Raw genomic sequence first — 143804 nt, 5'->3', positions numbered from 1 at the left:
CAATTTAGTTATCAAATCAAATGGTATCAAAGTTGTTTTTGATGAAATCTTTGAATGACAAGGGGAAATTTAAAGAAAAAAGATTATGGGGGTATTTATCAAAATTCGTGGGGATGAAACATTATATAAGACTCTTTTTCTCTCTGTTTTTGCTTTCTTATTCGGTCATGTAGTATTTGTACTCTTTTTTGTTTTTAGTTTCTTATATATCTTTGTCATTAAAAAAAGTTGTCTTATTAACAAATGTCTTAAGGGCATTATTTAAAAAACCTACAAAAAGAATTTTTGTCTTGAAAATACAAGTCAAACACATATAAAAGTCAAGCATCTACAATGGTAGTCCGCTAATAAGGACTCCTTAAATGGACCCCGTGTGTACACATCACTTATTTATAGTAATTTTTTAATGAAAGTACTTATTAAGGACTCAATAACTCCAATGACAATACACTAATAAGGACTCCATTGAAAAGTACTTAAATATGTTCCACTAAATTTAGATCATTATAAAAAAATAATTTATTTATTAAATTATGAATTACCACATAATATTTAATTATAACCCTTAAAAAAATTAAATTATAAAATATATTTATTTATTCGTATGAACTTAAATTTCTGCCACATTTTCTAAGAATTTGAAAATACAAAAATTAACATTACAAATTTTACATTTCTTCGTTAAAAAATAATAATTTGCATGAAATACATTTTATTTAAAAAATTACTTCTTTTGCGAGTAGGACCAACTAGTACATAGTTTACTAGTTCTTTTAAATGTGAGACATGTTAGTTATCCACGAGAGAGTTCTTATATACAGACTCATTTTTTCTTCCTTCAATGGGAGTCCTCAACGGGGAGTGGTCCTTGTTAAGTAAGGAATCCTCATTGGAGATGATCTAACTATACAATTTCCAATGCAAAAGTTACTATTTTTAGATGCTTAAACAATGTCCTAAGGACATTTGTTAGCATTTTTCTTAAAAAAATTATAGAATTGATTTTAATATATTCGAAATTTATCGAAAATTTTACATTTAGAAATTTGATTCTAACTTGAAACTAGAATTTCTAACTTCCGCGTAATTACTTTTAGACTTGAATTTATTGTTAACACATTTTCACATAACAAGAAAACACTTTTACATAAATTTATCCAAACATAACTCACTTTACATTTTGCTCACTTTTAACTAAAATTATTTTACAAAATCAATTTATTTAAAATTAGTTTTTTTAAGTTACAATAATATTGATACGGAGTTTTTACCACCTCTTAACAGTGACGAATCTCCGTGAAACACACTAATTATATGCCTTATTTCCACTAAAAAAAATATATTTGCCTAATTTGACATATTTTTGGTTTTTATATATTCAAATTTAGACTGAAATTGCCTTGCATCAATCAATATATTAAATCTTATGTCGAACCGAAGGCAAATCTTATGTCGAACCTAACGTACAAACTTAATTAATTTAAAATTAAACCCAATTGCAAATGTAGAGATGAAAGAGGAGAAGGTGAAATGGATAGAGAGAATATGAACTTGAAAGAGATGACGAGTAGATGAAATTGGAGAAGATGAACTTATGAAACTTTTTTTTTTTTTGTTGACAAAAGAACTTATGAACCTGTAACTTTTGATTTTACACAAATCCCCGATTTCTATTTTGTTTTTTACACAAATGACTTAAAACTTTTGTAAAAAAAAAAGAAAAAAAGACTTAAAACAACTCCTAATTGCATGGATCTTTTACGTATTTAATTCTAATATTTATTTCCCCAAAGAAAAACGCCTAATTTCTATTTATGAAAAAAGTAGAGGGTTGCATGCAAAAATATTACAATAGACTTATAGTTATGTATAAGACTTATAGTCATCTGAATCACAAGATAAAAAAGCATACGGTTTGGTTTGGTTGACTTTTAAAATAAAATTCGAATCAAACAAAATCAATTTGGTTTGGATTGGAGCCGTTAGTGCAACTTTTCTGAGACAATACAATTTTTTTTCCAACATTAAAATAAAGTTAAAAAGCTAAAATACATCATATTTCTAGCAATGTTTCCAACAAAGTTTAAAATTTCAAACAACATAGATCAAATTAAAAATGTGGATAAAAAGTAGTCATATTTTATAAAAAAATGTAAAAGACTGTGATTTTATCATTCTCTAAAAGCTTCAATTGATTATGTTATTTGTAATTTTCATTATGAGTATCTAAATCACTAGAGATTAGGTTTGGAGACGATTCTGATGTAGACTGTTTGAAACATGTGGTTGTGAAACTCTATTGCATGTGAATATTAATATAGTTTTATTCAATTTAATTGTTCTTAATACTTTTTATATACCTACCATATGTAAACATCAACTTAGACCTAATTGAATTGTTCAACTAAACAAGGTTAGTCTAGGAATGAATAATCGTTTAATTGTGATATTATGTTAATGCTTTGAAAACCTTTGAAGAATATTAGATCACCTAAAGAATTAGGGGTTGTAATCCGACAAGAGGGTTCTAACTCAAGTAATTGATCTGAATATATCCAAAACAAATACGATTTTTTGCAATTTCAATTTGAATTGATTTAATTTAAAGTTTTTGTATTAAATTTGTTCAGTTTTAAACACGCCTCTCATTATACCATTCTATACACATAGTATTTTTCCTTTTCCTTTGGATACATGGATATAGTTTAATAATAGTGTCATTTTCTACGATTGAAATCTATGGCTGCATCTTTGGCTCCATGTCCACTACGATTTACAACAACCTTTAAGTTGTCGTTTGGTAAAGGAGGGGCTAGCTTATCTAACACACAATTAATGATGCAACTATGATTTCAAACATAAAATTGGGAAGCATCTAATGATTTCGAACACCCATACCAAATGTAACATCTTTGAGGAAAGCGATACAGTAGTTTTTAGAATATCTTTGAGGAAAATCTTGTAAAAACATAAAAATACTTGAAATACTTATAAAAAAGAACTTCATTCCACTTTCAATGAAACTTAATAAATTTCTACAAAACAGTTAAACGTGAAAGATATATTATTTATAATCGTAAAAACTTGTAAAAAACTTCCACTGTGATTCGGCTCCGACTAATTTATTGGGCAAATGTAACATCTAATTTTGAATCATAAAAACTTATAAAACAAAATCAAAATTTTCCTTAAAAAAAATTGTTGGAACATGTGTGGAAATTGAGTTAAAAAGACTAAACACAAATTCCCATGTTGGGTAGAACTAGTGTTGTGTGAATTGAAAAAGTGGAAGTCCCACATCGGATGGAACACACATTAGTAGTGTTTATATAGTGGGGGTGTACCTCTAAGAGGTACATAGTTATGTGAACGAAGTAAGCACTGAGAAAAAAAATATATACTGATATATATTTTATTATTTGGAAATGATAAATTAAATAATTAATTTAATCATTATTAGAAAGTGCTTTCTTAGTCCCCAAGTTTTGCTAAAATAATTTGGAACGCAATCTAGAATATTTTGGAACACAATCTGAAATATTTGGGAAGGCAATCTAATATATTTTAGTACATGCTCTAAAATATATTTTGATACTCAGTAATATATTTATGTGCTGAATAATATATTTTGGTACTCAATATGATATATTTTGAGACTCAATTTGAGATATTTTTGTACTAGATCTAATATGAGAATCACTGCTCCCAAAGTTTCTTACTTATTAGTTGTGAACTTTCTCTATAAATAGAGAGCTCACACAGTGCATTCCACACACCGAAATTCACAGTTGATGCTTCCTGTGTTTTTCCTCTCTTCTCCCTCCTTCGACTTGTGTTGACAAGTTCTTCTCCTTTTTCTACTCCTTTCTGTCCCTTCGGAATTAAGAGTGTTCTTAAGACCATAGTCCCTTTTCGGTTTAATGTCCCTTCGGAATTAAGAATGGTCTTAAGAACATAGTCCCTTTGATAAATCATTCTCTTCGGAATAAATAATGTTTTAATATCATAGTCCCTTTTCGGTATAATAAGAATGATCTTAAACATATATATTCTTCTTCAATTCATGGAGAAGTTGGATGTCAGAATGGTCGTAGCACCATATTTGAGTGGTTGAAATGCCTATTGATATTTGGAGAAGTTAAAAATTAGAATGGTGGTAACACCATATTTGAGTGGTCTCAACACCATAATTGAGTGGTTACAATACCATATTGGTTTCAGTATTATAGAGTGGTCTTAGTACCATATTTGGAGGTGTAATTCTCGAACGGTTTTCTACAGTGCAGTAGTTAATCGAACAGTTGTAGCTGAGCTTGTTTTATCCTGGAGGCGGCGTGGTTGATAGTCTGCCTTGCACAATTTTGGGCAGTGCCACAAAACGTCTTAAAGAGAGCGACCTGGTCGTGACTCAACCTAGTAACAACTTCGGTAGATAATAGAATTTGGAAATCCAAATACAACTGTTTGGAAATCCAAAAACAACAATTTTAAGACGTTTCGATCTGCTATGTCTACCGAAGAAGTTACTTATTGAGGTTGAATTGTCCCTTAATAAATTAAGAATAAATCAAGCTATAGAATTACATCTTTTGATGAAGTGCTTGTTGTTTAAAACAACAGCATTAATATTCACCGAAGAAGCAATGTTTATCTTACTTAACATGAGAAGCCACGCTTGCTATATTTCATTCGGCATGGCTTGTTTCCTTTGATATTAAGTAAGAACATGACTTCTGAAGTCGTTAAAGAACTTTTATGCAATTACATAAAAGTATGAAACCAAAGTTGGATATGACTTTATCCCTGCTATTGCAAAGTCAACATTTGTAGAGAACTTTTTATTGGTTACTATGGATGGTAATGTATAATTGATTTCTTGGGATGCAATTAGTGTGGATGGATTCGGTTGTTACCTTAGTGAATTTCTCTCGGAATAACCATCGGAAAAAATGCGCAAATTCCTTAATATGTGCCCACGGTTAATCGGTTAAAGGAACAAGCGTGATTTTAGTTCGGAAGGGAGTATTAGTTACTCTAAAAATAAGAAAGAATCTGAATTTCAGATTTCTATTGAATAAGACTGGGTTGACTCAGACTTAAAGAAATATTTGTGTACCATGCATTCTTATGGGAAAAGACTGCGCCTTTGATGGTATGTTCAAAATTAAAAATCTCCTTCTATTTTATTAGTTGTGTGATTTTTAATATTTGACATGTGAACAAGTGTTTAATTTTAAACTTGAGTAACTTGGATTTAATTCCAACGTTATATGATTAAACAATTTTATATTTTGCAGTCAAGATATATGAACCAAATGTTCATATAAACAAGTGTTTAGAGAATTTGAATGTGCATACTTGATAGCACATAAATTAGAAATGATAAAATAATCTTTTATCATACTTATCAATGACTGTGAATTTTGGAAAATAAAATTGATGCGCTTGATATGTTCAATTTCTATAAATTGAAATTTATGTTGGATAGAGTACCCAAGTCTAAGAACAAAAATTCTAATTAAGAAATTTTTGAAGAAAAGACAATCCAACTTGTCTTATTTTTTGAACTTGGGATTGTCTGGACTATATTTAGATTCTGGATCCCAAGAGAGTTGAACTCACTAGTAGAGCCTATGAATGTATATTCATTGGGTATGCTATAAATAGCAAAACATATAGGCTTTATGACCTAAATGTTAAAGTGATCATAGAATTAAAAGACGCCGATTTCTATGTAAATATTTACCCCTTGAAACTAAAGAATAGTGGGGGCACTAGTGGGGGCAAAATAAATTCCCTTCTAAAAATTAAGAACTAGTGGGGGCACTATATCTGATCACATTCGTGTAATCAGAAATAGTTATGAAAACATCGTACCAGATGTTATAGAACCTTGAGGAGGTAGGAAAGCTAGAATAGCTAAAGAGTATGAACTCAGTTTATACATTTGAAGAATATCCATTAAGCCTTAAAGAAGTTATATCCTTATTGGATGCTGAATTATGGCAAGAAGCAATAAACGATGAAATGGATTTTCTAGAGTCTAACAAAACAAGACAGTTGGTTGACTTGTCTCATAGTTGCAAACTAATCGGTTGTTTTTGGATTTTAGGAAAAAGAACTAAAACCTGATGGTACGGTTGATGAATACAAGGCTATCCTTGTAGTCAAAGGTTTTAGACAGAGAAAAATATAGTCTTCTTCGACACTTATTCACCAGTCACTAGAATCATATCCATAAGAGTACTAGTCCCTTTAGCCGCCGTTCATAACTCGATAATACTCCAAATGGATGTGAAAGTTGCCTTCTTTATGGTGAACTAGAAGAAGAAGTCTATATTAAACAACCTGAAGGTTTTGTGATTCATGGACTAGAAAACAAGTTCTGTAAGTTAGATAATTCTTTGTGAGGTCTAAAATAAACTCTTAAGGAATGACATGAAAAAGTTGACATTCTAATGCTATCGAATGAGTATAAAGTGAATGAAAGTGACAAATAATATTTACACGATCATATGTCTCTATGAAGACAACTTGCTCATATTTGGTTTAAAAATTTATGTTATGAATTATATGAAATCATTGTTTATCAATAACATTGATAAGAAAGACCTAGACAAAGTTGAAGTAATTCTTGGTTTCAAGATTACTAGATCAGAAAAGAGAATTTTTCTGATGAATCTCACAAAGTTGAGAATATCTTAAGGAATGTAATTATTTGACTATAAACTTGCAAGTGTAAAACTTTTCAAGAACACTTGAGTGTGAGCATCATTGGCAGTCTTTAGACATGCCATTGAATTGTATTAGACTCGACGTTGGCCACGTCGTGAGACTTTTGTTCAAGTTTACTAGTAAACAGATGAGAAGCATTGTCATGCTATTGAAAGAGTCATGAGGTGCCTTAAGAAGATTATGACTCTAGGATTACATTATGAGAAGTATCCTATTGTACTTGAATGGTACAAGATACAAATGAGAAGTATCATATTGTACATAAGTGGTACAAGATAAAAAATTGAACATCCTTCAGATGAGTCTCAAAGCGACCAGTGACTGCCCATTGAGCATCACTTGAGGAGTTATTTGTTGAAACAAATGATATTATGGAATGAATCTGAGATGAGAACACTAGAGAAAACTAGTGAAGAAGCAAGTTGATAAGATGCTTGCTAGCTAAGAACCCTCAGTGGGTGAAACCGTTGTCCGAAGTGTTAATTTATTGTGATAGTCTGCAGCTATTACAAAATTGAGAATCGTTACCACAATGGTGAGAGACGATAATTAAGGCACAAACACAGAATGATTAGAGAGCTCTAAAAGGAACGGTTAAAGTATATCGTGCACGTACTGATAAAGAATTAGCCAATCCTTTGACGAAAGGAATTGCTAGAAAGAAAGTCCTAAACACATCCAACAGGATGGGACTAATGCCCAAAGGTCACAAGTGATGGTAACCCGACCTACATGATTGGAGATCCCAAGAAATAGGTTCAATGGGTAATAACAAGTCATGAGTGATAGAACATGCTATGAGAAAAGTAAGAAAGCATGATTCCTGCAGTGACAGAAGGATGAGATAATAGAAACTCTTAATGAGATCTATACTCTATGTGGAGTGGAGTACCTAGCTACAGGAGTACTCTTGATAGACTCACCTATACGAATGTGGAACTTAGGCCGATTCCTATGGTATTCAGGGCAGAATACCTAGAACATTCGTTAAAACCGGGATAGACGTGCAAGGCCATAAACGCACGGGCTTTTAGAATACACCTTATGAAAAAGGTTTGTGTGTGGGTTCTATGTCTGAGATAGAGTTCAATGCTCTAAGCAACTCTTGTTAATCAGAATTTTACCCGCTATGCAGAGGTTCAAGTTGTAGGCGACACCTTTGTTTACTAGCAAATCTTATGGAGATGTCTTTGACGTTATTTTTGAAACCATTTTTTAAATTCAAGTGGGGGATTGTTGGAACATGTGTGGAAATTGAGTTAAAAAGACTAAACACAAATTCCCATGTTGGGTAGAACTAGTGTTGTGTGAATTGAAAAAGTGGAAGTCCCACATCGGATGGAACACACACATTAGTAGTGTTTATATAGTGGGGGTGTACCTCTAAGAGGTACATAGTTATGTGAACGAAGTAAGCACTGAGAAAAAAAATATATACTGATATATATTTTATTATTTGGAAATGATAAATTAAATAATTAATTTAATCATTATTAGAAAGTGCTTTCTTAGTCCCCAAGTTTTGCTAAAATAATTTGGAACGCAATCTAGAATATTTTGGAACACAATCTGAAATATTTGGGAAGGCAATCTAATATATTTTAGTACATGCTCTAAAATATATTTTGATACTCAGTAATATATTTATGTGCTGAATAATATATTTTTGTACTCAATATGATATATTTTGAGACTCAATTTGAGATATTTTTGTACTAGATCTAATATGAGAATCACTGCTCCCAAAGTTTCTCACTTATTAGTTGTGAACTTTCTCTATAAATAGAGAGCTCACACAGTGCATTCCACACACCGAAATTCACAGTTGATGCTTCCTGTGTTTTTCCTCTCTTCTCCCTCCTTCGACTTGTGTTGACAAGTTCTTCTCCTTTTTCTACTCCTTTCTGTCCCTTCGGAATTAAGAGTGTTCTTAAGACCATAGTCCCTTTTCGGTTTAATGTCCCTTCGGAATTAAGAATGGTCTTAAGAACATAGTCCCTTTGATAAATCATTCTCTTCGGAATAAATAATGTTTTAATATCATAGTCCCTTTTCGGTATAATAAGAATGATCTTAAACATATATATTCTTCTTCAATTCATGGAGAAGTTGGATGTTAGAATGGTCGTAGCACCATATTTGAGTGGTTGAAATGCCTATTGATATTTGGAGAAGTTAAAAATTAGAATGGTGGTAACACCATATTTGAGTGGTCTCAACACCATAATTGAGTGGTTACAATACCATATTGGTTTCAGTATTATAGAGTGGTCTTAGTACCATATTTGGAGGTGTAATTCTCGAACGGTTTTCTACAGTGCAGTAGTTAATCGAACAGTTGTAGCTGAGCTTGTTTTATCCTGGAGGCGGCGTGGTTGATAGTCTGCCTTGCACAATTTTGGGCAGTGCCACAAAACGTCTTAAAGAGAGCGACCTGGTCGTGACTCAACCTAGTAACAACTTCGGTAGATAATAGAATTTGGAAATCCAAATACAACTGTTTGGAAATCCAAAAACAACAAAAATCAATTTTAACACGATACAATTCTTTTTAGAATATCTTTGAGGAACAGATTATTTCTATTAAAGAATACATTCACTAACTATGTCCTCTAAATTTAATGACGAACATTAACATATATTAGAGCTCATAATCTTTGACCAAAAAAAAAAAAGAGCTCATAATCTAATCATAAGATTCATCTATTCTTTCATTTATTCGTTATTGTGTTCGCAACTTCTCCTGAGTGTAGCATATAAATAAACGCTATAAACTATTGATGCAACAGTAGTGTTTATTCACTGTTTTATAGTGTTTATTCATATGCTAGCTAGTTCAAGAAACGTTTGAAATCACATATTTTATTGTGTCTATATTTTATTTTCTTCTCATTTTAACTTTCATTATCCGAATTTACAACATCATTAGACTAAAAATTTGTTCTTAGATATAAATCCTTTTTCAAATTACTAGATGTTTTATTATTTCTTTCTAAACATAGCACTAATTAATATCATTAATTTGTCTTGAAATATGAAAAGTCAAATTTAATACATATACAGAAAAATGACAATTTAGTAATATTAGGTGTGTTTGTTTCAAGTTTACCAAATTTATTCCTAGGAATAACATTCCTTGGAATATAAAGATGGGAATTTTATTCCAAGGAATTTAGGAAAAATATGTTTGGTTAGCTTTATAATATTCCTAGGAACCATCAAATTAGGGATTATAATAGGTAAACTATTTATGAATTTATTCCCATCTCCATGGAAACTTTATTCCCACCCTTTTCCTTGGGAAATTTTTTCTATTCCCTGGAACATTTTATACCAAGGAATAAATTTTAGTAAACTTGTAACAAACATAGACATATACATTTCTATCATTTTATTCCCGGGAATCAACAATTATAACTTGAAACAAACACACCCTTAACATATAAAATAGACATTTTTTTTTATAGTGACCGGGGTTTGAACCCCAAACCTTTTATGCTTTGTCCCAACCAACTAAACTAAACTTACAAGGACATATAAATTAGACACATTAATTATACTAATAACTTTTCTTAAAAAATATGAAGGAAATAAATAAAGAGATCTTATATATAATATATAAGGACAGGTAGAGTAAATTAAAGCGTTAATTTTATCAAACATTCTTTTTGATGTATATTTATATCAAACATTCTAAGTTAATGTTACTACATTTTATTCTCCGGTTAGTTAATCATTTACCAGCTACTCTTTAAAAAGAAAAGTCAATTATCTGCTACTTGCTACCAATGGAGTTAAAAAAAAAAAACCAACATATGCGGATTAAATTTGTCATTGCATATGATGGATAACTTAACAGATGTTCATAAATAAACATAACTCAATTGATAGGACAATACATTATTTATATATAGGGGTTGAGGTTTGAATATCGAACATCCCATTTATTCATTTTATAAGGAGAATTCTAGCCATTAGGCTACCTGACCAAAAAAATAAAAATAGGTTTAATTGGTCTTTTGATCCCCTAATTAATTTTTCTGTTTTTATTTTGGTCTCATAACGCTTAAAATCAACGATTTGGTCTCTTATGTTTGTCCATATTAGTCAAATTAATCTCATCTATTAGCTTTTTAATGTCTAAACTTTTTGATGTCCCATATGTATCTTTTTTGTGTGGTTTCAATGGTGACTATTTTTTATGTTATGAATGTTGTTTACAATTAAAATAAAATATTGGTCTTTAAAAAAATTTAATTTCTATTTTATTAAGGGTTCATTTTTCCTATAATAATCAAATTCCATTTTAATTGAGACGGCCCTAATTGTCATCCCTAGTTACCATGCATACCCTAATATTGTTTGTACTAATTTTTCGATGCTTGGTTACCATGCATAACCTAATTGGGACGACCCTAACTCCATTCCAATTCCAAATTAATTGGATGCACCGTAACGAAAGAAAAGCAATTGTATATTAAAAACGCCATTTCGTATCTTAAAAATAAATGAAATACTAACAAATGACCTCAAAGCATTTGATAAGAAGTCTAAAAAAAACACATCGTTAAAATGGTGCATTTAACACCTTTAAACTTTAAAAAATACTTCCTCTTTCTCAAATTTGATGACCCTTTTTAGTTTTAAAACAGTTATTAAACAAATGATCAATAGTGTTAATTTTAAGACAAATGTTAACTTTTCCCATCAAGAGCACATGTTAAGGAACTCATTATAGAAATATATGTATTAAAAGCCGTGCAGTCAACTTTTTAAAAGTTAAATTATCATATTTTCCAATGCAAAATTGTTCATTTTGGATTTCTTAACATGTGCTCTTAGGACACAAGTTAACATCACCCTAATTTTAATAGTAAATTTTACTTGATTTACTAAATTATCCTTATTAATTATAGTTAGTAAAATAGTTAGATGATTGAAATGCAATAAATAAATATATGCTGCTGAAAAAATGTTGTATTGATATTATAAAAAAGACAAATAATTTTAGACAAGTAAAAATATTAAAGAAGATATCTAGTATGAGATGAACGGGGTAACTTTTTTTATCTTGGATTTATCACTTATTACTATTTTTAATTTCTTAACAAATGTTCCAAGCCACACCCTTCGATCATTATTATAAGCAAAAATTTATTTTTAGATTTATTCAATAAATAATATATGTGATATATATAATAAACTACATATATCATTTATTAAAAAATGAATGTTTATTTATAATAGTGAATAGATGGGGTAAATTCTTAACATGACAAAAAAAATAAAACGTGGTTTGTATATTTTGAAATGTATTTATCGATGGCGATAGTTCATGAATATTTGAATAATTGATGTGTGACTCACATAATAGAAAGAGCAATAATTGGTTGTTTCTACTGACTGCATAAGAAAAATGTGACTGCTTATGAGCGCGTAATGGTTGGTTGATCAAATAAAAGTGCTCCCACGCGCGTTGGGTCAAAAAAGAAGTCTAGTTGTTTTAATATATGAGTTGTCTCTTTCACACTTGGAGTGTGTTTGATTTGCTAAAAAATGAAGAATATGACAGAACAACTTTAATTGTCTAGTGTTTGATTTATAAAACTGTTTCAAGTACAGGACAAACTGGAGGCAAGAGACAAGACAAAAACTCATATTTTTGTCTCTCACCAAACCACAACACAACTTTTTGTCCCACGTACAAGTTGTCTAAAATACCAAAATAACATTTTGTCCCCCCAAAAATCGTATAAAACATAAAATTATTCAATGCCATAAAATATTTGTCCTGTATTGTGTTACATGTTAATATTTAATTTAATTATCATTAACTATAACCTATTAGTTAGCCTGCTTATTAGTATTCTATTCAATTGTATTTATACATGTTGATTAGTCTTCTCTTTATTTTAGTGTATAAATAAACCTGTCATGTACTTTTACACATAGATCAATGAGAATTATATATCACTTGTCTTTCTATTTTCTACTGTGTTCTAAATATTAACATGGTATCAGTTGTGAATCTCTTCATCAATTTCTCTTGTTGATCGATTCATCTCAAGAATCCTCTTTATTATTCAATTTCTGAATTTTTATTTTCAGTTTTCATTCCGCTGTTCATTTGATTCCTTGATTATTTGATTTCTTTCATCTCTATGGAGAATCCACCATTTTTTGATTTTGCAACCAATCCTTCAAATCCTTACTACTTGCATCCTAATGAAAATCCATCACTTGTTCTTGTTACTCCATCATTGGATAACAAGAATTACCAGACTTGGTCGCGATCTATGCGGGTCGCCTTAATTTCCAAGAACAAATTGAAATTTGTTGATGGCACCCTAAATCCTCCTCCTGTTTCAGATCTCCTTCATGAACCATGGTTAAGATGTAACAACATGGTTCTGTCTTGGCTTCAACGATGTATTTCTGAAACCATTGTGAAATCAATCATTTGGTGTGATCGAGCCTCCGTGGTTTGGAAGCGATTGGAGAACCGTTTTGCACAGGGTGATATTTTCAGAGTTGCTGATATTCTTGAGGAATTGGCTAAATTTCAACAAGGTAATCTTGATATCTCCTCCTATTTTACACAATTAACCACTTTGTGGGAAGAAATTCAGAACTTCCGGCCAATTCGTGATTGCACTTGTGCCATCCCTTGCACTTGTGGTGTTGCTTCTGATCTCAAAAAGTATAATGAGCAAGACAAAGTAATTAAGTTTTTGAAAGGTTTGAATGAGCAATATGCACATGTGCGCTCTCAGATTATGCTAATTAATCCTTTGCCTGAACTGGATAAGACTTTTTCTCTTGTACTTCAACAAGAAAGACAAACACATATTCCTGTTTTTGGTGAAATTCCTGTTGATCAACAATCAACTGTTAATCAAGTTCAGCAAACCAATTCTAACAAAGGTTTTGCTCGTGGTGGTTCTTCTAGCTATAGAGGTCGAGGTAAAGGATCTTATAATGGAACAAGAGGACAGAATCAAGGCATTACTCGCACTTGTAGTCATTGTGGAAGACATAATCATACAATTGAGACTTGTTTCCTTCTCCATGGCTATCCTCCTGGTTATCAAAACAAAGGTCCTAAGTCAGCGAATCTTGCGGTTTCTGAACAAAAGTATACTGATGCTGTCCAGAACCAAGGATCTGTTAGCAGCCCTTCACTGAATTCTATCCATGAGCAATATAATCAGATTTTGCAGCTTCTACAACATTCAAATTTGCAAGCTTCAACGTCAAACACCAATGCTACTATGCCTCAGCCTGCTGTCAATTCAGTTATCTCACTTCCCGCAGCTTATACTTCCACATCCACTCCCATAATCGGTAAGAAATCTACTCTTTGGGTCATAGACTCAGGAGCAACTGATCATATCACTCACTGTTTGCAAAATTTTTCTTCTTTCTACAACATTCCACCTATCTCCATGTCACTACCAAATGGTAATAAAATAGTGACAACCATAGCAGGCACAATATCCTTATCCAATTCACTTATCCTTCATAATGTTTACTACATTCCTGATTTCAACATCAATTTATTTTCAATATCTCAATTTTTGAAAACTTCTAATGCCAGTTTCTTGTTTTCTATTGATACATGTTCTATTGTGCAGATTTTGAATCAGAGAGTGATTGGTACAGCTAAGAAGTTTGGAGGACTGTATGTGTTGGATTCTTCACTGCTAAATAAATCTCAAAATAATGGTTTAGTTTCTGCTTCAATTTGTAATTCTGTTTTTCCAAGTTTGTCGTCTAAGTCAACTGATTCTGCAAACGTTTGGCATTATAGATTGGGTCACATTTCGGATTCCATACACAAATGTATTTCCATTCAGTTTCCCATTGTAAAATACACCAGTACCCACTCTCCTTGTGATATATGCCATTATGCAAAACATAAGAAAACATCATTTCCTCATAGTCTTATTCATTCCACTCAAATATTTGATATACTACATGTTGATATTTGGGGACCCTATGCTACCCCTTCTGTTTCCGAATTTAAATATTTTTTAACCTTGGTTGATGACTTTAGTAGATTTACATGGGTCATTTTTATGAAATGTAAAGGTGAAACAAGAAATCATCTCATGAATTTCATTTCTTTCATTGATACTCAATTCCATAAGAAACTTAAATGCTTGAGAAGTGATAATGGACTTGAGTTCATCATGCCTTCATTTTATCTTTCTAAAGGCATCATTCATCAAAGGTCTTGTGTTGAGACTCCTCAACAAAATGGTATTGTAGAAAGGAAGCATCAACATATCCTTAATGTGGCTCGAGCCCTCTCCTTTCAATCTCATATCCCTACCAATTTTTGGCATTTTTCAATTCAACAAGCTGTCCATATCATTAATCGAATCCCAACTCCCCTTCTACAAAATAAATCCCCATATGAATGTCTTCACCAACAACAACCTTCTTTAATTCACCTAAAAGTCTTCGGTTGCCTTGCTTTTGCCTCCACCATCCAAAGTCATAGAACCAAATTTGATTCTAGAGCAAGAAAATCAGTTTTTCTTGGATATAGAGAAGGCACCAAGGGTTACCTTCTTTATGATCTTCATTCACATGAATTTTTCTTATCAAGAAATGTCATCTTTCATGAATCATCTTTTCCATTTTCTACATTGCATGAACGATGTTCCCCTGATTCCTCTACACCTCATGTCTCCGTTGATAATTCACATCTTTCTTCCTATCATGAACCCATCCAATCATCTGTTATTCCAAATTCTTCTTTTCCTCTCTCTCAAAACCTTGATAATTCTGATACTTCTACAACACATAATTCTACCCCTCCTAATGCTACATCTTCTGCAACAGCTATTCCAGATCAGACCACAACAGATGTACCTATTCGACGATCTGCACGACCTAAAACAACACCGGCATATCTTAAAGACTATCACTGCAGTCTCCTTACTTCTTCTGAATCACAATTACTCTCTGACTCAGGTAAATCGGCATATCCTCTCTCTTCTGTTTTGACATATGATCATTGCACTCCTTCATATAAAAAATTTTGTCTAACTGTTTCTTATAACCCTGAACCTAAGACCTATAATCAAGCTTGTAAGATTGAATGTTGGAAAGAAGCTATGAAAGATGAGTTACATGCTCTTGCAGCCACAAATACTTGGTCAATTGTTGATTTACCACCAGGAAAAGTTCCAATTGGATGCAAGTGGGTTTACAAAACTAAATACCACTCTGATGGTTCTCTTGAAAGGCATAAAGCCCGGTTAGTTGCAAAGGGTTATACTCAAATGGAAGGAGTTGATTACTTTGATACTTTTTCACCGGTTGCAAAAATGACTACAGTTAGAACATTACTTTCTTTGGCAGCCATCAAAGGGTGGTTTCTTGAGCAACTTGATGTCAATAATGCATTTCTCCATGGTGACCTCAATGAAGAAGTTTACATGGTGTTACCCCCTGGTCTGAAGCTTCAAAATTCAGATTCTAATGATCTTAAAGTTTGTCGGTTAAATAAGAGTCTCTATGGCTTGAAGCAAGCTAGTAGGCAATGGTATGCCAAACTTTCTGCAGCGTTGGTTTCTCTCGGATACACTCCTTCTGTTGCTGATTCTTCTTTGTTCACTAAGCTAAAAGGTACCAATTTTACTGCCTTATTAGTTTATGTGGACGACATAGTTTTATCAGGAAATGATTATGCTGAAATTCAGCATGTTAAGCAGTTTTTGGATCAAAAATTTCGCATCAAAGACCTTGGGAAGCTAAGATTTTTTCTTGGCTTGGAAATAGCAAGATCAAACAAAGGAATTTCGGTGAATCAACGCAAATATACTCTTGAGCTTCTTGAAGATAGTGGTCACATGGCTGTTAAGCCTAGTTCCACTCCCTATGATACCTCCTTAAAGTTGCATAATTCTGATTCCCCTCCATATCATGATGAATTCTCCTTCAGAAGTTTGATTGGTAGACTTCTCTATTTGACACTCACGCGGCCTGACATTGCTTTTGCTGTTCAACAACTTAGTCAATTTGTTTCCAAGCCCCGTGAAGTCCACTTTCAAGCTGCTACAAAGATTCTGAAGTATCTCAAGAACTCTCCAGCCAAAGGGTTATTCTATTCATCTTCATCTCCCGTCAAACTTGCAGGTTTTGCTGATTCAGATTGGGCTAGCTGTCCCTCTACTAGACGATCTGTCTCCGGTTTTTGTGTGTTTCTTGGCTCTTCCCTCATCTCATGGAAGTCTAAGAAGCAAACAACTGTTTCTAGATCCAGCTCTGAATCTGAGTATAGAGCCTTGGCCAGCCTTACTTGTGAATTACAATGGCTCTCCTATTTGTTCAAGGATCTTCATATCAACTTTCAACAACCAGCTTCAGTATATTGTGACAATAAATCAGCCATATATCTTGCTCATAATCCAACATTTCATGAGAGAACAAAACACATTGAGATTGATTGTCATGTTGTGCGCGAAAGAATTCAAAGTGGTCTCATTCATCTCTTTCCCGTGCCATCTTCTTCTCAAATAGCAGATTTGTTGACAAAACCACTTCTGTCTCCAGCTTTCAATTCCTTGGTTTCCAAGCTTAGCCTATGTGATCTTCATAGTCCAGCTTGTGGGGGGATGTTACATGTTAATATTTAATTTAATTATCATTAACTATAACCTATTAGTTAGCCTGCTTATTAGTATTCTATTCAATTGTATTTATACATGTTGATTAGTCTTCTCTTTATTTTAGTGTATAAATAAACCTATCATGTACTTTTACACATAGATCAATGAGAATTATATATCACTTGTCTTTCTATTTTCTACTGTGTTCTAAATATTAACATATTGTTCTGCCTTATGTTGTACTGTTCTATCTTGTACTGTTCTGTCCAGTACTTAATGTTTTGCAAACCAAACACACCCTCAAAGTGTGACCACCTCAACCAAAGAGAGCATCCATTTTTACTAATCATAATTTTATTCGAACCGTCCATTGATATATAAAATGATTAAGGATTAGTCGAACCGTAATGGTTATATAATTTTATTTTATTTTTGGAGGGAAGTAATGGTTATATTATTGATTAGGTACTAATCATAATTTTAAAAAAAAAATTTTGGAAGTTATAAAGTAGTTGATTAGAGTAGTGTAATAGTATCGATTAGATAGTAAAATGATTGATATTTGTCAGCCAAACGATTAAATTGATGAGGATATATTAAAACTGCTAGTATATTATAGAGCGAGTTTTTTTTTTTTTTTTTTGTTTTTTTTAAGGATATTCAATGAGTTAATTGAGAACATTGATGGTGTTATTAGTAGAAAGTTTACGTAAAAGCAAGGCATCGTTGGAATGTTCCCATTTATTGAATCACCTTGACTGCAAGAAGACACTCATATGTTCATGGGAAAGATGTGACTTATCTACTTGTATCAGTCCAGAGGAAGTAGTTGATGATTAAGATGCATATCACATTTTCATACATTGTTGATTGTTTGCTATTTTTTTTTTTATTTTTTTTTTTGAAAAAGCTACTATGTGTTGTATGCTTGGGATGTTGATGATAGGGTAAGTACATTTTAATTTAATTTACTGCGTTCAATTTACATCCTTGAGAATAATGACCCACTGTCGTTGTAATTTCCCTTGTGGCAACTTGTGCATCGTTTGATGAGATGATAGTTGAAGATAAGATCAAAATTGAAGATAAATATAGTTGTTATGGAAAGTGTGAGGGAAGTAGAAATCTTACATTGGATTGAAAAATGTGAGTACTATAAATAAATGTAAAAGGATTCATAAGCTTAAGTCTTAAGGTATTAATTTAATATGTGGAGTCCAACTCACTTGTGTTGTTATTCTTGGTTAAATATGGATGATCCTCAAGTTCACCTCGTGACCTAACAACAAAGCTGTCAAAATGGTTAGGCCCGTATGAATCAGCCCGAAAACCCAAATAAAATGTAGGGCTTGCACAAATTTTCCAAGGCTTTTTATCCTCGCCCGTAACCCGTTCGGGCTAGGGGGTAGCCCAAAAAGAAATACAGGTGGGTTAAGTTTGGGGTGGTCTGTGTGTGGACTAAATTTAAACTATGATGTCCACTACACTTGTGTGCAGCTCGATGCATAAATGAATGGAACATGGAGAAATAGATTAATAGAAGTTCACATTGTTGTTTGAGTAATTTATAAAGTTTTTTTTTTTTTTTTTTTGTCAAATAGCCTAGTGGTTAGAGCTCACACAATTTAATTGTGAAGAAGTGGGATGTTCGAGGTTCGAACCCCGACCCCTGCATATAATATGCAATATCCCTACCAACTGAGTTAAGCTCACGGAAATAACTTATGAAGTTAAATCCCTTCTAAAATAATTTCTTTAACGTCTATTTCATGTAGCAGGCCCTCTATATGTGATTTAATATTCATTGTCAACTCAAATTTTGCATGCTTTTTAAATAGCTTTTGCTGAAACTATTATTTTTGAGTCACTTGCTATAATTTGGTATAGCTAGTTGACTTCTCTATAATACTCCGTGCAACAAGAATGAAAATAAAATTTCTTATTGGAGGATTAACCAACCTGCTTCATTTTTTAAAATCATATCGTTATTCCTAGTTGAGATTAGATTTTACATCATCGGTGAAGGTTTTTGTATTGTTGGGCAAAAATTAGCTTCTTTTGTGTTATTTTGTTCACCGGTAATTTTTTTTTATTAGCTTGTGCAAGTCCTTAAAAATTAAAAAATATAAAAAATACGTGCGGGTTGGCCCGAGTCGGGCTGGACAAATTAACCGTAACCGATCCAAACTGAGCAATCCGGCCCAGTGTAAACCGAAGCGGGCGGGTTAAACGGATTGGGCGGGTCATATGGGTTAAAGAATTGGATTGAGATGGACAAGAGTGGATCGGTTCAGTTCTTGTTTGTAGGCCCAACAGAACTCAATGCCGACCGACCAATGCATATATAATTATCATATGAGCAAATAGTCACTTTAGTCCCGATTTTGCAGCTCGCTGTCACATAGGTCCCTGACTCAGGATTAAATACAGATAAGTCCTTGACTCTGCACTTCCGTTATCACTTTAGTCCCTGACGTTAAAAAAATTTGTTAAGTGATGATATGACGCATATGAGGTGTCACAAGGACCAAAGTGAAAGTAGAAAATAGTCACTTTGGTCCTTGAACCAAAAATCAATATGCCCAAATTGAATAACAAATCCCTAAATCTTAAATCGTTAAATGTCATCTAATTATCTCTTTTGTTCTGAATCAATCTTCCATTAAACACTAACCTACTGTTAGGTCCCTGACTGTGCATACTTACTATCAGTTAGGCCCCTGATAGTAAACACGAAATTTCAATAAAGTCCCTGGCTATTATAGGAATCTTTTTGGCTTGAAAGTTGATCTTGAAGCAATGATACGTTGGGCTAAGGTTTGAAGTTTTATAGTAGTGTCATAGTGTTGTGGTTATGTTATCTATTTCTCCCTTTAATATATAATGGCATCAAGATTACATATATAGAGAAATGAATTATGAACGGTGTGTTTAATTATAATCCCTGTAAGTATTTTAAAGTCATAGCTTGATTTTTGATGTGTCTTTCAACAACAATATCCAATTTTTGGTGGAGAGATTTGAATAACTAATGCATAAATTCACTTACTAAAATACACAGACTTTGAAGTTGTCTGTTGTGATTATTATTACCATAGTTTAAGACATTGTGCATATACAATGACATTCAGATTTGTACAAAAAGGCATTGATTCAATAGTATCAAATATCATATTCATGCTATTAAGTTACATGAAAGGACTTATGCTTTTGTTGCTTTAACTTCTCATGAAAGAAAAAATTAAAGTGAGAAATTTGATAATAAACTTGGAAACATAAACAACTTATGTTAGATGTAGCACTAGTACCTACAAAGTAGAACAAATTTTAAGTTAGAAATTATCTTAAAAGAAATTCAACAGAAATGAATTATCATTTGAATATATCTTGAGCTCTTGATTACCGTATACTCAGACCTACGGGGTAGAGATATGAATTATCATGTGAATATAACAATAATCAAGAGTAATAGATGTTAATAGATTTGTTAATTCATTGTTAGGGACCTAACTGATAGTAAGTATGCACAGTCAGGGACCTAACAATAAGTTGTGTTTAATGAAAGATTAATTTTGAACAAAAGAGATAATTATATGATTTTTAGGATTTGAGATTTAGGGATTTAGGAATTTGATATTCAATTTGGGAATATTGATTTTTGGTTCAGGAACCCAAATGACTATTTTCTACTTTCACTTTGATCCCTGTGACACCTCATATGCGCCACATAATCACTTAACATATTTTTTTAATGTCAGAAACTAAATTTATAACGGAAGTGCAGAGTCAGTGACTTATTTGTATTTAATCCTGAGTCAGAGACCTATCTGACACGAAGTGCAGAGTCAGGACCAAAGTGACTGTATGCTCTTATCACATTATAAAACATATATATCACACAGGTTGTCACAAACTCTCCTTTTCTTCGTGAGATGATAAACTCACATGTCTCATCTCAATTCTTTACCATTTTCTTCTCTCCCAAAGCAGCGGCACCTCTCTCTCAATCTCTTCCTCTTTTATTGATTCGTGGGTTTTTGATCTCATCATACCCTTCACCATTTTTCATTTGATCTGGGTTTTTTTCTTCCCTTTTCTATTGATTGTCCTGTTATTCTAGGTTATTGAATTGTTGGGCCATTGAAATTTTGTAGATAACCATACAATCCTTCTTCTGTGTTGATATATACCGTTATTCTGCTGATTTTTTTAGCTGATGTTTAAACCGTTTCAACTCGCCGGATCCATCCGACAAACCGAATAAACTGAAACCGAGCAATCCGATGGTATGGGCGGACGGAGATGGATGGCTTATCCTCATCCGTGGAATGCTTCGGATTGGGGTTTTTCACCCAACCTATTTGATTAAAAACAACGGTCTTGTTAACGAGTGCCTCCTTAGCACTTCTTAAGCACCTAAAGTAGTAAGATTTTATAAAAGTGTGTGCATTTATTGCGTTGGAAATTGAAGTTTTACTTTTTTTTAAAGAATAATTTCCTCGTTAGAAATGCTTAAAGAGTGCTCCGGAGACACCCGTTAACAAGACCCTTGTTTTTAATCAAACAATATAGATGAACATGCTTCCCTTGTGATCCAACAATAATGATTGGCAAGACGTCGTCCTAACTAGTAGATAGTTTTTAGGAAAATGATATAGAGCACGACAACATTTTTCGTGCATGTTGCATGACAAGGTTATTCTCTCTTTTATTTGATGAGAAATCATAAAATATATCTCTTTGTAAGTTGTGATAGCGTTATGTACTATAGATCAATCCTATCCTATTAATTAATATTTAAATAAACTCTCATGGTTTATACTTTATCCCACCGAAGAAAATACTGCTTTGGAGTGTAGTGATATTGATGATCATAGTGACCATAGCAACAAAGAATATTGATGCTTATTTTTTGTTTTAGTGTTTACCTTATTGTTTTACTATTAAGACTGATAAACTAACATCAATATTCAAGGTTATTCATTGAGCAAATTATGTGTAGTAGCGTGTCGTGCAAATTCATCGGAAAGGGAGTCGTACCATATAGCACAACTCTAGTTTTTATTATGAAAAATGCTATTGTGCACGACAAAAAAAGTCATGCAAATCGCACGAGTCCGTAAAAGAGTGAGCTTGCAATTCAATTACTTTGTTTTTTAATTCTCATTTGCCCAACAATATTTATGAGTATCTTTCCACCTCTCTAGTGCCTTCCATTGACGGTCACCAACCTCTGTATCGTGGCTTTTGATTGGGCTTTATATTCACTTCATCTTCTTTTCCTTTTCATTAATTTAGCATGGAATATGATATGATATGACCAACGAAGCATAGTAATTATGAGTGTACATTATTCTCACAATTAATAACTGGTAATTAGTAAGTACTGCTTTAACATGTCATACAGTTATGACTTTTATGGTGTTTTTTTTGTTTACCAAGCAAATTGTAAGTTGTTTAACGTGTCGTGCTTATTCGTGCGTCAGGAGTGTCTATGCATATTTGTTTTGGCTGTCACAACAACCGTAGAGTTTCCTTCAAAAAAAAAAAAAAAACTGTAGAGTAATTACTTGGCTCACCAGAAATTAAACAACCAAAATTCCCACATTTGATAAGGTTGTGGCACACGAGTAATTTACCTAAATGTTCCATCGGCAGTTAACTGTCGAGGAATTAGAAATCCGGCTGCAGCTAACTGCCGAGGAAACTCTCGGTAGTTAACTGCCGAGGATCTTCTGCTACAAATCTGGCAGAAGTTCTCTCATCCATTATTCATCTCATCTTCTTCAAATTTCTCTCACAAATCTCTAAAAAACACAACCAAATCCAACCAAATTTATTTAACAAAATCACAAGTAAGTAATTATAATGTTATTAACTTACATTTTAGTTGTTATAAATGTTTTTATTTTTTAGTTTTTGAGTACATTTATTATTTTTTAGTTTTTGAGTAGATTTACATGTTATAATTAATTTTTAGGGTGGATGTTAGTTCATTAATGTTGTTAAAATATTTGCATGATGTTTATGTTATAATTTATAATTTTAGGGTTATTTATTATTTTGTTGTTTTATATTTATTTTTTTTATTTTAGTTTTTAATTAGATTTACATGTTATAAATCATTTTTAGATTAGATGTTAGTTGATTAATTTAGTTAAAATGTTTGCATGATGATTATGTTATAGTTTAAAATTTTAGGGTTATATTTTAATTTGGTGTTTTATATTTATTTTTTTTATTTTAGTAAGAGTATATGATTTATTTTAAGAGTAAATATAAGTTGTATAATTTTGTTATATTTTACGTTATAACAAAAAAAAATTATGTTAAACATAAGTTGAATGATTTATGTTATATTATCTGATTAATTTTTTTTATTTTAGTAAGAGTATATGATTTATAATTTTAGGGTTATTTTTATGAATTTTAGAGTCTATGTATAATGTGCACATCAAGTGTTTGATGAAATGTTTGAATTAGTTTTTCATTGATTGTTTTTAATTTCTTATTCTGTAGATTTGAAACAATATATGGTCGGGTAGATCGACGTTCATGCGCAATTCAACGGCGGAGAACCTCAGAGGTTGAAGGTTCGATGCCTTGGTGTAACGTTAAGAGGTCTCAAGGATGAACTGACTGAATTCAACCAAGGAGTCAACCCCAGAGACACAAGGAGGGTGGAACACCTTCGGTATAAACGTCCAACGCTCGACGAGGGGAGAGTATCATTCACTTGGGTGGAATTAACGAACGACGAAAACGGGACGAGCATGTTTTGGGAGCACATCATGTTCCAGTGGATCGATATGCGGGTGACGTTGCTGAGATCAACTGGAGATATCATCAACAACTTGATTTCGCCAGAAGATCGTCATTAGTTAGGGTAAGGTGCATTCCAACTGCAACAATTGTCTTACCTTTGAATGAGATAAATTTAAACCTACCAAACAACAGGACTCAAGCATTTCGCTCGACATTCATGTTTTTCCTTTAAAAAGATTAAATTCTTGTTAGGCTGGTTTAGATGAAGGTATTAAGTGTCAAGGAATGAACCTCATTTCGTTGGCAATTGAATACCATCATCTAAAGCAAGCCTAACAAAAATTTATTCTTTTCAAAGGAAAACATGAATGTCGTGCGAAATGCTTGAGTCCTGTTGTTTGGCAGGTTTGAATTTATCTCATTCAAAGGTAAGATAATTGTTGTAGTTGGATTGCACATTCCAACTGCAACAATTGTCTTACTATGGATGGGGCAATTCAAACTTGTTAATCGGCAGGACTCCAGCACCTTCGAACCCTTTTTTTTTTTTTTCTTTCGGAACCATCGCAAACAATTTCGTGCCACGTCATAGGCGATTTTTCTTTGTTCTTCTCATCATCCTGAACGTTACCCTGATTCTGATTATGAGACATATCTACATTAAAAACAAATGGCGATCAAAACCTAACTAAACAACAATGCCATAAAATCAAAAACTAAACCTAAACTTAAACTATCATCAATTACACCTAAACCTAAACAATTCTACAACGATTCATCAAAACCTAAACCTAACAATTCAATAAAATTTCTCTAACAATTCTAACCTAAACTATCCTAACATATCATAAAATCATAAAATCAATATAATCGAACCTATATAATCGAAATTTAACAAAAAAAAAAAAAACAATTCGACCACAAAACAACAATGCAATAGGATTCAGAAAACTTACTTGTTTTTGTGATTGAAATTGGCTTGGAATGACTTCAAATTGCTCAAAATAGCAAGGAGAATAAAAAACGCAACAAGGGAGTTTTGGAAACTCCTATGTCTGTTCTGTTCTTATAACATTTTCCTCGGCAGTTAACTACCGAGAATTTCCTCGACAGTTAACTGCCGAGGAGGCTAAATCGTATTTTACTAGTGTTTCTCAGCCTTATCAAATATGGAACAGCAATTCTCAAACAATTTTTAAACATTGGATACCAGGGAATTGTCCTGTCCCTGTCCTTGCCAATTTATTTAACGTTTGCATTGCTGTCTGTCTGCATATATACAATTGTGCCTCAGAGACTTGTTTCTTTCCTCTATTAGTAACCTCTTCTCTCTCTCTATTTCAAAAGTGAATAGTGCCATTCTTCAATGGAAATCATAGTGGGAGTAGTGCACGTGATAAACACAATTAATATTTATATAGTATTTCAAATTGTTTTATCACATGATCATAATGAGTAAAACAAAAAATTAATCATAGCTACCAAATTGTCGGACAATGGAAACCCCCAAGATAAAAATTGATTCCCAGATCAAAATTTTAGACAAAAATTGGAAAAGATAAAAAAGATATATGATATTTAAAATGGGTACCCCTAATATGGTCATTTTTTTTAAGGTCCAGCTGTGGTCCTTCTAATATGACCTGTTATAGCTAGTAGTAGATGCAGTTCCATGTTCTTCTCTCTCCTTCGTCTCTTCCTTCCACCACCACACCAAGTCCTTTTCTTAAACGGATCAGATCAAGTTCTTTAACTTCTTAAAAAACACATGACTAAGATTCTAGTGTGTGAGGTGCTTAAGGTTTTGGGGTTAGAGCAAAAAATTCTGCAAAATCTATCTGTCTTCAATTCCACTTTGTTGGGGTTGCAAGTTAAGAGGAGATGATGAGGGGGAGAGTGGTGGGGTTCACATATGTTAAGCATAAGATGAATATGGGTTTCTACGGGTTGGATTATGTGATGAGAGAAGTTGTAACTTAATGTGTGAGTTGTTATTCAAACTTGACTCAAAAGCTCATAAACTTCAAATCCAACAACAACAAAAAAACTCATAAACTTTGTTCTTAACTTCCACAAAGAATGAAATTGTAAACTTAAATTAGAGGCATAGTGAAATTTGGGAGTTCCATGTCTTTCAAATTCACTCTGTCCACGCCAAGCTCCATTGCAATATTCACCCACACATAGATATTGGTGCACGTTTATGGGTAATGTTTTTAACTGGAAGAAGCTATGGGGAACCTGGTCATTTTATGAGGTCCATGGTTGGACCTTTAAAAAAAGGGACCATACTAGGGTGACGTTTAAGATACACAAATCATTGTTTTTGTGTATCATACACAAGTTGTCTTATGACCTATAATAACAGGTGAACCGGTTTATTTAATATTTAGATATTTACCCAAAAAGGTATATAATCAACTACAACCCCAAATGTCGTATTAAATATAAAAAGGATTTAAGACCCATCTTCATTCTTCTTATTTCGTTATTTTTCCCTCAAAGCACCAGGAGCAATCTTCATCTCATTACTCCTCCAGCTCTATCAAACTCAAATCATGCTTGCAATTTCCATATCAATTGAAAGTGAAATAAAAAATTGGGATCTCAAATTTCTTAATTTGAAGAACAAACTCATCTTCCTAAAAACCAGATCTTAATTTGAAAGTGGAATTCACTTAAATCAGAAAAATGATCCTTCCTCCCATGCTCCCCAATTTATTTAGAACAAAAATCTATAATTTTTTTTAGGAAGAACCAGGTCTGGATTTAGTGTTTACAAAATAAAACAGATCTTATTCTTGTTTTTTTTTTCTTCCAATTTTTTATTTCAGGAAATAATGCTCAGATGAGTGTGATACTTCTAGATCTGAGTTATTGGTAATAGAAAAATCAGGAAAACAAATCATGTCTTCCTCAAAGTTTTTAAGAAAGAGAAAAAACTCCTTCAATAATACTCATTGATCTGGGTATCGTGAAAGATCAAACCATTATCAATGGTGTAATAATATCAAAAAAATTATTTCAGTTGTTGAAATTTGAATTAGTTTTTTTTTTTTTTTGGGTTTAAGATAAGAGATGAAGAAGATGAAGATTGTAAGATTTAAGATTTAGAATTTATTTTTGATAATTCGTAAAATATAATTTAGTTTTTGTTGGACATCCTATTTGCAAATCCCTTAAGTATAACAACAAACTCACTAGAGAGGTACCCCTTCTTCAATCTAGACCATTCAATTATTTAATATTATATCAATGGTGAAAATCATATTTAAGTATTATACACAAATTTATCAACTTGTATATGCTAAATGCCACTACATACTTGGGCCACCTTTAAAATGAAGCGAAAAAGAAGTGAAAGAAAGCAAAATCAATAGAAAAAGATTGACAAAAGTGAAAGTTAGAGGATTCTAATCCCAATGATTATCGCCACTAGTTTGACAATTGTAGGAAACGTTGTATACTCCATTGTTCAAATTTTTGAACCGTATAAAAACTACAAAACTTGGTTAAGTAGTTATATTTTTTAATTTTCCAAGATTTTGTTCAAAATAAATTATGATTTTAATTTTCAATGCAATATGAATTATTTTTTCTTCTAATTTTACTCCTAAATTAATACTACTTTCTTACAAGTCAATATATTTTACTTTGTAGCCATAGTAATGATAAATACTCAAATACACTATTGTGAATTCAGACTCAAAACTCACACCAATATAAACTATGATGTGTGGAGCAAAGGAAAGTAATAACCAATTTCAAAGTAAACACAAGCAACAACAATAATAACAACATCTAGATCTAATCTAGTAATCAAAGTGAAAAGCTCAAAACCACAAGCAAAAGATAAAGAGAGAAGAGAAAGAAACACACCAAAGATTGTTGATCCAGTTCGGTCCAACTTGACCTAATATGGGGGAGAGATTGATCTCTCCAATCTACTATCAATGAGTTCTTACAAAGAGATACAAATGGGTTACAAGAAATTAGCTTCAACAAGCTCACAAAGAGCAACCTTAATTTCTACCCATTTTCCCAATCTCACTAATGAACAAGACACGCAATGATTTTCACTCACCCAAGGTGTTTACGATGTTTCCCAAGCCAAGAGAACTCTAATCAAAGACCCTCAACCCTAAAGTTACCTCCTTTGATTTTCCAAGTTTCTCTCTTTGTAACGCCCCGGATTTTGGTCCAAGACATTACGCCTAAATCATTTTCCTTTTCTGAAAAACACTACTATTTATTTATTTCATCTATATTATATTCTAGCAAAACCTATACAAAATTCTTAACACAATGTAATTAAAACTCTTAAACTAATATCCTTCAAAAATTTCTACTAAAGTTACAATTCAATCAAAAACCCAATTTCGTCCCCCGTATGCACTTCCAGCAAAAACTTCAAAGCATAGATCATCTCTTCTTTGGTACCTAAAATGTTAGTGTAAGGGTCAATTTCCTTATCCAAATTGGTTCATACCCAAAGCACAAGAACAATGCCACAAAATAGATAGTATCAAAACTTCTCAATCAAAAAGAAATAAGAAAAATACATTTAAGTCTTTAAGATAAAGTTCATACACATTTCTTTTGTATATATAACAGTTTAATCACTTATCAACACAGAAATGTATAACAGACCCAATGCAATGCAATGATGTGCAAAATGCATGCTCTTATATACTACATGATCCGGATATATCCCGCCACACAGGCACCACACAGAAATATAATTGCAATTCCCGCCACTAAGGCATCCACAGAGAATATAATTGCAAATCCCGCCACTAAGGCACCACACAGATGCATATGCCATGCACGAACATGAAAATGCACACTAAAACCCGCCACTAAGGCACAATAATGCAATATGATGTTATCCCCACAAAGAAATATATTATTAACCCGCCACTAAGGCAAACTCATAGACAAATACAGTCAGATATTAACACATCATCATCCACATGGACCAAACTGAAATATTTTCATTTATTTAGTTTATCAGCAAAGTCTAACACTTCTTTACAATACCACAAAAACATATATGAATAGAAAAAATGCCATTCCACATAACATTATCATACAGACATCATATAAAATATAATTAAACTAATAACTTTTATAAAAGGTTAAATTTTACCATATGAATTCATATTTTAGTTGTTTTGTTCTTTTACCTAAAATATAATTAAACTAATAACTTTTATAAAAGGTTAAATTTTACCATATGAATTCATATTTTAGTTGTTTTGTTCTTTTCAACAGACAAGAATCTCTACCTCTAATTCATAACATAATCCTAGTACTTAGTAAGAACGTATGGGGAAAAAGCCCTTACCCGAGACACTTTTCTTCCTCACAAGACATTCCTAAGGTTGTATTGAACCGAAAGCACGAGCAAGTTTCTTGACCCCAAACTCACCAATAAAACGAGTTGGACTAGAGTGGGAGACTTGGAATGAAACCTGGTAATAGTACTTTGAGACAAGACCAGCTCTGAAAGACTATGTACAAAGATGAGGTGGTTCCAAGAACAAGAAGGTGGGTGATGTTGATGCTTGGCGTGAAAAGGTTTTTTAGTAGTGGTTCCTTTGGAAATTCTTAGGCTTAGGCACGGTGGTTTGGAAATAGCTGCTAGATGAGATTTTAAAATGACAAGGCTACTGCAATAGAAGGAATTGATTCAACCAACAATTGTATAATAGGAGAACGTAGTCAAGAAATCAATTCTTATATGAAACGATCTATTGAACAGGGAGTAGAGGAAGCATACTTGTTTTTCTTCAACCACAAAATTAATTAGTAGCTTTATAGAGCTTATTATTCCACTAAACCAACCCCATTAACCGAACGTGGGATGTAGAGAAGAAATCAATTCCTAAATAGTGGAAGTTGTTATTACTTCTCTCAAGTAATGCCACTACACCTAAGTAATTAGGAGATATTTTGAAGCATTTTGATTAGGAAATTAGACCAAGAAAAACGTGTGGTATGACCATATCAAAATAGAAAATCAATTAATAAAATAATTAATTTAATCCAAATTACTAACTATAAAATAGATTACAAATAAAAAAAAAATGATTTGAATAAAAATAAATTATGTAAGGAATGATAGCCTATTTTTGTCATACCAAATTGATTAATAAAAATGAAATAGATGAAATCAGATTCAATTAATAAACCAAAGTAAAGAATGTCAAGATTTTGTAAAGTTTCTCGCACATAAAATAAATTAATGAACAACCAAATGGCAAGTCAAGAAAATTATTTTAAAAAAATACATATATAAAATATCGGGATGTTACACTCTTCAACCTCTCCTTCAAAATCTGCAAAGAACAATTATATATCAGTCTTCAGCTGTCAAAATCGTGACACGTTTGGTGCATACGACCCAAGGTACGACCAACCTTATCCTGAAAACTTGTCCAGCAAGCCGAAAATCGTGTCACGACTGAACATCCAGAAAACACGCTCTCGACACTACCAAAATTGTGACACGCTTATGAAATCGTGTCACGATTTCTCTGTTCCTCACAATCACAATTGAAGGCACTTTACAACATTTCTCCACCTTGCCTTCAAATTGATGATGATGCCACTTTAACCACCAATCCCTTTTTCCTTTTCCTTCCATCCAACTACACCAAGTAGCTCCACAAGTATACACCAAACCCTCTTCAACCACGGAACGTCTCCCACTTCCTCGAAGATCACATTGCATCTAATCACCCTTGGTCTTTTAGGTAATCACACAAGCCACACCATACATTCTTCAAACCCCGGAATGCCTTCCGTCCCCATGAAGAATTCACATGCTCATAACTAGAGCATAAACACCCAAGGCCTCCATAGTTGTACCATTCCCGATATCCTCAACTCCACCTTAAGTTGAGCTTTCTCTACCTCAACTTCCAAATGCGTACACATACTATGCCTTCACCTTGCACCTCCACCTCAAAGGTTGATCACGAGTACTCTTCACACCGCCTATCCAGGCTAACCATGAGTATTATTCCCAGCGCCTCTCGAGGCTGATGTTGAGTGTTTAACGTCTCTCTAGACGATCACCACTCTACAAGGCATCATTACCAAGGTAAGAAACCTCACCTTCATCCTCCCAACAACTCACCACCAAAGCACCCGCATCCTCATACTTCTCGGACAGAACTTGCACGGAGTTCTCATTGTCCTTCGGACAATCCCTCTTGAAGTGACCAAACTTGTGACACTTAAAACACTTATACTTATCCTTGTTATCGCTCTTTGAGCTTCCTCGGTTACCTCTACCTCCACCATTTCTTCTTGAAACACTAAGGCATTCACTGTTTTCATCCGCTCTCAAGTCCTTGGACTTGGTCAACTCCTTGGTTCTTAAATCCGCTTGAACTTCTTTGCCATAGAGCATGGTATCCTTGAAGGATTCAAATGATCTCTGTAGAGCACACAACAACAGTATAGCCTTGTCTTCATCCTCAAGTTGCACCTCAATGTTCTCCAAATCATCAAGTATTTTGTTGAACTCCGTTAATTGCTCCATCACGGTCTTTGACTCCACCATCTTGAATGAGTAGAGTTGTTGCTTAAGGAATTGCCTATCAACCAAAGACTTGGTCATATACAATGACTCCAACTTTGACCACATCAACGCCGCCGTAGGTTCCTTCGGGACATCCCTCAAAACTTTGTCACCGAGGCACAAGACAATGGCACTCCTAGCCTTGTCCACCATCTCGGTCTTCTCCGCTTCTGACATGGTGAACGGTAACGCACCTTCACCCTTCAAAGCTTTCTCACACTTTTGTTGTATCAACACCGCTTGCATCTTCACCTTCCATAACCCAAAATCATTACTTCCGGTGAACTTCTCAATATCCCACTTTGAACCCATGATACTCACTTAACCAATTCACTCCTATGCCCCACGGTGGGCGCCAATTGTTGTGAATTCGGACTCAAAACTCACACCAATAGAAACTATGATGTGTGGAGCAAAGGAAAGTAGTAACCAATTTCAAAGTAGACACAAGCAACAATAATAATAACAACACCTAATCTAGTAATCAAAGTGAAAATCTCAAAACCACAAGCAAAAGATAAAAAGAGAAGAGAAGCAAAGACACCAAAGATTGTTGACCCAGTTCGGTCCAACTTGACCTAATATGGGGGAGAGATTGATCTTTCCAATCCACTATCAATGAGTTCTTACAAAGAGATACAAATGGGTTACAAAAAATTAGCTTCAACAAGCTCACAAAGACCAACCCTAATTTCTACCCATTTTCCCAATCTCACCAATGAACAAGACACGCAATGATTTTCACTCACCCAAGGTGTTTACAATGTTTCCCAACCCAAGAGAACTCTAATCAAAGACCCCCAACCCTAAAGTTACCTCCTTTGATTTCCCAAATTTCTCTCTCTTCAACCTCTCCTTCAAAATCTGCAAAAAACACTTATATAGCAGTCTTCAGCTGTCAAAATCGTGTCACGTTTTCCCAAATCGTGACACGTTTGGTGCGTACGACCAACCTTATCCTGAAAACTTGCCCAGCAAGCCGAAAACCGTGTCACGATTGAACATGCAGAAAACATGCTCTCGGCACTACCAAAATCGTGATGCGCTTATGAAATCGTGTCACGATTTCTCCGTTCCTCACAATCACAATTGAAGGCACTTTACAACATACACGTTATAAATTATAATATTTTTTTTTTCATATATGTAAAATGGTCGTATAACTCAATAATTGACAATAACCATTTGAAAACTCACACACACACACACACAAGTGAAGGAGTCATGGTTTAAACTCCGAGTGTTTGACCTAACAATTTTAACATTTTTATTAGTTAAGTTAGAATTTATGATTTATTTTTATATAAGCTAATGACATGTTTAAAATAAAAGGAAAAATAGAGCTAGATTGGGTGACTAGGCCAAAATTCAATGGAACAAAACAAAAACAAAAAAAAGTAAAGAGTGAAATGTGGTGACACCCTTGGAAAGAATGAAATGTGGTTTATATGGCTCAAGATTAATCTGGGAATCACCAAAATTTTGATCTTTTGCCGCATGGAAACGCCCTTATTGATTATCAGGATCTATTTCTTTGATTGGTAAGAGCCATCTCCTCCATATTTTATACCTTTTACAACAACGTCTTCAGAATTTTCATTAGAAATAACCGCATAGACTATCTTTTGCATTACATCTTTCACCATAGGGTCTTTTGCTGTAATTAAGGAGGAATATCTCCCAAGTATTTTTTTTTATTTTTTTTCTGCATGTTGTTCTGATTTTCTAGGGACAAAATTAATTTTCTCATCATCGTCTCCCCAAAGACATTGTACTTTTTTGTGCACGACAATTATTCAATGAGTAACCAATAACATTACAAAATGATGAACATCTTTAATATTACTCCACATCCACATTAAGAAAAGCTAAGATAGCGTTTGGATCTAACACGTTTTTGTGAATTTTTAATGATAATTAGATTCCGTACCCTAGCACAACCATTTTCGCTGGAGCCTTAGAATATTAATTTGATCGACTAACGAATTGAACAAAATTAGTCTTGATAAAATTTTGATAACACAAGATAGTTATTTGAAACTAGATTCTAAAATTGCTGTCAATTGTAAATGATCTATTTCAACAAAAGGTAACTGACGGATTTTAATTGAGAGAGGGCGTGGATGTTACTTTCTCTTTTTGATGTTCCAACAAAATAACTACAATTTTAAATTTAAATAATCTCTTCTTTCTACTTAGCTTTTCTAAATTTTCCTTTTCACACAGGGTCAAACCAAGGCCTAGACCGGTGAAACAAGGGTTTTACGTACAAATTTTGTGTTTGATTATATAATCGATTTTTTTTTCTTTTTAAGAAAATATATTTATCAAGCAATAAAGAAGACAAAACCAATATGTAGTGATTGAAATGTTTAGTAGTTTGTCTTTAAGACACTTTCACTCGCTCTAAGGTTTAAATTTTCGTAATGGAAATATAATTGTATATGTTGGTAGACAAATTGTCTCTTTACTCATACCCAATTGAGAAAATTTTGTTTGGGTCTCAGCCTATTGTGTTTTTTTGGTTCTATATAAGGATGCTTCATGACTTTTATTTGAAAATATATTTTTTGTTGTAAACTTTTTTTTTTGAAAAAAAAAGCTCTTGGAATAGCAAATTTGAAGAGAAAAAAAGTTATTTTTTGGAAAATGTTTCTATGAAAAATATTGTTTTGAGCGAAAAAGTAGGAGCCCATGGATGCTTGATTCGAGAAATAAGTTGGTAGATAGTTACAAACCAATGGGAAAAAAATTCATTAGAATTTACAATCTCATAAATTTTGTATGACCGAAAGTTAGGATACGATAAACATAAACTATTGATCAAAACTAAGAAGCTCATTCTTTAGTTTTGAGAAACTTTTACCATAGGACATCATTTAAGGATGAACTCTAGCTTGGGAAACATTTTAGATCTGAATACATTCATAGATAAAAGAAAGAAAAGAAAAAAAACACATCTCCAAATCCCGGCTCTAAAAACTAATTTTAAAATTCACTCAGCCGGCCTAAACATACAAAGAAACACATAAAGAGTCAAAATTTGATCCATTGTACATTGTCACAACAAAGTCAACAATATAAAACCAATTTGAGTAAAGTTTACTCAAGTCGACAATACAACACAAAAACTTTATGAGCTAAAATAAACAAGGAAGATAAAATTTGCAGTTATTCCAAGTTAAAACAACAAGACATGGTGGAAAGTATTGTTTTTTCAATAGGTGAAAGTCAATACCCGAACCTAAGTTCTTTCAAAATCCAACATTGAAAAAGATACTCCAAGGTGCGTTCATTGACTTGTTTCAAAAACTCCAAGCTTGTCATCTTAGCTTTGTTCTGCCTGCATGCAACACATAAAAGCATGTTATTTTCAATGAATAAAACAAACATGGTAATCATTTAAGGAATTTGGATCATATGCAGTCACAAACGGTCCAAAAATAAGCATATTTTGATTTTCTTTTTGAAAACTAAAATTATCTATTTTGAACTCAGGACCATCCAATCTTAATCAGACGGTCAAAGATCAAATATATCTGATTGCTTGATTGTATCGAATCCAGATCCTTTTTTAAATAATGAAGTTAGCTACGACTAAAACTAAGGTATTAAAATACAAGATAGAGTAGTGCTTAATTAATTTGATTACCTTATGAAGGTAATTAAATTAGATGCCATTAGGCATCACTGCAGTTCTAATCCTTTCCACAGTGTTCTTGATCAAAGTGTTAACGGTGGTGATTGAACCCAGAGCTAGCCTTGCATGTGGAATAGAATCAACTATAATTTGAAATGCAACTGTGACAAGAGACCCTCCAGATCCAACATTCATAATTGGTCCTCCATTTGTTATACACCCATCTGGAAAAATAGCGAATCCGGAAGGAAGCAGAGTGAGACGACTTGAGTCGCCGCCATTCAGGATTTCATGCATTGTAGGTATTTGCACAGGCGCATATACTACATATGAGCCAGTTACATCAGTGCAATTCTCTTGCAGTACTACCACATCACTCTGCTCTGAATTTTCACTCTACAGTAAAAATATATTTACCCAAAGAGAATGTTAGAATATGTATGTGTTCTAATTATGACTAATATACATACTATACCAATTTTAATTTTACATAACTTACAGTGATACGAAATAAGGAGACATAGTTGCCAGAATCACGCCCATTTGAAATGTGAGCCAATTCATGAACTATACCGCCGGCGGAGAGAATATCCCACTGTAAATTCAATTAAATATGTAAGCTTGCTTCAACAATTAATTAATTGTGCTAATAACACATTACATAACTTCATACATATCTTAGTAGATACATACATGTTTTCTTGTGTTTTGATCTCGAAGAAAATCAAACACCCTCCTTGGAGGAACTGGAAGCCAAAAAGAAGTAGCAGCACTTAGCACTACACTGACGGGTTTGTCAATGCTCGATTCATCGATATATCTTTTTGTCATGACCATTACAACCTCCGGTCCGTTTCCAGGTACCTTTGTCCAAGCATGTGTTGTAGAAGAACCAATACTTGTACTAAAGCTAGCTACCAACCTTTCCGCAAGATTCAATATACTTTTCTTTCCCTCAGGAGTCAATCTCACTGTACATATATAATGTTATACATAAATATATAATTAACTGTCATTTATATATTTAAGAGAAAAGGTTATATACCATGATGTTCCCGTGGAACGTTGGTGGCTGTTCTAAAAAAAAGACGATCGCTTTGTCGATGTAATGTAGCTACCCAGCGTTTAGCTCCAAATGCAAGTCCAGAATTAACTAGAGGTTTATATATATTTTGCACCACCTGATCATCAACTTCTACATTTTCAATCCATGTAACCTGTTAAACATTAACAAGACAACAAATAATTGATAAAATTAACTATACTAATCCACATTAAAATAATACAACATTAATATTATTTTAGGTGAAGGTGAAATGTGGTAAGACCTTAGTGAGACCATTTGGGAGGGTCTCAATCAAACAACCAGAGGGTCTTCTGTTGGTTCTTGAAGCAGTACTGCTACTACTACTACTAGCAGATGCTGCATTTAAAAGATGCAAGGACACATCAGCCACTACCCATATTCCATCTGGGTGCAGTTTACAGTATCTCACAAAATGGTTTTGACGAGTAGGAACATGTGGGGAGGGGACTTGAAACTCAGCTGTCATCTGAAAAATAACATTTTGAAAGAAAAAAAAAATAAAAAATGATTAATTAGATGAAATACATATTAAAATTAAGTATAAGAAAGTAAATTAGTACTTACCACTTGCAAGGCTCCATCGTAGTTACCTCCCACTCCAGTTGAAAGGACTTCAAGTGTTGCTGCTCTAGAAACAATGCCGCAAAACATATTTGACCATTGATTCTGAAAACAAGTAAGAATATAAATGGAGGGAAATTTCATATACTTTTAGTATGCATGTAAACCAAATGTTTTTTTTTTTTTTAAAAAAAAATAAAAATAAAAGAATAATATTTCTAAAAATAGTTTGCTAAAAAGATCATCTAAAATAAGGACCAAAGATCAAAACAACAAGTAACTCAACTAATTTAAACTAAAAAAAAAGAAGTTGGAGGTTATGGGTTAAAACCCAAACGAAAGAATAAATATTAATCTAACAACTAATTTTATAACATTTATCATTAAAAAAATCATACTACAAATAAAAGTAATTTTAAATATAATATGAATTGATTGAACCAAACCAACCACACAATTTTACCTGGTTGAACGAGATGGTTTGGTCCAAATTTTTGAAACATTAATGCAAATAATAAGACTTAGAAAATGTTGGTAGAATGAACATTAATGACTCACCACATCCATGAGGATATCTACAAGATCAGGAGCATTAATCATGACCACCACGGATTCTTTTGAACCCTCAAGCCTTAATCCACATGTGTTGGGACCATTACCCCTTGGGAAATACTTCATGTATTCCTCTCCATTGAGAATCTCAGTCACATAGTTGGTGGGGATCCAAAGAGGGGGTCCATATGTCCTAGCCAATTTGGTCAGTTCATCCATTCCAACAACAGCAAGCTCTACAATCTTTTGCTTCTCATTAAGACCCTTAATCTGCACTGAGGAGCCACCAACGCTTAAACCCTCTCCTACCATGCGGTGGCTTGCTCCATTGTTACCACCGGCAACTCCAAAATCCGTAGAGTGTGAAGCAACATGAGTGCTATTGTTGGATGATGTTATATTGGCACGAGAGTCTGTCGGCGTCTCGCCCACAAACCTTTCAAGCTGGCGTTTTTTTTTTTTTTTTTTTTTTTTACATAAAAGAAAAACTAAAGCTTAGTTTGAGATCAAACAATATGAAAGATGTTGTTAGCGAATAATTAAGGATGATTTAATTTAATGTACTTACACGGTAAAAGTTAATCATAAATGTTGGATCATTATTTTTAATTTTTTGCAGGGCATATCTATTTTGAAAATCGTAATAAATGATGAGGTACCTCTTTCCTAAGGAGAGCATTCTCCAGTCTTAGCTGCTGCTCCTCATGTGACATTTCCCCAGCGTTAGAGGAACTTCCACATACTTTGCATGTGGTACTAATTGCCCCCTTGTATCTATCAAGTTCATCTCGAAGTTTTTCATTCTCAATCTTTAATAGCTCATTCTCATCTCTATCGGTTTGAACCTATATAAAATATAATTAGTCATATATTATGATATCACCACCGAAAAGAAGCATTTCATTAATTAATTAAGTTCATAACTAAAATTTCATATATCTATTCTATATATATAATATCAGTGTTTCAAATTGGGACTATGATGCAATCATAATATTGCGGTTGCAGCAATGTTTGCAACTGCATCAGGCCGCCATTGAAGTGCAATGTAAATCACAGTAAAAATTACATTGTCGTGCTGCATTAGGCCGCAACAGACTATTTAGTCATCAAACAAATTATTTAATGGATTATAGTATTTGATGCTAATAAAAATTAAATTTACGCCGCAATATGCATGGCAACGGTGATGCCTGCAACAACAACAAAAAAAAAATACATGTAGTTAGTTGGTCAAAGTTACCTTCAGTGAAGTGCGCCTGTTCTGAAACCAAAACTTGATTTGCGTTGGGTCTAACCCAGTCCGAAGGCTCAGCTCTCTTCTCTGAGCATCATTAGGATTAGGACACTGCTTGAAGAAGCTGATGACAAAAACCAAGTTCAAAAAATATGGAGCAAGTAAAGATATATTATATATATGATCACATATTAATCTTATTCAGATGAAATATATAAAAATGGTTCCTACGTATCCATTTCATCAATTTGTTGCTGTGTGTGGCGGCGATATGTCCTTTTTCTGCGACGTTGGTTGGATTCTTGGTCATCACTTGAAGGAGCCTCCATGTTCATTTGGTTTGCTTCTTCTCTTGTCCTTGTTGACCTATTCTGATACATGTTCTTGCTGTGTTTTTGATGTGGAGTATTAAACATGTTGCTTGTTTCTTTGTTACTCTTATAACCTGCCAGAACAGGAATTCAAAAATATTGATTCAACAATGTGATCAGAAGCAAATGTGTAGAAGAGGTAAAATATATCAATTAATGTATTTGACAGTCACAGTTACGGTCACTTAATTGGAAAAGTTAATGACTATGCAGGACAGTAACTCAGTAAGGTACTAACAATGTTCAAAAAATAAGAATAAAATATTCATTCTATGATTATCAATTTAATCTATCATTGAGTTGAGTCAACTAGAAACAGACGTAGAACAAAAAAAGAGAAGATAAAAAAACCTACCTAAAAAGGTTCATCTTCAAGTTTAATCATCGTAGAATAATGTTCTCTCTGAGTTTGTTTTTATGTTAAGAAAAAGTTAGTTATCACCTGTTTGGAGATGACTAGTGCAATAAATCAACCGCTTTTTTCTTACTATCACAGCTTTGGAAAGCTAAAAAGAGCATCATATTCACAGAGTCACAGAAGAAAGACTGAACAAATTAACATAATGATAGGACTCATTCAGGTTTCAAGGCTTTATCCCGAAAAAGAATGAAAGAAGTGAAGTTAGAAAAGACAAATACAAAGTAAAGAGGGAAAGAGTGTGACGTATATTATATTTTGAAACAGTGAAAGGGTTGTCATTATTATGATTATATATAACCTGTGAAGAAGCACACAAACAATACACAATATGGACACCAACACGCCAATATCAATAAAATTTTGTGACACTTGTCAGACACTGGAACACACATTCGATAAGAAGTTTTGATGTTATTGAGATCCTAACACTATTTCAGAAAATGACATATTCATACAAAATGGTACCTTATTATAAGAGAAAGATTGATCATGGTGGAAGCAGCAGAGAGACGTTGCGATTGGAACATATATGTAAGTGGGTCATGTAGTATAAGAAACTAAAAAACAAGTGGGTGGGGGTGTGGGAAGGGAATTATGGAACTGCTATGGTTTAAGAGGTTGTCCTAAAAGAGAATGAAAAAACACATGAAAAATGAGTTTGAATATGATATAAGATTATTAGTTAGGAGGTGGTGATGGTGAAGCCTGAGAAGAGGTGAAAAGGAATGGTAATAGAAGTGTGTGCAGTTATTGCTTACGGTAATGAGAGGGTGTAGTAGCATTTATGGAGGTACGAGTTGGTGTAAATGGGATGTAGGATATAATATAGAGACAGACAGAGAAGCAGAAAGGTAATCTCATGAGTTTTAAATTTATTAATTTTTTTGCTCTGATGTTTGGTGTGGTGGAGTGAATACCTTCTGAACTCTTAATTACTCATATGTCTCAATTTCCTCCCTCAGTATACTACCACCAGTACTACTACTGCTGTCTTTGCCTCTTGCTCTTGCATTACATATTTATTCCTAGTTTGGTTGTTTGGTGTTGTTTTCTTTGGGTTCATCTTAGATTCTTCTATACTTACTTATCACATCAGCTCCCTCTACATACGTCCTCTTCTGTATTCTCTTTATTTATATCTTCATTTATTTGAGGGGAGATATAGTTTCAAAGTCCTCCCATTTAAAAAATTAAAAATTAAAAAATGTTAAAGTCTTTAAGGATCTAGATCACTAACTTGATGTTGCTCCTAACACTTCTCGAGACTCGCTAACAAGTACTATTAGTCTTGGTTTGGCTTGACGAGAGAGTGTGAGTGGAGTCGGATATAACGAATGAGATATATTCATGTGTGATAATCATACTTGAAGGAAGATGGTTGGTATTCAAGTGCGAGTTATTAGTCTTGCATCGATTAAGAATGAGATAAATAAATTATATATATATATACACACACACACACACAACTCAACCGAGCTGTACCAAAAGTGACGGGTCTAAAAAAAATTATTGCCAATACCCACCCCCTCAATCAAAGGGAAAAAAAAAGCATGTTCTTGTTTCTTCTTTCTTCCAACAGCAACGCTACTCATTTCTTAGCCATTGTGCCGCCACATACACCGGTAACCACCACCAATCCAACACACATCTATCCTTTAGACTCTAGTTCTCCTTTTTGGAAAAGAATTCAATGCTCTCAAACCATCTAATTTTATAATCACTTAATCAATCAATTTAAAAAACTATTTTAAAGAATCACAATTATCCTTTCTTTTTCGCAGAATTGTGGTGTGTGTGTGTGTGTCAAATTCTCTCATGATCATTAGTTTGGGGTTGTTTTCGGTGCTCCTCTAGACTCTCCAACAAGAGTCTTGCTCAGTTTAATTGGGGAGCGAGAGTTGATTTGTTTTGAAGTCTTTTATGGTGCTGGAGTAATTCAATGGGTTCTATTGATTGGTAATGACAATGCAAATACAGTGATATGATAGATTCAAATTTGGGACGGATCATGTTGAAATTCAAATGGGAGTGATTATTTCTACATCGGCTAGGAATGAGCTAAATAACAGATATATGCATATTCCACCCCCCTCCCTACTATTTTATTTTTATTTTTTTGTAGTGATGTGGTGTTAATGTCTCTTAAACACCATGATTGTTAGCCCATTGTTGCTCCTTCCATTCCTCCAGATTCTCCAACAAATGCATTTAGATTCTCGATTCGACTTAATAAGAAGAAGATTTAGGAATAATTGATCAAACATAAAGAGAAGACCCATATATTCAATACCTTAATGTTTTGGATGGAGAGTTGGTATCAAGGTATTTTAGGGGTCTTGATCATTAGTTTGTTGTTGCTCCTCATGCTTCATCAGGACCCCAACAAGATGTTTTGTTTGGCTTGGTGGGGGAGTGAAAGTGGATGTAACTCTTATACTCAATGACATAAGCTTTTGAGTGTGGATACGTGTACGCATGTAGGACTTTTTTTATTAAGCGAGTAGGCATGTAGGACCAAGCGTTGTGTATTTTATTTTATTTTTTTGTAAAAACTGAGGGATGTTTCTTAAAAGAAATTAAAAAAAATTAATCACATCTTTTTGACATGACATAAAAGGTTTAAAACTAAATATTTTTATAAGATACATTTTTAATTCCTATATTTAAATAATTTTTATAAATTTTGTACAAAATAAAATATAATTTAAGTTTGATTCCTATTCACCATCTCAATTTTTATTTTAAAATACTTTTTGGGTGATTTTAAAATAAGATTTTTTGCAAAAATTAAAAAAAGTCTTTATTTTTTAGGTCATGTTATCTTTTGCCCTTAAGGCACAAGTTAAGGTTCTAAAAAAAGAATTAAAACATAACTTTTGTATTGAAAATATAAATTTTTAACCTTTCAAGACATTAAATGCACAATTTTCAAAAATAAATTTTTATATTTGGCTTCTAAACTTGTGCCTTAAGGGCACAAGTTAACATTTCCCTTATTTTTTTTTTATGAAAAATTGTTTTTTGTTAGAGAAGAAAGATACTCATTTTTGCAAGAACCTACTCTCTCGGGTCTTGAATATAAGAAAATATTCATTTTTCAAGTTTATTGAATAAATGATGGATTTGATTCATATTTTAGACTAAATACATCATTTATTGAATGAACTTTTGAAAAAATTGAATGAACCTTTGAAAAAAATCTTATATTCGAGAACGAAGGGAGTACAACGTATTGTGACCTTTGAAAATTGATTTTTTTTTTTACTAAAAAATAAGGTTTTAATCCCTCCGTATTTGCAATACTTTTTTTATAAGGTTTTTTTAGTCTTTTTTTTTAAGAAAATAAATTAGCCAATCTATATTAGCATCGGAGAAAATTTAATCTGAGACATTGAAGAAGAGCACACTTTCAAGACCCAAGTCATTGCTATTAGGCCAACCTAAGTAGGTTCTTTAGTGTATTTTTTTTTATTAACTGGGATTTTGTAATATTGACATGGCTAGTGGATAATAATTGATATTTTTTCTAACACAGACACTCTTTTAGCTATCGCAGCTCAGTCACCACGCAGTCGCATCAGATCACCATACTCAATTTGCCAAGTGTCTCCTCAATATCTCTTTTCTTTTATGACAAAAATTGACTATATTTTTACTCAATGTTTGACTAATTTGGTAAATTTGATATTCATGGAATGTTGTTGTCATAAGCTTATTTGTTTGACAAATTTGGTAAATTTGATATTCATGCATGTATTTTTTTGACGAATTGTTGTCATATATGTGTATGTGTTAGGATATATTTTGTCACATAAAACAATTGAAATTGAAATCCTCAAAATTCTTATCACTTCACAAAATAATGAGACGATATGTTGCATCGTTAGAGTAACTTCTCAAAAAAAAATTAGATCATCACTAATTTCTTAAGATAAATTAGTTCTCATATGATGAGAAAAACTCTTTTTCAAGAGTATTAATATTTTTTTTTGAAGGATTCAAGAGTTTTAATATTGTTATGTGAAAAGATTTGATTTAAGACAATTGATTAAACCGAAAGATACTTGAGTATAATAAATTCAACAAAAACAACAACAAAAAAGAGAACTTTGCCAATTATCATTTTGCTATGAATATTTAATAACAACAAGAGTAATCTATATTAAAAAAAATCATTTTTCTCAAAGAAAAATGATCGAATCTTTTGTCAACGTGTAATCGGGTAAACAAATAATAAACATAAATAAATGAAAATGATATAAAAATGATCGAGTACTGAGATAGATAAAAATAATGAAAATAACTTATTTAGGAGAAAGACGAAGTGGATCTATACCTGATTGATGGTGGATAGTAAAGCGATGTGGATCACGAAGAGTAACCTATATAAAAAAAAAATCAACTTTATTTTCAAAGAAAACAAGATCGAATCTTTTGTGATCGAGTAATCCGCTACACAATGGTAAATTTAAATCAATTAAAATGATAAATAAAATTGATCGAGTACTAAGATAGATAAAAATAACTTATTTAGGAGAGAAATAATGTAAATCAATACCTGATTGGTGGTAGATATTAAAGCGATGTTGGACCGCAGAGAATTTTTTTGGGAGAAATGATCATCGCCAGCCGCAGCCGTAGCCGCGGAGAGGCAATGTGTTCTTTAGGTTTAGGTAAATGAGTGAGAAATTAGGGATGAGACTTAAGATGATACCTTTTAAACAAAAATATTAATATTTGGGCTAGGGCTGGAGTTTCAAAACAGAACGAGTCTAATATATTGGCCCAATTAATCTAATGTGAATTATTAGCTGGGCTAAAATAAATTATAAGTCTAAAGTCATTGTAGTTTATAGTAAATATTTTATTGGTTAAACACATACCATTGGTAATTGGTTAAGTTGAATTATTTATTAATTACTTGCACCATAGTTTTAAGTTTTTTTATGAAAATATTTTATGTTCGGTATCATTGTCTTATAGGTAAGTTTTTAATTTTAAGTGATGCAGTGGTATCAGCTGGTTTCCATTAGGGGAGTTGGATTGAAAGTTTGAAAAAACTTAATGTGGCGAATGCTTGGTGACTCAACACTCGGGGAAAGAAATTGCGACGAAGGAGGAGGATAATGAATGTTTTCAAATCATAAATAAAATCAACCTAATAAATTTAGATGTTTTGAAATCACGTTTTTCTAGTAGTGCAACAACCAAACAGTCTAAGTAACAACAAGCAAAAAATTGTAAAGTAAAATCACAATCTTAATCAAAGGACAAAGATAGAGAGAGTAGAGGAAGAAATACACTAAGATTTGGTTTCTAGGTTCGGCCCAACAATGACATATATTTAGGGGAAAGATCTCTCTCTAATCCATTATCAATGAGTCACTACAAAGAGATAAAATGAATGACAAGATATAATATTTCATCAAGCTCTCATTTGTTTACTCTATGTTTCATGAGCTTTGAATCCCACCCAAAACATATAAACCCTTTGGGTATACCTTTCATAATCTCTTATTTTGGTTCCATGTGATTTCCCTCAAAAGAATGAAAAAAAATGCAATTTATGGATCCTATCCTTGTAAGCACATGCCTTGCGCACTGCCATAATCGTACAATATTGTTGTACTTTCTTGCAGGCCTTGCGCCCGTGCCTATGCACCTTGTGACACACACCTTGCATGTTGAACCGTGCACAAGGCATGTTGAACAACGAGTGCATCAGTACCATATTTCTTGTGTATTCAATAGTAAAAAACCATTTTTTTTTTCTTCTTACCATTCACACATGATATTTCATGTCATGCACAATATTTCTTCATCATGCATGTAAATCAATGGTGAGGCCATCAACACTCTTATTTATTTTACATTTCTTGAACAACTTTTCAAGATAAAACCGACTATGTCCAAAGCCCCGCTCGAACCTTGATTTAGACGTTGACCTTCACTTGCATCCAATCACCCTCGCTAGTTCCACAAGCTTCTAATAACACTCCAACTACCTTATGTAGTCCCACTAGCTTTCATTGTTAAATCTTCATGCCTTGTCATATCCATCATTTTCGTCATAAATAACGTCACTCCTTGTCATATCCATCATCTTGGTCTTTTATGATTGTGCTAGGTTGATCGATATTACCGCCTCACCCTTCAATACTTTCATATACTTTACTTTGAATAAAGCTTGATTCCATCTCTAAGATTTCAAACTTGGTACCCGTGGTACTCACTTGAAAAACTTCATCCATTGCACCACAGTGGGGGCCAATTATTGTGAATTTGAAAATCAAAATAAACTTAGATATGTAAGGCATGTATCAATGTCAACAAATAGCCAAACTATCTCAAGCACCAACAAGAAACAAAGTGTAAAACAAAACCACAATGGTAATAAAAGAACAAAGATAAAGAAAGCATAAGAACAGACACACCAAAATTTATGACCAAGTTCGGCCTAACAATGACCTTCATATAGGGAGAGAGATTTGTTAGATCCACTTTCAATGAGTCATTAAAAGAGATACACAAAGTTACTAGAGAGTTAAAAAAAATGGCAAAAATTTAGCTCTTAATGTTCACCAAGAACATCCTCTAAATTTCTCTCATTTACCCTCTTACAATCATTTTCACTATCCCAAGGTTTTTATGAATTGTTTCACAATTATAGAATCTCTCCCAAAAGGCACCAACCCTTAGCATTTGATCTCCTAAGGATTTCTTCTTTCAGCCTCTCAAAATTCATCCAAGTTGCACACATATCTTTCACTCTTATGTGTTTCTCAATCCTTGAATCCCATCCAAAATGAAGAAACCCTTAGCATATACCTTTCATGTCTCCTCTTTTGGTTACATGAGATTTCCCTCAAAAGAATGTGATGTAGTATTAAAAGTAAGTATTTTTGTGTATAGTCTCCACAGGAACTAGCGCGATATTCAAGCCGTTCAACAATCGTTATCGTTCTAAACTTATAGTTCAAATGATTGATTGATTAAAAACTAATATAAATTGGAATATAGCGATAAAATTGAGACGAGGTCGGGCAATTCACGTCTGGGGTTAGAGTCGTTGACCAAGCATTAAATAATTCGTGTCCAAATGATATCGTTATCTCTAAGGGATCGTTTAATTGTCGATTTCCCAAACATTTAAACAATCACAAAGTTGATTTGATCGTTTAATCGACAATTTCCCAACCTATTAAACGACCCAAAAGCATTAAATTCTAGATTAAAAGTGATTATCAAATATTAACATCTATATTTAGAATGAAAACTTAAGATAGATTGTTATTCTATTTCTTAGAATCTATAATTGTGAATAAGAGAAATTCTAAACCCATTCGCTCCAATACTCGCTTGCCACGTTTCTAAACTTGTTAACTTTAACAAGTTATTTTATTTATGGATCTATCTTTTTTTTTTTTTTTCACTTCTCACACCATCACATAACGTTCCAGAAAGTGAGTTTATTTTTCTGCATTGAACTTCCAACCACCAATCACCACCTCCGCCTAAAAAAATAACGTCACCGCCATCACAAAAGAATAATATCTTGCCTCGAGAAACATCTCTTGACAACTTCCATCTTGTTCACTGTTTTCTTTGAGTGAGTGTTTGTGGGGCCTGAGTGTATTGGACTTCACCAACGACGGTTCAAGTGCATCGCATGGGTGAATCATTGCCCAAATGTGATCAGCACATGAAAGATATAAAGACTGTAATAACGGTACTATCAAAAGAGTAACAAACAATTATAAATTTAAATTCTGTTAAAATTTTATATTATGACTGTTTTGTTGTGTGATATTTGGTCTGACCACAAATTCTATCGCCTTCATCTTCATATTTTTAGTATGGAGACAAATAATTTTGGTTTTTTTAATTATTTTAACTATAAAGAAAATAAGGTTGCAAACCAAATAGCTTACTACTTAGCTAAATTTGCTACTTCCAATTCTGATATTGCTTAGATTGAATAAACTGCTAATTGTATCTCTTCTATGCCACAACATCAAAATATCCACATCATTTATGCCACATATATGTGAATCTTTAGCCACATCGTCATTTTGGATTCATTATAAAAGTTATTAAACTATTGTTAACACTTGCATATATCCTCCTAATACAAGATATGATTCATTGTAAAAGCTAAAACTAAGACTAATATTTCTTGTACTAAATATACATTTTGCTGGTTAGCAGTTTGCATAGGGAATTGGGTTGGAATTGAACACTCTTCTCCATTGAAAAGAACCTTTGAAGGGAACCCATCTCCTTTTGCTATTTGCATATTCGGTTTGAATTTTTTGGTAAAGGAAATAACAGATTGTTGTTTTCCAGGAACCTTTAGGTATGTTCCATTGTCTTCACCTATCAAATAGCTTGTTCCTTGTAATCCTTGCATGAAAATAGTGTTGTTGAATTTTGTAAGCAATGACCCATTGAAAGAATACACTTTCTCAAAACCAAGAGAAACACTTTTCTTAAATTGCATTGCAGTGAACCAATTCTCAAAAGGGAATGGTTTCCAATTGAACAAAGTGATTCTAGCACTCCATCCACCTTTGTAATCTGAAACTATATGCCAATTTATGCTAACTCCACAATTATCACCACATGGTAATTTCTTAGGTACCCTAAAATGCTTTAATTTCGCCCAAGCAACTGTCTTCAATGTTCTATTCTCGAAAGGTACAAGAAGAGCTTCTGAAGGTAAAAGCATTGCTCTTGCATTTGGATTACAATGACGATTTGTGTCATCATCATCACAACCACATGCACACGTGTTGCATGGCACAATAGAATCATTGTAATAAGAAGAGAAAGAGACACAGCAACGTGTACTCCTATGTTTTGGTTTGGTTATATTACAAACTATTTGCCAACTAACAATAGAATAAGTTGTAGCATCAAGTCCTCTAGGGTCTGGAAATTTTGTCGGTTCAACTTTCAATGGTGGTCCACAAGTATAAGCTGAGTTAAGAACTCCCATTATTTTCCATCTTGCTGGTGGGAAAATAGATTTTTTATCCAAATCAGGTGGACATTTAAAAACTTGCATTTGAAAAATTGACTTGGATTGGCTTGGATCCATAAGTATTGGTAAAAGAGTTCCATTTCTACAACAAAATGGTATTTTACCAATTTCAGTGTCATTATATTTTTCTGGAGGCAAATCACTTATTACAGGATTTTTTTGACAATTAATTACTTTGGAGAAATCCATGTCCTTGTAGTATTGTCCAGCAACACCATAGACGCAACCTGTGTAGGTTATCTCACGTGTGAAAGCACCTTTCATTGTTTGTATGAATTCACCTCTTGTCCACTCCCATGTTAAGTTCCAATGATCTAACCTTCCCAAAGGGTTATTATTATCTATGGTCACTTGAACTAGATAGCTGCTGTCATACGATTGAAGAACATCATAGGCTATGGTCAGATCCCCTTTTTGACGTGGTAAGAATTTTGTCTTCAAAAGTTTTGACTTGAATTTTGGATCACTTTTACAACATGCCCACATGGAACTCTCTATCAAATATAGTTAGAATTACTTAATGGGATAATAAAATCAACAAAATTGTGTTAAAACTACTGAAATAATTATAAGACATAAATGCAGTTTTAATCTCTCTATTTTGTTACATTTATGATTTTCGTTTTTTTGTTAAGTAGTTTAATGAATGAAAATTCAACTTTTAAGATGAATAAGTGGGAGTTCGAGGCTCCCCTAACCCTTACGTATAATGTCATATCCCTACCAACTGAATTAAATTCATGAACATTTGGTCCATATATATGTATATATATATATATATATATATATATATATTAATTTACAAATCTAGTCTCTTAGTTTTCAAAATGTTTAATTTTTTTTCTTTCTTTCAAATATGCATTTGGGATTGGTTTTTGTTGTCACGTTTATGATTTTGATTCCTTATTTTTATATTCACAAATTAATTAGTCTCTTAGTTTTCAAGATGTCTAATTATTTTTTCAAATATGCATATGGGATTGGTTTTTGATGATTTGAGAAGTGAATACTTATGTGACAATGACTTGAAAAGTGAATATTTTGATGGAATGTAAATTAATTGTTAAGTATTAATCATCCTAAATAATGACATGTAACCTTTTGAATTGTCAAATAAGATCGTATTCAATCTCAAATGCATAAGTTAGGAAGAAGTCAATCAATTAATTTAGATTTAACTCAGTTGGTAGGAACATCACATGGTATATATAGAGGTCGAAGTTCGAACTCTAGAATTAGAGGGATCAACATGGAATATGACATGATAGTATGATAATAATAATGCTTCTTCTTCAAAAAAAAAAAAAAAAGTATGATAATAATAATGATGCTTTGAAGAAGAAAAATACTCACTACGGACACTTGGTCGGGGGCACTTAAATCCATCATTCACCAACTTGATGTTTTTAGGCATGGGAATTGCAGGTGGCCTAACTCCAAATTGGGTGCCAGCAATTTGAATGAGTGCTTGAATTTGAGACAAATCATTGGCTGTGTCGATGGAGGTTTCCAAATCTGGAAGAGAACTTCCTACTAAGGTTGTCCCATTTCCAACAGAAGAGGGAAAGTCACCAGCTTCAAATGGAATACCTCCATTTGCAGAGACAAGGATCTCATGATGTTGAAATCCTATGAACAATTTCCATGCTTTAAGTACATCTTTTCCTGTGTTGAGAACTGTTGCGGTTGCATTAAAGGACCAAGATTGTGCCGTGACATTCTTGACCCGAGGAAATCCCTTCCTCCGATCAAGAAAATCATACGAAATGAAAACTCCATTACAATTTTCAGCTGACGGAGGGAGAGCCTCAGGTTCTTGACATTCACACACATAGACATTGTATGAAATCAACAATGTTGCTAATGATAACAATTGACATATCCATTTGTTTGACATGTCTTATTATTATCCTATTGTCAATCTCTCTCGCATTTGCATGATGGAATATGAGAAATTGTTGTAATGATCGAGCTTCTAGAGACTGGGACTGAGACTCTAGGTAATATTAACATTAAAAAAAAACAATGATTATGATGTTAATGTTGAGAGAAAATCAAGAGAGATTTAAATAATAAAAATAGTAAAATGGTGAGGAGTGAGAAGAGTTTTGGAGTAAGGTTATGGAAGTTAAGGGAATGAGGAGAGTTAGAATCGAAATATTAGCAAAGAATAAGTCACAAGGAACCTTGACCTTCAAGTTTGTGATGGATTTGGTAGGGGGAAACTATTTATAGTAATTTAATATCCCCATTTTTTTTCTTCATTATTTTAAAATCTTTATTTTTTTACTCCATTGTTCTCACTCGTGGTAAAGTAAAACTCATGTCTCATCTTTTATTTTTATTTTTAAAAACTCTTGTCTCATCTATGGTCATAATAACATGATTTTTTTTTAAAAAACATAATAAACTAATGTGAAAATTTATACTTTTATCATTGTCTCTTTTAAATTACTCAAAAAAAAAAAATCAGTCTCTTTTCAAATTCAACTTATATTATGAAAGTGATTTACTTGTCAAGAAATATGACTAAAACTTTACTTGGATTCATTTATAATGCTTTTTTTTTTTTTTTGGAAGATTGGGTTCATTTATAATGTTTTTGGTTACGTATGGATATGATAATGATTTTAAGTAAAACTTGTTTTAATTTATTACAATAGAGGGTCCGAAGTCCCAAAGCAAAGAACAAACATAATACAACTTTTTTAATTTGAGTAAAAAACATTACGGTAAAAGCGACATAGTTTTTTGTAATAATTAAGTTGTAAAAAAAAATGCATTAAAAATAGTTGTTTTTATCCTCAAAAAAAAAATGTTGATTGGCGAGCCAGCCCGCCAATTCGTATGTCCGCCACTAAACGGGACAAGTGAGATTTTAGACTCGGTTACCTAATTTGACTCGGCTCGTCTCGTCCCATTTAAGAGGGCTTAGACGAGGCACCTAAACGGGGTGGAACGGCCCACTTTGCCATCCCTGACACAAAAGGTTTTAGTAAATTATGACAGTCAGTCATACACTCTTTTTGGAGTCACTTTTAATTAAGTAAAATTAAAAACTTAGTAACTAATGTACTATTGTCTATAGAGGTGAATAGATCTACTTCTGCATCTCAAGATGAACGTCACATTCGAGTTGCGCATAATTTTTAATGAAATGATTAGTTAAGTTCATTTTATTAGTAAAATTATTACTCCACCCATCTTGAGTTATAAGTTGTTTTGACTATTTCACATAAATTAAAAATGCTATTAATCTTGCATGTGAAAGAGAAATTATGAGTCATTTTACAAAATTATCTTCATTTATAGTATGGAAAATAAAAATTAAAGAGTTGAAAGAAGATATCGTAACGAATAGTTATAAGAGTATAATAAAAAAACATAACATCAATATTTCATTGGTACTAAATTAACTTACATTTTGGAACGGAAAATATTATTTTATTAATTCACTTTTATAAATTGGTGTTAGTAGAATAGCGAAGTGAAGTTAAATTCAATAAATAAAGTATATCAGTTTAATAAAAAAATAATAAGGTAAATTCTTACGTACCTTATAGTTTTAGTTGTGCATCGGTGCTTTATAGACAAAATTTGTGTAACATTTAAATTTATTTTAAAATAAATTAATATAAAAATATGACATAACCTTTGAAGATTGGATGATGAGTACATATGCAACCCATTTCAATGGGTGTTATTGTGTTCACAATTAAATGTTACATTGATTAGTCTATATGAGTTTAACTCAATTGCTTGAGACATGCATTGTGATATGGAGAAGGCGGAGTTCAAACCCCAGACATATCATTTATTCACTTTTAAAAGAAGAATTTTTAATCATTAAACTACTTGACAAAAAAATTGTTACATTGATAATATTCTAAAATCATAACTATTTTGAGATAAAAAGTGCAAATATGACGATTATTATAAGAGGGAGGAATAATAATAATTTAAAATCCATATAAAACTATTTCTTCTACTTTCTACTTGATTTGGCGTACTTGGATTGTTTGGCGTGACCGGAACTCTAGAGTCTTCCAACAAAAAGGAAATTCTATTCATCAATATATAGATAAAATTAAGCTACGATCCTTCCGGTGGTTGAAGACAAACCATTCAAATTTTGCTTTTAAATATCACACATGGTGGGTTAATTCTCTTTTGTGCTTGGGAGTAGCTACCTAGCTTCTTTTTGTTTCAGTTTTTTGGTGTTCTTTGGCAAGTTTGTTGTGGCTTTAGCGCTAACTTTCTTTGTTTTAGAAAATTGATGTAACATATAGTTTTTCTTTTTAGTTCTCCTCCGACACTTCTTGTGATTGAGATATTTTAATCCATTTTTGCTCCTTAAAAAAAATGAAAAAATTTAGTATCGGTATCGGATTAGGATATTTTAATGCTCTGCTACAACAACAACAACAACAAAGCGAGGGATACATGGAACCAACGGTGCTGATTTTTGTGTCCTTTGTAGTGTGGGCAATGCACATGCCTTTGTCTCTTATCATGGCCACTAGAAAATTTTGAACGACCAAATGTTGGAGAATATATATTTTATTTTCGAGAGAAAAATGCTGGAGAATATATCAGTTGCTCCTTTGAGTTAATTTAAATATTTAGCTGAATATATTTCTTTTGTTGGAAAGATAACACATACATATTTACTGTATACATAATAATATACATGGAGTATTGTTGTTGACACATTTGATAAGGTTGATAAACACAAGTAAAGTACGTTTTTGCCTCCTCGACAGTTAACTGCCGATGAATTAAATCGGTAGTTAACTATCGAGGCGTGTTGAACATAACCAGAAGCAGAAACACAAACATTTCAGTTTCAAGAATTCTCCAAACTTCTCAAATTCTTTCCAATCTTCACCAAAGCCATTTTCATGAATTGCAAGCAAATCAACTGTACATTATCACAAGTAAGTTGTATCAATCATTTTAATGATAATGTTAGTTTGTTTAGGTTTATTTTTAAAAAAAAAATAGAGTAGTTTGCATGTGGTTAGGGTTGATTTTAAAATTGACAATTTGATGATTGCATGTGTAGTTTATGAATTGATAAATGAATGTAGTTGTTGTCTATGTTGTTTAAATCATAATGTGGCTTTGAATGGTGGCAAATGAACACAATTTGAATATGTTTTATACTTTGCACCCAAAGTGTTTGATCAAATACCTCAATGAAAATTATATTGCTTATTTAGTTAGTTTAGGTTATGAAAATTATAGAAATGATGTTAATTATAGTTTAGTTAAGTGTATATTGATTTTTTAGTTAGTTTAGGTTATGAGAATTATGATGGATACAAATGATTAAGTGTATAGAAATGATTAAGTGTATATTGATTTTGTGCGTAATAATTTATAAATGTGATTTGTTTGGTTTGTGCAGGCATGGTTTTTGCCGCATTTTCCTGGCTTTTACAGTGTTGATCCCAACACCGACTACATGGAAAATTATCCGGTTGCGGCGAGGTGGAAGTTATAGAAGGGTCATGGAGAGGGGGTGACGTATCGCTCATTGTTTGATCGTATTCAGTTTGATGACGTATGCTGGAGGTCGTACGAAGAGCACAGGGAGATCTAGGATTTTGAGGAGGTTTTCTGGTATTCATGCTGGATTATGTGCGGTGTTCGTAGGGTGTACCGTCACTTGCCCGAGAGGGTTTTGAGGCAGTACGGATACGTCCAGAGCGTCCCTAGACATTCGACGGATGTTGTAGAGCTGCCACCGCCTCAGATTGTACAGGCATTCATCGACTTCCGCACTCACACGTTTAAGGCGGCCGATTGGGGTGAGCAGGCACAAGAGAATACATGGCAGATGGCTATGTGTTATGGTACACTAAGGTGTCTCACCCTCAGATTTTGCCACCTCTTCCAGGAGATCTTCCGAGGCCAGCAAATGAATCGTAGATCATTGCAGAGCGGTGGGAGCGGTACGAGGCGACACCTATGACATGGTTAGTGCCGTTGTTGCCTACACTAATGCGCAGATAGGCCAGGAGGAGGTCATGAGCCTTCAAGCAGTGGTTTCAGGCCATGACTCATGTTAGGGAGTAGATCGCACCGATCTTGACCAGGAGGCGAGGCCAAAGGCCGAGGAGGTGGCACCAGCAGCATCAGCAGAACCAGGAGTAGCAGTAGTTCGTTTTTTAGGATTTGTTTTTTAGTTTTTGTATTTTGATGACATTGGTTTGTATATTCGTATTTTGATGACATCAGTTTTCATTTCATTGGGATATTTTACTTTGTTTAATGCTAAAAATGTTGGTTTAATTAAGTTGTGCATTTGTGCCAATATTTGTTTTGTGATTTGAACCATTATGCGTAAAAAAAAAAAAAAAAAAAAAGAAGGTACATAAGTTGTGTTTGCAACACATTACATGTTTAGGAAATGAAGCTACTGCCTTTGCTTTGGCTTCAGGATGCTTCGGCAGTTTACTGCTCAGGAAAACCTCGGTAGTTAACTGCCGAGGAAAACATCGGTAATTAACTGCAACTGATTTCTTAAAAATTCGGCAGTTAACTATCGAAGAACATTTAGATAAATTACTCGTGTATCTCAACCTTATGCAATATGTCAACTGCAATTCTCATACACATGACACATTGAAGTAAAATTAACCCATGTAAAAATTTGAATAGCACCACATTGCACCATACACGAGTATGGTTCTCATTCCTCCAAGTCTCCATTTATCAGTCTCTGCTCTTCACGTTACATCAAACAGAGACCGTTCATGATTGGAAGAAATTGACAAACATAAAATGATTTATTTTCGAAATACTCATAACATCATAATTGAAATGTGTGATATTTCATGTGTATATGTTTGGTAAATTCCTACCACTAAATCAATTTTTCCATATGTTTCCTTTCCTTTCCTTTCCTCTATAATATTATTTCAAATTAATAAAATAAAATTGCACATGCCTTCAGTATATATATATTTCAAAATGTATGGAACAAAATTAAAAATGCCACTAGATATGTATTCTCTGATGCTACCATTAGCCGCGTGGTCTTCTCTTTAGCATAAGCTTTCAATCATCATGTTTCCTTCATTTATATAAGTTTATAATAATTTTGCTTATTTTTTATAAAAAGTATTTACAATAATTGATTATTTTTTCCTATATATATATATATATATCATAAGCTAGCTAGTTGAAGCTCAACTTGAATGAATGTTCAAATAGCTATTCTTCTTCTCTATAATGCAATGTAATCCTTTATGCACGCAAAACATCTTCTGTCTTCAATTCAACCACTTTGACATTTATCAAGAATGTAATTAATAGTATAGTATACTGACGTTTGTTTGAAATTATTGTATTTCAGTGCTGCTTGGGTCTTCTCTGCTAATTCCGTAAAGAATATCAAGAATCAGAAAATTTCACAAGTTCTTAATTAATCAGGTATCTAAATTAACCAGCTAGCATAGCATATATAGGAGTGTTTGGTATATACTATTCAAAGTTGTCCTTTTAATTAATTCAGATGTCAACTTATCATTCACAAGGTTTTGGACAATATTTAATTGGTCCCGGCCGTAACTACATGTTTTATATGTACTCCTATTATTTCTCTTGGCTTTTATTTTGTATAAATGTGTTGAGTATGACAAAACCCCCCTGTAATACGGTTAAAGATATATGATCAACTATATGATCAACTATCATGCCAATTTAAAGTTTTTTTTTTCAAAAATTAAGTTGAGTGATAATTTTACATTTTTGAGTTAAACGCTTCTGCTTACTAAAATCAACAAATATAAAAAAGTTAAAACAAATTAATTAAATTAAATAAGACAAAAAATAATTGAGTTTGAAAAAACAATCAATTTTGACACTGCAAGACAAACTTACAAATGTTCTTTTGGGCTGCCGAGTAGCTATATACTGAGAAAACTATCTTTATAATACTTATAATTTTCCTTCATAGATAAATCGCACTACCTTTGTTGAAACCACGATATTAAAAAAATTGTTTTTAATTAAAAAATTATAGTAAAAATATTTTTTATTATCTTTAACATGAAAGGATTTAAGAGTTTTTCTAACCCGTGCAAGATTGCAAAGGATAAGCAGTAATTAATGCACCCACTGTTATAGGTTTTTCGAAATTTTGAAAATTGATTTTTTTTTCCTTCTCTCATTGTTACCGCTTCTTCACGTTTGTTTTTATTCTTGTTCCTTTTTTTTTCCATTGTTACATTCCAATTCATTTAACTTGCTGCTTATTTAAATTTCTCTTATTCCTGCACGTAAGTTCCTAATAATATTGGTGCTGCCATTTTTTTTTTTAATTTTCTTTCACTGTTGCTGCAGTCAAGCGGTGTGGGTTTATTTTATTTTATATTTACAGTGAAACACAATTTTTTTTTCACATAATATAACCAAATTCCTCAAATTGACTGCTATATAACCAAATTCAAGATAACAGTGTTCAAAATGACGGTGTTCAAAACTACGGTGTTCAAATTGACAACAATATAATCAAATTCAAAATGACGGTGTTCAAATTTATAATAGAACCAAAATTGGACTCCAAGATTGCCAAAACATATCAAGAAAAAAGGAAGAAAAAAAAAAAAACAGTAACAAATGAACAAGAATAAAACGTAAAAAAAGGAACAAGTATAAAACGTGAAAAAACAGTAACAGATGAGAGAAGGAAAAAGAAAATCAATTTTCAAGATTTGGAGAACTTGGACATTCTTTTACATTTTTTTTATGATGTTATTTTACTTTTAAACCCGATTGTTGTTTATTCACCAAAAAAAAAAAAAAAAAAAACCCGATTGTTGTTTAACACAATGAAATCGAAATATAAAAATACTTGAAGTAGCCACAAATTTAACATGTTATCGAAAAATCTAAATTTGTCTTGATTGATCATAAACACAAACAAAGACAGGTTTGTTTGTTACCGTACGTGAGTTTCTTTGTAACTTTTGCATATAGCTATATATGTGGAGTGTGGATATGGAGATAGACGCAATTTTCTTAGTCCTAGATATATACGTACATTGCATATATTGCTAGCCAGCACACATACATTTATCATTTAAATACAACTATTTTCTTTGCAAGTTAATTGTCTCGTGTGAATCTGAAATTATCAAATTATTTAGGAGGGGTGTGCCTTTTTTTAATTGGAAACATCTATCTATATCTATGTTATTTTTATTACAAATTTTAATACATTTTTATTGAAAAATGTATGGTTAATAAAGTGAAAATCAATCAAGTTGTCTCAACAAAAAGACATGTAATCTACCTTTGTCTCCAAGGTCTAAAACGTTTTCATCAAAGATGAAATAAACATAAAAAACAAAACAACAAAAAATTGATTTGTCCATATCTGTTTTTCATTTCTGTTTATATAGTTTCTTCAAAGAGAAGAAATCAATTCCTTCACCAGCATGGGATTGATTGATTCGGACCCACCCTTTGAAGAGACATACAAGAACCTATTCAACAAGGACCAAAACATTATTAATGATGAGTTAATGGTGGATAATGAATGTGAGCTTCCAGTGATTGATCTGAGCCGTTTAAATGATGATGATGAGGTGGCAAGAGAAGAGTGCAAGTCTATGATAGCAAATGCTTCACAAGAATGGGGTTTTTTACAAGTTGTAAATCATGGAATTTCAAGTGACATTTTAACCAGATTAAGGTGTGAGCAGAAGAAGGTGTTCAAGGAACCATTTGATAAGAAAACAAAAGAGGATAAGTTTTTGAACTTCTCTGCTGGTAGTTACCGTTGGGGAACACCAACTGCTACATGCATTAAACAGTTATCTTGGTCAGAAGCATTTCATATTCCTTTGACCGATATTCTAGGATCAAATACTCATCTCAGGTAGGTTATCACTAGTTATCCCTAAAAATAAAATAAAAATTATCACTAGTTATCCCTTCTATAAATAAATATATTGTTTTCTTTTCTTGCGAGAGGGAATTACAATTAGAATATAATGTTTAGTTATGCACGTCATTGTATATGATTCATATACCTAATATTTTAAGGATTTTGATAGAGATGTGGTGTCTCGCTCTTGACAATCTTATAACCCTGTTGCTCCTGGCGTTTTTCCAAACTACTGAACAATAAAATCCTTAGATCTTCAAAGAACATGAGCCAAATAAAAAAGAGGGTTATGAGAGAAAATCGTGATATAAAATGAGGAAGCGAGTGATTAAGAAAAGTGAATTTCTTTCCATCCACACTTTTCATAGGCCCATCTGATTTGTCCGGTTTTTAAAATCCGAACATTTAAAACAGTTGCAAACCTCCCCCCTTTTTACACGTTCGGATTTTAAAATCTAGAGAAACCAGAGACTTCTGAAAAGTGTGGAGGTGGAAATAGAAACAATTTTAAGAAAGAAATAGAAAGAATGTAATAGAGACACCTTATGTTGATGATCCAAGCCCAACTTTGTTTGGACATCTTACTTCTCTTCTCTTTTTTTTTTTTTGGGAATTGCTCTTCAGGCATGCAGCAGTTGCTCACAAACACCTTAAAAAAAATAAAAAATGTCCCAAATATAGTTATCTACCGTTCGCTCTTGAACAATAGTTAAATATTGATCAGATGTTTCTATATACATAATGTCTTTTGTTTAGTTTTTCAGTTTTTTCGGTATAAATTCCATCAGAACGGGAGTTAAGTATGGTTCAAAGCGAACAATAGTTAACTACCGTAGGAGCCATTTTGCTAGGTGCTTGTGAAAAATTGATAGATGCCGAAAAAGAAATTTTCCCTTTATATTTATTATTATTTTTAACTGGACCATTATACTTTGGTTCAAGCTTAGACACATTTATGAGTTAGATTGTCCTTTTCTTTCAACTTTCGGCTGCACTTTCCATTTAAACGAACCCATGTGTCATTCTCAAAAAGAGACCAATAGATCTTTTTTTTAAACAGCAAAATTTATTACGCATAACCTGCTTAGGAAGCGCAAAGGCCAATAAAAACAACAATACAAAAACATCAGGGTGCCGTATATAGGCGAAACACCCCAATCAAATAAACCACCAAAAACCAGAAAAAAGGGGGCGCACATATTAATAATTGAAATTGAACATTCTATTTTTGTTTATGCGACATCCTGCTTGTTAGTTGCAATACCATAGACAAATGTGGTAAACCAATTATCCTAACTAACTTTTATGTTTGCATTTGCAGTTCAATAATTGAACAATTTGCTACCACAGTTTCCAACCTTGCACAAATATTAGCTAATATCCTAGCAGAGAAATTGGGTCACCAATCATCTTTCTTTAAGGAGAATTGCTTGCCCAACACATGTTATCTTAGATTGAACAGATATCCTCCATGTCCCATTGATTTTAGGATTCATGGCCTAATGCCACATACTGATAGTGACTTCCTTACCATATTATATCAAGATCAAGTTGGAGGTTTACAATTGGTGAAAGATGGAAAATGGGTCGCTGTTAAACCAAACCCTGATGCACTTATAATTAACATTGGAGACTTATTTCAGGTACTCAAATACATATATAATTTATTTGACTTTTCTTTTTTAGGGAATAAATTATTTGACTTAAATTCAGTTTTGAATTTAGATTCCTCTATTTTGCTTCATTTACTATTTTGATTTTAAATCCACTATCTTAGTTCGTAGTTTTTTAAATGGTCGACTTTTTCCATACATTTTAAGATTGAGTTTTGATGAGGTGACAAATAAGCTGTTTAAGTAGTAACTCAGTTAATGACGTAAATCTCTTTAGATAAATTCCTAATGATTAATTTTCATTTCGTCAAAATATACATTAATTTATATCACAAAAGTAATCATAAAAAATCATCCTCAAATGCACAATTGGAGAAAATGTTAGATATCTTGAAAACTAATGGATCAAATTGGTGGATTTAGAAATTTTGTGACCAAAATAAAAGATGCAACAAAATCAGGAGACAAATATTACATTTAAGCCTAATTATTTCTAGCTCGGTCTTCTAGTTTTTCTCTCTAAATAATATTAGACTAATATATGTTGTTAATGATGTAATGCATGAAGGCTTGGAGCAATGGAGTGTATAAGAGTGTTGAGCATCGAGTTGTGACAAACCCAAGAGTAGAAAGGTTCTCTGTTGCGTATTTCTTATGCCCTTCAAATGACACCATGATTGAGAGTTGCAAAGAGCCCTCTATATACCGCAAATTCAGCTTTAAAGAATATAGACAACAAGTTCGTGATGATGTTCAGAAGTTAGGTTCCAAAATAGGCCTACCTAGGTTTATCATAAATTAGGATCCGACTCCTCTATATTCAGAGATTCCCCACATTCATGCAGTCGTAACATTAGTGGCCGTTCGATCAAAATCATATGGTTCATATTTAAACTCCTATTTTAAATCATAAAATTGAAATTTGCATTTTTTGTACTTGATCTTGATCAAATATCCATCGATGTCCAAAATGCGTGAACGTGGGATACTCCTAAATCTAAATTCCATAAAGGAACTATGTAGTGCATATATAGTTAGCATAGCATTATTGTGGAATATAGTATTCAAACACCTTTTTGGTCATGTTATATGTGAGAACTTGAGAGAACATTATACAGAGAACAAGAGAGTATTTGTGTCAATGTACCATTCAGTTAGTAGTAAATTAATAGAGAAAATTGGTATGATTTCTTGATGCTGTCTCTTTCTTTTTTTTTCCTTCTGTTTTTTGAGCAACAAATTGCTATAATAAAAGGTTCAGTTGCTACTATTTTGTCTTCTTCAAACTTGTTTCTAAATTGTGAGATTGTTTGCCTAATAATTGGGTGGTTTCACTCACTACTTCCTATATCACCCACATACCCATCAAAATTTTGCTTATTGCTAATGAGAGTGAAGTATATCAGCAACATTGTTCCCATGCTTGACCTGTTTGAGAATCAAATAAATTAACCAAAAATGGAAAATAGAAACCAGAGTAATTAATGCAACAATAAAATGCATATATTATTAGGTTAATCTTACAAGGTGGCAAAGAAAATGAGAACCCTTTTAGGATCAAGTGTCCATGAAGAAGATCGTATGAAACTATTTCGGCGAGTTAATCTGCTTTCACCGGTGGTGGCGGTGGTGGTGCCGATGATGTTAATCTGATGATGATTGTGTGGGTTGATGGAATGATCCGGGGACCCCGCTGCCATTGCCGTTGGCGTACATGACCCTGCCATAGTAGTTACAACACTTCAATGATGATACACACACCTTCATCTAATTTAGACCAAATATATGTATCTTTTTGCTCATATAAAAAATTGAAATTGTGCTCCCTCCGATCCAAGAAAGTAAAAGTTGGTCAACAAAAATTAATGTATTTGATACAAATTCTGAACCAAATATTAATTTTTGTTGACCGATTTTTGCTTATATTTTAAAACGGAAGGAGTATATATGTTCAAAAACACTTGGAATTCAATTTCCCCAACCCGCCAATTTTATTAGGGCCAGGCAATTTTTATCAACCTAAATGTACTTTACTACCATTTTATTAACTAGACTGCGAGCTAGTGAAATCTTGATTGTATGTCAATATTAAAATAGTACCACACATACATATATTCAAACTAGGTGAGAGTGAGACCTTACAATCAAAGGCACCCACCTTGTCCTTGCATAGATATTCAAGTTGGTAATGAAATGTTTAAAAGCATCATTTATGACATAAATTAAGACTTCGATTTTAGTGTATGTTTGATTTCGTGATTGTTTGGTTTGGTGGTGGGAACAAAAATATCGCGTCCCAATGCTCAACCACTGTGATTTTTATGAAGCTCAAAATAGTAGATTTAAGCAAAACGTGCGTCATTGCTTGATGCATCGCACAAACAAACACATCATTCATTTTTTAGTGTAGGGTTTGATTTCATTTTTTGATAAGGCAAAATTGAATTGAAACATGAAATAAAATTGGTTTTGTATCTTGAAGATCAAATATAGAGCTTTTGCTCTCAAAATTAATTTTCAATTATGAACTTTTATTGAAGGATAAAAGTAAGGTTTAAATGAAATGGTACCTAGTGGTGAGCATAGAGCAGAGATGGCATCCTTATTATTAATATCATGAACTTGAAGCATTGAAAGGCCATTCACTTTCCTGTCGACCCCACGCTGAGATCCTTTCCTGGAGAGGCTCCTCTGCAACCCTTTCTGGTCAGAATACTATTAATATATTAACATAATGACGACATTAAAATGTGAAACCCTTAAACTAATAAACGAAGAAGACAACAGGAAGTTGGCCCATTTTATTTGCATGCAAATTTTGAGCTGAATATAAAAGTAGGAGGGGAAGGATTAGATTATCATTATCCAGTCTTTTAAGGTTTCGTTGAGGTTTTTCGTAACGATATGAATGGTGAAGAATGTGTGTGTATTATATAACGACTATGGAGAGTGACTTTGTAAACCTCTCTCTCGATGAAGGATCCATGCTTTTTTTTTTTTTTTTTTTAATATATTAGAATATTGAAATGTAATGTTATATAGTTATCAGGATCAGTTCTAAGATTTTTTTATGTCTTTGACAAATCAATAAAGTGTGTTCTTTTAATTATTTGAATGTCTTCTTTTTTTTTTTTTTGCAAAAGATTCATTCATAATCAAAGTTCTCTAAAAATATATTTTCAATAGAATTAATCAAAGAGTTAAAAAGAAATATATCTATATAATACTAACTCTAAGTAAAAATAATAATTTTGATGCACCTTAAAAAATGATGTCCTGGACTGCCACCCTTCCCACCCACCCTAAGGGTCATAGATAATGTAAAGTTATTAGTGGAACATATTTATTGATTTTTTTTTTAAATGCTAAAAATGATGATTGACGACCTACAAAAGTTTTTCCAAGTCAATCCGTATTTATGCTTTTTCGTGAAATTAGTATGTTTAACTTATAGGTTACTCCTTTTGTAAATAATAAAAATAGGATAGGATGAGTAAACCCCTATTTTGAGTCATGTAATTTATGTATTTGGAAATTTGGGACCTCAAATTTACGAAATATCAAATTGTTTCATCAAATTCACTAACATAAGCCAAAATGCTCTCTCCATCAAGTATTTATGTTAGAAGTACTGTATCCAAATTGATGTCATATCACATTAAACCATGTATGTAAATGTAGGAGGTTTCATACCGATTATAATAAACTTAAATTTTTATAGACTCATCATTAGTGCTAATTGTGGTTTTAGGATTCTGAAGATAAAAAGTTCTTAGCCCAAATGTGGAATATTAATTAAGTCTAGTAGTGAAATATTAAAGAAGAAAAAAGAGAGTCACACCGTAATTCTAGGATTAGCATTGGCACTACTATCTTTGTTGATGCCTGAAGAGAAGGCGGCATCCATGTCAATCACATAGCTATCGAATTTCTCGGTTGGATATTGAAATCCATTCATGTGATCTGAAACTGAAACTGACATTCTCTGTGTTGGTGTGTTCTTCTGCTCCATTTCAAATGCATGATCTCCACATCCATAATAACAAGATGACAAATCCTACACAAAATCAAATAATTCATAAACAACATTTTGTTATCTGAAATGTTATTACAATCATCAAGGAAAGCAAAATCTTACCAACTTGGGACTTTCCTCCATATTTCAATGATGAAAAAATAGAGGAGAATGTTGAGGCTTGCGTGCCAAATGAGAGAGAAATAACACAAGATTGTACCCTGATTAATCAAAACAACCTATGTATAATGTTTTGTCAACGTAGAAATGTAGAATGATTCGTTTTCCTTACAAGAGAGAAACAAACAAAGTCAGAGAGAGGGAGAAAGCTGTCGTGTTGTGTGAGTTTGTTGAGACTCTTTTTTGTTATGGATTCAATCCAAATGTGATTGTTACCATTTTTGGTAAATTTTTGTTTTTTTAGGTAGTAAACTTGGTAATATTGTACTAACGATAATCAATTCATAAACATTCTTTCTTCACCATTTTTTTTTTGGTGATAAATGGGTTTTTTTTTTTTTTTTTAGGAAATGGATCCTTAATCGGAGATAAAGGGTTAACATCTTTTTTTTTTTTATTATCTTAGTGAAATTAAAAATGAAAGAAGATTTGCATAAAATCTTTGGTGCACTCTTATTGAATTTGGAGTCATATGTTCTCCAATAGAAACTAAGATACAAATACAAAAAAGAAAATCAACCCCATAATCTGTTACCAAGAAAATAAAAATACACCATACATTTTTTATGGGAGAAAGATGAAAATGATGAAAAACAAATTGTCTTTATATAGGAAAGAAACCATGTATTAATTTACAAATGAGTCATGATCTATTTTGATTGGCTCATGAAAAACAAATGAGTCATGATCCTTTTTTTTATCGATTGATATAAAATAAATGTGTCATAATCAATTTTGATTGGATGATAAGAAAGTATTAAATGATATGAGAAATATGAAGATGACATGTATACTTTTGATTTAAAATAAAGCAAATGTTTATAACTAATAACGTGGGACAATCTATCTATTATTATAAAATCTTAAAATTGTGGTTGTTTCGTGGTTCCTTCCTTCCAGTTGGTTGGTGAGAGAGTTGTTAACCATTTTTTTATGCTCGGTTTTGTTTGTATGTATGTATGTACGTATCTATGCATGTGGAGTCCACAAACATTGTTGTTTTCTCTATGTATGTACGTATCTACTGGCATTTTGGACCCAAAACAACGTGGATTTGACACACACTATATGAGTTTGCCTTCCTTCACATGAAGCGATCTTTCAGGGTACGTACGTACTTCCGCTCTAATTTATCCCTTTTTATCATATCTAGTCTAAGTTTGTTTTTTTACACTTCATTTCTCTGATCAGGATAAACACTACTGAAACTTACAACACGTCCAAGGTTTGAATCCAGAGAATAGGTATACAACCTAGCAATATCGGCATTGTCAATAGAACTTGTCTTTTAAGATCGTTTCTTTATACTATAATTGATTCAAAGTTAGAAACATTTTCGTTCGTATCTTATAGCAGATAGGTGCAATGCCTAAGCGACGGTTTTGGGATCTGTCAAGTTGTAGTTCTTCTTCTAATAGCAGCATCCAAAGCTATAGATATGATGTGTTTATCAGTTTCAGAGGTTCCGACACACGCAACACTTTTGTTGATCATCTCTATGCTCATCTCATTAGAAAAGGTATTTTCACCTTTAAGGATGATGCACAGCTCAACAAAGGTCATTCTATTTCAACTCAACTTCTTCATGCAATTCGACAATCACGTGTTTCTATTATTATTTTCTCAAAAGATTATGCTTCATCAACATGGTGTTTGGATGAAATGGCTACAATTGCTGATTGCCAGTTAAATTTGAATCACACTGTTTTCTATGATGTTGCTCCGTCTGATGTGCGAAAACAGAAAGGTGTTTATCAGAATGTCTTTGCTGTACACAGCAAGATATCCAAACACGAGCCACACAAGGTTGATTGCTGGAAGAGAGCTATGACCTGTTTGGCTGGATCATCTGGTTGGGATGTCAGGAATAAGTAAGTATAAGTCACAAGCCAACAAGTAATTTATATCATTTTCAAATGTCTTTTTAATTAAGGTTTTGTGGGAATAATTTTGCTACTTAATTTCATCCTGTTTGTAGAAACAACTTGATTTGCAACTTATAGCATAAAAGCTTATCATATATAAGTGCTTACTACGAACAGTTCCTATAACAAAAAATAAGATAGAGTCAAATTGATAATTTGTCCCGGAGAGTTTATGGAAATAAGCTGAAAACAACTTGTTAACATGTCATAAGCTGTTTTCATAAGTTCTCCCAAACAGCCTAACAGGTGCTTATGTCAGTAGGTAAGCTCAAATAAGTCAATCCAAACACACTCATATATGTTTTTTTCCTTCTTTTCTTAGGTCATGACTTAGTCATCTAACTTCCCGTTCTCTTTCAGGCCTGAGTTTGAAGAGATTGAAAAAATTGTTCAAGAAGTAATAAATTCACTGGGTCATAAATTCTCAGGCTTTGTTGATGACCTTATTGGAATACAACCTCGTGTAGAAGCCTTAGAAAGGCTTTTGAAGTTAAGGTCAGCAGATGATGGCTTTCGCGTTTTAGGAATACGGGGGATGGGTGGAATAGGGAAGACAACTCTTGTGACGGTCTTGTATGACAAAATCTCATATCAGTTTCACGCTTGTTGCTTTATTGAGAATGTTAGCAAAATTTATAGAGATGGTGGATGTGTTGCTGTGCAGAAACAAATTCTTCATCAAACTATAAGAGAAAAGAATCTAGAGGCATATAGTCCTTCCGAAATATCCCGGATTGTAAGAAATAGACTACACAACATAAAACTCCTTGTAGTTCTTGATGATATTGATCAAATTGAGCAATTACAGGAATTGCATATAAATCCGAAATTGCTTTGTGGAGGAAGTAGAATAATCATAACCACTAGAGATGAGCATATTCTTAAACAGTATGGGGCGGATGTAGTTTATGAGGCTCAATTGATGAGTGATAGTGAAGCTCTTGATCTTCTGCATAGAAAAGCCTTCAAAAGTGACAATTCAAGCAGCACTTTTTCAGAGCTGATTCCCCAGGTACTAAAATATGCTCAAGGTCTTCCATAAGCAATTAGAGTAATGGGTTCTTTCTTATGTACCCGAAATGCCACACAGTGGAGAGCTACCTTGGATGGATTGCGGAATAACCCATCACTGGACAAAAGAATTATGACAGTGCTTCGGATAAGTTTTGAGGGACTAGAGCCAAGAGAGAGAGAAATATTTCTGCATATTGCTTGTTTCTTTAAAGGGGAGAAGGCGGATTATGTAAGGGGAATTCTAGATGCTTGTGGATTGCACCCTGATATTGGAATTCCACTTATTGCTGAAAAATCACTCATAACAATTAGAAACAATGAAATTCATATGCATGGAATGTTGCAAGAGTTGGGGAGGCAAATTGTTCAGGGACAACATCCCAATGAGCCAGAATTCTGGAGTAGGCTGTGGCTTTACCGGGATTTCCATCGTGTGATGATGACAGAAATGGTAACATATCTTTCCAAATGGATTCTATGATTTTTGCTTTTTTTTTTAAATTTATTTACAAAAAATACAATTTATATTTCTAGCAAAAAGGACCTATTTAACATTTTCTGAGGGGGTCAAGACAGGGAAAAGATATGAATTCAAAGAAAACCCACATTTACCTCGCTATAAGAAGATAGTGAGGGTTCACGCTTGAGACTTGCTAGATATGAGGTGTTGTCTTGCTGCCCTTGACTAACCTCTTAGGATTGAATATTTTTATGATGAAAAGATGGCATAAAGCCAATTACACTAAATATCACAAAGAAGGCCAAAGCTATCCATGTCTTGCATGCGAAAAGAAATACAAAAAGGAGGGTCATCATAAACATGGATTCCCTTGTACATGAGTTATTCTAAACATTCAGTTTTTAGAGTTCAATTCCCAAATCAAATTAACCAAACTAGGCAAAAGATGATGTGAAGGAAATCCAACTTAGATCAACCTACCAACCCTTTGAGAATTAGTTTCCAACAAAATTTTCTGATAACCTCTATTCAAGGCCAACTGAAGAGCTCGAAAGACTCCAAAATTCAGACATTATAATGCTGCAAGACAAATTCAATTTCAAACTGTTTACTTTTTTATTCCCTTTTATCTTATATGCTTGTTAATTCTTCAGAAAGCACCAATAGAAGTTAAAGCTATAGTTCTAGATCAAAAGGAAGATGGCTCTGAATTCAATAAGTTGAGGGCTGAAGATTTATCAAAGCTCGGGCATCTGAAACTGCTCATATTGTGCCATAAGAATTTTTCAGGAGAGCCCATATTTCTTTCTAATTCTTTATGTTATCTTTCGTGGAATGGTTTTCCTTTCGATTCTTTGCCATCAAATATTCAGCTACATGACCTGGTCGAATTGAATATGCCTGACAGCAACATCAAACAACTATGGGAAGGTATTCAGGTATTTTCTCCTCAGAATAAACAAGTATTTTAGATATAGAGACAAGTAGTACGTATTTGAGTCCCATAACCATTCAGTTGGAGATTTGATCTCTGGCTGATGTGTATGGAAGAACATCTGTTTGGGAAAGGGCAACCCCTTAAATGGATATCTCAAGGGATTAGTCTCCACATTTACACTCGGAAATTCTTGGTTCACAAAAAAAAAAAAAAAAAAAAACAATTAAACTGTTTTCTTTACATTTGTTTCCCATATCAATACAAGTAAGCTTACATGATATTATGGTATGGCCGAGTCAACAAGGAAAAAAAATGATTGTCGTAATGCAAGTAAGCCTACGTAAAGTTTTTTTTTTTATCATTACTATTCATTTTGAGAGCATATTAGAGTTAGTGAAATTGACTTAATAGAACATACTAACATGTCAATGGCTAATTTTTCCATCACAGCGACTTCCTTGTTTGAAAAGGATGGACCTGAGCAACTCGAAAAATCTCAGGACAACTCCAAGTTTTGAAGGGATCCAAAATCTTGAGCGGATAGATTTTACAGGATGCATAAACTTGTTGCAGGTGCATCCATCAGTTGGACTTCTTACAGAACTTGTATTCTTGAGTTTGCAGAACTGTACCAATCTGACCTGCCTCGATTTTGGCAGTGTATCAAGAGTATGGTCTCTCAGAGTTCTGCGTCTCTCTGGTTGCATAGGATTGAGAAACACTCCAGATTTCACAGTAGCAGCAAATCTTGAGTATCTAGATATGGAGCGATGTATCAATTTATCTAAGATCGATAAATCTATTGGGACTCTTACAAAGCTTAGATTCTTAAGTTTAAGACACTGCACAAAGCTATTTCCAATATCTAACATCTTTGATAATATGACATCTCTTACGACTCTGGATCTTTGCGAGTGCTGGAACTTTACGACTCTGCCCCTGCCAACCACCGTCAATTCTCCTTCTCCTCTGGAGTCATTGATTTTTCTAGACTTGAGCTTTTGCAATATTTCGGTATTACCTGATTCTATAGGAAAATTAAAGAGTTTAGAAAGGCTAAATCTACAGGGAAATCACTTTACTACACTTCCTTCTACCTTCAAGAGGCTTGCCAATCTAGCATATTTAAACTTGTCCCATTGTCACAGACTCAAAAGATTGCCAAAGCTCCCAACCAAGAGTGGTCAATCAGATTCAGTGGGAAGATATTTTAAAACAACATCTGGATCCCGTGATCATAGGTCTGGATTGTATATTTATGATTGTCCCAAGTTGACTAAACGCTTGTTCTCTTGTGAGGATCCGGGAGTTCCATTTAAATGGCTAAAAAGACTATTTAAGGTGCATACCATCCTCTATCCCTCTTCAGTTTGTCTGTCAGTCACTATTTGCTTCATACGAAAAGGGTAAAAACTTAGAAAACTGTAGACTTACTTCTAAGACCTTCCTAATTAAAATTTACTTCTAGTTTTTCATAATTAAAGCACTTCTAGATTTTTGCATAGATATTATGAAAACTCTAACTAATTCTAGACTTTGTCTATATTTCAAATTTATATTTAAGAATGTTCTTCTGGTAATCATGTTATGGTTATATTTATTTTTGACTGCACATTAGTCCACTGGTCATTATTTATCAAGTTGTGAAGTTTAATGCCTTCCCTTGCACATATCTCTTTAGCTCTGATATACCTACATCTTTTTTCTTCTGGTTCCAGGAACCTCGTCACTTCCGATGTGGCTTTGACATTGTTCTTCCTTTGCATCGTAAGCATATTGATTTGCATGGAAACCCTTTGATTCCACAGTGGTTTGATTACAAGTTTGAGAAAGGTTCAATAATAACGATAAAGAACTCTAATATGCATGTTGACTGGGTTGGTTTTGCCTTTTGTGTGGCATTTCAAATAGATAATCGCCCGGCAGTATCTGGTTCTCCATATCGTTTTCACTCCTCGCCACTGCCATATCCTTTTTGTCTTTCCTTTGAAAGTGAACACACAGAAGAATGCTTTGATATGCCACTTAGTTTGGAACGAAATAAGGTGGCTGGCTCAAATTATATTTGGGTAATCTATATCTCTCGTGAACACTGCCATTTTGTGAAAACAGGAGCACAGATCACGTTTAAAGCTGGCGAGGATGGCCATGGTTTGATTATGAAGAAATGGGGGTTTCGCGTGCTAACCAAGAAGGGTTTAAAAAGGACATCGGAAACACAACTTCCTATGCCGTTCATTGAGAATGTAGGGCAAAGAAGCAGAAGAGTTGAGCCTAAAATCAAGCTTCCTTACAATTGGTCAGTTTCTGATGAAGATGAAGTTGAGAATGAAGAAGCCAAGGGAAAAGAAATCAATCTCTTTAATCTAGGCCTTTTGACAGGCAGACTACACTGATTACACATTATTTTCTCTGTTCTAGGGGGAAATTATATTTTTAAAGCATTGATACAATAGTAAATTACTAATAACTAATTTATCATAGTGCATCAAACTCTGGTAAACTAAGTTTATCTAATAATTTATCTTCATTTAATTTGTTGACATGTGTTTCATGATTCAATTATTGTTGAATTCAGTTACTCCCTAGTCCCTGTGCATATAACTATAAGATGTAAAATAGAAAACTTAATTTCAGAGTTACTAGTTTAGTTTTCTTAGGAACTTGGGGTCCACTTCCTGAGCTCAAATTTCCTATTTGATTCTATTCCTCCACTAACACTTGATGAATGATGACAATAATTTCAACACCACAATTTCATTTTAGATTTCAACACATTTTCTAATTTTTTTTTCTTGAATGAAAAAGTGATGGAATTTAAAAAATACATGTGAAATTTCAGTCTCCGCTAGGCCTCTACTATGTTTAATACATTCTTCCATAAGAAATGAAGCATGGATTATGATATGTAATTCTAATATTTTTTCAGTCCACTTGTTTTTGATGATATGGTATCATGAACAGCTGAGTTGGATAAAAACAAATTTGTCATTAATCAATACTATGTTATTATTTTTGCTTTTCTAGTCCTCATGTTACTCATGACTCGATGTTTATTATTAGAAGTCAATGCTCGATTTATGCATGTATGTATATATAAATCTAAAATCTAATAAAATTGAGGTAGGCTATAGTTGACCCTTGATCTTAGCCATTATCAATCACTTTAGAATACTATTTTCTTTAAGCAAGACATGGACAACAATATTACATTCGTTTTATAAATAGCACATAGAAGATCATAGAGATAGATAAGAAATATCAACTATAGCTAGACAATGTTAATGATATTCTCTAATATCATGAGAAAACTAGAATTCAAGTCCACTATTTTTATCTTCCTATTTATAATATATGGAGTAATTTCAACTCCTCCAGCAGATCCAATTCAATGTTCATCAAATAATACAAACTGCACCATCACCAATTCAAATGGCGTGTTCCCCGATCGAAGCATTTGCAGAGCTAGCGAGGTTATGTACCCAACCACTGAGGCGGAGCTTATATCAATAGTCGCGTTAGCTTCAAAAAACAACAGAAAAGTGAAAGTTGCAACGCGCTTCTCTCACAGCATACCAAAACTAGCTTGTCCCGATGATAATGGACTTCTAATAAGCACAAAAAATCTCAACCGTGTGTTGAAAGTCGATGTCAAATTGTTGAGAATGACGGTAGAGAGCGGTGTAACATTGAGAGAGATAATCAGTGAGGCTGCAAGGTTTGAAATGGCTCTGCCAAATACACCATATTGGTGGGGTTTAACCATTGGTGGCCTAATTAGCACTGGTGCACATGGAAGTACATTGTGGGGTAAAGGAAGTGCTGTTCATGAGTATGTAACACATATTAGAATAGTTAGCCCTGCAGGATGTGAAGATGGATATGCTAAGGTTCGAAATCTTAATGAATCTCATCAAGATCTTAATGCAGCCAGAGTTTCTTTAGGGGTTCTTGGAGTTATTTCTCAGGTATGCATGTTCCTTTTGTTTTGTATGTCTAGTAGTACATACATACATGCATCTCATAATCATTGTTTTGGGTTTTTAACATGATGTTTGACTTGTGTAACTTGCTATTTTATAGGTTACCTTACAATTGGAACCCCTCTTCAAACGATCTCTTACGTATTTGACAAAAAACGATTCTGATTTGGGTGATGAATTGATCACTTTTGGTAAAAAGCATGAATTTGCCGATGTAACATGGTATCCAAGTCAACAAAAGGTTCTTTATAGAATTGATGATCGTGTCTCTTCTGTAAATACATTTGGAAATGGTTTATATGATTCCATTGGTCTTCGCTCAACACCTTCGTCCACATTAACACTTTCTAGAACTACAGGTTAATTAGCTTAATTTTATTCACTTCTGTAATAGAAACTTATTATTATTATTTATTTATTCAATTGTTGTTGTTATTATAAACAGAGGAGCTTCAAGAAGCAACCCACGATACTAACGGAAAGTGCATTAATGGAAAGTTGACCACTGAAACATTGGCAGGCATTGCTTATGGATTGTCTAATAACAATGGTATTTTTTTTTTAACGCATTCTATAAGAGTCATTGTATGACCACTTTAAATATACTCTCTTCTAATCTTAATCTCCTTAAGTTTACTTTAATTAATAGGAACATTTATATATATATATATATATATATATATATATATATATAAAGATCGTCCAAACCTTCGACACTATATTTATTCATCTTAAAAGATGAATTTTTAACCACTAGAATACTTGACAAAAAAAATATATCTACATTCTCTCTAAATGAAGAAGTTATGTTTCTAAATATAAGAGTATCTACAAATTCCTAAATGTGTTTATTGCTCTTTTTTCAAATACACCCCTTATTAATAATATCAATGTATCTTAAAATTAGGCTAGCAAGCGCTAAATTTAGATTGAAAAGAAACAAGTTTGCAAGCGACAAACTTGTGAAGATAGGGTTTCGGAATCAACCAGAAATTAAGAAAAACTCTCTGAAATATTATTAAATGAATAAAAGTTGTCTCTTTAACTAAATAGGAAAATAACAAAACTTTAGTGGACAAAAAATAACAAACTGAGAATAAAACAAATAAATAATAAAATTAGACTGAAATAATAAAATACTGGTAACCCTCCTACATCAAGCAGCACTTTCCAAATTCTAAACCAACACCACTGGAACATTGAAACATGCAAAGTGAATTTTTGTTAAAAAAAATAGGGAGTAAAATTGAAAATTGAAAGGAATCAAAGTTTGAAATAAATACTTAGAATGACTAAATGAAAGAGTAGCAAATATATATATATATATATATATATATATATATATATATGGGATAGGATCAAATGACACCATGGTGTCAAAATTAGTTTGACACCAAATCTTATCCATTCATTTCATTTAATCCAAAGGCTTAAAACTATCACCAAATTAATTAACATACACCAAATACTCTCTATCACCTAATTAAGAAACATATCTATCATCATTAATTCATAATCAAACAATACCTTCTTGTTTTTGGTAGATTCAAATCCTTTTTATTTTTCCCTAATTTTTTTTTCTTTTGGCCATAAGCACAAACTCAAACTTTATAATTTTTATAAAATCATTAATTCAGTTAAACATGAGACACAATAATCTAATTAGCATAAACAATTCAAGAATCATTTGTCGAGCTTGTTGGTTTTTTTTAATACAATTTAATTAATTATTAAAAAAATATGAGTATATGAGATAAAGACAAAGAAATGTCATTGATGGTGATGATTAGGGTTGGGAATAGGCCAGGCCGGCCTACAGGGGCCTATGGCCTGGCCTGTTTAAGCCTGGCCTGGCCTGGCCTGTTTATTAAAAAGGCTAGGCTTAGGCTTTTTAAAAAGCCTATTTAAGTAAATAGGCCAGGCTTAGGCTATAAAAAAAGCCTATGAATCCTAATAGGCCGGCCTGTTTATGCATGTTAGGCTTCATAGTGGACTTTTTAAATAGGCTTTAAAGCTTTATAGTGAAATATGTTTTTAAGGCCTTATAGTGATAGACAAATCTTATACTGGAATAGGCTTTGAAGCCTATTAAGCCTATTTAAAAGTAGATAAAATGGAATGTTTAGCGACTTTAATAGTAAGTAGGCCTGTAAATAGGCTTTCAGGCCAGGTCAGGCTTTTAAATAGGCCAGGCCAGGCCATAGGCCAGGCTCAGGCCTGCAAATTTTTTCGTAGGCCAGGCTTAGGCCTATCAAAGCCTGGCCTGGCCTGGCCTATTCCCAACCCTAGTGATGATGACTCAAACAATCATAGGTATATGAGTTCAACCATTCATTTTATAAAAAAGTTTAGAAAATAAGTTTGAGTATGATTTTATAGAAATCTGGGAAAATATATAAATATGGGGAAATAAAAAAGAGGAACAAATAAATTTGAGGAAATAAAAATGGAATGTTTGATTATAAATTAATGATGATAGATATTTTTCTTAATTAGGTGATAGAGAGTATTTGGTGTATATTAATTAATTTGGTGATAGTTTTAAGCCTTTGGATTAAATGAAATGAATGGATAAGATTTGGTGTCAAACTAATTTTGACACACCATGGTGTCATTTGATCATATCCCATATATATATATATATATATATATATATATATATATTTAACCCCTTTTATCGATAAAAACATGAAAGAGTGCAATTTGATATTTTGTAGGAACATTTATTGGATACCCCGTTGTTGGATTCAACAACCGAATACAGTCATCAGGGACATGTCTGGATAGTTTGGATGATCAGATGAGCACAGCGTGTATATGGGACTCAAGAATTAAGGGACCATTCAATTACGATACAGCATTTAGTATTCCCTTATCTATTGTAAAATACTTCATTGAAGATGTTAAAAAGCTTGTTCAGTTGGAGCCAAAGGCATTGTGTGGCTTAGACTTGTACAATGGAATCCTCATGCGTTATGTTACAACTTCTAGTGCATACTTGGGAAAAACAGAAGATGCTGTGGAATTTGACATCATATATTACCGCAGTAAAGATCCATTGACTCCTAGGCTTTATGAAGATATAATTGAAGAGATAGAACAAATAGGATTGTTCAAATATGGAGGGTTACCCCATTGGGGAAAAAATAGAAATATAGGATTTGTGGGGGCAATAAAAAAATATAATAAGGCAAATAGGTTTTTGAAGGTTAAAAAGAAATATGACCCGAAGAGACTTTTCTCTAGTGATTGGACAGACCAAGTGCTTGGACTTAAAGAAGGGGTGACAATATTAAAAGATGGATGTGCATTGGAAGGGTTGTGTATATGCTCAAAAGATAGTCATTGTTCACCAAAAAAGAACTACTTCTGCAGACCAGGCAGAATCTATAAGGATGCAAGGGTTTGTAGGCTTCATGTTAAAACTTAAGAAGAAAAATCATGTTATATATTGTGCTATTTGTTTCCAAAAATAATAATTCTCAATTGTTAAAGAGTAAATTGATTTTCCCTTTCATGAGATAAATTTGTTTTTAATGTACCACTTTACTTTGATGTGAGTTTCAATGTACCATACTTTGATATAAATTAGATCAAGATCTATTGCCACCACCTTAGCATACTAGTTTCACTTCCTTTGTATTTCTAATCATTGAATCTTTCTGATTCCTAACTACAAAAGGATAAAATCCATTGGATCCTATTTGCTCTATGATACCACTATATTGGATTAAAACTCAATCAATATAAACTAATTTCTAAGAAAGAAGATTCAGACCATAAGAAGATTATTGACAGACTTATTATTTTCTGAAACGTTGGCAGAATTATTATTATTGATGTGAGTGAATGAATTGAATTAACAACGATGTATCAAAACCTTTTATAGGTTAAATTGCAACTAACTAGCCCGATTGCTTGTAAAACAAGTAAATTAGTAAACAATTCGTTAAAAGCTAAATAACTCCTAACTTGTAACCTATACCAACTTTAATTTTTAGTCTCTCTCAAAAGTTTCTTCGAACTTTAGTCCATCTAAGTTTTTTTTTTGTTTTTGTTTTTACAATAGTTCATGCATCGTGTTTCACGTGACCTTTTTTTTTTGGTAAAATGTCAATCAGTCAATGAGATTTTAAAATGTAGTATATCATTAACTTACTAAGCTAGCGCATCTTAAAATATCATTAACTTAATAATTTAACTGTTTAATCTTTAATATTATGTTATAGGTAAATTAATAAAAAAAAAATCATTAAATTATTAAAATTGTGATATTTTAAGGTCTTATCAAACATGAACTAAAATTGGTAACAAAAAATTTAGGGGACTAAAAATAAATGTTATTATCTAGAGGACAAAAAATATAAAATAATCGAACACACTGATTGGAGCTTATAGTCCAGGTCAACAAAACTACTAGTTTCTTTCATTTCAAAATCCTTTAGCTTAATTTCTTATTCTTGCTTAGTACTATAATATTCAAAATATGTACTCTTGCTTGAAGTTGACTCTCATTAGTTTGAATCTGTAAACAGCTTAGCTGCTTCTTGGTAATTGAACATGCTTTACTAAGCTAACAGAGAAGATAATTTTTTTCATTGAAATAGAACTGCCAACTTTTAGAATCAGAAGAACAAAAAAAAATGTTTCATTATCCTATAGTTTTCAAATTCATTCAATTTTTCCTTGTTCTTTACACTCTTGATTTTCTTTCATATCTTGCCTTAGCAGATCCTCCATATGAAATTTGTTCCACAAGAAACATCTATGCAAATGGAAGTTCCTTTGATAACAATCTCAGTAACCTCCTTCTCTCTTTACCCTTTAATGATTCAAATTCAATCTCCAAATTTGGCAACACTTCTTCAGGAATTGGCCTAGATAGAGTTTATGGCCTCTACATGTGTCTCGACTTTGTTTCGAATGAAACTTGCCTCAAATGCGTAACAAACGCAATAGCGGACACTGTAAAACTCTGTCCTCAATCAAAAGAAGCAGTTGTATATGAAGAGTTCTGTCAAGTACGTTATTCCAATAAAAATTTCATAGGCTCTTTGAATGTCAATGGAAACATTGGAAAAGATAATGTACAGAATATTTCGGAGCCTGTAAAATTTGAGACTTCTGTGAATAAGTTGTTGAATGGTCTTACCAAGATAGCATCTTTTAATGTTTCTGCTAATATGTATGCTACTGGAGAAGTACCCTTTGAAGATAAAACAATATATGCCTTAGTGCAGTGTACCAGAGATCTAGCAGCTAATGATTGCAGTAGGTGTCTACTAAGTGCTATTGGAGATATACCAGGTTGCTGTTATGCCTCCATTGGTGCGAGAGTTATGAGTCGCAGCTGTTATCTGAGATATGAATTCTATCCATTTTATCTTGGTGAAAAAGAACAAACAAAGTCTTCTACCAACCTAGGAGGGAAAAGTAAGCATTTCTCAAGTTGCAATACAATTCTTAAACATTCTGTCAAAGCTAGTTTTGATTGATCTTTTGTGCAGATAATTCAAGCAAAATATGGATGATTACAGTCATTGCAGTTGGGGTAGGCTTGGTCATAATAATTTTCATTTGCTACTTGTGCTTTCTCAGAAATCGGCAAAGTAAGTTGTTTGGAGATTGTATATCAGTGTTTTTCATTTATTTTATGGTATATATTGTAGCACCAATACTTTGAATTGAAAGTGTTTCTGGTGTCCGACTCCTACAAGTGTGAGTGTCTGTCTTAGTAGTTTCTAATTTATTTGGTTCTTGTGTTTAGGTAATAAAGGAAACGGAAAAATATCTAAGGATTTCCCTTTTATTGATCTTGCATCTCTTCGTGTGGCTACCAGAAACTTTACGGATTCAAATAAGCTCGGGGAAGGTGGCTTTGGGCCTGTTTACAAGGTAAATAGAATTCAAGTTTATTCACCATTTTTGCATGAATGGTTATCATAAGGAGCTTTAGATAGAGTTTTACTTCTTTATTTGCAGGGTATACTTAGTGATGGCCAAGAAGTGGCAATCAAAAGGCTCTCAATTTGCTCTGAGCAGGGCTCGGAAGAGTTCATTAACGAGGTTATGCTGATATTGAAACTTCAACACAAAAATCTTGTAAAACTTTTGGGATTTTGTGTGGATGGAGAAGAGAAGCTTCTTGTATATGAATATTTGCCCAATGGTAGTCTTGATGTTGTCCTTTTCGGTAAGTAGTATATTCCAAATTTTTGTCGTTCTTAAGGATGGTATGGTATTTATTTTTGAGTAAGAATCAAACTAGTACTCCTATATTTACAACATTCACCGACATATTGTGAATCAACCAGTTGTGCTAGACCTAGTATTTGATGAATAAATTGATTGCAACATTCATTCATTCTACAAGTTTTAGGTCATTTCACATTTACATTTTTATTGATCCAGAACAACATGCACAGTTGGATTGGACGAAGCGGCTTGATATAATAAATGGAATAGCAAGGGGAATTCTTTATCTTCATGAAGATTCTAGACTTCAAATAATACATAGAGATCTAAAAGCAAGTAATGTGTTATTGGACAATGACATGAACCCAAAGATTTCAGACTTTGGAATGGCCAGAATATTTGCAGGAAGTGAAGGTGAAGCTAACACTACTACAATAGTTGGCACATAGTAAGCACCTAGTACCTTCCATGAACATTTTTCCTTTTGCATATGTATACATGCTTAACACTACCCATTTTGTAGTGGATATATGGCTCCGGAGTATGCAATGGAGGGTCTATATTCCATAAAATCTGATGTTTTTGGCTTTGGAGTACTATTGCTTGAGATCATTACAGGGATACGTAACGCGGGTTTCTGTTACTCCAAAACCACTCCTAGCCTTCTAGCATATGTAAGTGTCTGTAATCTCAATCTATTACATGAGTACCATTGATCACATTAATTCATTAATCATTATTCAGGCATGGCATCTATGGAATGATGGAAAGGGATTGGAATTAAGGGATCCATTATTACTATGCCCTGGAGACCAGTTTTTGAGATACATGAATATTGGACTGTTATGTGTTCAAGAAGATGCATTTGATAGGCCAACCATGTCTTCTGTTGTTTTGATGTTGATGAATGAATCTGTAATGCTTGGCCAACCAGGAAAACCTCCTTTCTCTGTTGGGAGACTCAATTTTATTGATCAAAATGAACTTGATTTGGAAGAAGAATACTCAGTCAATTTCTTAACTGTTTCTGATATCTTACCCCTGTAATGTAAATGAAATGAAATTAAACCCTTCGTCTAGCTATGTAGTCTCTTTTTTTTTTTTTGTCAAATATTCTAGAGGCTTAGACTCACGCACCTTAAGTGTGGAGAATCTAGGATTTGAATCAAGACACCTACATGTTAACGTCCTTGCAGCTACCAATTGAGTTGTACGTACAACAAGACTAATGTCATTTTTAGTATTGTATTGTGTGACTATTAATCTAAAAGAACTTGGTTAGGGAATTTTAATGTGGCCGCACCAAGTATATATTTTTCATTTACAAAGCTCGAATCCGATATCATGTTTAAAAAATATAAATCTAGTTCTACTTGAATCAGCGTAATGTTTCAATAATGATTAAATTATTATGTTTGCAAATAAGACATATTATAATAGGAAGTGAGAAGAAGCATGCTGTCATTTAAAAAATTAGTGAATATATTGAGATCTTGTATGTAGATGGAAAAATAAGGGCTAGGGACAAAGTTTTTCCATTCTTTTAAAATTCAGAACAAGAACTTTGACTTTCAAAAGTTAGAATTCAGGATTTGATGTTGGCTATTTGAATTGAATTCAGGTCATGTTAGTTTTAAGCGTAAACATAGGTCTCAACAAAATCAAAACTTTCTTGTTTGGTGATTTTATTTTGGCCAGTTTCATGCTTCAATGAAAGTCATTCAAGAATAGTACACAGCTTACTTCATAATGCGACTAATTAAGTATATATTAGTATATTAATGATGATCATAGATGATGTTAAAAAAAATACTAAATTAAGACTTCACAAAACTGGTAAAGTGGTATATATTAATTCTTTAGTATATAATTGCATTTGCATGTTACAATATTCTAGCCGGCCTTTGATTGTAACTCAAGTAATTTAATAAGGTTGAAATCTTAGTTATTGACTTTTTTATTATAAAAGAAAGACTAGTAACTGTGGTTCTTCTGAAACAACGAATATTTAATACCCTGTTGATCATAGACTATTATAACCTTGTTGTAATAACTACCTAAATCTCTTGCTATTCCACAATTGAGATTAATTAAAATATATATGTTTGACTTTATTATCTGCTCTAAATGTAACTGTTTTGCTTTTTGGCAGAAAAGGTGATCAATGTGAAATTGTGATCATGGACAAAGATAAAATGTCTTCAACTATGATTATGTTAATCATCATTTTAATGTTGCATGTTGTTTCTTGTACAGACCATCTTATTATAGATACTTACTGTCCAGATAATTTCCCATTTTACACTTCCAACACTTCATTCCATAAGAATCTCAAGCTTCTCATGGAAACTCTCTCCTCCAATATAGCAGCTTCAAACACAAGTTACTTCAACAACACATCAATAGGACAAGGACTAGACAAAGTGTATGGACAGGCACTATGCAGAGGAGACATAACAAACTCCACAGTTTGCAAAGAATGCATTGAGAAAGCAAGCAAAGATTTAATGAATAGGTGTAAGAGTGAGGATGCAATGGTATGGTATGAACTTTGTCAAGTTCGGTACTCGTTTCAGATGTTTTTTTCAGACGCGGTTTATACTGGAAAATATCCTAAGCAGAATGATCTAGAGAAGCGCGTTTCGGATCCTACTAGTTTCCAACAAGTGTTGACTTATTTAATGAACAATCTTTCAAATGAGGCTGCTTTTAATCCTGCTAAGAATATGTTTGCAACTGCAGAAATTGAATTTTCTGCGAAGAAGGAAAGAATTTATGGACTTGTGGAATGTACTAAGGACGTTTCTGAAACGGACTGCGGAAGTTGTTTGAGTTCTGCAGTCACAGAACTCAATGCATGCTGCTCATACAGGGAAGGAGGGATTATTGTTAGTCGAAATTGCAACGTTAGGTTCGATCTCTTTCAGTTTTTTAATGCTTCATCAGCAGCATCCCTTTTGATTTTTCCAACTTCCAAAGGTAATTAAAGGCTTTTGAATTTGACAAAATATATACCTGTATATATCGAGAAATTGTTACATATTTTTTCTAAAGTAATTCACTTTGTTGCTATTGAATGCCTGAATTTCAAAACCATAAAGGTTTAGAGTCTATGGATATTTTTTTATATTTGATATAAGCTTCTTTCAATTTACAAGGAGGGAAATGGAAGCCTTGGATGTATGTGTTAACTATATGCGGCTCAATTTCGATATTGGCAGTTCTTATTGGGTTGTGCACTGCTTGCCGCCGGCAGAAAAATGATAGAGACAAAGGTGAAGAACTTCTACACTTGTAAATTTCAATTCTTATAAGAAACTTGTTACTATTCTTAATAGAAGTCATTGATAAGAGAAAAGTAAAATGAAAATTAAATCCATGATTAGAGAATTAATTACATCAAGGGATATGTAAGGCTTATATAGTTAATGAGAAGAACAACTAACAAACTAATATAACTAACTAGTCTTAGTTCTCTTTTACTTCATTTCTATAACTGTGTCTTCCAATAACAAAATGAAACAGACGAAGAAAGAAGCGAAAGGATGCTATTTCAAGAATTGTCTAGCCCCAAAAATGTAGCAATCACACAAGAAGGTGAGTTGATTAGTTCTGATCAACTGTTGTTCATGACTTTAGCAACCATTAAGGCGGGTACCGATGACTTTTCTAATACAAATAAGCTTGGACAAGGAGGGTTTGGTGCCGTCTACAAGGTCACATATACAGATTAATTTATATTTCCCTAAAAATATAAGATTAATATCATGATGAAATGTTTGATTTTGGAAATTAATTGCAGGGTGTTCTACCAGATGGTAATGAAATAGCTGTAAAAAGATTGTCAAAAAAGTCTTGGCAAGGCATAGAGGAATTCAAAAATGAGATCATTCTAATAGCTAAACTTCAACACAAGAATTTGGTTAAATTGTTGGGATGTGTCTTAGAAGGAGAGGAAAAGATACTCGTATATGAATTCATGTCAAATAGAAGCCTTGATCAATTTATATTTGGTTAGTTAATTTTCTGTTTTTGTCGTTGTTGCTAACTTTTTATATATAAATAAACTTCCAAATGTGATATTGATTTTGCAAAAGATGGTTGACTCTTGGTCTTTACCATCCAAGATCCAAACAAACGTCCTAAACTTGATTGGAAGACATGTTATGGCATCATTGGCGGCATAGCGAGAGGACTACTTTATCTGCATGAGGAGTCTCGGCTTAAAATCATTCACCGAGACCTAAAGCCAAACAATGTGTTGTTAGACCATGAACTAGTAGCAAAAATATCAGATTTTGGTATGGCGAGGATGTTTTCTGAGAATCAGAATACAGCAAACACAAAAAGAGTGGTGGGAACACAGTAAGCCAACTTAATTCATTCATCTTTTTTGTTTATTTTCCGCCGTTGCATTAGTATTTAATGTTCCAGATGTATATGATGCTAATGTACAAAATAGTGGATATATGGCTCCAGAATATGCAATGGAAGGACTATTCTCCGTGAAATCTGATGTCTTCAGCTTCGGCGTAATCATGCTTGAAATCATCAGTGGGAAAAGAAATGGCGGCTTTTACCTAACCGAACTTGCCCCGACTCTGCTAGCATATGTAATTTCATTAGCCAAACCCTTTGCTTTACTAGTAGTATATATAATACCACTTCACTTTTGCTAATTTTGATTAATTAGTATTATTCAAACTATAACAGGCTTGGAAGCTGTGGAATGAAGGAAAAGGATTAGAATTTGCAGATCCTATATTATTGGAATCATGTCTTGATTATGAGTCTGAAGTTCTTAGGTGCATTCATATTGGGCTCTTGTGTGTGCAGGAAGATCCACAACATAGGCCGACCATGTCAAATGTTGTGGTTCTATTGGGAAGTGAATCAATGGTTCTTCCTCAACCGAGACAACCAGCATTCTCTTCGGGTAAGATGATTCGCGTAGATCCATCTGCATCAACAAATTGTTCATTGAATGATAGTATATGGTCTAATATTTCACCACGATGATTATAGACAATGCATTCTTCACTATAAGTGTAACACGGAACTTAGGACATGATAACATACCATATATGTTTTGCGAAAATTCGAACTCCATTTCTGATATGGAATGTTGTGCTAATGAATAAGTTATAAATATGGTTTTTGCTATACTAATCATTGACTTGTATTGCACTTGAAATAGTAAGAGAAGGAACTAGTTTCTTCAAACGTAAACAAAGATAAAATATTCACAACTAATTCATTCAAAAAACCAATTTTTACTTTCATAAGATAAAATCAATTTTATCATCCTTGAACCAAATATATATAAACTTTCACATATTTCCACTCCCTTAAAAAATTCAATATCACACCCCTTAATGAAGAAAATAGGAGAGAGAGAGAGAGAGAGAGAGAGAGAGAGTTCTTACTAATTGAAAGGAGTTCTTCAATAAATAAGGACTTTTTTCAATGAAGGAGAGTAATTTTTTTTTCTTCTTTCTTATGTTTACTAGTGTGGTTTTTTCTTACTAATAGTCTGATATGGAATGGAAAATGCTTCAAGATTGTTACTGTGGGTTTGTATATTTTTAAGGTGAGATTAGAGCGTTTGTAAAAGATAATGTGAGGTTAATAAAAATTGTTATAATGTTATATGTACAAATGTGATCGAACTCTGGCTACTGGCTTAAGAGTTTCAGGTCACATACCCGTTAAAACCGTTCAAATTTAGTATGAGGGAATTTATTTTTTAATCATATATCGATATTAGTTTCTAAATGGCAAACAATTCTAGTTAGTTCGTGAATATCTAACCTTTTCAAATTGAACTTTCCTACTCCACTTGATCACCGGCCACTATCGGCCTAACCTCCATGTAACCCTGCAAATAATCCCTAGGCTCGACTCTCTCCAAGTGTTGAAATATGCATGAATGCATCAACATATATTAATCAGTAAACAACACATAATATAACATGTTTAACATTTACATAAATAACAATCTCTTTGTTATACCTGAAGCAGTATCATCTAGCCAGACAGATTCCTGGTCTTGTGAATGCATGAAACGTTAAACTCGATGCATAAGTGAGTCAGGACGGTCGATACCCATGCAATCAGGATGGTGGGTGCTCTTGCCAGTAAAGAGCATGATTTCCACCAAGTACAACAAATATATTAGGACAGCTTGATCCTAGTTTAGATAAATCTCCTCTTCATCACGCTCCTGGTTAACTCCAATTGACGCATGCAGACATCTTCGAGCTCTCTAACCAGGTAGGTGAACCGTGCTTGAGCCTCGTTTATGACATCTACCTCCTAGTTAGCCTCCTTTGGATCGATTCAACCATCATCTTTGACGCATCATTTTTGGTCAAAGGTGCATTGTGGTCTAGGAGACGACCCTCGATGGGCAGATGCAGTAGGCAGGAGACATCGTCTAGCGTCGATGTCATCTTCCAATCGAAAGATGGAAGCTCGATGTCTCTTCATCCCACCTCTCATTAAATGTTGATAACACCCAAAAGAGTGGGGGAAAACACACAAATTAAAGAACAAATGATTAAAGAAATGTGACCTAACCTTTTGTTTAGTGGTTGAAAAGGGTTGAAAAGTGATGAAATAGACCAAGTTAACCTAACAATGGCACAATGCGGAGTGGTTTTGATTTTGGGTGATTCGGTTAGAAAATCGTAACTGTTGAAATGAAGGAAGTTTATGAGTATTGCTTATATATAGGTATGTTTCGGATTATATAATATAAACTTTTTTTTTTCCTTCAAATTATTATATAATATGAATGGGAGTAAAATTGTAATAACGGAGGACGCAAGAGAAAGGCGAAGGGAGGAAAAAGAAATTCTCTTCGTATTAGCTCTTGTGTGTGCAAGAAGACTAGTAACACGTGCCCCCCGTGTTAAATGTTGTGATTCTACTAGGAAGTGAATCAATGTCTCTTCCCTGACCGAGACAACCAGCGTCTTCTTTAGCTAAGATGATTCGTGTAGATCCTTCTAAATCAACAAATTGTTCATTTGAACGAGAGTATATGGGGGTGTATATAGGGGTGATATAATTTACCATCCATTGTTTATTTGTTTACTGCACGTGTAACATATGATAGAAATTTGTTGACTAGAAATTGGGACATGTTTTGTTTACCATGATGATATTTTTGATTGTCATGGGAAAGTGTGAGCTTAGCTAGAAGTCTTATACATTGCTTAGAAGTGGAGGTTGAGTGAGAGGATCCATAATTCAATTCGGCAAATTTTATGGTACATCCAGTATATTTGAGTGTATCGGTACACTCACTCTTTAAATTAATAGTTAAATGAGTTGTTTTTTGAAGAAAAATATTGTTTTTTTTATCACTTATAATTATAATAACTAAATCTTATTCATCAAAAGTGTCAACGAAATAAAATTTTTTTTTTTTTAATTTTTATCACTCATGATTGAGAATATTGATTATTTTTTACGATAATATGAAAAAATTACTATGATTCTTATAAACAATGAAATGATGTTTTTTCTTACGAAACGATGTTCTATAAAATATAAATATTGAAAAATAGTTATTTCTTACATGAAAAATGATCGTTAATTTGTAAAATTATGAAGCGAGAGTACCAGTACACCTCACTTTGTGAGTGTACCGTAGAAGTTCTCAATTCAATTAGTTAAGATTTTGAGTTAAGATATGATTGCACAACCAATAATGTCAGAACCACTCTTCGCTGCATTATCGGTGTTCAAACAGCACCAACCACTACTAGGTGCTTGTCATTGAACATTAATACATTCTTTTCTAATAATGTTTCTCCCTTCATCCATATTAGCCACCCTCTTGTACGCACGCACAACTTCAAAAACAATGCACCAATATTTACGGTTGATAAAGTAGGATATGCACAGCACGATCAGGCACCCTCTGAGTTTCTCCATTTCCACATAAAGCCGCCGTTACAAATTTGCAATTAAAATTTAAATAAATCGTTCATAAATTTAGGCTCAATCATCATGTATTTATCATCAACAGAAAGTTCAAAAACATTCTTTCAAAAAAAAAATCACAAAACAACAAAAACAAATTTAATTTGACAAAAAATAAATAAATATACATCTCACAAAAATGATTCCGTCTAAAAATAATTACATCCAGTATTTTGTCCAACCCAACAAGCCTAAAACAAAATTGCGTCACAAAACTGTTGCCTAGCTAGTGTTCATTTTTTGGACGAGTTTTGATAGCAATGTCCGATTGGAAAAGTCGTAATCTGTCTATGGGTGGTCGTTTGATATTGCTTAAGTCTGTCATGTCCTCCATTCCGGTCTATTTTCTTTCCTTCTTCAAAGCCCCCTCAGGTATAATTTCTACCCTTGAATCTTTATTTAATGCATTTTTTTGGGGGGATGTGAGGATATTAGGAAAATAACTTGGATTAAATGGGAGATTGTTTGTTCGCGTAAGGAGGAAGGCGGATTGGGGGTGAGGAGATTGAGGGAGTTTAATTTAGCTCTTTTGGGTAAGTGGTGGTGGCAGATTTTACAGGAGCGTGGCACCCTTTGGTATCGTGTCCGTTACGGAGAGGAGGGAGGGCGGCTTTGCTGCTCTCGTAGAGGTGGTGGATCAGTGTGGTGGCAGGCTATTTTAGATGTTAGGGATGGTGTGGGTCAGATTGATTCAGGTTGGATGTTGGACAATATTACTCGTCGTGTAGGGAATGGTTTGTCCACTTTGTTTTGGGTCGACCCTTGGCTGGAGGAGAAACCTTTGTGTATTACTTTTTCGCGTCTGTATGAGTTAGCGGAGAACAAGTTAGACACGGTGGCTGAGTTGTTTGCGAGAGGGTGGGGGGTTAACGGGGAAGCGTGGAAGTGGCGTAGGAGACTTTTCGCGTGGGAGGAGGAGTTGTTGGGGGATTGTATTAATCGCCTATCTAATTTCTCTTTTCAAGGTGACCGCGCAGATAGTTGGATTTGGACTTTACATGATTCTAATTGTTATACTGTTAGTTCTGCTTATTATTATTTAACATACAGGGAGGTTGACGAGCATCATCAGCATAATAATAACTACAGGTTTTTATGGCTGAAAGCGGTGCCTCTTAAAGTAGTAATTTTTGCTTGGCGCCTGTTCCTCAACCGGATTCCTACTAGAGACAAATTTTTTCAACGAAAGGTTTTGCTTGCATCTGAACAGGGGTGTATTGCTAATTGTGGTTTTAATGAAGACAGAGATCATTTACTTCTCACGTGCGGTTTTTTCGGCGGGGTGTGGCATATCATTGCGGCTTGGCTTGGTTACTCAACAGCTTTCCATTGTCACTTTTTTGAACATTTTCATCATTTCAGTGGTCTGCGTGGCTTCTCTAAGAAATCGATTGAGTCCATGCAGATTATTTGGCTTTCGGTATCTTGGACAATTTGGAAAGAACAGAGTAACATAATTTTTAAAGGAAAGGAGGATAACTTGCTAACGCTGGGTGAAAGGGCAAAGCTTCAATCTTTTTGATGGTTGAAATCGAAATACACTAATTTTGACTTTGACTATCAAGAATGGCGGCGGAATCCTCTAACTTGCTTAAACTTTATTTTCTAGCTAGTTGTTTCTTTGTTTCACTTTGTTTCTGCGCCTTATTGGCTTGTACAGGATTGTTTTGTGTACCCATTGTGCCTAGGCGTTTTGGCACGCCTTGTGCTTTAGCGTCTAGGTTTGTTTGATATATATTCCATTTTGACTTTAAAATAAAAAAAATAAAAAAAACATATATACTCCACATTAAAAAGAAAAAAATGTATACTCCACATTAAAAAGAAAAAAACAATTTCTTTTGATGTTAATTCTCCGGTTATCAAGGAACATAATGGTGTTTTGATAATCCAAAGTAGGTAAGTAAATTTTAACCACAAATTGTTCTATTTAGAAATGAAACTCCAATTCTCTCAAATAATTTGTCTTTTAGTGGGGTTCATTGTCATTCATAAAAATTTGTTATAGCTTATAATAACCTATTTCTTCTTTTTATGATAGTGTATGTTAACCATTTATTATGAAAATAAACAATAAGGTGTCTTTCATTTTTGGTAGATAATAGGTTTCTATTTCTATTTCTTCTTTATTAAGCTTAAAATTATTATATTTAGGATAGATATAATTGCCGAGATCACTTTACAAATTATATTTTATCTTCTAAATTTTGATCAACTCACTTATGAAAGCGGGATGAAAAGAATGAAGAAAGTAAGAGTAACAAATTGACGAAATATAATGTATTTCCCATTCAAATTAAGGATGTTTTGAGGATCATCATTAGATCAACATAATGCGATCATCGTATGTGAAAGAGTAATATGTACTCGTGTATTGGTGTATGACGCACGAACCTCAAAATGATGAAGTCGATCAAGGTCGATTCAATAATCTTTAAAACATATTTTTAATATATATGAGGGAGTTTAATAGTGCTTTGTTAGGTAAATGGTGTTGGCGAATGTTGGTAGATAGAGATGGTTTTTGGTATAGGGTGCTGGTAGCGAGATATGGTGAGGAGGCAGGGAGGTTGGAGGTAGGGGGCCGGAGTACTTCATCTTGGTGGAAGGAAGTAGTGAAGATTAGGGACGGGATGGGTGACGCTGAGGGGAGTTGGTTTGCGGAGCGGGTTTCGAGAAGGGTAGGTAATGGCGTGTCTACTTACTTTTGGTATGACAGGTGGCTTGGTGATGTCCCTCTTCGAACAAGGTTTAGACGTTTATTTGACTTAACGAATAACAAACTGTGTACGGTGGCAGATGTGTTTGCTCTTGGGTGGGAGAGTGGAGGAGGGGCGTGGAACTAGAGGAGACCTTTGTGGGTGTGGGAGGAGGAGTTGGTAGAGGAGTGTAGGCAATTACTTAATGGTGTTGTTTTGCAGTCTGATATTTCTGACAGGTGGCTTTGGGAGTCCAACACTGATGATGTTTACACAGTGCGTGGGGCTTATCAAATTTTAACTACTGTCGCCGATCCTCCAATTGTTGGTGTCGGAGACCTTGTCTGGCATAAGCAGGTTCCTTTGAAGGTTTCCATTTTGGCTTGGCGTTTGATTCGGGATAGGCTTCCAACTAAAGCCAATCTTGTGAGGCGTCGGTGTCTGGCAGTCGAGGCAGCGGGATGTGTGGCTGGATGCGGTATTGCATAAACCGCAAATCACTTGTTCCTTCATTGTGCTACTTTTGGCGCAGTTTGGCAGCATATTCGTGCGTGGATTAGCGTGTCCGGAGCTGATCCCCATGATCTTAGTGACCACTTTATTCAGTTTATTACTTGTACAGGTCATACGAGGGCGCGTAGATCCTTTATGCAGCTCATTTGGTTACTTTGTGTGTGGATGGTTTGGAATGAACGCAACAACAGACTTTTTAATAATACCCAAACATCCATTGAAGGCTTATCAGAAAAAGTAAAATTACACTCTTTATGGTGGCTAAAAGCTAGTAAAGCCACATTTGTGTACGGTTCTCAAAGGTGGTGGTCGGATCCTATGCTTTGTTTAGGTATCGACGCACCCGGTTTATTGTAATTACTACATTTGTTTGACTCTTTGAAGGGTGACTTCTTAGTACATCTTGTACTTAGGAAGTTTTACCATCTTTGTTAATATATACCATTTTTGTTTCTTCAAAAAAATATATATATATGATATTTTTGTTTGTTTGTATATGAGACCTTTTTACTTATAATAGATAATAAAAGATTTCTTTTTTAAGTACTAAGTAGATCTAAAGTGAATCCTTCAATAGTTTCACTCTTCGACCCTACTACAATTACAGATATATTATGTTCGTAAATCTAGAAGGATTTGAAATAATGACTTAATTACATCCTAGCAAAAACGAACCTTATACTAGAAGATAAGGTGACAAAGACCTTTTCAAAGCGAGAACGAGAATCCACACATTTTTGCTTGGCTTTATACGACAACTTTAGTACAGTTCTTATAGTGAAGTTGATACTTAAGCAATCAAAATTGATCAGTCAACCAATTAGTGCCTATTTGTTTTAAAGTTGGTTTTTTTACAAAATAAAAAATAAAAAAATATTATAAATAAAATCATTTTTTAAACAAAATAATTAATTAACTATACAAGTTTTGATCTCCTCTCCTCTTAAAAAAAGTTTAATCCATTTTCCTTTATTTCGGTGAACAAGTTTTCATCTATTCATCATGATAAATGAGAATATAAAATAAAAAAAATAAAAAAAAATAAAAAAAAAATATGCTTTCAAGTGAAATTGGTTTAAGTATTTTATTTAAAGAATGATTTAATTATGATAAACAACTTATTTTTAAAAATCTATAAAATAAATTTCTAATTGTTGAACTTTGATATCACTTTTTTATAATATGTAACAAACAAACTCTTACACTTTAGGCGCGGAATATTAGTTAATTTGGAAAGAAAAAAACAAATATGCTATTTTGGATTTGTTATTACCCAAATAAAGATTATTTTCGGGGAGGTAATTAATGTAGAAAAAAAAACTTGGAGCAAAAACTAAAAGAAGGGGCTAATTATAGTTTCAGAGAATTACATGTAAAAATTTTATCCTAAATTTATTTTACTTTTTTTGTTGACAAATCCTATTTTACTACTTGCTTCTAAAGAGACCTTTATTGACAATTCGGGTAGAGCCGTAGAGGTAGACTTAGTTGCCGACTTGCCGTGATTCATTCAACTACAAGGTTAAAACACGTGAAAAAATTGTTTATTAATTTATTACTTTAATTATTTCTGATCAAACTTAAAAAGTTAAGTGTCTTAAATGTATTTCTTGTGACAAATTAAAAATAAAAAAAAAAGTGTCTCAAATCCCTTCTTCTATATCCTCCTCCGCTAACAATTAATAAACCTATGAAATGAATCATCATCATCATGATCCCATAGAAAGAAAATATTGTAGTTTAATTTATTGATCATACAAAAGAAAACTACAATATAATATAATGATTACTACTTCCTCAAAACAAATCTGGTCGTACGTAGTTTCCATCCTCTATCTAACCTTATTAGCAACAGAAGCATCTCCAACATATCTAGGCTCTTACTGCAACGACAACACAACATACACACCAAACAGCACACTATCTACAAACCTCAATGTCCTCCTCAATTCTCTTTCAACCAACTCTTCTCAACAACAAGATGGTTACTACATGACCATCATGGGTTTTGGAACAACCAACGCTGTTAACGGAATCTTTCTCTGTCGTGGTGATGTCAACACAACAACTTGTCAAAACTGTGTTACTGACGCGGCTACACAGATCAAACGACGTTGTACAAATCAAACAGAAGCTATTATTTGGTATGAAGAATGTCTTCTTCGTTACACTAACAAATTTTTTAGATATTACAGTATTGAACCTAGGTTAAATCCTAAAAATGGTAAAAATGTTTCTGGTGTTGACTTTGAACGGTTCAATGAAACGGTGTTTGGGTTGTTGAATGAGTTGGTGGTTACGGCGGCGAATTCAAGGACGGCGAAGAAATTTGGTACCGGAGAAGTGGAAGTGACGAGAAGCATGAAGGTTTATGGATCAGGACAGTGTAGTACGGATTTGACAAGTTCTCAATGTGAGATTTGTTTAAGAAATGCGATTGGAACATTGCCAAAGTGTTGCAGTGGACGAGAGGGTGCAAGTGCTTTGCTTGCTTCTTGTATTGTTAGATATCAACTCTACCCGTTTTACAACTTATATGGTTCTTCTTCTTCTTCTTCAGGTACTTTAATATTCATTGCATTATATTAAATGTTTAATTAATTAATATACATGATCAAAGATTAGGCACTATGGAACTGTTTAATTCATCACTTTTGTTGGTGCATGAGAAGTTTTTACTTTTAAATTAAGGGAGTTTCACATTCATTTTTGTGAAACTTTTCTATGTTTTTTCTCTATCTCACAATATTTTTTAATAATATTAAAAAGATACAAACCACTCAAGAAAAGAAAAAAAACAAAAACAAAAACATTAAGAAGACCCACAAGCATGCCGTGTTCGTTGAATTAATTCAATGTGATCATAATTTCAAAAAGTACAAAATCAGGAAAATCGTAAATTAATTCAACTAATCGGAGCATCCAAAATTGAATTTATGACCCTGATCTACCAATAAACTAAAATCAAAACAAAATGTAAATTTTGTTATGCACGTTTATTTTTTAGAATGATTTAATCATTTTTTAAATTGGTTTAAAAGATTGGTGGCATTTAATATGGGAAAGGGAAGTCGTTTCCCACCATAGAAAAGTATTTTTTAGCCATCAGATTAAAGAGGACCACTGATCTTATTATAATCTGCACACACTATATCTTTTCCAACTTTGTCTTCAACTAACAGCCATTTCTCTCTCCTTCATAACTCACTCACCCACCACCAGCTGCCTAAATTGCAAGATCAAACCAACTATGAATATTATTTCAACAGCCTTGAATCACACAGTGCTCTCAACATTTTATTCTCTCTATATTTTTTTAATTCAAGTTTCAGTGACAAATGGGTCACTATTTTTCTCTAAATTGACCATTAATTTTAGTTTGTGTTCCTTAACAAAGCTCACAGTTTGTAAATTATAGGAAAATGAATGAGTTCAGTTTTAGTTTTTCGGAACAAAAATTCAATTTTAACTTAGATCTACACAAGTCACTCCCTTCACTCTTGAGTTCTCTCTTGTTTTTTATTCAATGATATTTAATTATTGTGTGGATTGTTCAACGGGTTCAATATGAATATGGGTTCATGTGGACTTCATGATTATTTTCTTTTATAAAAATAAAATAAGCCAACATAATTATGAATTAATGAATGGAACAAGGAAATAAAACAAGTTTTTGGTGGGTTTTCCAATTGAAGAAACAAGAAGGAAGAGAGACTGGTACATATAAAGAAGGAAGAACAAGAAAAGGAAAAAGGAAGAGAGATTGGTACATGTTATTGTAAAAAAATGACAATCATTATTGAAGAGAGATTAGTTGAACATTTGGAGAAGAAAATAACGATAACAATGGAACACTGATACTGAGATTGTTTTTGAGGTGTGTGAAAGGATGAATATGATTGCAGAAGAAATCTAGTGTAGGTGGTCTATCATAAAGCTATGTTCATCATATAATCTGATGGTTTAAAAACAACTTTCCTATGGTGGGAAACAAGCAGTCTTTCCCATATTAAATGTCACCTAAAAGATTTAAAAAGTCCTTCAAACAGTGGTTAACTTTTGTTTGAAATATATTCCTCCATTTAGAATGTTTGAAAAGAGAACAAAGATACTAAAGAGGTTTCAAGTTGTGGCCAACTAAATAAATAAGAAGAGTAGTGTTATTTGAACAATCATATGAGACAACTTCTTTTTTCTCTCTTTTCATTGATCAAAAACAATGGAGAGAGAAAAAGAAAGAGAGATAATAATAGGATAATATGAGTATGAGAAAGAAAGTTGTCAAAAAGTTGTGAGAAAGAGATATACCTTTCTTTTCATTTGACCAACTCTCCAAACTGAATAAAATGTTGCCCCCTACCCCTTGAGTTTTAACTTTCAAACCCAATCACTTGAATATACACATCCAAACATTTATCACTACCGGGCATACAAAGGAGTATATGGTTGGAATTTTCTATTTCGTTGAATTTAATGTCACATCACATGCCATTGTCGAAGACCAAACGTTTCAAAAATACCACAAATTGAAGGACTAAAAAATATCATGTCATGCTAATTTGTGTTCTTAAGACATGTGTTAACGATTTTATAAATGGTAAATATTTATTATAAAACATTAATTTTCAATCTCTAGACGAATAAATTAGTACAATTTCTTAAATAAAATTTTCATTTTATTAGGTTATTTAACATGTGCCCTAAAGGTATAAGTTATCAATTCTCTCAAAATATTATAAAAGCAATATTTATAAGGATTAAATTTGTGCAAAATAAAATACCAAATTATAAATAAAAACTATATTCAAACCGTAATAAAAAGGATCACAGGTCTTATATGTGTTTCATAAGTTACTACTTTAATTTCTCTTTGGTTTCAACTGACATAATTACCTCAATCAAATATTGTACGCAGGAAGAAATGGAGTTGGAACAAAAGCAATTGTCATAATTATTTCCCTGGCCATTGTTCCTGTATTACTTTTCTTTATAGGCTGCTATTACAAACGGAGAAGATCAAGGCAGAGACGTAGGACAATGCTAAGGGAAAATTGTATGTATATTTAAGGAAAAACAATTATGCAATATCCCATTTTCATTTTGCTTATTTTACTTGTTATATTATTAATTGAAGTTTTTTCTTTCCATACTAACTTGTAAATATACGTTAATTGGTTCAGTTGGGGATGAACTTAAAACACTAGACTCCTTACAATTCAAGTTTTCTACAATTGAAGCTGCCACCAACAAATTTTCAAGTGAGAACGAGATAGGCAAAGGAGGATTTGGTATTGTCTACAAGGTAATTCCCTACACTTTGCAAATGCTTTGCTTTTTCATGGTTAACCAATGAGATATTATGTTTTGACGTTAAAATTTGATGTCAAATACGGTGTCATTCAATTTGCGTGTATTTTTTTTAATACGTGAAATTCATAAAAAATAAAAAGTAAGAAATAGATAGAAATAAACGCATAACGTGTCACATACACTATATTAGTAGTATTTTAATGTTCAAACAACTGAATTTGTGTTAACCAGTAGATTGTTGTTGCAGGGTGTTCTTTCTGATGGACAACAAATAGCAGTAAAGAAACTCTCAAGAAGTTCAGGACAAGGTTCTATAGAATTTCAAAATGAAATTTTACTAATAGCCAAGCTTCAACATAGAAATTTGGTGACTTTACTAGGATTCTGCTTGGAAGAACGAGAAAAAATGCTTATATATGAATATGTGCCTAATAAGAGTCTTGATTATTTCCTATTTGGTAAGGATTCTACTTTGCATTGGAATTTAGCATATTATTTTTTAAAAATATATGTTGTCTTTCTCAAATTTCGTTAAAACTACACATTTCTTAACCAAATGCCCTATTATTAATTTGTAGATTCCAAAAAGCATAGAGTGCTACATTGGTTTGAGCGTTATAAAATTATTGGAGGAATTGCACGAGGAATTCTTTACTTACATGAGTATTCAAGACTTAAAGTCATACATCGAGATCTCAAACCTAGCAATGTATTGTTAGATGACAAAATGAATCCAAAAATATCAGATTTTGGTTTGGCAAGAATAGTTGCAATCGATCAAGAACAAGGAAGCAGTACAAATAGAATTGTGGGAACATAGTAAGTTATTTTTATCACAAGGTTCACTTCAAGAGACTTTCATCTTTTTATTAGTATGTTAAAATAAACATATGTTTTAGAAATTCAAAACAAAAAATATTTTCATCGAGTAAACATGCCCTTAATTTTCAACAAAGAACTAATATCAATATTTTTCTTATAGTGGTTATATGTCTCCGGAATATGCAATGCACGGACAATTTTCTGAGAAATCCGATGTGTTCAGTTTTGGAGTTATAATTCTTGAGATAGTTAGTGGAAAGAGAAATAGTCGTCCCATTCAATCACACGATTTTGAGGATATCCTAAGAACTGTGAGTATTGTAATCCCATATAATTTCCTTTTATTGATGCTTATGTACATAACCATATATTTAGTAACAAGTTAGAAAACAATGATTTGAAATCCTAAATTTGAGAAATTCATGCAGGCTTGGAGACTATGGAGGAATCAAACGCCATTAGAAATGTTGGACCCTATTCTAAAAGACATGTTTTCTCATAGTGAAGTTATTAAATGCATTCAGCTTGGTTTATTATGTGTTCAAGAAAATCCTGATGATAGACCTACAATGGCACAAGCTGTTTCATATCTCAGTAGTCTTTTAGTTGAATTGCCACTTCCTCTAGAGCCAGCATTTTCCATGGATAGAGATATGAAGTTAAACATACCAACAACAGAGTCTAGTTCTGGCCAATTTATCAGTAACTCCACGGCATCCTCAATCAATGACTTAACTAAGAGTCAATTTTTCCCTCGATAGATATGGGATTTGATCTTTTTTTCTGAAAACGATTCTTTATTTATTGGTAACAAAATGATTATTTATTTATTTATGTATTTATTTGTATTTGTTGATAAAGTTTATTGGATAATCATTTGCTTCTAAATTTGATGGAGTCTATAGCAGTGGTTGTGTTATTTTGACCCCTATTTTGTTTTTCTTGCTAAGATATCCAATGTGTGTATTCATTGTTTTGTTTCATCTAATACACATGCTTGAGTATAGAAATTTAAGAACATCAAAATGAAATATGCTAGTCGATCGTATCAGTTACTGATTATTATTATTATTATAAGCCAAAACTATAGAACATTTATAAAAACTACTAAAGATGTTGCATTATAATTTTTCTCTACACAGACAGAAGAAACAAAGAAAATGGTACAACATAAGAAACGTATACCCCTAATCAACCATTCTTACCAAATAGTATAATAGACTTAATTTAGTATAAAAAAAGTTTTGATTAGACTAACAGATATACAATGAGTAGCTTTTTCAACTTCCCATACTAGTTAGTAAATATCATCAATTCAAGCCTCAATAATAATAATTGATCTGGTTCCTGTAGGTTATCTAACATGAAATCTAGTACTAAACCATGGATTTACATGAAATCTAGTACCAAACCAAGGATTTAACAGATGAGGGTTTTTTACATAAAAACTTGACCATGTAACATAAAGAACTAAACGAATTAAAGATTGTCCCAGGAGTTTAGTTCCAGTGGAAATGAAAATGAGTTTAGATTAACAAGTTGAGCAGGGAACTTATAGAAGTGTGAATTCACAATTGTTCAAAAAAAGAAAAAAAATTGTCTCAGACTCTCGGTACACATTAACACAATTTTAAACATATTTCATGCGGCTTACACATTTCATCCCGAACTCCAAATTACCAGGGCATCGTTCCCTAGGAACAGGAGGGCTGACATAAAATAAATAAACCCCTGCTGAAATGTAGTTATTGTCACCCATTACAAAAAAAGGCTGTATAATTATTGCTCGAGCTTATCATAAATATCGGTAGGCAAGAAAATCCTTATACAACAAATCGGTATGTAACATATCTTCCAGCAGTCTCACTTGGCCGGATTATCTTAACAACTTGTCCACGCTTCAGGCCATAATATCTTGCAACAGGATCCGTTACCTGGATTCTAGGTAGCTGAGAAAAAGCCCATAAATATTAAGATATAATGAACAATGTCAGTATCAGCAGAAATATATGAAGTAGAATGCAATATTTACAAAAAACAAATACAAGACAATTTGCAAACAAGACTAATACATCTATTAGACAAAGAATGAAGGAGTGAACACTAACAAATACATCTTCACCAAAAGAACTTGACATTTACCAACCTAAAAAGATTTAAAATCTCCAAGGACAATTTAATGACAAAAGTAAAAATCATTAAAACTAACACTAAGAAATAAACAATGAAGAAATTCTATTTGCAATAAATACAATGGATGCTTGTTTTACTTTTCCTGCTTGCTTGATTCCATTGAAATCTAAACCAGAATCACAAACTAGATTCTATTTTATCATCGTGAAACTAGGAAAGAAAGATATGTGTGTGAAAACATTTCAAATTCCTAATTGAAATACTATTATATTACTTTGAAAAGCTTTTTTGCTAATGATTTTTTAAGGAAAAAACATAGCCATGTCCATTTTCACTGTAATTGTTGAAACAAAGTAAAAAAAGCTCCAGATACTTTTCAGACGTGTTGTACGAATGTCTGTGTCTGAAATGACAGGACACAAACCCGCCTATACTCGGGACTATCAATGATTCATATTAATAGTTAGTACTCTATTAAAAATTTAAAGATACTTTTGATTGCATCTTTCTGACATGTTTATGTAGTCACTTATGCAATTTTGCTTTGAGAGTGTCGTTTGTCTTTCATTTAATGTAATCATTTATGCATTGTATGTTTACTTCTTTTTCTTTCATCATGCTGATATTATGTTGATTTACCAAGTTAACTCACTTTAACGCATCTGTATTGGAAAAGGGTGCTAATTGTCGGATTAACGCATCTCGGCAGAAATGGACTTCTAGTGTTGCATACTTGCATATTCTTACTTTCGGTGCTCAAGTTTGCTCACTTTAAAGAAGAAAAATTTACTAAGAAATGCTTCTAAACAGGTTCGACTGAGAGAAGAGGAAATGGTCCTAGCATCTCCTAATTGTATCTCTTCAGTTGAGTGGACGGAGCCAGACGGCAACATATGTACAGAGAGATCAACTATTGATATAGCACATCGCAAAAGGCAATGCTTCATAGCAGTTTTCTGTGATTACTGTTATTCATTGTATTTGATTAGAGGCAAATGGTTGGGATAAGCATGTGCTGCTGGCCCTTGTATGATAAAAACCGCCTTCCTTACCTTATTTTTGGTGTTCAGCTAAAGGCATAATAGTTCCACCTAGTGGCTTTAATTACAAAGGACTTCATATGTTTGAACTTGTGCGAAATCAGACAAGCGAGACTTGAGAGCGAGGGACAAATAATGCAGTTATATTTGAAGTAGTCAGTCGTTTAGAAATGTCAGTATCAAACTAACCTGAGAATAAATCTTCAAATGCCTAGATAAATCAATTACATTTTCTAGGATTATACACAACATTCAACTTTAGATCCGTCACCACTTTTAGTTAATAGTACTGCCAAAATTACTTCAATTTCTAGGCTTCCTATATCATCTGATTTCCTCTTAAATCTTTAGCTGCCTCGACAAATTCTAAGTGCAGTACTTAAATTCAATATCTGTTGTACCAAATCTAAGTTTAAACACTCGATTATTTTAGTATTCAAATGTTCCTTGACTTAATTGGCAAGGAAGCTTAGTGTTGCATGCAGGGTACACTGCTCAAAATCTGCAACACTAACCTCGAATAATCATCCAAATGAGACTATTTAAGAATTAAGATGATCAAAGGAAATCTTCGAAAGAATGAGCAGGGGAAGATAATTAAGATGATCAGCGGAAACATCCAAAAGGATGAACGAGATGACCAGCACGGAGGGGAATAGGCAAAATGATTTAAGCTGACTTAACTTTAAAATTAACACACAATTTTCCAAATCAACAAAAGCACTAAAAGAAAGGAAATAAACAATTACACAAAATGCTATCATCAGCTACTACTATGAATAACATCCAACATCGTCTACTACTTCTTGGTGCAGACCACAAACAAAACCCTAATAGTTTACATTTGCACACTGTCCTAGAAATAGCTTATGTAAACAGCTTATACAAAAACAATTTAACTTTATTTTATCTTTTGTCATAGAAATAGCTTATATATAAGTGCTTATCATGAAATGAGCTTATGTTATAAACTGCAAATAAGTTGTTTATCAAAATCGGGCCGTAATCCCATACTGAACAAAACAAAATACACTGACCTGAGTTTCCTTGACAGTGTATCTCTCAAGCAAGGTTTTCTTCTCGGTGTCATTGAGAATCTGATGTTCAGGCACAAGCACATGCTCTTTTATATTAACCAGCAACTCTGCCTCCTACACACACAGACACCTCTCGGATTAGACGCACACTGACACGGACACATAATTACATTCAATTAACTCATTTTCTCAAATTAGGGTTTATAAAACTACAAAAAAAATACCTGAAAAACTTCCAAGTGAAATTTGGAAGCAATTTCAGAAACACAAGTTTTGGCAAAGGGAGTAAGACTGGTTTGACAAACAAGAATAGCTCTATAAACATTCTCAGAATTCATTCGGTTGGTGTAGGTCTTCATTGTTTTCACACCGACTTTGGCTTCTTCAGGGAAGAAGACATAGATCTGATCAGAAGGTTTATCTTTTTTGGTTTTGTTAATAACGAGATCTTCTCTTTTCATATTCTCGCCGTATTTGTCTTTGAAATCGTGTTTGGACATGTTGAGTTCGAAATCACCGACGAGGTAGTTCCGGTCTTTGAGCATTTGCATCACTGTTTTGCGGATTCTGTATAGTCGCGTTATTTCTTCCTCTGAAAACACCATCGTCTTCTTGGTGGTGGTGTCGCAGAAGGCTAAATTGGATTCTTGGTGATTGATTGACAACAAATACCTATGTTACATTCATATGAAATGAAAATTGCTCTTCCAAAAATACCCCTACATGATTTTTTTATTTTTTATTTCAAGAAGTTAAAATGAAATATATTATCAACACAACATGTCGATCCTTGCACAAGGTATGACCAGGAAAGACATAAAAATCTGTACAGTATTTACAACCTAGAAAAAGAAAAGGAAAAGCAAAAGAGAAAAGTGAAAGGAATAACAACTACGTCAAAAATTCTGTTATTTTTTTCTTTTCATATTTCTCACACTGTAGCAAACCAAATTACGTTCAAAAAAGTGTGCTGAACCTGAGAATCACCACCATCAAAACTGAACTGAGTGCAATGATCTAATATCTCAAAAGGGGCGACCATTGAAAACCCAACCCACCGAGTAATATGAGACCAAACCGCCCCAAAGAAAGAGCGATGTAAAAATAAGTGATTCACATTTTTCAGGGAACTGCATCCAGAAACACACAGACAATAATTATTATTTATAACACCACGACGAAACAAGTTATCTTTGGTTGGCAATCTATTCTGAAACAGATGCCAAGCAAACACAACAACCTTCAGAGGAGTATTTTTTGCCAAAGCATCGTCACATCCAACAGGGGACCAACAGCAAGTTGAGCAAACTGAAAATTATAAGCACTCCTAACAGCGTAAACGTTAGATTTTTCCAAATTATATAGCCATTTGTCCTCCTTTTCAACCTGCAAAGTCACATTTTGAAGTAATGAACATAATCCCCCCACCTGCTCCTGAAAATTATACACCTACGTGACTTAATTCACGTAGGTGTATAATCGACGTGACTTAAATCACCTTAGGTTATGTTGTAAAAACTGAACAACATCATTATGTCATAGGAATTTTTGAAACTCTATTGTCGCGCGTTTGATCTCCATTCTTGCGATTTTCTCCAAACTTAAGTCGATCAGCGTCAATTACAACCCCAAGATCAAGTAAGTGTTTATTATGATATTGCATTGCCTTTTAATTTCTTTGAAGAAGGAAAGAGCATAAACAGACAAGGAAGACAATACAGACTTTTGGAGAACCAGGCGACCACCAAAAGAAATAAATCTACACTTCCACTAGACAATCTACTTTTAATGTGAGTCAATACCGGCTTCCAAAACATAAATAGGAAAGAACAGATACATGAAAGGAATTTTATTCACTTTACAATTCAAAATAGTGGCTGCTTCATTTAACCAAGAGTCTGAAATATTGACCCCAACCAACATGCTCTTATAAAAATTAACCTTCAAACCCGACATTGCCTCAAAAAGCTCCAGAACAGCATGCAGAGTGCGAACATTAGCCCAACTTTGGACCCCTAACAATAACATATCATCAGCAAATTGAAGATGAGAAATTATTGATAGGTTATGCGCCCCAACATTCTACCCTGTGAAAAATGTTGGCTTCAGCCATGACTTTCGTCATAACATTCAACCCCTCTGCAACCAACAAAAAGAGAAAAGGTGAAAGAGAGTCATTTTGTCTTAAACCTCTCTCCAAGGAAAATGATGAGTTGTCATATTAATTAAGTGAATATAAAAACATGAGTCATCATATTTATTTATTGATGTGGTAATACATCATGGGATGCATGTTTAAAATAATAGGATAATAGTCACTTTGGTCCTTGATTGTGTAAAGAGTATCCACGATGGTTCCTTTATATATCAAAAATTTAAAACAGTCCCTAATTATCCACTTCGTTTGTCAAAATAATCTCGGACGTTAAAAAAAATAGTTCATCAATGTTGACATTAACTCTTGACGGTAAGTAAATACTTATAAGGACTTATATGGTAATAAGTAAGTATATTGAGGGACTAATGTGACTATATTAACAAAACTTTTTAACGTAAGGGACTATTTTAACTAACATAGTCACAATCAGATACTATTTCAAAATTTTGATACATTGATGGACTATTCAGGGATCAAAATGATGGTTATCTCTTAAAATAAATAATTGTAGAAAGCATAAAAATTAAACTTTTTTTATTTAATCAGTTTTTATTGATTAATCTAAGGCTTAAACACACTTTTGACACCTTAACTTTTAAAAAGTTGCGATTTTGACCCTCTAACAAAAAAAAATAGCAAGTTTGGCCCTTTTGGTCCAAAAATTGTTGAAAAGACGCCACGTGTCTAAAAAAGAAGGTCATAATCGCAACTTTTTGTAAAGATAAGGGGTCAAAAGAACATATTTCTCTTATATTATAGGTCAAAAAGGCATATTTCCCTAAACATGAGGGTTACTTTTGCCATATTTTTTAAAAGGGAACCAAAATCGCTACGTTAGCAAACTCAAGGGATGAATAGTGTGTTTAAGCCTTAATCTAAATGTGTAAAAAAAAACAAGTGATTGGACTAAAATAGTTAATGAGTTCAACCAAAGGATGAATCATTTGGAAGAACTCGAGTTCAATTTTTAAGTCAAACAATTATTGACCACACTTTACTTACTTTTTTAAAGAATTTTTTGTTAAATTTTACTTACTTCTCAGTCCAACTTCAAATTGCTAATGTTTACTTCCTCCAGGTTAACACATAAAAAAAATATGTAAATTGCTGACCTAAAATTATGCATGTTTAGTTTCAATTTTGGAAAAGTCTAGCTTGATTTTAGTGGTGTAGAATTAGTTTCAACATGTTTAATTCCTCTATTTTAGAATTGTTTCTACGTGGAGTTAGAAATTGAAACTTCTAATTTTAAAATTAATGTTTGGACTCAAAATTATTGTTCAAATAATCCAATTGTAGTTATAATTAATTCATCCGAATTTAATTTTTCATGTACTACAAAACATACACATAAATTTTTTTATAGAAAATTGAATGTAAAATACCTACTTTAAATTTTTTATACATTCAGATTCGAACTTTAAAAAATAAAAATTACATCTCAAAATTGGATAATCCGATAGTGTAAAATACTTATTACTTAGTATAGACTTTATTTTTTCTTATAAGGAACTTAGTATTGACTTGTATTTTAGGATCTTTTCTTAAAATGAATAAATGAAGTATCTAGGGTTCGAACCCTAGCTCCTACACATATTGTGCATTACCCCTTACCAAATGAGCTAAGTTCATAGGGACTACATACAGTGGAGTTTAGCATGGGAAAGGCTAGTTTTTTCCACCATGGGAAAAAAAATTCTTACCATTAGATCTAGTGAAGAACACGTCTTTATCATGGACTGTCAGTATTATATCTAACCACTCATCTTCCTCCTTGCCCCACCACCACCACCTCACCGAATTTGTTGTTGTTCTTGTTCTGTTTAGCGATCAAAACAAACTCCTTTTGATTCAAACTGCATACAACGCTCCTTCTTCTTCCTTTCACCATCATCACTACCGGCTACCGCTGTCTCTCCCTCTTTCTCTTGTCAGCGCCACCACAGCCGATCTGCTTCCTCAACCCAACGGCGGCTTTTCCCCAAGACAAAAACAAAAATCAGAAACAACACAACCTCAATTCAATCTTTTAACATCTAGATCCAAGACTGGAATAAAAAGAAACATTAAGAAAAATCATTTGATTCTTCTTTTAGTATTGATCTTGAAACCTTAACAAAAAATGGTGATTTTTTTTTAATACATGATACATAATCAAGTTCTTAAAAAATTGATATTTATTAACTTTAATTTTAATATAGGGTGCCCCCATGTTAATAAATTTAGATTTTATCACGGTTTGTTTCAATTAAGAATTGGTAACTTTAAACACAACCCAAAAACAAGAAAACAATACACACGTGTTTTTGTAGCGGAAGAGGGAGGTAGGTGCCTTAGTTAGATTTAATGCTGACAGTCCATGATAAAGACGTGTTCTTCACTAGATCTATTGGTCAGAAAAAAGCTTTTTCATGGTGGAAAAAACTAGCCTTTCCCATGCTAAATTCCACACATACTTATTATTATTGTATACGGTTTGTTTTTGGTGACATTTACCATGGGAAGATCCAATCCTTTCCCACCATGGGAAAATTGTTTTTTTGCCTGCAGCTGCAGGTCAAACAGGTTGCATTGGCTTTGTTTGGTATTGCAATTCAGAATGAATTATTAGAGTACTAAACTGTGAACCACAACCCCATTTAAAAAAAGTACTATTGGCTTTGGTCCGAATTTTTTTTTTTTTTTGCTTCGACTATTTTTGGTGGATTCTTCTTCTTCAAATCATGAGACATTATTAATTCCAAATTGTGCCACTTTATGATTTAATACTGAACTAGGACATTTTTGGTATTTAATGTTGGTTGTACGTATCAGTGTGAGAAGATGAAGTGATAAATTAACTCAACTTGCTGCTAGATGGTTAAATCATATTTTTAGGATTGGAGCAACCATTATAATTGAAAATTTCCGGTTTAACCATATTTTAAAATAGGGTTAATTTTTCTTTTCCTCTATAAATATACAAACTTTTTGTTTTAATCCCTCTAATTTTTTTTTTCAATTTTTAGTCCCCTAAAAGTTTTTCATCGTTACTTTTGGTACCTCTTTACAAATAAACTCATGTAGAATTCATATTTTTTAATAAAACAAAACATTATTGTATCAATGCTTTAAGTTCTGAGAACATGATTCAGGAGGTCACAATTATTTTACCAAATTTATTTAACCAAATAATACTTAATGTTTTGGCTTTTTGCAGAGTCAGAAATATGTACACGGGGTTTCCAATAGAATGTTTTTGTTGGGCCTTGGTGATTTTCGTTTTAAAATAGGCCCATTGTCCATTATTGTGCCAATAACCCATAAAATAAAGAGTAAATAGTCAATTTCCCTCCTGAAATTGTAAGTTTCATCAATTACCCCTCTGAAATTTCACAACGTTAGTCAATTTACCCCCTCCGTCAAATTTTTCTGTTAGTGAACATGACGTTTTGCAAATACCCCCCCTGAAGTTTTGCACTTATGTGCAAAATGCCCCCCAAACTTAAAAATTTATGTTATTTTTTTCTTAAAAACAAACAATTAATAGTTAAATATTAAAACTAACTATTAATTTTGGAATTTGGGAAAACTACATGCATATATATATACATCAAAATAGGCTCCAAAATGGAGAAAAATATGTATTTTTTAAAGTGACAATAATGGGATGATTTGTGGATTAATATTGGGGGTTGTGTAGTTTAAATGGTTTGAGCAAATTGTTCAAGGAGTTGGAGGAGTTAAAAGACTAAGATGGTGAAGGAGAAAATATAAATTTAAATCTGATTATTAATTTGTTTATAAACCTCTAAAAATAATAATTTGTCTATTAGAAATAACCATTATTGTCACTTTAAAAATACACATTTTTCCCTATTTTGATGTATATATGTATGTAGTTTTTCCAAACTCCAAAATTAATAGTTAGCTTTAATATTTAACTATTAATTGTTTGTTTTTAAGAAAAAAATAATATAAATTTTTAAGTTTGGGGGGCATTTTGCACATAAGTGCAAAACTTCAGGGGGGTATTTGCAAAACGTCATGTTCACTAACAGAAAAATTTGACGGAGGGGGTAAATTGACTAACGTTGTGAAATTTCAGGGGGGTAATTGAAGTTTTGTTAATTTCAGGGGGGTAATTGATGAAACTTACAATTTCAGGGGGGAAATTGACTATTTACTCATAAAATAAAATATCATTAAACCTTATCATGTGCGGTCAAATTTTTTGTAAAATTTTAAAAACAAAAAGTCACCAATAAGTTACAAGTGAACAATCTCAACCATTCAATATTTTTATTAATATATCAATGGTTCACATTTACCTTTCCCATGGGGGAAATGATTAAACCTTTCCATGATAAATGCCACATTTCTAGGGGATTATACGGTTATTGTTTTACTTTCCTTTACAGAGACTTGTTGTTTTACTTTATGGTTTTTTTAGACGTCCTTATTACCTTAAGGTTGTTTAAGTTATCTTTACGGAATTATGGGTAAATTATCCGACAACCATTAAAATTAATCACAAGAGTAATTTGAAAGTGAGAGATTTTGATAATCAGAAGTTTGACAAAGGTAAGTTTGTTTACGAATTATTTCACTTAGAAATCGAATTTAGTTCTCATAAATAACTCGTCTTTTATGAAACTTATTAACCATTTAAGTTCAATCAGTGACGGACCGAGGAATTTTAAGTAGTGTAGGCCACAAAAATATAAATTTGTTGAGGCAAAAGGAAAGAAAATATTTATATATATATATATAGAATATTTTATTTTTAAACGCATAAATATACATCATAATTGTTCTCTACGACCTTTCATACTCAAACATTAAATGATTCAATGTCAATAAAAATATCACTCTCAATATAAGTAAATAATTAATTAATTAATTATTCATCATCCATGCAATTTCACATCCAATTCTTGTAAATACTCATAACAAATAACCATTTCATTAGTTGTAGTTGCCATATTTTATCTCGAATGGGGTTTGCAATTTGAGAATTGAGATATATTTGGCTTTTAATTTAGCATTAAATATGTTTTTAATCCCTGCAAAATTATGAGCTTTTAAGTTTTGTCTCTATAAAAAAAATTATCCACTTTTAATCCTTATTCAAATTTTATAGGGACTATTTTGGAGGACTAACACTTATTATATACTACTCTAGTCATAATTGATAAATAAAGATATGAATAGTAAAAGGCCACACTTAATAATCTAAATTATTAAATATGTTTAGTCATTACAAAATTAGTGAATTTTTAAGTTTGGTTTCTATAAAGTTTTAATGGTAATTTTTAATCCTCTACAGTACTATTGTAGTTTATAAGGATAATCCTTATTTTTAAAACTTTTTGCAAGAAGAAAAAAAATTGAAAAGGTAGCGAGGGCTTCGACACTCATAGTGCTTAACGTAGGTCCATCCCTAATTCAACTGTTTGATTATCTTTTTATAGATATTACCAACAAAAAAAATATTTATAGATGTCACATACTCCCTCTACCCCTAGTTATATAAGGCCCTTTTGAAAAAAATCATATCCCTAAATATAAGTTTATATACAAATTATTGTATGCATTTATTATCTTTTTCTTAAAGATATCCCTAACTAATACTACTCTCTCTGTCCCTAATTATAAACACTCTTTGAGAAGTTTTTCTTTCCCTTAATATAAGCCCTTATATAAGTTACTGGATGCATTTATTTTTTTTTTCTTCCTAAAAACGTCTCTAATTAATATTACCAACTTCTCTTAAAATATGAAATGTCAAATTTAATACACACATATAAACAAATGACAATTTAATAATATTCAGACACAAAATAGATACATTAATTGTACTAACAACTTTTATTAATAAAAAATGAAAAAAGCAAAGAAGTTTATATATAGAAACAGAGGGAGCACTAACTTATCTTAAAATATAAAAAGTCAAATTAAATACACATGCAAATATAAGACAATTTTGTAAAATTCAAAAACAATCAGACACATTAATTTTGATGGACAAGAGTGAGGCTGAGGCCTGAAAGTGTGAGATATGTAAGGAGATAAGAGAGAACGATGATAAGTGAGTATCATCTGAAAGATCAATACTCTCTGTAAGTGAAATGATTTAGGATTTTGGTTTCTATTTATATAAAAGGTGTAATAAATTGATTTTATACATTCAGGATTGGTTTTAAAATCGGGAAAAACTCAAACTTAAATCATACAAAACAGAAAAAATACGTCAAAATGAGTTTGATTCGGACGGAGGAGAAAGGCTCTGTAAATTTACTATTTTCCATTGGTCATCAGATAAATAGTGAGTCCATGATTCTTCCATTTATCCTCGTCCTCGCCTTATTTGACTTTGACAATGTTTTGCTTTGGACACATGAAATTTCCTTAGTTTCACACAAAATTTGGTTTTGTGACGCCATTGACATTTTCTATTATCTTAACACAAGACTTTTTTTATTATTTTTTTATTTCTATTGCCTTCTTCCTCCATCCACGCAACCACAACGCAAAAACTCAAATTCAAAAATGGCTACCCTTGCAAAACTTCTTTCCTCCATTTGTGTATGTGTTATCGTCATGTTAACAACAAAAGCAGTTGAAGCAACACCAACATACACAGCCACTCACTGCACAAACACAACCACTTATGCACCCAACTCCACTTTCCAAACAAACCTTGACATCCTCTTATACTATTTCTCCAATAATATCTCTCAATCCAACGGTTATTTTCTCGGCATCACTGGTTTCAATAGCGTCAACGCCGTCGGTGGACTCTTCCTATGTCGTGGCGACGTCGCCACCACCGTATGTAACCAGTGTCTCACAACTGCAATCAAAGAGATAAGACAGCATTGTCCAAACCAAACCGAAGCACTCATCTGGTACGACGAGTGCTTGGTTCATTACACAAATAGGTACTTTGCCGTCGACAAGATTGACCCTAGAGTCAACCTTAACGACGGAAATATTGTCTCTAGCGTTGACTTGGGACGTTTCAACCAATCTCTGCATGGGTTGTTGAATGATTTGGCAACAGAAGCCTCCGGGAGTTCTGAGTCGAAGAAGTTTGCCGCCGGTGAAGTAGTGGTGACGGAGTCCATGACGGTGTATGGATTGATGCAGTGCACGAATGACTTAACGAATAGTGAATGTGGGACGTGTTTGAAAAATGCTATTGGAACTATTCCTAATGGAAAACAGGGTGCAAGAGCTTTGCTTCCTTCTTGTAATGTTAGATATCAACTCTACCCTTTTTTCACTTCATCTTCGCCTTCATCTTCAGGTAATAAACTATTTTTTGCGTAAACATTATTCGTTTTAGCTCTGGACAAATTTTGTTCTAGGTGCACGTTTGATATTACATTGACTTGTTGAAATCATTCAAGTAATTTTACAATGAACTTAATTTTATTTTTCCATCATTTGTCTTATATTATTCTAGAACAGAACATCGAGATCCTATGTCGTGGTGTGTCGTGCTCAAGGTCTAGTGTAGTGTTTAGGTGGGATAAATGACCTATCATTCTCTCCTTCTTTTGGTCCTCCTCCTTCTATAATTTTCATGGAATAGGAGAGTGAGCCAAGTATAAATATTCTAGGGCGAGCACCTTTGGGCCTCGTCGAGCACTAAAGACCATTTTTTTGAAAATTCGATATTTAATTTATTGACCAACAAATATCAAAAACCGTGACTCGAGTGAAAAGAATTGAGTCAATCTGAGTTAGGGTAGTCATAAAATGACGTGTCTCTTAAACATTAAAAATCTCGTGAAGATACACTTTTATTTTTTGAGAGAATTGGAATAATTTTTCTTTTCATTTTCATTTCCTATTTTTTCGATAGTAGAAATACAATTTGTAAGCCTAACTCCACTAAAGATTTTGTTAGATTGAACATCTTCACTTATATTTAAAACTGAAACCTCACAATTGTGTGTTTCATCGTTGGCAAAACCAACAAAAATATTCCATAAGTTCTTAATCCTTAATTTTAATGTAGTATTTGTTGGTTTGATTCTTCGTTGTTGACCATAGTTTAATTAATTAATGTACTTGACCAAAATTTTCCACAATTTCCACTTGGTTATGCAGGGGGAATGAAACTTGGACCTGGCACAATTGCGGTCGTGGTTGTCGTGCCCATTTTTTTCCTAATTATCTTATTTCTAGGTTGCTACTATTTCAAGAGAAGGTCAAAGAAGAAGATACTATTGCCAAGTATAATGGAAAATTGTATGTTACATATATATGATTAAATTGAAATAAATAAAATAATGTCCAATTTTACTTTAGCCTTATTTTATATCTCACATGATTACTTTGAATAATATTGGGTTCAGTTGGTGATGAATTTCCAACATTGGAGTCATTGCAATTCAATTTGGCTACACTAGAAGCAGCAACTAACCAGTTCTCATTGGCGAATAAGATAGGAAGTGGAGGATTTGGAGAAGTTTACAAGGTAATTAACACTGTCCAAATGTGATAAAAAAAATAAAAAATAAAAAATAAAAAAGTTACATTTTTCTTGATATATATAATGATTATAATCAATTGGTATTTTTATTTTCAGGGGGTTTTGTTAGATAGCAGACAAATAGCCGTAAAAAAACTTTCAAAAACTTCAGGACAAGGCACAATAGAATTTAAAAATGAGATTGTGCTAATAGCCAAACTCCAACATAGGAACTTGGTAACCTTGTATGGATTTTGCTCGGAAGAACAAGAAAAAATGCTTGTTTATGAATATGTACTAAATAAAAGTCTTGATTACTTCTTATTTGGTAAGATACTTTCAATCGTGATTCACTTTTCATTGGAGCTTAAAATTCATGTTTATATTAGTCAACTTGTTTATCCATTGCTTATATGTACACTTATTAAGTGTCCTATGCTAAACTGTAGATCCTCATAAGGAAAGAGTCTTGAGTTGGCGTGAAAGATATAATATCATAGGTGGTATTGCACGAGGGATTCATTACTTACATGATCAATCAAGACTTAAAGTCATACATCGTGATCTCAAACCTAGCAATATATTGTTAGATAAGAATATGAATCCAAAAATATCAGACTTTGGTATGGCAAAAATGATTGATATAGATGAACATCAAGGAAATACTAAGAGAATTGCTGGAACTTAGTAAGTATTTGCAAACTTGAATGCTATATTCCTTAGTTTTTCTTGTTACTATCTAATTGAAAGCACATGGTAGAATCTAATTTGAATTTTTAACTTTCATTTAGTGGATCTAACAAACTCATATAAGACTAATAGAGTTTTTGGAACATTTGTGGCTTACCACTAGCCGGACGCACATTTAGCCTATGTTCAGCTCAGTGGCACCTTTTTCACATCTAGCCAAAACCACGGTAGAAATCCATGTTTCTAGTGAAGCTACAAATAGTAGTTTCTCCAAATCACGTCAAAAAGGCATCAAAATGTGAGGCAGCGACTGAAAAAAGCTAAACCAAACACATATTTAATTAAAGCTATGTAAAGTAGTTTTTAAGTTGTTGTGACTTTTCGCCGTGAAAATAAGAGTTTTAAAACATATGCTAAGAACTATATGACACCGGAACTTAATTTTTGTTTGTAATTTCCTTTCAATGAGTCCCATAGTATTATCAAATACTTTTTGGTAGATATGATTCAAAATGTTCTACACCACATCATAAGTTTGATTATATCTGTCCAATTTTCACTTTATATATTTAAAATGGACTTTTTTTTTTTCCAGTGGTTATATGTCTTCCGAATATGCAATGCATGGACATTATTCAGAAAAATCAGATGTGTTTAGCTTTGGAGTGATAATTATAGAGATAATTAGTGCAAAGCGGAATGCCCTTAGTCTTCATTCACTGGATTTTGATGACCTCTTGAGTTATGTGAGTATGCTAATAAACTTAATATAATATATAGTTGATTTCCTCATTTAATGTATATTTCATTATCTCTATATGATTTCTAATGTGATAAAGTATTGTTGCAGGCTTGGAAAAATTGGAGGGATGAAAAATCTTTAGAAATATTGGATTCTAATATAGAAAAATCATATTCTTATATTGAAGTCATAAGATGCATTCAAATTGGTTTATTATGTGTGCAACAAAATCCAGATGATAGACCAACAATGGAAAGAATTGTTTCATATCTGAGTAATGTTTCAGTTGAGTTACCATTGCCTCAAGAGCCTGGAGGTTTCATGGGTAATAGAACGAATCAAATACCAAGGGATAACATTTCGGATCAACGTAATAATAGCAATACTACGGGATCCTCAGTCAATGATATCACCATGAATAATTCTTTTCCTAGATAGCTTGACAATCATCTTCTTACAAACTATTTTTTTATTTTTTTCTTGTATAAAATATTCTTATTTGTAATTAATGAATGAATTTCATGGTAAATCATCGATTTTCTACGATGACTAATGAGACATAATTGGATGAGCTTTCAATGTTGTATTTTTTTTAAGAAAAATTAAACCCCATGTTGAATAAAGATATTTTATTGAGGGAGTTTATATGTAAAGACACACAGCATGTGCAACTTTATTTATCTCTCTTAGTAATCCATTTATCTTGACAATGTTTTACTTTCCTCTCAGAATCGAAGGCTAACACAAAAAAAAAACATTTAAATAATTAACATACAAGGCACATGACATGATTTAAATAATTGAAGGATGTTACATAATGTTTGCTTTATGTAAACATGTGAAGTCTGAAGATACAATGCAATATAATACGGATGCATGGATACACAATTTTAGAAATATACGACACAACACAACTTTTTTTGAATGGCCGACACAACACAACTTAGACCCGTAAATAAAACTAGGTTAAAAAAATTATACAGATGTATCTCACTTGCAAAGTAATAGACATTAATAATTTCCTTTATGCATAATATCAATTTACAAAAGGGTTAAAGAATTTTTGGTCCCTGTTAATACTTTTTTTCATTTTACCTTCTCTAAAATGTTTCTTCAAACAATGGTCCTGCAAATATTTCCTGGCAGCAAATTTGGTCCTCGTTGTAAAGGGTTTGTGAACTTTAAAAGTAGGTACGGTTGATTTCAGTTTGGTTCGGTTCAGCAGTTATTTTGAACAGTCCTAAACATGGATATTCCAATAGACTTGGCAGTATGTGCATATGTTGATAATATTAGAAACAATATCAACTTCCCATTGATGATCTCTTCAGCAATTCACTGGCATAGGAAAACAATACATAATCTCCATCAGTTATCAAATACATTTAAATGCATCAATCTAGAAGGTTTAAACTATCATGTTTAGTGCCCTGAACCATACCTTTCGTTACAGTAGAAACTATACATGTATATAGGAAGTATATGCTTCCTGTTTTACATTGAAATAAACAACAAATATATTAAGTGAGTCATTAATCTAACAGCAAAATCAATAATTCACAATGCCTAAAAAAGGATTAGCTCATATTCAAGTAAGTTACACTCACAATCAATTGGATGTTTATCAATTTGGCGAGATGTATAATGCGCAGATAGTAAAAGTAGGGAAAGGAATGCACTAGCCACAAATATTGCATCAAACCACCGGTGATAAAAGTCAAATTGGATATCACCGCCCAATACCTCTGTAATGATAATCCTGTCAATGAATTCAGATCAGATATTATCAAGATAAATGCTGATCATCCTAGGAAGTTTATCCAAACTATAACTATTCCTACACATGCCAAATTTGAATCAATCAACACAAGTGCAACAAACAACCAGACTCTTGCTTCGGTTTGCTACTACCTTGAGTTGAATTCTAAACAATGAAAAGTAGTCAGCTGAATGTATAGATATAAATAGGATTGAAAGGTTTACTTAAACGTTATTGGTGTTGTTCATTCTTTTTGTTTCTTTTCATCTTCACTCTCTTTCATTCATACTATCCATGAAAATGGCAACAACCTTATGTTTCACTTTTCTCTCGTTAACAGCTTTTTATCCATTCTGTCAAAACAAATCTTGACTAATCAACAGCTTAATAGTACCTCTCTTACCCTATTATTCATATATTGTCTCCAGCCACAGGTAAATACGAAGCACACCTAAATTCAGTGTTTCTGATTTAGCAGGATTGCTGGACATGTTTCTACCATGCATATCAATTAAAATATTACTATGTTTGTGAACTAATTGCGCACATTCCAAAGCCAGTAAACAAGAAAGGAATAAATAGTTTCTGTTGAGTGGATAGCTCTTCGAGAGATTGGGAAGAGTAAACCAAAACACACTTATACCTGTATTCAGTTGCTAAGCTTTTCCTGATTAAAAGAATAGAAGATACAAAATATGTTCCCATTATCTCGGACAAAAACAGAACAACGTTGCTGGATGATCCACTTCCAACTCTTGAAACAGCAAAAAAGAACTGTAATCCAAAACAAAAATTGAACTTAGGCTTCATAATAAGTCAAGTTAAATTGTATTTGTTACTGCCCTTGTTATTTTTCAACTTGACGGTTTTCTTTTGTTTTATTTAAACTGGAAAGTTGACGTTCGATGGCCATTATTTCAGCGGTGATAAGGGTAGCATCTCTCAATAGAGATTCTGCCATTCTGTCAAAGTGGACATTTTGACATTATAAGCATGTATTATTTATTTGTTTCCTTATATTCAATAATTTTCTTTTAAAATATTTAAAAAAACAGTTCTAAGAGCATATCAATATTGTTTGATTTGAGACTTGGGTAGGTTGTCTAGTACCAGAAGAGGTATATTATTCACTAGATTATTCCTTATCCATGCCAGGAATGTACATTGTCTACTCTCCTATATCATATTTTATTCTTTTGTAGATCATTCCAGGTTGTATGCAAATTCAGCCGTAAAACTTTCTATATGTATCTCGTAAATGGTTACGCTGGTTCACTCCACAAAAAAGATTGAAAATGCTAATAGTAACATAACTTCCTTAGCAACTATCCAAGAAATAAATAGAAAAAAATAGGTGTATAAAAAAAAAGTAGCAATTGAAAGCAGCAGAAATACCTTCATTAAATTTGTTAAGAATCCACGCACTGATATCACAACCAACATTCCGATGAATAGCAAGGAAATATACTGTAAAAAATGCAGAAAAATTATAAATAAATACAACATCAAATCATGTAATACCATACAAATTCTAGTCAACAACAAAGGAAAAGGTGTATGAGAGAAGAACTAGGAGAGTAACAGAAGACTATGGCATCTTAGTTAGTTGCTGTCAGTGGCACTTAACTAATGGTTAGTTAGTTGCTGAAAGCACCGCAACATATAAACTAGGGAGAGCTAGTTTATTTGTGTGAAAAATAATGAAGTTGACTGTATAAGGTAAAAAACAATGATAATAATCACAACATCAAGTATATGTGATAAGTAACTAGGGAGAGCTAGAAAGCACCACATATGATCATAATGGAACACATTCATTTAATAATTCAAATAAGAAAGTTTCACATAACTAAATAAATTTATAAACAAAAAGAATTCTTAGGAAATTACATTCAATGGCATATACACTACAATATTCTTGATTCATGAGTTTTTACTTCTCAAACAACTCTATTACATAAGTTCCAAGATATCAATGGGTTTATACTTCATTTAATAGAGATCTCAGTACAATGGCTCTGATTAGTGGGGAGGATCAACAAAAAGTGGAGAAAGAAATAAACATGAACCTTATATACTTCAGTAAACAAGTACAAAGCAAACAATTGAACCTCATACAAAGCAACAAAAAAGAAATTTAAGGAGGCTTCTCATAGACAGAAAATAGTGAATGGGAGCACGAACTTAATTGTTTTTAGTAATTAAGCTCTGTGTAATATTTATCCTAATCAATTTAGGACACATGCAGTGTAACTAGAACAATGCCCACTAAATAACGTCAGCTCATACCTATGCACGTCTACAACTCTTAACAAAATATGAGAATTCTAGTTTGATCTTTAAATAAGAATGCATTAGGTTTTAGGGACACACTGACCATCATCTATTCTACAAAAATAATGGCATGCAACTGGACACTAACCTGAGATAATAAGGCTGCATTTATTCCTATATCAAAAAACTGTAGGAATATACTTATCATCCTTGTCACGGGATCAACTGAACCAGCCTATATTGAAACACATAATCAGCAAAGAAGCACAGTGACAATATGAGATTCAGACTAAAAGATGGAAAAAAAGTAATTATATTTGGAAAATACTAATAACAACCCAAGATATGATCTTTTTACCTGTTTGAAAACAACACTTTGCAATGACTGCAAAAAAGGATTAACCAGTTAGCCATATTGACTACAGTAAATTTTAAAAAAAAAATCACTAGAGAAATACTCCATTAAAATACTATTGCTGCTAATATCACCGTACAGGTGTCACAACATAGTCAACCTCAATTGAACCTGTCAACATGGTAATATACTTCCTCCGTCCTATTATGAGTGTCACGCTAGGTCTTTACACACAAATTAAGGAAAATCTATAAATGAAAGAAGGAGAATAACAATTTTACCAAAAATGAAAATGAACCAAACTTCAGGGTGCAATCTGTACTTTGTCCTAATTTTTGTTAGGGAACTGTACTAAGCTGCTGTTACTTTATGTTGTTCATATTTTCAGCCACATGGATATTTTGGTAAATTTTATTAACCCATATCATAAGCTTTATTCGGGTTCAGATTTATGAGTTGGAACTTGGAATCCTAATATAATTAGCAATATATTCAAATCTTGAAGAATAAATTGAAAACATGTTTCTATCAAACAAGTGAATTTTAAGTTTAGCATCAATCGTCAAATAGATTTTTGGATTTACCATACATTGCTTCTGAGCCCTTTATACCTAACGAAAAGCTCTAGTCCACCATTACAAACATTAGTTAGTCCAACAAACCTTAATTCTAGCATATAAAATCTCAATTTATGCTGTCTGATATCACAATACCTTGATCATTTTATACACACAATAAACGGAACAAGCATAACCTAGTAGATTCTGCATATGTCCTTTCCAAGTTCGAGAATATGCAGCAGCTTCCTGCATAGTTGAAACCATTTTCATAGTAAGCAGATTTACGTAGAAAATATGAGAAGTGAAACAAAGTTCAATCACATTAAGATGGAGTTGGCTTTTTTATACAAAATAAGTCTCAATTTTATCATTGATTACAATATGCATTCTTCAGAAAGCAGTAACACTACTTTCCAGTTTTTAAAGGTCAACGCCACAGTTTTTTGTGATGATATCGGATAAAGTAAACCTTTGCTTGTCGAAGCTCATAGATCTCCAAGAACAATTGCTTTGAAAGCTCTTCTAAAGCCAGTACCTCTGCTTCCATGCCTTTGATATCTTCACATTTAACCAAAGAAAATTTTAAAATTTGTATTTGATAATTAATAATTTTATGACATAACCAAAGAAAAATAAGAATATAAAATCAGATGTACGATTATTAAATGAATCACTTCATGACCAGTAGTAAAAACAAATCATGTATCATGTAATGTAAACCCCTAATTTGAAACACAGTAATACTTATTTGCATGATTGAAAGGGACGGCCCCATTTTGATAAAAAGGAAACACATAAATTGAAAAATGGAATCCAATCTCTCTGAATATCCAATAAAGAAAAAGGAAAACTTGTGCTATCCAGTCATGGTGGGGGTCTAGAGAAGGTTCGGACATATCTGTGGGCCATGAGTCTATTGTTGGCAACCTTGTCTTGCATTTACAAGAGGCAAATTCCACAACTCAAACTTGTGACCTCCTAGGCACACGACAGTACTGCTAAAGGCTCCCCACACCCCCACTTCAAAGCTTTTTGTTGCTTTAGAGCTCATACTGTAGCGGGTCTAGGGAAGGGTCAATCACAACAAAGAAACCCATGAAAACTAACCAAGCCTCAGAGAAGCTACGGAAATGATAGACATGCCTTTAGTTAGTTGGTTTTTTGCTCGTCAGTTAGTAAACGGATTATGAGGTGACTATAGAAAGGCAGAATAAGTAGACAGTTGGAAAATAACTCGTTCTTGGAAGAGTTAGTGTTCTAAGTCTATGTTTAACCATTTACCGAGACCCATCAATAAGGCAATCCTTTTGTTTCTGCCAGAATTTCCCTTTCTTCCCTTCCTGCTCAATTTCTAGTTAATACTATCAAAAAACTTTCCCAAACTTGTAGTATTTGGTGAAAGATTATCCTTGAAAAACTCACGCATTATTCTCCAACTAAACACATAAACCACGACATAAATTCAAATCATCGTATAATAATTAAAAAAAGACAGATGTTTTTTCAATCTACATTTCCTCAGTACACAGTTTTTGTTTACGTTATTGATCATGTAATTCTTTATATCTCTAAAGCAGGCGCTTCAAATAGCTTTTTCAAGAATAAAAGGAAACTAACCTTGCTCCTTAAGGTCCTCTTGAACGGATCGAACAACCGTACCAACAATACGTTTGATAAAAGATCTGGCAGTTAACCTCTGCGAAAAAAAAGTTCAGATGAAGCTAGAACAGGAACCCAAAGTAAAAGGGAAATAAAAGCTATAAAGTAAAAGGTAACCTCTTCAGATCCTTGCTTGTTCTCCATCTCCAATTGACAGAGAATAATTTTCTTTTTGTTTGATATACCAGTCTCAATTGACTGCATAAGTTGTCTTTCCAAGGCCTTGATCTCAGTTTCCTCAATCTCTCTGATGAAGAGTGATAAATAACTGTATGGCAAGTTAACAGCACCAAAACCAGATAAAACAGACATGACAGTAACACCAATGACACCAATTCTACTGACCAATTGAGGCATAGTAAAGAAACCTTTATCAGGTGATGGCATTGGAAAGTGAATACCCATTCTCCAAAAGGCATAAAGAAAAGCAAACAAGAACAAAACAGCACCAAGTGCAGCTCTTTCAGTTCTCAAACCACTACTTTTAAGCATCAAGTAACAATGATAATAAGGCAATAGAAACACCAACAACAGTATCAAACAGAATAGATCAATCTTCCAGTTCAAAACTCTTGACCTATTACAAAAAAATTAATAAATAAATAAATTAAAAAAAAAATGGAAAAAGTAAGTAAATTAGGTTAAGAGAAGGTTTGAAAAATGAATTACTCTTTAGAGAGGATGGGAATGATTTCGAAGATAACAAGCTGAAGAAGATTGCAAGAGAAAGCAAAGACAATACTGAAAATGATTTGAACAAGAACGCGTTTCTCTTCATATTCTTTGTAGAGACGACGATTCAAAAACCATAAACCTGCCCAACCAAGTGAAAACAGACTTCCTAACACTACGAAACCTTCCAAGATTCCTCTTCCCCAACCCATCCTAAGATCGATTGATTGATCCGATTTCGAAACAACGCTAGATTCTGTTTTAATGGAAAAACAAAATTGCAATTTTCAATGTCATATTTCTACTTTAAATCATTTAATATGTGTTTTTACTAATCAAACAAAAAAATATTCCTATTTAATTTTGTTTTTTTAAAAAAACCATTTTTTCAAAGATTTTTTTTTTTTTATTATCATGAAATTAAATGAAAATTGCATTCAATTTTTTCTCTCTTTCATTTTCTCCGTAATTATTTTTACATCTTTCTATAAAATTTATTCCAAAAATACCCTAAATTTATATGTTTTAGTTTTCCTAACAGATGATTTGATTTTTTAAATAAGTATGATTTAATTTTTACTCCAACAAAATTATACCTTAGCCAAAATGCACCAGAACCCACCTATGCCAGTCAAAAACCACACCATCATGAAAGCATAGGAACCAGTTTGAATTAGAAACCATTCCTGCCACAATGTAATTTGCTACCTCTCTCACCAGAGACCAAGAGAAATCATGCTATTAATCTGGTATTCACATTAAACAACACAGCCACAAAACAAAAAAATAAAAAAGAAGCAGCAAAAAGATATTATTAAAATATAGGAAGAACATCTCAAAGCAAAAGAGCATCAACTACTACTCCAAAGCCAAACGGACGAGGATTTTGAGATGCAACAAAGAAGACTCTTAACACGCGATCCCTTAACGCACAACAAAAAATCACCTGCTTCTCAATTTTTTAAAATGAATTTACCACCAAGATTTGAAAATCTTTACTCACTTATGCACATAAGCGCCTAAAAACAACTCAACAAGATTCAATATACTACTCCGAACACTGAAACATGCTACCTTTATCTCCACTTTTGATGGTAACTGGAACCTTACCAATTAATTAATAAGAAAATCAACGTGAAATTGCTGCTGCCAATTAAGTGAACAAAAATACCCCATCTTTAATATAAAAATAATAATAATAATAATTTGCTCTATCGATTTGCTGCCTTCTCATGCCATTATCTGCACTCAAAATTAAATGAAACAAATTCCATGTTGTCCTATAAATTTTAGGTCAAATGCATCTAAAGTTCCTTTAAGTTTTTCGTTTTTTTTAAAGTGGTCCTTTAAATTTCAAAAGTTCCAAACAAGTCTTTTTAGTCTTGCATTGTAGATAGCATAGTTGGTAATTGCTTTCTTGAACTCATCTTTGGTATCAAATATGACTCCTAAAACCCACTTAAAATCAGTCGTCTTTTTAGGCGTGGCAAATGGTGGATCATGATCTTTATTGTTATCATCTGGATCATCAACATCATCCTCTAAAATGATTTGTTTGAAACGATTCAAAAACTAAAAGGATTTGTTTAAGACTTTTAAAATTTAAAGGATCACTTTGGAAAAAACGAAAAACTTGAAGCCGTTTGACCTAAATTTTAAGTGGTAGTTGTCATTTCAAAACCATAAGTTATGAATTTTCTTGTCATTTGTCTGCACTATGTATGCATGCATATGTGTAGGTGTCTTCTTCCTTCTACCAAAAGTGCAGGCTAAAAGTAGAAATTAATATGAAAATGAAAATATTTTAGTTTATAAAACTATTAACTATTTGAAGGTTTAATATAATATTTTATACCTATATAGTAAGGTGGAGATGTAACTGGCAATCAAGCGGTCACTGTCTCCTCCCCTCAGATAAAATAAAGACAGAGTCACACTTCCAAAGAAAACTCAACTCGTTGATTCTTCTTATTTTCTCCTCACTCAGTCTCAGGTGAATTCCTTTACCTTCAATTTGTTTATTCACTATGATTTTGCTTCAAGGGTTTTTCTAGGGTTTAATATTGCTCTCTTCTTTGGGTATATGCATTAGATAAGATTAATGTTTACAACTATTATATTATTTTCACTTTTCATATGATGTTATTTTTCATTTTTTGAGGTGATTTGTGTCTGCATTTCTTGGAATATTGTTCATTTTTAAGGTAATTGTTTGTTGGATACCTTTCAGTTTTGTTGAACTTTGTTTTCAGCTTTTGTTTCTCTTTATCAGTTATTACGTCTTAGGAAAAGTCTTTTACCATGGGAAAAAGACCTTAGTTTTACAGAAATGTTCTATTGATAGGGTGTGTTGTGACTACAATGTTGTTAGTTTAGTTCTTTGGGTTTGTTTAAAATGACTTATTTGAGCTTATCTAATTGCATAAACACTTGTGAGACTGTTTGGGAGAAGTAATGACATGTTTGTAAGCTGTTTCCAGCTTATCTCCAAAAGCACTCCAAGATAGCTTATGAAAACATCTTATAGCTTATACAAAAACTGTTTGACTTTATATTTATCTTTTGTAATACGAATTAAGCTGTTTACCAAGCAGGACCTTTTTCCTATAAATGATGCATAAACGCTGTTGCCCCATTTAATAGTTTTCTTTTCATTACTCAAGAGTTCTGAAATTTTCACTATGATTGGTGTTTTGTTGATACATGAATTTGAAAGGAATAATATTCTTTGAATTATTATTTTTTAAATATTTACTTTTAATTGTATCTTTACACTATACATGATTGATCTTTATTCATTGCTTACTTAGTTCCACAATAATACATTTCCAGTTCAAAGCAGCTGACCTGCCCTTGTTACTTGGAGAAGATAAATTTGAGAGTTTCTAGGCGAGTTAACCATGATAAAACGGTCGTCAAGCAGGAACAACAGATCTAAAGGCGTCAAGGTGAAACATGTTCTGCAGATTATGCTGTTGGTTGGTATTTGCTTATGGCTGATCTATCAGGTTAAGCGCTCTCATGATAAGAAGAAGGAATTTGATGAGAGTGATAAGAAAGTCTCAGTTGGAGCTCAAAATGCCTATCGGATTACAGAACTTGGAAGAAAAGATCTTCTTCCAGGTAAGAATGAAGTAAATCAAAATGAAAAGCATGAAGAGGAAGAGGAAGATGAGAATATTGTAGAGGATGAAGACAAGCATGAGCAAAATGAACACGAAGAAAGAAATGGGCATGAAATTAAAGTAAAAGAAGATGATGAGAGCAGAACGAGAGAGGGAGAAGGAGAAGGAGGAGAAAAAGAGGAAGATGAAACTGGGGAAGAAGATGACGAGAGCAGAATGAAACAAAATGAACACGAAGAAGGGGACGGACATGAAACTAAAGTAAAAGAAGATGAAGAGAGCAGAACGAGAGAAGGAGGAGAAAAAGAGGACGGTGAAAGAGGGGGAGAAGATGATGAGATGGATGAAAATGATCCTGAGAAACCAGAGGTGGTTGATCGCAGTGAGGAGTTTGTGGATGAAGGGAAGGAGAAAGAAGAGGAGGGTGATGAGAAGGAGAACGAAAACAGCAAGGATGAAGGAAATCAAGGTTTGGTTGAAAGCAACAACATTCATGAGGCTCGGGAGGAACAATACAAGGGGGATGATGCTTCTAGCGCCGTCACTCATGATACTCGTACAACTAGCACTGAAACAGAGACAGTTAGTATGGAAAACTCTGATGTAAACGCAGAAATGGGCATCACTAAACCAGAGAACAAGCCTAATTATACAGAAGATGGTATCAGGAGTCAACCTGGTTCCAATTTTAGTATTACAGAAGTTAAACTGGTTGTCGGGGCTTATTCCAATTCAAGTTCTAGTAATGAAACCGGAAACAACAGTTTGTCTAACCCAGTGGCTGGCTCGCATCAAAATAACACTGCCTTGATATACTCTGTCAGACACTCAGAAGAAACAAGTAGTAACCTTACAATAGTTGTCCCTGCAGCCAAAAATAACATGTCAGGAACTGACACATCGTCTGAACACAATAAAATGGTAATGTTTTCAGGCATAGATAAAAATGATACTGTTAATTCAACAGTCGCTGGAGATGTGAAAAATGTGCAGACCGAGGGATTAGAGCAGGGTGGTATTATAGTTTCTAAAGAAAACTTGTCCGGCTCTAACTTAGCAGTCCCTGTTAAAACAGAAAATAGAGCTGCAGCTGGAGATGAATCTTCAAATCTAGAGGGTGGTGACATAGAAAAGACGAGAAGATTTGTAGCGTCAAATGAAAATGAGAGCAAAGTTGACACTGTAATGAGTGAAACAAATAAGACTCAAAATCTCTCCTACGTGGATGAGAACACTAATGCTGCTAAATATGAAGAGTCCAAGGGTCACACGCAAGCAAGTGATGCATCAAATTCATCCTCTATGAATGGAACTTCGGATTCAATTAAACACCAAGCCACTGATTCTTATAATTCTCATATCCTCAAGGACATGACAGAGGTACAAACTGATCTTAATACTATGCCAGATATTAGAAATGTAGGAGATAATGATGGTGACAAAACTGCAACAGACTAGTCATAGAAAGGTGTGTTTGTGTTCAAGGGAAGATTTAATAGAGTTTTTCTTCTGATCCATGTAGTTTTGAACTGAACAAAACAAAACAAAAATGAGAATGTAAAATCGTCGAAAGTACAAAGGTAGGTTAGTTCTTTTTTATAGGACAAAGGAAGGCTATTTAGTTAGTTTTATTTATTCATGTCTAAGGTTTGGATATGTAAAATCAATTTGTCTCCACTGTCTGTTGCTATTGTGACTCTATGGCCTATTATCGAGTGTTTTCTTGTTTGATTTTCTCATTATATTCAACTCAATCTGTTTCATATAGGTTTTTTTAGTACATAATTTCTTCTTATAGATTGTACAGAGTAAATAATGGAATATGATACTTGGCAAATGAGCTAAAACAACGTTGCTTATATTAAAAGACTTTAATCTGATTTTTTGGCAAAGCTTGATGCTAGATGTTTGAACATTGCTTTCAATGAAAACTTAGTCTGTTGCTGTTCCCCTTTCCTTTTTCTTATCTTTTTTGTAACCAAAAGATATTAAAAGTTGGTAACCAATATATAAATGGATAAATCTTTATTTGGATGCATGCATTTGGTATAAGAAGATTTGCTGTTATATCATTGAATTTACTTGTTGTTTTATGTATAGTGACATTACACTGTATTTAAAATGAAAATTCAAATTTGATTTCGTTGCTCAAGCTTAAATCCAACTGTAATCAGCTGTACACAGCTAAAATTGCAAAGAAAAGGTCTGCAAAAACATTTTAGGAACATAGGTGGACACATAAGTGGACCACAAGCAAGGAATATAGACGTTACTATTATTCATATCGATAGATAGTAAAAAACTTAGTTAAAAGTGCATGCATCTATGAGGCTGCTCTGTCTAAAATGGACCTCATATTTTATTTCCTATAATTTATTAAAAAAAAAATTACATTGATTGTGCACCAAATTATTTAGAATCGTAAAATAAAAAAGACAAGATTTGGGTGTATTTTTTAGGTGTTTTTCGTATAGTTCTTAATTAATTTTACGATGTCTCACTCATCATCGCAATTAATTATGTCAGTTTAAATGCGGTTATATTAAAAGTCACACATCATTATAATAATATGTATCCCCTTTATATAAATATAGAAGTATACATTTGAATTGGCATACTCAAGTTCATTATACTAGACGCGAGGGAAACATGAATGTGGATTGATTTGCTAATTATAGTCTATGTATGTATGAGTTTCTTTAGTTTTTCTATTGTTGAGTCTCCGTTCCATCGTTTGATTTTTGAGGATTTACGTGGAGGTTCTATACTCAAAAGAGTTCAAGTAGTTTATGTGGAGGATTTAGGACTCATTTGTACCGAAAAATAAATAAATAAACAAGTATAGAAGTCTTTTTTTTTTTTTTTTTTTACGTGATAAGTATAGAAGTCACATTACGTTTTAAGAATAAAAGGGTTAAATATGTATTTAGTCCTTATAAATATATAAACTTTCCATTTTAATCCCTCTTAAATTTTCATAAAACTTTTAGTCTTTATAAAATATTCAATAACTTCTTTTAGTCTTTATTTTTAAGTAAATTTTTGTATTTTTTAATGAAATTGTGCATAATGTAAAAATCATTCAAACAAAAATTAGAACTTTTTAACAAAACATAAATTAAATATGAATTATTTACGGCCAAAAATATAAAAATTCATGTTTTGGTAAAAAAAATCTAATTTTTTTTGGAGATATTCTTATAATATTATACTTCCTCCGTCCCAAATTGTATGTCGCTTTGGAAAAAAAAATTGTCCCAAATTATATGTCGCTTTACAATACCAATGAAATATTAATGTTACTTTTCCTATTATATCTTTAACTATTAATTACTCTCTCTTCTTTCAATTATTTCATTTATCTTTTCCATATCATTTATTAGGGATAATTTTGTAAAACAACTCATAATTTCTCTTCCCCACGTAATATTAATTACATTTCTTAATACGTGTGAAATGGCCAAAATGTCATACAATTTGGAACGGAGGGAGTAAATTTTATTCAAAATTCTATGTATGAGTTTACTTTAAATGAGAGACCAACATAAAGATAAAATTTTCTTAATTAGAGGACTAAAAGTTGAAGAAAAAATTTGTACTAAAAAAAAAATTAAAGAAAAATTATAAAGGAATTAAAACGAAAAATTGTCATATTTATAGAGATCAAAAACATATTTAACCAAAAATAAAATAATATTTGATTTAGTTTTTCTTTGAGAGGAATTTTGATTTAGCTGTTCAAGGAGTATTTAAATCCAACTCCAACTGTATATTCACCAAAAATATATCCAACTGTAACCAGCTGTACTGTACACAGCTCAAGTGGAAAGCCTATCTGGAAAAAGGGTCTAGAAAAACATTTTAAGGTATAACTTTTAATTATTGCGTAAAATAATTAAGAAAATTTTTTCTTCTGAGAAAAAAAAAAAAAAAACTCTTGTGTTCCTTCCTTGCTGTCCATTTTATGTCCAAAATAATGATAATGATAAAAATATTAACATGCAATTGAAAATAATATGGGGCAACCTCATAGACATAGAGATGCATGCACTTTTTTATTTATTTTTTGAAAGAATGCATGCACTATTAAAATTAAAAACATAGGATTCTTCTCATGCTCTGCCTCTATCTCACATTATTTCCAACACACGAGGCATGAATTAAAAAATATTATGCACAAACGAATCATCAGAAATTCAGAACAAGAATAATAAAGAAAGAATACAAGACCTGATCTGTAAGCAAAATATAAATCCAACCAAAACTTCATATTTAATTCATCCATAAAAAATAAAAACTCAAAAACTAATCTGACAAATAATCCTCATCTGTACATTTTTAACTCAAAAATAACCTAGTAAAAAGAAAGGTCAGTGAAAAAAAATCCTCAAGTTACGGTCAAGAATAACAACCGAAACGACAAATGAATCAACACAAAACGACATAGACCCGAATTTACTGCCGCAACTCTTTTCGTAATTTCTGAGAAAACAATTTGCACGCATCCATACTCAAATCCATAGCAGCTGCAAGAGCAACAAAAGCTGCAGCATCTTCCGTGCATGTCACGTGCTTCACACCAACTTCCACCTCCGGTTTACTACACTTCTTTTCACCGTCAAATCTCGCCGACATCACAAAACCGCTATACAAAAATTGATTCTCCAATGAAAAATCTGAACCGGAACCAGATCCGGGTCTTGATCCTGAACCGGATCCTAAATCCCAGCTTCCATTTGGAGTATTCACCGGAGTAACACCTGAAGTAACATCAATTGTAAATTTACCACCATTCTGTGAACTGATACTGCAACCGGCGAGTGTGACTGGATCGGCGGTGGCCGGAAGAACGTCGAACCGGTAGCCGACGGAGTTTGAGTAACCGGGTTCACGCCAAGCTTCGAGTCGACCCCATGGCTTCCAAGTACCATCGCCGTCGGGTTTGATAATTAACCAAGCACCTGGGTTTGATTTGCTGACCCGTTGTGAACCGGGTGAAGGAACGAAAGGTGTAACCATTGAAGCACACGCAACCGGTGAACCGGATAAATCATGTATAGTAATTGACCAACCTTTTCGATCCATTGAAGGAAACTGAACCGGGTTTGAAGGGTTTTTGTCTCTGAAACTGAATTTGCATGTGAAAACCGGTTGTTTTACTTCTCCTTTGACTTGGAAAACCTGCGGACTACATTCAGGTTCACCATCGAACCGGAAAATAAATCTTGGGTCCGGTTCAGCCCGGACAGTTAAATGCAATAATTGACCTTGAACCGAAGATTTACCGGTGTTGTTGAGAGTGAGAGCGGTCCAACCGTTGTGAAAAGAACAAGGTCGTGATTCAACTAACGTTAGATCAAGGGGTATTGAAATTTGACCTACGAGTTTTGCAGTGTTGAAAACGCATGAAGGGTTTGTGTTCGTTTTGAAAACGGAGATTTTGATGAGAGGGTTTTTAAAGTTAGAGATTTGTGATTTTGGGAAATCAAAGGTAGCAGCGAGAGAGTGAGGGTGTGTTTCTGATTCAGATATTAGAGGAACTGTTGCAACGTGGAAAGGTGGAGGAGAATCAACGCCTTTGAGTTTGATTTCGCAGTAGCATGTGGAGCTTGAAGGATGAACTTTGCCGGAGAATGATGGTTTTGATGATGATGGTGATTTAATTGCAAGGTTTCCGATTAGGATCCGTAAGAATGAGCACGGATCCATAGAAGATGATCGAGTTAATGAAAATTGAAAATGAATAAGGTGGGTGGGTGGGAGAGAAAGAGTTGAAGTTGTGATTTTAATGTGTTTGACAAAGTGAAGAAAGGGGGTGTGTGGTTTTTGTATGTTGGGGGATTCAGTATGGAAACTGAGGTGACAGCCTGTTTTTGAGAGAGAGAGAGAGAGAATCATTATTTGGTTTCTTGCTGTATAATGGTTTTTTCTTTCAATTTTTTTTATTACGTTATTCTGGTAGGGACATTTAATATTTCTTTTTCAATCACAACCTTTTCCTATTCATTTTACTATTTTATTCTTTTTCCTATTACCATTATCATTTTTTAAGGAATTCTTATTATTGCTTGTGATCTTCTTTTTTAATTTTTCCTACGAGGTTTAATTGCTCATAAAAGGGTGGGTATATCAATTTTGAAATGAGTCGTAGTTAAATATTTTATGGCAAAAACTTAAAATAAATTATGTTGGTGTGATAAAGTAGTTCATAATTTAAGGACATTTTACGGTTTTTTCTAGTAATAGTTTAAATTTAAGGTAAAAATAAAACAAAGAAAATCAGCTCAAATAGGAGTAAATATTATAATATAACTCCTCCATGTTAAAACTCTCACACATTAAGAAATAGAATATTGCAGTTTGTTTAACCAAAAAATAAAAAAAAGAATATCGTGGTTTGAAACTCTCGACCAAAGTTGAAACTCCCACGGATTAACTTTTTTTTGGATAAAATAGTTAACAAAATAGTTTAAATGAAAGGTATAATAGGTAACGAATAAGCTATATCAAACTCATTGACAAACTTGTAAATAACACATAAAAATTTATTTATTTGTATAAACTGTTTTTTTAAACTCAAAAATAAATTAATTCGAACTAACCCGAATTCTATAAATAAAAACATCTATGAAATTATTTTTAGAAAATAGAACAGTTGATACGGCAGGCTAAACTCTTGAAGTTGATATTAATACATTGTTGTCCTCGTGAGTTTAGCTCAGTTGGTAGGGACATTGTATAATTTATGCAAGGGTCGCGGTTCGAATCTCGAACACCTCACTTCATCACATTTAATTATGTGAGCTCTTTAATTATGTAATTATTATTTTTCCAACTACAACCATCTATTTTTTTTATGAAGTATAGATAGATAATGAATGATTAACTGAAATATGATAATGGAGCAATGGGGGTTGAGTGGAGATGGAAATGCATGAAAAAAAGGTGGAAGTATGAGAGATATGAGCTGTATGCTGCAGAGATTGCACGTACGTAATAGTAAAATAAAAGAAAGAGCCAAAGCCAGCAAGAAGTCATTGGAGAAGTTTGTTTGTCGTATATTGTAGTGTTAGATTGGATTAGGAGTGTGCACGTACGTTGTCACCATTCATTGGTCGCATAGGTCGGGGGATCCAACTCTCATATATAGATTAGCTGGCATCATCATCTGCCTCATCGACATCAGCTGTTGTTGTTATCTGGGACTGGACCCATTTTATATCAACACAGCTTTCATATCTTCTACTATCCATCTTGCGTCTGCGGTCCTCACATCGAATCTTTTTCTCAACTCTTATTCTTCTCCTTTTTTTTATTTTGTGAAGAAATATGAATCTCTAATCCTTGCCCACAATAATTTGGAAATGTTGGAATAGTCTAATGGATTTTAAAATAAAAATTAGGTTTAAATGTTCTTTTGGTCCCTTAACTATTTAATTGGTATTGTTTTGGTCCCTTAACTAAAAAAAAGATTGTTTGAGGATTTTAAATTTTTTTTTAGTCTCGTTTTGGTCCCTTCTGTTAGGTTTTCGTTAAGGTTTTAAAAAAAAGTTAACTCCAATTTTTTTTGTAAAAAATAAAATTAAAAAAATACTCAGAGCCAATGACAAGGTGACACGTGTCCAGGAGTTAACTTTTTTTTAAAACCCTAACGGAAACCTAACAGAAGGGACCAAAACGAGACTAACAAAAAATTTAAAATCCTCAAACAATCTTTTTTTTAGTTAAGGGACCAAAGCGATACCAATTAAATAGTTAAGGGACCAAAAGAGCATTTAAGCCTAAAAATTATTACTAATTTTAAATAGTAATATTATAAAAAATAAAACAGGTTAGACGAAGAATAAAAATGAAAGAAAAAAGTCATTCTAAGGTATGCTAAATGAACACAGAATATGAAACACAAAACAGACACCAACCATATACAATACAATATTTTTATATTAATTAATTAATATTTTTTCCTTTATCTCCCTCTTCTCCCCCTCTCTCACTCTTTCCATTTTCTCTCATCTGAATCTCCCACGACAGCTCCTCTCTCCAGCCATCATCTGCCGTCGTTTCACCCCTCCACCTTCTTCTCAGTTCGCACCACCACTGGCGTTGCTTTTATTCTCTCACCGTGACCACTCACATTCTGACATCGGTGTTGTCTCCGTCGTCTTTCTCTCTCTCTCTCTCTCTCTCTCTCTCTCTCTCTCCCAACTATGCACCTTTGTGTTCTCTTCCTCCACTTTCTGAAGCACTAATCCATCACAAGACCTGCAAAAAATCAAAATTTTGTCTCTTATTTTTGTCAGTCTCACTCTTCTCTCTTCTCACCCTCTTCATTCTGCTCTCTCTGTTCCCTGACTTCTCTCTGATCTAGTGCGGTGAAGGCGGAGGAAATGAAAGGTTTGATTGTGGTGGTGATGGAGGACGTTGATCAAGGATGCAGCGGTGGTGAAGGAGCTCATGGGTGGTCAGATATGAGGGGATCAGAGAAACAACATATGCTTTCCGATGAGAGCTCAGACGGCGGTGAAGGTGGCGGTGGTGGTTTAGATGGAACTGAGAAGAAGGGATCGGTAAGAAGAAGAAGGAAGAATTGAAAATTGGGAAAAAGGAGAATGGAATTACAAAATTGTCCATCTCTTTAAAAGCGAAATTACTTTTTTGCTCATGTTGTCTCTTTTGTGTTTTATATTTTGTGTTCATTTATCATTTTATGTTATGTGTTTATTTAAATTTCACTATTAATATTTAGTTATATGTTTTTAATTTTTTTAAGGAAGGTAATCAACATCGCGAGGGTTTGTTCCCTGTGGATATTAGGAGGCCGACATTGGGGGTGAAATTGCTTGGAGGGGTTGTTAGCCGCGATAAAGGTTTTATCGAGGGGTTGGCCATAAAGAGAGCTTCCAGAGTTGTTGAGTTAATGCACCTTCTTCCACGGTTACGAGATCCTCAGCGTGAGATTTTTCTACTTCGATCATGCATGGGTATCACCAAACTTTTCTTTGGCCTATGAACCTGTCAACCGGTTCACATGGAGGAGACGACTATGTTGTTCGATAAAGAGTTGTGTGGAGCAGTTGAGGATATTGTGGTTTGTGGAGGTCCGTTCTTTGGGGACCTTCATTGGAGGTTGTCTTCTTTACCTATTAGGTCTGAGGGGTTGGGTTTATACTCAGCAGTAGAGGCTTCCTTGCACGCTTTTGTGGCTTCTAGGGCGCAGTCTTGGGTGCTACAATATCATATTTTGAGAGACAGTGGGATATGTGGTATTGACTTGGATTTTGATAATGCTTTGGATGGTCTTCACGGAACGATTCCAGATTTTGACGTTAGCAGTTTTACTTGCAAGGACACCGTCCCTCCTAAAGCACAACATGTTTTTGGTGAGTCCTCTTTTTAGTAAAGTTGTTCAAGATATGGAACTTAAGTTTGAAATGACCACTAGGCAGAAGGTAGTTTTAGGATGTTTGCAAGCACCACATGCTCAAGATTTTCTTCTAGCTATCCCAATTGATGGGTTAGGCCAGCATATGTCACCAATTGAGTATCGGACTATCCTTCGATATCGTCTTATGATTCCACTTTTTCCTATTGATGAGGTGTGCACTGTTTGTCGTAAGGCGTGTCTGGATACTTTTGGGGAGCATGTCGTTCATTGTAAGGAGCTTCCCAACTTTAAGTACAGGCATGACTTTGTTAGGGATGTACTATTTGATATATTCAGACGGGCGGGAATATCGGTGAAGAAAGAGGCGCCCGTGAACTTTCTGACTGGCCCACTAAATAGAAGATCCACACTTAGGCATGCGGATGTTATGGTGTACAGATGGGTTGGAGGAAAATATGCATGTGTGGACTTGACCGGGGTTTCACCACCTGTGGGTTTAAGGGTAGGGGCTTTTACGGTAGGATAGACAACCTTAAAAGCTGTGTCAAGCAAAGTGGCCAAACATGAGAAAGCGTGTTCTATAACAGCCCGATTTTCGCTAGATTTATTTTTAATTGTTTTATTACGTGTTATATGTGCTTGTGTGTGATTATTCATCATTGAGTGCATTTTCATGGGTTTTCGTGTTAGAATGGTAATTTAGTCATTTTGGACTCAGGGGTATTTTGGTCATTTTGGGTGTAAGAGTAAATTAGTAAATTTTTGTGAGAATAATTTTTAGTGTTTAGTGAGAATCATTATTTTGCTAAGTTACTAGGGTAATAATTGATATTTTACCGTTAAGCGACCGTTATTAGTACTTTACCGTTGTGTGTGTAGAAACATTTTAGATTTAAGTTGGAGTGGGTTAAGTCGACTAAAGTTTAGGGTTAGGCCCATTAAGGAGACATCCTTTATAAACCTTGTCTTAGAGGAAATTTCCTTCAGACTTTCATTTACAAGATATTTTGAGAGTTAGAGATAGAAAGTGGGAGCAAAGAGGAAAAAGGGTTAGAGAGAATAGAAGCTTGAAGATTCAAGAATTGGAAGAGAGCTAGGAGCTAAAGTGAAGCTAGAGCTAGGGAATTGATCTAACTAAGGTAAGGGGGTTAGAATTCATCATAATCATTTACTGCAATTTTTCAATTGTTGCATGAATAAGTGCTTAATTGAGTAAATGATTAATTGATCATAATTGTTAAAATTCGCGCTCCAATTATGATGATATGTTTGAATGCATGTAGTTGTTGATAATTGAATTGTTGTTGGTGAAACTTCATGTTCAAAGTATGAGAAAATGATATATGTTGAATTATGCTCAAATTGATGAATTATACTATGTTGTTGTTGGATTGTGGTAAGATTCATGTTCAATTGATGTTGTTGTTGCTAAGTGATATTGTTGTTGATGATTCCTGGCTTGGGTATTCATAATTTATGATTTGATCATGAGAAATAAGTTGTTGTTATTGGTTTTGTGAGAATGGGTTGATTTGGTGAATTATGTTTAAATGAACATTTTGAATATTTGGTTGTTGAATAAGTTTTTGGTGTTTTTGGGTGAGTTAGACAAATTGAATTTTATGTTTTGACGTTAAGAAAATGGTTGTTGAGTCGTTTGGGAGAAAACGAGAGTTTCGTGTGAAACTTCGATTGTGAACCATTTTGAAAATGAGTGTTTGTGTGATGTTTGGGCAATCTGTTTTGGGATGGTTGGAACATGAATTTTTTGTGGAATAAGATAGAGCTAAGTGTAAGGAACGCGTAGACGAAAACGGAATCGAAGTCGGATTAACGGTTTGGATTTCTCGGACGAAATGGCGAAATAAAAACTGAATTTTTACTGTGCTGTCAATCTGGCTTGGGCTAGCTCTAAGTGAGATCTCCCTGGAGAAATCTAGGTTAAGCTAGAAATCTGGCTTAAGCGAGATGCCCAGAACTGCATTTCTTGTTTCGTGTGTTTTGGGCTATGGGGATCAATCCGGGTGGTTCCAAACTAATTCTTTTGATGTAATTAAATGTATTTGTGCTTTCCAAATCTTTTGTAACATCAATTGAATTAAATTGGACTCAGTTTTGTGAATCGTATCATAACTTTTGAAAATAGTTCAAGAACATGAAACTTTTTCAAAAACTCGATTTCTCAAAGAAAAAGCGTAGGACTAAGGTCGTATATTGCTTGCTTGATTTCTAAAGTTGGTTCAATGTCTTAATCATGTCAAACTTGATTTTCGGGTGGAATTGTGAAAAATGTGAACTTGGGTTTTCTCATACGAACTTAATTACATGTTTGTAAGTGACTTAAGTACTTGATTACATGTTTGTTAAGATTGTTTGGTAAGTTTTCAAACTTCATATTGTTGTCTTACTTTGAGAAATTATCGATGTTGGCCGTTTGCCACATGATTTGAATTTTTGTCGAAAATGATTCTTTTAAGTCAATTGTCTTATGATCTTTCGTGACTAGCCTATATGACTAAGTAGAGATGTGTGAATGAATTGTTATGTGTTGGATATGATATTTATCATTAGATGTTGTATGTTCTTTTACTTGGAATGTGAGAAATGATTGGAGTGATGAAACTATATGATGTTGAATGATTTGAATGAGGTTGATGATTATTGATGATTGTTGATGATGGGATGATGACTCTTATTTGATGTATGACTTGAATGTTGTGTGGACGTAATTTCTTGATAATGCAAATGTTGTGGAGGTGATCAATATATTTGGAAGTTGTCCTTTGTATTGTTGTGAAAATTATGAGATGATCTTGCATTGTCGAGTCTTTACTTGTATGATGATGTAATACTTACCCCAGTGGATATGTGATGGACCGCCTACTTGTCTATATGGATAGGTAGACGTTGTGCATGATTAGTTGATCTGGTGAGTTGGTTGATGCTTGGTTGGATATCGGGAGCTATCTCTGGTATCGGTGTACTAGGGTCTGGGATAGGCTCTGATCTAGGCGTCTGTTTGTTGTCTAGATTATTTGTTTGGAGATTTACCCATTGATGGGATTTGGAGATTCATTTATGTTGATGTATTATTTAATTCATGACATGTATGCTTCGAAGTATTCAGGTTTATATCCGCTGCGACTGTTGAGATTTATATGCATGCATGTTGAATTTGAATTTTGTATGATGACGTAGCATCTATTTCTTGAATAAATGTATTATTCGCATGTTTTATTGCTTTAATAGAAATAGGGTGTTACATGTTCTGACAATCAACATGCTTTTATACCATTTGCTTTTGACACTTTTGTCTTCATAGCATCAGAGGCAGTTGACCTTCTACATAGATTCCAAAGGGTTATGCATAGTAATGTTATGTCTCCTAGGTCCATGAATGTTGTGTTTACGAGGATTGATTATGCCATCCAAAAAGGTCTATCGGTGCAGCTTGTTGTCTGCTTGCCTCCTATTCATGTGCAAGTAATATTGATAGTAAAATAAAAAAAAATCATTCTTCTTTATTTTGAGGAAATTTTTTTAAATTTAAATTTGAACTAAAATAATGTTGTTTTTTTAAATGTCAAAATAAAATATATTAATCAAATCAAATGAGTTCTTCTAACACAAGGTGTGCGAGAAAAACTATCAAAAGTCACGAGTTTCATTATAAAGTTAAGAAAGGACAAAAAACAAACGAAAGAATAAACAAAATAATAACAAACAAACAATGAAGATAATCAAGCCTCAAATTCAGATAATTAAAATTGAAAGTGACATATTTTAATTTCAACTACCAAAACGTCTGAGGCTTAATTTTTTCACATAATGTTTGTAGTTGTTCCTCCTTTGGCTAAAGTATGTTCACATTTCTTTCCTTTCAAATAACACATGCAAAGATAACTAAATAATACTCATCGACAATCAAACCCGTTTTGAAAAAACAGCGAGACCGCCAAAATGGACAAAGATGATCCAAAAGATAACTTTGAGTCTATGTAACAAAGTCTAACCAATTTAAAATCAAGCACCAAAGTCTACCATAAAAATCACTTTTGAAAAACAAGTGACCCGTGTCTTCGTTCATACGTAACAAAAAAGGTCTAACTAAAATAAGCATTTAGTTTTCAAATTTCTTATAATTATGGTGTGAATTTAAATTTGAGAAATAATTGAGCTAATAAAGATAAATTTGTCTTGAAGAAAAAAAAAAGGTACAACAAAAATTTAGTTAATGGTTGGTGGAATTACGATTGGAATGGTGTCTATATTATACTATATATAAAAAAATAACATATTTTGACTCTTTAAGCTGACTTTTTCTCTTTCAAAAATTACCCTCAACTTTTAATGCAACAAATTATATATTTCTGATTTTTTTAAGGTCTTTTTTGACATTAGTTGCATGTTTTAGAACTTGTTATAAAAAAAAGGTCATTTAAAACATGCAACGTAAATTTTTGTAAAAAGAGCAGAGGCTAAATTGGTAACAGAAAATTTAGAGGTGGTAATGTTCAATGAAATTTTTCAAAAGAACTAAAAATAAAGGTTTGTGTATTTAGAAGGACTTAAAAAATATTTAACACGAGAAATAATCATATACACTGTACTACAACACTTGTCTTTCTCTTATGCTATTATTTAGTCGAGTACTCAAAACAAGATGAACAAGCGAGAGGAAAGAACCTTGCATAAGCAAGCAGTTCGGTCTACTCGCTTTTGGCTTGGGCTTTTCGAATGGAACTTGTAGCACTAACTTTGGTTTGGACAGAGTCATTTGTCCATATCTCGCGTGCCTATTTTTTTTATAAAAAAGTCCTCAGGTGTTTGGATTATAAAATCCGAAATATGATTATACATAAGCCACATCAGACATTTCAACAATTACGAACTTCAATTTTAAAACAACCAGAAAACAAAGTAGAAAATGTTAAAAACTTGTCAAATAAAACAAAAAATACCACCAAAAATTGTACAAATCTAATAAAACTAATGCATTTTTTTTTTGGATTTTTATGAGAATATGAAAAGAAAAAAAATGGGACTAAATGATGAAATCTTGATCCTTAAATTTTTTTATGACTTTTTAGTAAAAGTTTGAGAGTCATTTGATCAAGTAACCTGAAAATCGGATTTTCGACTAGTACACAGTGCGAATAGCTAATAATGAGCCAAAACACAAGGATGGATGTTAGAATGATTAATACGATTTTTAAATTGTCTATCATGTTACAATCATGCCCAGTCTTTGTGCTGATACGGTTTGGGTTATACAATTCTAACTGTTTTCCTTTGAATTCTCGACGCAAGAGTGATGTTTTAGGGGGCGTTTAAATTTTATAATCCAAAAAATGAAAAAATGTGCCCTACTTAAAGGGTGTTTGTAACGCCCTAGTCGTTGTTTTATTTATTTATGATTTATTTAGAGTCTTTTATATGATTTTAAATAATATTTGTGGTTTATGTGGTGTGTTATATTTTATTATATAGTTTATTTTAATATTAATTAGAATTATGTAAGAATTATTATTATTTTGGAGGTTGGGGAGTTAATTATGAATTAATAGAATTAAGGGGAGTTTAATGAAATAAAGGGGAGTTAATATTTTGGGAGTTAGGAAAAGAGAAGTCAGAAAGCAGTTTACGTGAAAACAGAGCTTTTGGGAGAAAAGGGAGAGAAGAGCAAGTAGAGCCAGGTGAACCTGAATTGCTGTGCATTTTTCCTTCTGAATTAAGGTAAGGGTGAGGTTTGCTTCAATAGTGTAGTTATTGAATTCTGATTTTGGTTTAACAAGCTTTTGGTAGAAATTGGAGATTTTAGGTTATTGACGAATTATTGAGTTTTGAGTGTAGAGATTGTTGTTCTGATGTTAGAATTAGGTTCTGGTTGCATATAACACTTAGTTTTGCATCTGTAAACTAATTTGCGGAGTGAATTTGAGGAAAATGGGATTTTTGGGAAAAACCTGCATTCTGCCCGTACTGATGTTCATCGCTCGCCCCGGCAAGTAGCTAGTCTCACCTCGCGAGTGAACAACTTCATGGCTCGCCTCGCGAGCAGAACCACTCGCCACGGCGAGGATGTGCCTGAGAGATCATGATTTTTGAATTGTTGTTATAAGGTGTAAGATGGATAGTTTTGAGTGCCTAGATGATTTTAGAGAGGACTGGAACAATTTTTAGATTAAAAAGATGAATAGGGAGCTTAAAAATGAAGATTTAGTGAGAAAAATGTCAAAACTCCCGAGAGCACCCTTTTTCTCATTCGCCTTGAGTTCGCCATAGCGAGTAGATGTACTCGCGAGGCGAGTTGCCCATGTTTTGAGTTGTTTATTCTGTTTGAATGTTGTTGAATGATCTTAATGTTTAAGCATGATTATGATTAATTGTGCATTTTTCTGGAATTGTTGGATTGAATTATACTGATCTGTTGTTGACTGTGATGTATGCTTTTATTTATTTAAATCATACATGTTGTTGAATTGTGGGTTGTGAGTCATATACATATATATGCATTTGTTGAGTTGTATGTAGATATACACAAGTGGAGTCAGTTTCATAAGCATATAAAGCGGGAGGGCTCTTGCCCTCGAACGCCTTGTCGTTCAAAGCGGGAGGACTCATGTCCTGGAACACTTTAATTGTTCAAAGCGGTGAGGGCTTATGCCATGATGAATGCTTTAACCATTCAATATCCGGTGAGGGCTTCTGCCCTGTAAATTGGTACCACATGCATGTGCATTTGTCGAGGAGTCTTAGTGGAGTTGTCGAGTAGTTGCATGAGTCATGTTATTGGTTGTGATTACCATTATTGTTGATGTTGATGTTTATGAAGTATATGTTCATATTGAATAACTATTATTATTTTAGGGTGTTAGATTCAATTGATGAATTTTATATCTATATTTATTGTTGTGAATCTCCCCCCTTCTGCTTGAAAATGTTGCCCTTCCTATGGGTAACTTGCAGGTGATCCTGAGTAGTGGGTGGTGGCTCAATGTCTAGGGCTCTGATACGTACGGGATGAGATTTATTTGTTTATTTTCATTCCTATTTATCAATTTTGGAACATGCTGATGCAGCCCTTGTATTTGATTATGGATTTATTTTGATGAGACTTTTATGCCAAGACTGTTTAGTGGAGAATCAAACATTTGATGTTGTTGTTTTTCATGAAAATATTTCGCTGCAAAGTTTTGATGAAACTGTTTAAGTTGTTGTTTATTAAATAGTTTTATAATCTATTTAAGAAATTTTGAAATAGCAGTGTGACATGCCCGTTTTGGTGATAATCTCTGATTTATTATTATTATTTAATTGTTTGGGATAACAGGGTGTTACAATGTTCGAACTGTATAATTCAAATTGGTGAAAAACTAATTTCGGATTACAGAATCCGATAACCCCCGTGGACATTTTTGAAGAAAAAAACACAGGCGTGTGCGAAAAGCAGGCGCCCTATTTGGTTTTTCTATTCTATCGAGTAGTTCTTTTTAGGTTATTGACGAATTATTGAGTTTTGAGTGTAGAGATTGTTGTTCTGATGTTAGAATTAGGTTCTGGTTGCATATAACACTTAGTTTTGCATCTGTAAACTAATTTGCGGAGTGAATTTGAGGAAAATGGGATTTTTGGGAAAAACCTGCATTCTGCCCGTACTGATGTTCATCGCTCGCCCCGGCAAGTAGCTAGTCTCACCTCGCGAGTGAACAACTTCATGGCTCGCCTCGCGAGCAGAACCACTCGCCACGGCGAGGATGTGCCTGAGAGATCATGATTTTTGAATTGTTGTTATAAGGTGTAAGATGGATAGTTTTGAGTGCCTAGATGATTTTAGAGAGGACTGGAACAATTTTTAGATTAAAAAGATGAATAGGGAGCTTAAAAATGAAGATTTAGTGAGAAAAATGTCAAAACTCCCGAGAGCACCCTTTTTCTCATTCGCCTTGAGTTCGCCATAGCGAGTAGATGTACTCGCGAGGCGAGTTGCCCATGTTTTGAGTTGTTTATTCTGTTTGAATGTTGTTGAATGATCTTAATGTTTAAGCATGATTATGATTAATTGTGCATTTTTCTGGAATTGTTGGATTGAATTATACTGATCTGTTGTTGACTGTGATGTATGCTTTTATTTATTTAAATCATACATGTTGTTGAATTGTGGGTTGTGAGTCATATACATATATATGCATTTGTTGAGTTGTATGTAGATATACACAAGTGGAGTCAGTTTCATAAGCATATAAAGCGGGAGGGCTCTTGCCCTCGAACGCCTTGTCGTTCAAAGCGGGAGGACTCATGTCCTGGAACACTTTAATTGTTCAAAGCGGTGAGGGCTTATGCCATGATGAATGCTTTAACCATTCAATATCCGGTGAGGGCTTCTGCCCTGTAAATTGGTACCACATGCATGTGCATTTGTCGAGGAGTCTTAGTGGAGTTGTCGAGTAGTTGCATGAGTCATGTTATTGGTTGTGATTACCATTATTGTTGATGTTGATGTTTATGAAGTATATGTTCATATTGAATAACTATTATTATTTTAGGGTGTTAGATTCAATTGATGAATTTTATATCTATATTTATTGTTGTGAATCTCCCCCCTTCTGCTTGAAAATGTTGCCCTTCCTATGGGTAACTTGCAGGTGATCCTGAGTAGTGGGTGGTGGCTCAATGTCTAGGGCTCTGATACGTACGGGATGAGATTTATTTGTTTATTTTCATTCCTATTTATCAATTTTGGAACATGCTGATGCAGCCCTTGTATTTGATTATGGATTTATTTTGATGAGACTTTTATGCCAAGACTGTTTAGTGGAGAATCAAACATTTGATGTTGTTGTTTTTCATGAAAATATTTCGCTGCAAAGTTTTGATGAAACTGTTTAAGTTGTTGTTTATTAAATAGTTTTATAATCTATTTAAGAAATTTTGAAATAGCAGTGTGACATGCCCGTTTTGGTGATAATCTCTGATTTATTATTATTATTTAATTGTTTGGGATAACAGGGTGTTACAATGTTCGAACTGTATAATTCAAATTGGTGAAAAACTAATTTCGGATTACAGAATCCGATAACCCCCGTGGACATTTTTGAAGAAAAAAACACAGGCGTGTGCGAAAAGCAGGCGCCCTATTTGGTTTTTCTATTCTATCGAGTAGTTCTTTTTAGACCCCTCTCAATGTCCCCTACACCACCCATCCCCACCCCCCCCCCCCCCAAAAATAAAAAATAAAAAATAAAAAAATTGTAAGATAATTCCGGATGACAATTTAAAAATCCCGTCTAATTGGCGCCATGAATATGCGTACATGAGTTGGGTCAACCGGTCAAACCCACCTAAAAAAACTGAAAAAAACGGGTAGTGCTTGACCATTGGCGAGCATTGTTTTAAAAAAAATAGATATAACCCATAGAAAATAACGGGTTTCGAGTAAAACCAGATCCATGTCCAATAAATTCACTTGCCCAATAATACCCACAATTTTATTTTATTTTCATAGGAATAGGGGAGGATACCAAAAGTTTTGGTCATAAATCAAGTATAATTTTCAAATTTGACTCAAGATATCATCTATATTGAAAATTAAAGCATGCCAGAGTTACAAATTAGGATGTTGCACTTTTTGGTTATTTTGATGCTAATGCAATTTTATGTCATGTAGCTTGCAAGTATTTTTTTATGATGAAATTTATTATTTGATCTTATCATTTATTATTTAATGATGCAAAAATATAGTGAAAACAAGTCAAACAATTTTTTTAAGGAAATAAAAAATTTGAGAAATTTTTGTGAAAAATATATCAGAACTCGTCTTTTAGTCATTTAATATTAAAAAAAAACAGAAAAATAATATGGGTAATTCAATACCCAACCCAAACAAAAAATTAGTGGGTTTGCCCAACCCAATCCAATAATGCAACATGTGGTTATTTTAACTCACTCAAACCGAAGTACACTAATTGATTCAGATATTGGGTTTAGCCAAACCCAACCCAAACTGACCCACGTACACCATAGCCACAGTCTATTTCAGGTTTAAAAATATGATCAAGCGAATATGCCGTTGTTTTCCAACTCGTGCTTGTTTGCGTGATTAAGGTATCCATAGTCATTTAATTGTTTTGTGTCTGATGATATTTATGTAATTAGTGCTCATATTCTGTTTTGTATGCCCTTTACGCGTCCAATTATGACGAGCTAGCGGTTTGTGGTATGAGATTGAGGCGACAAAGAATAATGCAAACATTACTATAATTGTTACTACCTCCGTTCCTTTTTAACTGTCATTTTTGACATTTTACACAAATCAAGACACTCAATAAATGTTACTTTTTCTTAGACTATAATGTATATTTTTACTATAATAACCCATTTAATATCTTATTTCATTTATTTCTCTCTCCGCAATAAATAACTAAGAGAAATGTTGGTAAAACAACATTTATTGTTGCATTGAACTTTGAAAATGACAGTTAAACAGAAACAAAAAATTTCTCCAAAAGTGACACTTAAAAATGAACGGAGGGAGTACTTTTCTATCGCTGCAACAATTTAATGACAAAGAAGTTGGCCGATTGACTATGTTAATATGGAGCATATGAAAGCATAAGAACATGAAGTTTTTGTCGAAAGTTTAAGAGACCGGTGCACAAATTTTGGACAAAGTCATGCATTTGTTTGAGGATTGCAATTTAGTGAATAAGATTATCCCATATAATTATCAGGCAGTAGTGATGTAACATGGGCGGATGTACATTGAAACATGGTGTGGCAGCTGCCACACCAGATTCTAGCCTAATTTTTGTTTTATATGCATAATAACATAAGGCAGGGGAAAGTGGAAATTGGAAAAGACACACAACACAAACAAAACAAAACGCGTTGTTTGTTTCTTCTCTTCTCAACTCTCACAAACAATCGGTTTCTTCTTCTCTTTTCACAATCTCCTTTCTTCTCACAACAAACAAACAATGAAACAAACCTCTCCTTCTTCCACTCTCAGCAGTCAGCAGCATCATTTTCTCTCTTCACTCCTTCTTCAAATCTAGTGTATCTCTCAGTTCTCACTCTAAGTCTAAGCCAATGTAAATGAAATATTAAATTGATTCTCTACCTTCTCGTTCATTCTACGATTGCTTTTTTAGGGTTTTGGAATTGTGAATTGAGAATTGAGGTTTTTTTAGGGTTTGAATTGGAGATTTTCTGTTGTTCTGCAATGAATGAATTTAACACAAAATTGAGATATTGAGTCACTTTCTATCATTCTATGCATCAATATAACTAGAGGTTCTATGTATTGACATGGTACTGCAATGAAAAGAAACATTACTGCCACATTCTAATTCTCGCGTTATCTGTTCATGTGATGCAGGGGTATACTTCTGCTGACATTTTGCTTGTTGTATATTTCGGCATCATGACATAGTGGTTTTGGTGTTTAAGTGTGCCACCTATATGCGGTCACTTTTGTATTTTCTGCCGTTTTTTCCGCGAGTCGTGGGCGTGTCTTACACCCTCTCGACGATGAATAATATTTGCCGTAAAAAAATGTTATATATTAT

General features: G+C 33.1%; 13 protein-coding genes and 1 pseudogene across 17 annotated transcripts; 8 read left to right on the top strand and 6 right to left on the bottom strand.

Annotated features, from left to right (window-relative positions):
- Positions 1-34674: 34674 nt before the first annotated feature.
- On the bottom strand, positions 34675-40358 carry LOC11437324 (homeobox-leucine zipper protein MERISTEM L1). 2 transcript variants are annotated; one of them, XM_003610613.4, is made up of 12 exons: positions 40048-40358; positions 39022-39235; positions 38797-38914; positions 38213-38398; positions 37560-37997; positions 37005-37106; positions 36682-36906; positions 36399-36570; positions 36047-36324; positions 35853-35948; positions 35366-35749; positions 34675-35056 (listed from the first exon to the last, which is right to left on the bottom strand). In XM_003610613.4, the coding sequence occupies exons 2-11, from the start codon at positions 39204-39206 to the stop codon at positions 35384-35386; spliced, it is 2166 nt and encodes a 721-aa protein (XP_003610661.2). In that variant the 5' UTR covers positions 39207-39235; positions 40048-40358; the 3' UTR covers positions 34675-35056; positions 35366-35383. The 2 variants fall into 2 exon arrangements, with proteins under 2 accessions (XP_003610661.2, XP_039690020.1); XM_039834086.1 differs by lacking the exon at positions 40048-40358 and adding an exon at positions 39517-39785.
- A 7349-nt stretch (positions 40359-47707) lies between these two features.
- Positions 47708-50522, bottom strand: LOC11444203 (COBRA-like protein 10). Its single transcript, XM_024784091.2, has 2 exons — positions 49979-50522; positions 47708-49119 (listed from the first exon to the last, which is right to left on the bottom strand). The coding sequence occupies exons 1-2, from the start codon at positions 50520-50522 to the stop codon at positions 47708-47710; spliced, it is 1956 nt and encodes a 651-aa protein (XP_024639859.1).
- Positions 50523-57900: 7378 nt separating this feature from the next.
- On the top strand, positions 57901-61334 carry LOC11440129 (gibberellin 2-beta-dioxygenase 8). The gene is made up of 3 exons (XM_003610611.3): positions 57901-58517; positions 59848-60169; positions 60708-61334. The coding sequence occupies exons 1-3, from the start codon at positions 58075-58077 to the stop codon at positions 60939-60941; spliced, it is 999 nt and encodes a 332-aa protein (XP_003610659.1). The 5' UTR covers positions 57901-58074; the 3' UTR covers positions 60942-61334.
- Positions 61335-61386: 52 nt separating this feature from the next.
- LOC11440417 (uncharacterized) lies at positions 61387-64608 on the bottom strand. Of its 3 annotated transcripts, none has more exons than XM_024783809.2 (5): positions 64278-64608; positions 63981-64196; positions 62710-62854; positions 61664-61859; positions 61387-61567 (listed from the first exon to the last, which is right to left on the bottom strand). In XM_024783809.2, exons 1-5 carry the CDS (start codon positions 64296-64298, stop codon positions 61471-61473), a joined length of 675 nt encoding a protein of 224 aa, XP_024639577.1. In that variant the 5' UTR covers positions 64299-64608; the 3' UTR covers positions 61387-61470. The 3 variants fall into 3 exon arrangements, with proteins under 3 accessions (XP_024639577.1, XP_024639578.1, XP_003610658.2); XM_024783810.2 differs by having other exon boundaries at positions 62710-62830; XM_003610610.4 differs by having other exon boundaries at positions 62710-62842; positions 64278-64607.
- Positions 64609-65447: 839 nt separating this feature from the next.
- LOC11437605 (disease resistance protein RUN1-like) lies at positions 65448-71213 on the top strand (annotated as a pseudogene).
- A 697-nt stretch (positions 71214-71910) lies between these two features.
- Positions 71911-76265, top strand: LOC11440416 (probable L-gulonolactone oxidase 6). The gene is made up of 4 exons (XM_003610608.4): positions 71911-72638; positions 72754-73012; positions 73099-73203; positions 75371-76265. The coding sequence occupies exons 1-4, from the start codon at positions 71949-71951 to the stop codon at positions 76081-76083; spliced, it is 1767 nt and encodes a 588-aa protein (XP_003610656.3). The 5' UTR covers positions 71911-71948; the 3' UTR covers positions 76084-76265.
- A 680-nt stretch (positions 76266-76945) lies between these two features.
- Positions 76946-80176, top strand: LOC11439094 (cysteine-rich receptor-like protein kinase 10). Its single transcript, XM_024783950.2, has 7 exons — positions 76946-78086; positions 78161-78262; positions 78421-78548; positions 78636-78846; positions 79065-79296; positions 79372-79522; positions 79593-80176. The coding sequence occupies exons 1-7, from the start codon at positions 77297-77299 to the stop codon at positions 79893-79895; spliced, it is 1917 nt and encodes a 638-aa protein (XP_024639718.1). The 5' UTR covers positions 76946-77296; the 3' UTR covers positions 79896-80176.
- Positions 80177-80918: 742 nt separating this feature from the next.
- Positions 80919-84017, top strand: LOC11438658 (cysteine-rich receptor-like protein kinase 15). The gene is made up of 7 exons (XM_003610606.4): positions 80919-81827; positions 82007-82123; positions 82374-82564; positions 82651-82861; positions 82976-83213; positions 83311-83461; positions 83562-84017. The coding sequence occupies exons 1-7, from the start codon at positions 81029-81031 to the stop codon at positions 83865-83867; spliced, it is 2013 nt and encodes a 670-aa protein (XP_003610654.2). The 5' UTR covers positions 80919-81028; the 3' UTR covers positions 83868-84017.
- A 7676-nt stretch (positions 84018-91693) lies between these two features.
- On the top strand, positions 91694-97109 carry LOC11439593 (putative receptor-like protein kinase At4g00960). The gene is made up of 7 exons (XM_003610605.3): positions 91694-92612; positions 94968-95105; positions 95233-95354; positions 95610-95820; positions 95941-96181; positions 96345-96495; positions 96613-97109. The coding sequence occupies exons 1-7, from the start codon at positions 91835-91837 to the stop codon at positions 96943-96945; spliced, it is 1974 nt and encodes a 657-aa protein (XP_003610653.1). The 5' UTR covers positions 91694-91834; the 3' UTR covers positions 96946-97109.
- A 573-nt stretch (positions 97110-97682) lies between these two features.
- On the bottom strand, positions 97683-101069 carry LOC11438657 (DNA-directed RNA polymerases II and IV subunit 5A). Its single transcript, XM_003610604.4, has 3 exons — positions 100619-101069; positions 100395-100508; positions 97683-98133 (listed from the first exon to the last, which is right to left on the bottom strand). The coding sequence occupies exons 1-3, from the start codon at positions 100997-100999 to the stop codon at positions 98008-98010; spliced, it is 621 nt and encodes a 206-aa protein (XP_003610652.2). The 5' UTR covers positions 101000-101069; the 3' UTR covers positions 97683-98007.
- A 7715-nt stretch (positions 101070-108784) lies between these two features.
- LOC11442717 (cysteine-rich receptor-like protein kinase 10) lies at positions 108785-113103 on the top strand. The gene is made up of 7 exons (XM_003610602.4): positions 108785-109843; positions 110653-110793; positions 110901-111022; positions 111134-111344; positions 111466-111703; positions 112302-112452; positions 112557-113103. The coding sequence occupies exons 1-7, from the start codon at positions 108790-108792 to the stop codon at positions 112884-112886; spliced, it is 2247 nt and encodes a 748-aa protein (XP_003610650.3). The 5' UTR covers positions 108785-108789; the 3' UTR covers positions 112887-113103.
- Positions 113104-113245: 142 nt separating this feature from the next.
- LOC11435812 (GPCR-type G protein 2) lies at positions 113246-120027 on the bottom strand. The gene is made up of 12 exons (XM_024783856.2): positions 119725-120027; positions 119173-119632; positions 119014-119092; positions 117866-117954; positions 117550-117642; positions 116840-116866; positions 116630-116716; positions 115603-115674; positions 114851-114981; positions 114056-114207; positions 113890-113937; positions 113246-113786 (listed from the first exon to the last, which is right to left on the bottom strand). Coding segments are annotated over exons 1-11 (1407 nt in total). The 5' UTR covers positions 119940-120027; the 3' UTR covers positions 113246-113786; positions 113890-113935.
- Positions 120028-121407: 1380 nt separating this feature from the next.
- On the top strand, positions 121408-124619 carry LOC11446447 (myb-like protein X). 2 transcript variants are annotated; one of them, XM_003610600.4, is made up of 2 exons: positions 121408-121720; positions 122560-124619. In XM_003610600.4, the coding sequence occupies exon 2, from the start codon at positions 122628-122630 to the stop codon at positions 124308-124310; it is 1683 nt and encodes a 560-aa protein (XP_003610648.1). In that variant the 5' UTR covers positions 121408-121720; positions 122560-122627; the 3' UTR covers positions 124311-124619. The 2 variants fall into 2 exon arrangements, with proteins under 2 accessions (XP_003610648.1, XP_024639000.1); XM_024783232.2 differs by having other exon boundaries at positions 122538-124619.
- Positions 124620-127088: 2469 nt separating this feature from the next.
- On the bottom strand, positions 127089-128719 carry LOC11437323 (uncharacterized). The gene has a single exon (XM_003610599.4). The coding sequence runs from the start codon at positions 128559-128561 to the stop codon at positions 127308-127310; it is 1254 nt and encodes a 417-aa protein (XP_003610647.1). The 5' UTR covers positions 128562-128719; the 3' UTR covers positions 127089-127307.
- Between the last annotated feature and the right edge of the window lie 15085 nt (positions 128720-143804).

Source organism: Medicago truncatula, chromosome 5 (assembly GCF_003473485.1).
Source record: "Medicago truncatula cultivar Jemalong A17 chromosome 5, MtrunA17r5.0-ANR, whole genome shotgun sequence".
Lineage (NCBI taxonomy): Eukaryota > Viridiplantae > Streptophyta > Magnoliopsida > Fabales > Fabaceae > Medicago > Medicago truncatula.
Note: the sequence above shows the minus strand (reverse complement) of the source record. Positions and strands in the feature narration are given on the sequence as shown.

Excerpts from the sequence above, each read along its gene's own strand:
- LOC11442717 (XM_003610602.4), top strand. The coding sequence starts at position 108,790 with ATGAGTTTGATTCGGACGGAGGAGAAAGGCTCTGTAAATTTACTATTT. Across the intron at positions 111,345-111,465 it reads TCTTGATTACTTCTTATTTG|ATCCTCATAAGGAAAGAGTC; the intron begins GTAAGATACTTT and ends GCTAAACTGTAG. Across the intron at positions 111,704-112,301 it reads AAGAGAATTGCTGGAACTTA|TGGTTATATGTCTTCCGAAT; the intron begins GTAAGTATTTGC and ends TTTTTTTTCCAG.
- LOC11446447 (XM_003610600.4), top strand. The coding sequence starts at position 122,628 with ATGATAAAACGGTCGTCAAGCAGGAACAACAGATCTAAAGGCGTCAAG.
- LOC11444203 (XM_024784091.2), bottom strand. The coding sequence starts at position 50,522 with ATGTCAAACAAATGGATATGTCAATTGTTATCATTAGCAACATTGTTG. Across the intron at positions 49,120-49,978 it reads CCCCCGACCAAGTGTCCGTA|AGAGTTCCATGTGGGCATGT; the intron begins GTGAGTATTTTT and ends TATATTTGATAG.
- LOC11437323 (XM_003610599.4), bottom strand. The coding sequence starts at position 128,561 with ATGGATCCGTGCTCATTCTTACGGATCCTAATCGGAAACCTTGCAATT.
- LOC11437324 (XM_003610613.4), bottom strand. The coding sequence starts at position 39,206 with ATGTTTAATACTCCACATCAAAAACACAGCAAGAACATGTATCAGAAT. Across the intron at positions 38,915-39,021 it reads CAAATTGATGAAATGGATAC|CTTCTTCAAGCAGTGTCCTA; the intron begins GTAGGAACCATT and ends TTTTGTCATCAG. Across the intron at positions 35,949-36,046 it reads ATCAAAACACAAGAAAACAT|TGGGATATTCTCTCCGCCGG; the intron begins GTATGTATCTAC and ends TTGAATTTACAG.
- LOC11439094 (XM_024783950.2), top strand. The coding sequence starts at position 77,297 with ATGTTTCATTATCCTATAGTTTTCAAATTCATTCAATTTTTCCTTGTT. Across the intron at positions 78,087-78,160 it reads TACCAACCTAGGAGGGAAAA|ATAATTCAAGCAAAATATGG; the intron begins GTAAGCATTTCT and ends TCTTTTGTGCAG. Across the intron at positions 78,549-78,635 it reads GCTTTGGGCCTGTTTACAAG|GGTATACTTAGTGATGGCCA; the intron begins GTAAATAGAATT and ends CTTTATTTGCAG.
- LOC11440129 (XM_003610611.3), top strand. The coding sequence starts at position 58,075 with ATGGGATTGATTGATTCGGACCCACCCTTTGAAGAGACATACAAGAAC. Across the intron at positions 58,518-59,847 it reads GGATCAAATACTCATCTCAG|TTCAATAATTGAACAATTTG; the intron begins GTAGGTTATCAC and ends TTGCATTTGCAG. Across the intron at positions 60,170-60,707 it reads ACATTGGAGACTTATTTCAG|GCTTGGAGCAATGGAGTGTA; the intron begins GTACTCAAATAC and ends TAATGCATGAAG.
- LOC11435812 (XM_024783856.2), bottom strand. The coding sequence starts at position 119,939 with ATGGGTTGGGGAAGAGGAATCTTGGAAGGTTTCGTAGTGTTAGGAAGT. Across the intron at positions 117,955-119,013 it reads AGAGGACCTTAAGGAGCAAG|ATATCAAAGGCATGGAAGCA; the intron begins GTTAGTTTCCTT and ends TTAAATGTGAAG. Across the intron at positions 116,717-116,839 it reads AAAGTGTTGTTTTCAAACAG|GCTGGTTCAGTTGATCCCGT; the intron begins GTAAAAAGATCA and ends GTTTCAATATAG.
- LOC11438658 (XM_003610606.4), top strand. The coding sequence starts at position 81,029 with ATGGACAAAGATAAAATGTCTTCAACTATGATTATGTTAATCATCATT. Across the intron at positions 82,862-82,975 it reads CCTTGATCAATTTATATTTG|ATCCAAACAAACGTCCTAAA; the intron begins GTTAGTTAATTT and ends TTACCATCCAAG. Across the intron at positions 83,462-83,561 it reads CCCCGACTCTGCTAGCATAT|GCTTGGAAGCTGTGGAATGA; the intron begins GTAATTTCATTA and ends AAACTATAACAG.
- LOC11440416 (XM_003610608.4), top strand. The coding sequence starts at position 71,949 with ATGTTAATGATATTCTCTAATATCATGAGAAAACTAGAATTCAAGTCC. Across the intron at positions 73,013-73,098 it reads AACACTTTCTAGAACTACAG|AGGAGCTTCAAGAAGCAACC; the intron begins GTTAATTAGCTT and ends TATTATAAACAG. Across the intron at positions 73,204-75,370 it reads TGGATTGTCTAATAACAATG|GAACATTTATTGGATACCCC; the intron begins GTATTTTTTTTT and ends GATATTTTGTAG.
- LOC11439593 (XM_003610605.3), top strand. The coding sequence starts at position 91,835 with ATGATTACTACTTCCTCAAAACAAATCTGGTCGTACGTAGTTTCCATC. Across the intron at positions 95,821-95,940 it reads TCTTGATTATTTCCTATTTG|ATTCCAAAAAGCATAGAGTG; the intron begins GTAAGGATTCTA and ends ATTAATTTGTAG. Across the intron at positions 96,496-96,612 it reads TTGAGGATATCCTAAGAACT|GCTTGGAGACTATGGAGGAA; the intron begins GTGAGTATTGTA and ends AAATTCATGCAG.
- LOC11440417 (XM_024783809.2), bottom strand. The coding sequence starts at position 64,298 with ATGGAGGAAAGTCCCAAGTTG. Across the intron at positions 62,855-63,980 it reads ATGCTAATCCTAGAATTACG|TATTCTGACCAGAAAGGGTT; the intron begins GTGTGACTCTCT and ends ATATATTAATAG. Across the intron at positions 61,860-62,709 it reads TGCTCTATGCTCACCACTAG|GGTCATGTACGCCAACGGCA; the intron begins GTACCATTTCAT and ends CTACTATGGCAG.
- LOC11438657 (XM_003610604.4), bottom strand. The coding sequence starts at position 100,999 with ATGGTGTTTTCAGAGGAAGAAATAACGCGACTATACAGAATCCGCAAA. Across the intron at positions 100,509-100,618 it reads TTCACTTGGAAGTTTTTCAG|GAGGCAGAGTTGCTGGTTAA; the intron begins GTATTTTTTTTG and ends CTGTGTGTGTAG. Across the intron at positions 98,134-100,394 it reads ACACTGTCAAGGAAACTCAG|CTACCTAGAATCCAGGTAAC; the intron begins GTCAGTGTATTT and ends GCTTTTTCTCAG.